At 42.6% G+C, this 144,179-nt stretch overlaps 2 protein-coding genes across 2 annotated transcripts; both read left to right on the top strand.

Annotated features, from left to right (window-relative positions):
- Positions 1–38,386: 38,386 nt before the first annotated feature.
- SALL4 (spalt like transcription factor 4) lies at positions 38,387–51,231 on the top strand (the record flags this gene model as incomplete). The annotated part of the gene is made up of 4 exons (XM_084296561.1): positions 38,387–38,456; positions 46,373–48,904; positions 49,532–49,839; positions 50,809–51,231. 4 exons carry the CDS (start codon positions 38,387–38,389, stop codon positions 51,229–51,231), a joined length of 3,333 nt encoding a protein of 1,110 aa, XP_084152687.1.
- Positions 51,232–64,442: 13,211 nt separating this feature from the next.
- ATP9A (ATPase phospholipid transporting 9A (putative)) lies at positions 64,443–125,708 on the top strand. The gene is made up of 28 exons (XM_084296667.1): positions 64,443–64,539; positions 73,312–73,456; positions 74,245–74,358; positions 77,755–77,863; positions 84,019–84,077; positions 84,935–84,986; positions 85,566–85,660; positions 86,934–87,014; positions 88,357–88,432; positions 91,403–91,479; positions 92,083–92,243; positions 92,995–93,137; positions 93,934–94,046; positions 96,962–97,174; positions 102,259–102,420; positions 107,528–107,620; positions 108,465–108,548; positions 109,401–109,571; positions 111,535–111,633; positions 111,891–111,980; positions 112,101–112,245; positions 113,072–113,136; positions 113,903–114,058; positions 115,415–115,479; positions 116,325–116,433; positions 117,714–117,771; positions 119,705–119,908; positions 121,049–125,708. The coding sequence occupies exons 1-28, from the start codon at positions 64,472–64,474 to the stop codon at positions 121,183–121,185; spliced, it is 3,144 nt and encodes a 1,047-aa protein (XP_084152793.1). The 5' UTR covers positions 64,443–64,471; the 3' UTR covers positions 121,186–125,708.
- Positions 125,709–144,179: the final 18,471 nt, after the last annotated feature.

Raw genomic sequence — 144,179 nt, 5'->3', positions numbered from 1 at the left:
ACATCACGTCCCTTTTACATCCATAGACCTTACAGAGATGAAAAACAGTTACTTACACTTTTCTTGATATTGTAAATTGCAACTAAAATCCCAGTTTAATTCCAGTGTTTATTCTATACTATAACAGCACACGGGCATTCTCATCACACATTTAAATTGTATTAGATGATGGAAATAATTATAGCAAAAAAGTGTTTCATTTTCCAATTAGTTGCAATCCTTGCATAGGATAACACAGTAGGACTAAAAACTGATGGATTGGGCTAATAGTTTGAACCTCTGGAAGCTTTAGCAATATGTATACACTTATTATTAGGTTTTAACTGGACATTTTATTGGTGATAAAGTATTTACATTCTGTACTAAAGTGTTTCCAGAACATATGAGTTGCTGCTAATTAATCTAGTTCTGATTATCTGAAGTGTTTTTACAGTAATGTAATTTTTACCAGTTTGCCACTGGTCTGTCAGGTATGGGCTCCTGCTTCTGGCTGAGAGCAACAGCTGAACTCTGGACAATAGTGAATATCTCCCAGGTAAATGTGTAATGTTGAATGTGGAACTGGGGAGTTGGCTTTAGTCCTCACCTGTGGCATAAGGATTACTGTGAGAGTAAGTAAACGATGGTCTCTTATTATTCTACTTTTTACATTCTATTTAAATTCAAATTGAATGTCCTTTATCCAAAAAAAAGAGAGGTATTTCCTACTCTGCACTCCCCATCCCCCTTACACAACCAAGGACATATTTAAAACTTAAGGGCAAATGTTCCATAAAACACTGCCCAACCCTTTGCAAATTCCCTGCATAACTCTCACATGCATCCTCTAACTTTAGTCCATCCCTACTCCAAAGTTGTAATTTGCCCTCCAGTCCTTTTCTCTCTCTCTCCCTCTCTCTTTTAAAACAATCTTTGAGATGACAATTAGCTTAAGAGAAGCACTTAGAGCTTTGCTTCAATTACAGATGCTTCCATCTCAAGTTATATGCTTGGCTGTTTTATGCTAATTTGAATGTCATTTTGCATGAAACACCAGTCTGAATTCTCTGATTGTTCCCTCCTTATCTGAGATTTGTCTCGTGCTTTCCACCCATGGGTGTGGTGATCTACATCCCCCATAGATGCAAAGGCTAACTCCTTCACCCAAAACTAGGTTTTGTTAAAGAAAATCCCTTTAGGCAGAACTGCTAAAGCTAAAAAAGAAATAGAAGTATTAGTGCTGACCATTAATACAGTCCTTTTCTCTCTATAGATCTCACAAAGCTTCACAAAGAGAAGAAGTAAACATTTCCATTTGCATTTTACAGGTACACAAAGAGGGGAAGAGTACATTTGGACCAAAACAAATCTGATACAGAGTCATAAAGGTTTGGGATATTCATTGGGTTTGAGGACACTTTAAATGATTATACTTATGATAAGAGTGATATAGCTGGGGAGAGCTACCATGGTTGTCATGATTTTCCTTTCTCCTGTATGCTCAACATTTTTTGTGATTTTTTTTTTTTTGGTCTTAAATACATGCATCTGATAACTTGAAGTAATTGTTATTCATAGTGTGAACCTCAAAATTTCTGTCCAGTTTAACTCCATCAGTGCTACCCATCCCACTCTCCAAAGATATCCAATATTTCTTTCCATGAGAACACCTTGGAGCAGAATAGATTTAAGTAGTGTGTTGGTGGAGAAAATTAGGTTGGGATACCTGGTATTGGGTTGCCAAATGCTGTGAATCACTAACTGGAAGAAGCAGTATGAGATGTCCTTGAGAACTTCAAGGAAGCAAAGACCACCTGTCTTCATGCCAATAATCCTGTCTGAGAAAAATGATGCTGGAGTTAAAATTGTACGTGACACTTTCATTCTTGGTCTTCCTCTTCACCCCTCAAATTTCTGCTGCTGTATATTAAGTATCCCCCTTGTGAAGTTAAAGTAGCTCATAAAAGTGTTAAGTAAAAAGTCAAAACTTACATGGGAACTGTTACATTTTCTCTGTGTGGCCATAATGAGGTTATTTATGGTACATGTAGGAAAGATTAAAGGTTTTCATAATAAAGGAAAGCAAGAGCTCAAGAATTGGGTGCCTCCTAACAGCACTAACTCTCAAGACAGGATAAATCACCCAAGCAACCATTAAAACTTCAAGAAGATTGCTTGTAAACCTCCAAGCAATGCCAATAAAGCATATTCCTTGCCATATAGCAGTCCATATGGTGGAGCTCAGCAGTTTTTCAAAACTAAGGGCTATTCAGAATTTAACCCTACTGTCTTTTTTCTTATAGGGCATAGTGCCAATGAACCACTATCAAATCAATGCGATCTTTAAATGTGGGAGGGCGGGGGACCTGGGGAGCAGACTGCAGTCTCAGGAAAAGTTAACTTATCGGGAAGCAGGCTTCCTGAGACCATGAAGATGTTTTTGATTCCTGTGTTTAGGAACTCAGCACCATTTTTCATTATGCTGCTTCTTGGGGGTCTCACATCATAACAAAATATTAGAGGCACATTTTTATGGGCTATCAGGAAGCTAGGAAAATAGTCCAAGGCCCCTCAAGGTTCTGGTTCATTTGCATTTTAAAAAAACTCAAGTCTGCCCGTTCCTTCTACTCTGAAAGGCCAAGGTAGTGAAAACTGCAATAAATCATAATGTAAGCTTGCGTGTGGCATAACATCAGCAACTGCATCAGAGCCAGAAATGACCCCTCTAGTTTTACAGCAGAGGAAAAAAGACCAAAGCCAATGATATTCTTTCTCTTTCTTATTCTTTTATTTTTTATTTTTTCCTCCCAGTACTTATCAGGAACCTCAGACCAGGAGATTTGATCCTACTAGCTCAGGCTGTATGAAGGTAAGCACTGAGGAAACTGATGTAGGAAATAATATGGGTCAGCACTGGCTGAAGTGATGCCCAGAGATGGATCACACAGCTTTGCAGACCCAGGGGATTTTATTTATTTTGTTTCTTGGATTTTATTTTATTTTTTTCCAATCCTTCCTCAAGGGAAGTTACTGAGTGTGATCTTCATGTTATTCATAACTTTGATTTAAGAGAGTACCACAAATTTATTAAGAGTCTTAATTCCGCAGACTTCAGGCTCCATATGGCAATCTCCAGTATGTTTCTGGGGGACTTCTCATAACAGACTTGTTTCCCACATGGACAGCTCGATTCTCACTGGAGGAATTTCTAGTGTTGTTACATAATAAATAACAATGATGATAATAAAATAAGGAATACCTAGTGGTATTCAAACAAAGCAGATTTAAGCAAATGCTCAGCTTATGAGAAACATTTTTTTCCAACCCACTTTATAAGAAAAATATTTTTGGAGGGAAAGGAGTAAACCCAAATCTTTTATGAATACATCAATATTGGACACTCATGTAAGTCAATTGGACTCAACATCAGCTGATATAAATTGTCATAATTCTGTTAGTTTTTCATTGAGTTATTCTAGAGCTGTGCTGGAGTAATTTTCTCAGTCAGTCGAAGTCAGTGGACATATTCAATCTGTGACTTTGGTGCCTATGTGGACTGGGATTTATCTATAAGAATCCCAAACTTCTGTCCATACAAACAAGACAGTAAAGCAGTCTCCAGTGCAATCTTCAGATATCATTGTGATTCCTACCATAGACTACCTGCAGATCTGACTTTAAAAATTAACGAGCTTTCAAGCCCCCCCAGACTCCCAGCAAAATTGAGGAATGCTTTAGGTGTTTAAAACCTGTGAAATTGGGTGCTATCATGATAGATTAATCAAGCCAGAATTCTGCTTCTGCCTGGGAAGGAAAAGGAAGAAACATCAGAGCTGAAATTGTCAGGTCTCAGCACATGTTTCTCTTTCCACTGCCAACTTGGGAATCAGTAAACCCCTGGGACAGGATTGTGGGGGTCATATCTGACGCAGTGATGCTGAAGGCTATGGGAGATACCTGAGAATGAGCCTCCCCAGCAATATCAATACAGCGGGGGCACTGAGGTGGTGTGACTGGAGGGGGCAATGGCCTTGACACTCCAGCAGTACTCTGAAGTTCTGCTCTCACCATTGCTTGCATTAATCTAGTCCAGCACTTATAAATGGGAAGAAAATTTCTTGTCTGAGAAAACCAAATTGCATTTCAGGTGTAGCCAAGAAAGATATGTTTCCTTTGTCTGTGGGAAGGTCAAAAGCACTCAAGAGTCAGACCTACAGTAAGACCAAAGTAGGGGAAGTGAATTGGGAACTAATATTAAAAAAAAAATAAATAAAAAAAATGTGGCAAATGTGGTGCAAGTCCACTAAATTCTCATTCCTGTTTAGTTCACTCTCCCTTACTCTTCAGAAACCCATGTGTTCCCAGCACAGTACCTTATTCTTTTTATTTTTATTTTTATTTTTATTTTTAAAGTGCCCTACTGAATTAACCATCTTATTCACATAGCAAAATCATTCAGCTATCCATCCAGAAATGCCCATGAGATTTGAAGTTAGCCTGGAAATCTTTCAAAGGACACCAAAGATAACTACACTGGGTCTTCTATTGCATTTCCATTTTATGGCATCTTTTTATATTCTGTAGTAGGCTTTTCTGAATAAAAATGAGACAGCCTCTTAAGAGGCCTTTTTATTATTTGCATTTGGCAAAAACAGCCTTAATGAGCTGTTAAGAGTCATTCCCCAGTCCTATTGTTGGCGATGCATGGGAGCCTGTAAAGTGTTGAAAAGCCAAAAGACAATTTATGATCCCTGATGCTATCCCTTCCTGAGACAATTCTTCAGAAAGGAAGATATCTGGGGAGTAGGAAGTCCCATTATTTAAATGCCTGAATAACTTTTACTGGAGTCATAACTGTGGAATTTGCTATTTTAATTTCAGACCTGTTTACACTCTGTGTTCCCTAAAAGCCGCAACGTCATGCGTGCACTGCATGGTCATTCAGATCTGCAGCACTGGAGATTAGGAAGATGACGCAAGTAAAATTCACCATTCATTCCCAGGACTGAATAAATAGCACAAAATTCCAAACAGGCACTAATCAACTTACAGAATTCTTAATATTATTTTTTTTCCAGACACTGTTCATGCTTAATATCTGGAGGCAGTGGTCCATTTGTCAGCGCTACTTGTATTAGCCTGGTCCACACAGATCTGGAAAGTGTAAAGGAACTAAAATTCACTGACATATGGGACAAGAGGGTTATTCAGCATAGTGGGAAAAAATGAAACAAAGAGTTTCACAAGTTTCTGCAGCAGATGGATGTGTGGTTGTTGGCATTGTTTTCTCTTTGAAAATGGACAGCAGCCAGTGAGTGTCAGAGGTGTTTGTTATTGACTGAGGGTGCTGAAAAGACAATCAAATATTTGTGACAAAGGCAAAGACCTTGGATGTTATCGTTGACACCCAGACATCTCAAGAAAAGAGCAAATATTGCATTCATTGTACTGTCTCTTCCTGTAAATGGCAAAATGACATCTTTTACCAGACTCATGTGTATTGATCTGCTTCAGCCCTTACTAACTTAAATACTGTAAATGGGTGAGGGGATAGGTTTGTCTGTTTGGCTTTAATTAAGTGATACTCTCACTGTCTGAACAAAGGGATGACCCAATGAGGCCTTAAGGTAGTGCAATTTTTCCTGTTTTGAAAGAGCAATAATCACTTTCCTTGCTAATAAAAACAAGGAAAGCATTAAACTAGTGCAAGATTAAAAACTGTCTTTAAGACAGCTTTTATTTGCAATATATTCTCTTTCAATACAATATTTAAAAAGAAAAAAATGAACAGTATCCTCCACTGTGATATTTCCATTGCATGCCTTACCATACGATCTCAGCACACCTCAGGTGTACAATGAACACAGAGTTTAAGCATGATATTTAAGGAGAGGGAAAAGTCATTTAGATGGTTAACTAAAGCACTCAGGTGAGCTTGATACAGTGACTGGCCAATAGGTGAATAAACAAATTACCAGGAAAGAAAGGAAAAAAGAGAAAAGGCTCCAAACACTGTTCTGCCTCTGACAAGAAATTCTCTACTCTAATCAGCCAGGTGAGGATATCTGCATGCCACCCCCAGATGCTGAGTTGGCAACAGTAAAAAAGAGAAAGAGAGAGCAGAATGAACCCAAAGCTGCTATAAAGGGGATTTGTAGCCAGCTCCAAGCCCCCCAGCCCAAAAGGAGGTGGCTCACGGCCTGATTTTAGCATGTGGCTCTGCACCCTCTGGGACACTTACAATGCAGCATGATAGGAAGAGCCCCAGGAAGCAGGAGCAATGTGAGATGGATCAGATCCATGCCTTCCCTCTACTCCTTCCAGGCAGTGCCATTTCCTCTCTGCAGACCATGGCTTTGGGTACCATCTGGGCAGGAATTAAGGCACAACGAGGGCCGGGCAATGAGATTTCAGGCCATTGTTACATTCAGCTTTTCATCTGGTTTCAAAGGGCATGCCACATGCTTGATTTGGATTTGGATGTATAATTTACAAGCTATTTTTGACTAAATAATCAAACGTGTGTAATTTGATTGCCTTCCTTTTATTGGTACACATAATAGTCACTTATGTTCTACTGTAAGAGAACAAAGTTTCCAAAAATAAAGTAACTTACTCTTACTAAAGGTGCCAGCATGGGTACTACTTTTTACTCCTGTCTGCTAGGGGGGCTGATAAAGTATGAGGTCCTGCAGTGACTCCAGATCAAATTTCAATTGATTCTTGCCTGTGCCCAATATCTATTTATTTTTTTTTTCAGACACAATCATATTTTTCTCTTTGATTTTTGAAATCCCCTGAAATGTCAAGGTCTGATTCTGGCCTCACGTCTTAAAATCAGTAGAGTGACTTTGACTCACTTCTTCCATTAATAGCGATATAACTGCAGTATAATTTTTCTTCCATCAGGGAAATATTGCCTTGCTGTTGTTAACGCTGGAGTCCTTTGTCTGAAATGTAATCATCAGCAATTACCCATGTGCAGAGCATTTTGTCACAGTTACTTACTGCTCACAAGCCAGCCGTACATAGTAAACAGTCAGACCCAGGGCCAGACTCTTGCTGGTGCAAGCGGCTGTAAGAAGTGTGACAATAAAGCTATGCAAATTTGCAACAGCTGGATTCTTGGCTCCTCACTTGGCTTCTGATTATTTAAAAATGTTCTTTCCTTCTGTAATTTTATTTGCATAAAAACACAACACAATAATTTGACGACTACTCACCCTCATGCTGTGCATAGAAGCAAAACAGCTTACGACTGAACCGAGCAATCAATTTTTATTTTTTTTCTGAATTCACACATCTTTCACTTTCTTTTCTATGCTGTGACTTACAAAAGTGACTTACAGTGCAGCTGGGTTATGTGGTAAAATGAGTAATTCGGAGTTGTTAAAAAGAGAAGGATTATTCTTCTGTTAGCTCGTGGAACAAAGCTTCCCAATAAATGTCGTATTCTGCTGTGCACTGAGTGCTTTTGTCCAGTTCATAGCACAAATCATACTGTTCCCGAGTGCTCATCCACAGCAGTATTCTTTAATGCTTAACTCAGTGACCTCACAAAAATAATTGGTGTGAAGCAAATTTACTTAGCCCTCTGCCTTTATTTGCAGACTGAATGGCTCAGAGAATTGTGCATATTGTTTATGGAAATGAAGAGGGAGAAAAGAAAACAGAACATTACTCTCCAGATAAAGATGGGCCCATGCACAGAAGGAACACAGGGGCTTAGCGTGATGTCCCTGCCTGTGTGAGAGACACCTAATGAAAGATGCTGATAGACTAATACAGCTGCAAATCAGTTCAGTGACTGTGAAAATCCAATCCAGCTGCTCTGAGTTAAAACAGTTAGCATTTCTGACATTATTCCTAAGTTAAAATTTCGGGTTTAACTGTGAGCTTTGACTAATAATTATCCCCCAGATGCAAACAGCAATAATTTATAAGCAGATTTCTGTTGCCTTGCAGGTGAAAGGACAGATTCTGTATAAATCTGAAAAATAAAATAAATAAATAAATAAATAAATCCCAGCATAGCCCTAAGTGAAATTTGGGGGATTTTCAGCAAAAAATATGTTCCGAACACAAGCCATTGTTTCAAACTATCTTTCCTCTGTGCTACGGCTGGTACCAGCGCATCTGGCAGCTCCTTGCATACTGAGCTCCTGCAGAGGAAGGCAGAGAAGGGGGTAGGAAGGGTGTTGTGGAGCAGGTCAGTACGCTGGCTATTTGTGTGCATCTATATTTATATGTATACAGATGTAAACCTTCCCTATGGAGGAAAAAAAAAAAAAAAAAAAAGAGAGAGAGAAAAAAAAAAAAAAACAATCACGCAGTTTAAAACAGGGTGATAGACATAACAGAATAGTTGTGCTTGATGTGCATGTGATATAACCATAGCACAAAAGAAGCTTACCAAACAGCTTGCAGAGATTAGCTAACAAGAACTAAGCTATTCTTTTCAGGAGGTGTTATTAGCATATTTTTCATCAATACTATACTTAACAGCTACTACATAGCAGGAAGTGGTATTTAACCTCTTGTTGCAATGTAACGAGATTACTTTGTATGGTTATGTTACATTCCATTCATAAAGGCCCTCCTGTGTCCAGTTAATTAGATTCACTGTTTGGCAGCATTAGCTTGAAGAAAATGTAACAAAACGTATTTGGAATATTCAAATTTTAAGCTTTTGTTTTGCCTTTCTTTCTCGAAGGCTATATTGAGAGCTATGTAAAACTTGATTTGGGGAGATTGGCATTCATTACAGCCTTCTGCCAGGGGCTGACCAACATGGACTTTTAACCACTTAAATCCCCAAAGTCTAAAGGAAAGCTAATCCTCAAAGTTATAGTTATCCAAAATAGATGATGATCACCTGATTTCACAATCAAAACCAGGTGAAACTATTTTTTTCCTTGATTTGCCTGCAAAAGTGTGAGCAATGCCATGAGTTAGAGGGGACTTTCTGGTCTCAAGTTTTGCTTTTCAGTGAGTTCAGGCTCACTTTGGAAAATAGTTGGAACATTTGGAAGAAATTGATCTGAATTCAGAGTCTGGAGTAAAACATTAAAGCAGGTGAGTCTTGTGGAATGTCATATTTCTGTTTTAAACAACTTCTGTGGTCCTGGTATTTTTTCCATGAAGAAATGACTGTGGAGTGCTTTTGTTTTTCATTATTTTTTTTGGTCATCTTTTTCCTATTTTCCTAAATATTTCCTGGGTTGCACAACTAGTGCCAGAAGTGCTATTTATTTCAAAGACCCAGTATTAGTTAACAATAAATAATTTAAAAGAGAAAAAAATAAACATGCAACAGCTGCATGTAGTTTGTCAAAGAGTTACAGCAAGCAAAGAGGAATCAGCATCTCCCTCTTGCAGAAGCTGTTCTGTGCTTCTACAAAACAAACAAAAAAAAATCTTGAAAAATAGTTAAACAAGGCTATTTTTTCATCTTCCTGTAAAAACATGATTTTACCACTGAGTAAAAAAAAAAGGGGGGGGGGGGGAGGGAAACACTAATGAAATTCAGCAATCCAGTTTAACAATGCCACTATTTTGCTGTTTGGCCATACAAAGCATGCCTGGCTGCAGTATTACAGGCAGCAGTTTCAGTGCTGTAGCACAAAAGACAAATCACTTTTTTTTTTTTTTTCTTCCCCTGCCTTTCGCCCACCTTCCTAAGACTCATCAGCACAGCCTTTACTCTCTGTACATTTTTTAAAGCCAAAGCAAAGTTTACAAGAGGACAGAGAAAATGTGTTTTCATGCCCAAGATCTAAAAAAAAAAAAGGGGGGGGGGGGGAATGTGTTGCTGAGATTTTTTTCTGAAAACCTGAAAATCAGATTTAAAATATTGATTTGTCTTTAAAAATATATTCTGAAAGTGTTAGCATATCCTCATGAATATTACGTAGTGCCTCGTTGGGTTGCACAGTTAGATGAGCTAACGTCCTGAAGCCTGACAGAGATTCACCTTTTAGGAGCACATTGGTGTGGATAGAATCCACGGGCAGATTCATGCCCTCAAGGAAGAGGATGAGTGGCCACCTGGCTGTGCCTCTGCAGCCTGCCCTTGCCTCTCTGTTGTCCATCTCCCCACTGAGAGCCCCTCTCAGGCAGCCCCCAACTGCAAATCACCACCCCAGAACTGAAGGGTCTTGAGTTTCTGATCCTTTCCAGTGCAAAGGCCGCTCAGCATGGCATCAGCATCAACTCTTGGGCTGTTGGATGGAGGCCAAGGGGCATCCTGTGAGAGGGGACTGGTGGCAGAGCCTCAGCACCCTCCCAGTCTGCCCTACTGGAGTGGACCCCACCAGCATGGTGAAATGAACCTCTTGTTTGTGTTTCATGTGCCACTGCTGCCAGCAAATGTCATAAAGCAAAGGAGTTTTCACCACCAGCCTCCCAGCCGCTCTGCTTTTGTCCTCCTTGCCCAGGCCGGGTGACATGGGCGGGTGGCAGAGGGCACAGTTGGCAGGCCCTGTACAGAGCCCTCAGGGACTTCCTTCCCTAGCACAACATGGGCCATGCAGGGCAGCAAACTCCAGCCTTGCCACTATTTCTTGTTCAGATAATAAATCTGTTAAAAGATCTTTTTTTTGTGTTTCCAGACTGCAAAATTAATTTAAAGGGACACTGCCAAGGTTAGCATCCTCAGAATTTGATTTGACCAACTGGGCATGTTTCCTAATAACTTTGAAAAGTCTGCACAGATCTTTATATGTGCCTTTTTTTTTTTCTTCCCTCTCAAGACAAAGATATTTCTCCAGGGAAAATATATCAAAGCTGCAGGTCTGTCTGTCTTCATGGGCAACCCTGGTAAATCTGCCCAGTGTTCATATATAATAGACAGAAACCAAATAAGAATGAAAGCAAGCTTCCTTTTCAAGCCTTCCAAAGGAGCGAGTTTATTTTCAAGAAAAAAAGGAGCTGAACCAAGAGTTGGATTTTATAAATGGTGTACAACTCTTTAAGCAAAACTCTTTGAAATTTAAAAGCCAAACAAACATAGCAAGTATTTGTCAGTGGATTATGGGGCATTTATTGACTCCTATAGCAGTTCCCACACTTCCCAGGGTCACACTCAGTCTCCCATCTGCTTCAGCCCTTCCAGATATAGCAGACAAATCCTGACATCCATATTTCTCCACTGCAACTGCTGCTTGCAGGACTTATCAATTATTCAATCAATAACTTGTAAGATGTGTGTCCTCCTATATGTAGTTGCAGAAACTTATTTTCCCCAGCTACTGTGACGTTGCTTGATGAAACAAGATGGTGAAGCTCTGGGGTTCCTTGTTGGCCTCACCCTCAGTGTGTACTCAAACTTCATTATGGGTCACTTTTAGCTTTTTTTTTTCCCTGGAAGAATACACCATCTAAATATTTTACTAGTGGCACAGTTGTGCCAGCCAATTGATTGCAGAAATGGCCTACTTGAAATGACAGGGCAAGCCATGGAAACTTCCTAAATGTAGGGTGATCTGCTCTTGAACTGTGATCTACCATAGAATCAGCTACAAATAACATCATCTCCAAGGTAAACACATCTATTCCTAGGGCATCATTTCAGAATGGAAAGTAACCAAATTACATCCATGGAGTTCAATTAAAGATGTAATCTTACGTCTGTGAGTTCTGATTTTTTCTAAAACCAGTAAAAGCCATTTTTCTATAACGCTTTCTCACAGCTTTTCCAGCCATTTCCAGTATCTAGTTTGTGGTGGTGCTGGTGGTATGTTTTGTTGTTGTTGTTTTGTTGAATAAAATAAGGGCCAACAACAGGTAGGTACATAACTGAGGCACCCGCTGAGGCATTTTGAGCCCTTAGCATCTGCACTAGAACTGTCTCCTTGTAATATGGATGACAGGTTTGTTACTCCTTTTTAAACTCTGCGGAGTATAGATATTATTAACAAATTCAATGCCTTGTAGTACTTCTTACAATGCTCTAAGAATTGTTTCCCAAGTTTCATCTCATTTCTCAGGTACACACCCTGTTTCTCTTAAAAAAAAAATACCACTCGCATTGCTCCCGCTTGTCAGCTCAGCAAGCATCTTTTATGCACTGTTTACCAGGAGCAGACCCGCAGTATTTTCTCTTACATGGAGATAAAATATTCTGCTTCTGCAGGTACAAAACAGTACTCCAGAAGTGTTAGAAACACTGCAAATGAAAACTGTGAACCTCTGTGAATTTCATTTAAAAGTTCCCTTTCAAGTGGAAATTCGTTATTTTTCCATGAAAAGGATGATCAAATTAGATCAGACTCTAGTTTTTCCTTTCTTCTCTTTCCTTTCTTTTCTTTTCTTTTTTTTTTTTTTTTTCTCATTTCCCCCTTCTGCAGTGAAGATAGGGAGTAAAAGAAAACACTTTTAAAAGACCTGCACTTTTTTCTTGAAAGAAGTACTACTATTCAAGTAACTTCTGAAAATAAGCTTCGAAGCAAATTTCTTCATTTTGCTTTTGAGACCTCACATTTATTCTTTGCGTTCCAAGTACTGCCAATCCTATGGAATTCTTTCAGTAAATTCACAGAAGCAGAGCACCCTTGCTACCTTTCCCTCTATCTGGATTCTCTTGCAGCTGCCAGTGGAACACGTGATGGGCTGGCACGGCACGGCACAGCCCAGCTTCCCGGGCGCCAGGCAGGAGCTGTCCAGCAAGGCCCGGGTGGCTGTCGAGCTTTCAGCTGCTCCTGGAAGCCACAGGCACACTGCTTGGCTGCTTTATACCAGGCAAACGTCAGGGACTGTCTCTGTTCATCTGCCTTAAATTTTATAGAGTTGCATCAGCTTTGCAAAGCGAGGGAGACGATGTGGGGTGTGAGCTGTCTCTGCGAGCACAAATGCACAGGCATTGCGTGTTTACAGTGTCGGTGTTTGTGCTGAACAAACGTCCTGCAGCCCCTGCTCATCCTCATTTAGCCTCTTCTCACACCCTAAATCATTCCTGAAAGGGAAACGTTCACCTGCATGGCCACTGTGGAAAATACAGTTCTGTTTCGCCTTCTGTAAAACCCTCTGTAATTTCATTATCATTTTTCAAAGGCTTCATTGTATCACGTATGTTAAAGGAATATCTGAAGGAGCTATCTTTAATCCTTTTCTGCAGGGTTTTCTTGAGTATCTTTTCTCCCAACTAGGTTTTAGGACCCTTCATATTTCACCTCCAACTGGTAAACCATTAAGCTGAAGACCAAAAAGCAATGTGACTGTTCCACTTGTCCTGTGAAAGATAAGGGGTAACTATATAGGTTGGATCAATTATTTGGCTGTAAGTTAGGAACATACTGTCACGCACCAAAATTTGAACACACATGTTTTGCTGGGATTACTCACATGCTTCAAGTTGGGCACATGAGTAAGTAGTTTGTTGAATCAGGACCTAAAATGGCATGCTATTTCTCAGTATAAATTATAGTTTAAAGCTCATTCTAGACCACCATGGCAAAATAAATCTTTATCTTAGCTACTTAGTACTAATGAAAAACAATATTATCGGTATTTTTCCTATAGCAATTCACTTAAAGAGAAATGTTGTACAATTACAGAGAATGGCTAACCGTGCTTCTTGATCAACCTGATAATTAATAGGAATAGAAGAAAAAGCCCTGTATTTCTGAGTGCCGATCAGGCTGCAAAGGCACTCCAAACATCTGAAGAAAAAACAGTTTGTTAATTGCTGTCTAGACAGTTTATTGCTGCAATAAGATCAAAACACAGAATACTGAGGTTTGTGGTATGAATCATGCAGACTAAACAATTGTTTTATTGCATTTACAGAGCACTTGATTTATAATGCAGTCAGTTTGGTAATAAAATTCCTCCATTGTATATCCTGAATAATTTCACCTCTTTTTGCATCTCTCTTTTAATTCTATATCAAGATGGTTTAAAAATGCCAGTATGGAGGGAGGATTACTGTCATGTATACAGGATATTACTTAGCATGGATCCCTGTTACATTGTCACTGAGCATACAACACTCAGCTGAGCCTTGATCAGCTGGTGGTATTATGGGCACACCAAAGAACAGATTTATTGGGCTGCAGTGAGCACACTAGAGGAAAAGTAAGGCTGTCCCATTGTAAGAGGTTTTGTTCCACTTGAACCAAAAGGGATCAATCAGGCAAGTGACTTTTTTTTCCCTTTTAAAAAAAAAAAAAAAAAACAACTTTATTACTCTGAAAAACTTTTTTCCTGAGAGGAGTGATTCATTGCTCCTCTTCTGTGGTTATCTCTGGAAGACTGAGGTTTAAGGGAATTCCTCTGGGAACCCAGAATCTTTTGGGATGAAGAAAGTTACTCTTGTCTTTACCGAGTGCCTGAGCTGGGATAGGGGAGTAATAGCATTAAACATTAAATTTTCCTGGGAACACAAAGTATTGTCTTTGTATAAGAGAAATATGTTTTGTTTTGTTTCATTTGCCAGTTTTGATCAGCTATAATCATCCTTGTATCTATGAAAAGAAAAATATTGGAACAGAATGTAGTTCTGGAGCAAAACCAAAACAGAGCCCTACAGCTTGATGTTCTTAATTTCATAAATTGCATACTGAAATCCTGGTCCCATCAAGTTTGGTGGAAATGTTGCCATTGATTCCATTGGGTACAGTTGGACATACAAATTTAGTGAACTACTTATTGATAAATCTGAGAGTGCTGGGGGAAGCACGATGATATTTGTCACTTTAAAAAGACCTGTTTACGTAAGATTTTGAACTGAAAGCTGTTTGGGTAAGTTTAGATAAGTATCTTTTGTACTTTGCCTTAATATTGGGGGGAGGGGGGATCCTTCTGTGCAGTAATCCCCTGATTAAGGAGATCTGTTCTCTCTCATTGTAATATCTTAACTTGAATACCCTCACTGTAGTTGTATTTGGAGTTAAGCTCTTTAAGAAGGCAGGGCAGCCAGGCTTGACTGGTACGATATGTCTGAAGTGGAGGTGTTTTTGCATATACTCATACTTGGCTTAATTCCCCCCAGTAAAAGTTGATGTTCCTGGTGGTCAAATGAAATTACTTCTGACGATCACACAAGGCCTGTACAAAGCCTGCTCCACCCACCAAGTGTACTGTACAGGCTCTTCATTATCTCCTAGTACAAGCTGCATTCCAGAGAAATGACAGAAAATGCTCTGGTATAAATTTTGACCCCAGCTGCCCATACTCACAATGAGTGGAGATCAGCCCTAGCTCTTTAAAACTTCCAAGCATTGCATTGCCTGTCTGCCTTGTAATTCCTCTCGCAGCCATGCAGGAAGACCACAGTGGCCCCAGTTCAAGCTGCATTTGGATCTCAATCTTCCACCTAGGGCAGAACAAACCTGCTGAACGTCCGAAGCATGCGAAGAGCCAAATTTACAGGGGACAGATGGAGAAGTGCACAGGCCAGAGTGCAGTGGACGAGCTGACCTGAGGAAAGGTAGGGCTCTGGGGACAACCCAGACAGCATGGGTCTTGTGGCTGATCCTACAAGCTTTGTGTGTCTGCAGGGCACGAGTCTCAGCAGCACACTCAGGTGAGGAGCCTGTAGAAGCTGGGGGCTCAATCAGTGCACTTCCAAGAGAAACCCAGAGCAACTCTGACACAGGGCTGGGTGAAGAAGGGGAAGATGTTCAGGCAGGTACCACGTTACACATTTCCCAAAATACCACTCCACAGCCCCCTTCCTTTCTTCTCTAAATGACAGAGGAACATACAAGCAGAGAAGAAGGTGCCTTTTTACGTAGCTGTTTTATTTAACAAATAGGTAGTGATAGTTGTAGACAAAAGCAAATACTAAAAGCCACCGTGACAGGGCAGGCCAAGCCCAGGGGGCTTCCAGCAGCATAAACCAATGCACTGTGAACAGAGAGAGGCTGAAAGAGTGCCTAAGATACAAACAGCATTCAGTAGTCTTGCAAGCAATCTGGTAAGTGATCATTTAGACTTGGAGGTTTTCGTGAATAAAATGGTAAAGTAAATCTACAGCACTGATGCCAATAATGCAGAACTACTGTTTTCCAGTTTGGAGAGTCCAGGTAAATTATTTGGTCACTTTCTGCAGAAAGAAGGAAGCTGTTGCTGTCTGAGAGGATTTGGCATAAATTACCTTGTGGGAATAGCAGAAGAAGCTCTTTTCAGAGTCTGACTTCCCTACTGATATTTTTTAAAGCAGAGCAAATACTTCTAAAAATGTGCCTTTCTTCTTTATGGTAGGACATTGGTCCACACCACACAAGTGAGGTAGCTGCCAGAGCGTGTTGATACCAATTCAGGCAGTTTTCTCCTCTGGTTCTCTAATGCTTCATGTGCAGCAACACGTCAGTCACCTGCACGTTAAGAAAAATTTGGGATGCCATTTCTATACATGTTGCCCAAGATGTTCCTGGGCCCATCCCTTAGTGCAGAGGACCCAGAAGATGGTTCTTACCCCCCTCTACTATGAATGGCCAAATACACTAACAAGCATAGAGGTACTTGTATGAAGAACTTTAAGATAAAAAGTTAGGAATTTTCCTCATTTTTTGGTCAAATGTCAGCTTACTGGCTTTGAGTGTGTTACTCTGGAGGATGCATTCTCCACATGCTCAGTGTGTATCCAGGCAGGACGGCAGCACAGTGGGCACAAAGTGTCCTTGTCCCCATACTTGGGACAAGGAGCAGGGGAATTTATTGTGGGGAAAGGCAAAGTGAGAGAAGGGTTATGTCTAGGGAAAGGTACCAAAATGTTGTAGGTGCTGCAAGCAACAAATGCAGAGGCTGAAAGGTGTTGGGGACCAAAGGCTCGGGAAGTTACAACACAGCAGCCAGTGTGCAATCCCCCCAGACAGGTCTGTGCCCCCCTCCTCCAGCAAAGCACCTTCTCTCTCATCAGTGCTATGTAAGCTGTTACAAGCATATGTACTCGAGGCAGTCAGCCCTTTGTGCTCTCTTTTACGTGGCTTTAAATGCTGCTAGAAGTATTTCTGTTGTTTATTGCTGCTCAATAAAGTTTTATCTTGTGAAAGTCATGATTTATTTACTCCATCTTGCAGAATAGACATGTGCGCTCTCCCACCTCAGCACCCCTTTACCAGATTCATAAAATGTGTTAACAATTCATTTAAAATTCATATACAAGCCAAGTACAGTTCCTTCACAAAGCTGCACCAAGTAATATAAAGCAGCACGCGCCCTGACATATGGCACACTGTCAACGTGTGCTCTTAAGGCCTCCCTCGGCTGTAAGTACTTCAGTGTGCTCTTGTAATTGCTCGTGTCCAGCCAGTCAAACAGCATCTTCCCATTTTCCAATTACTGTAGAGTTTTTGCTAATTTTCCCTCTCAGCTACCATGAAAACACAGGCTGTGAGGATAGGTGGTTTAGAGAGAGACTGGTCAAAGTTTATCTTCAGCTTTAAAGTTTATTGACTGCCTGTTTAACAGGGGGCTTTCACCTGCCCAGACAAGACATGTCTCCTTGCTGGTCTGTGTGTGAGTTATGCAAGGAAAAAGGTAAGGTGAGAATCAAAATAAGAATTTCTATCCAGTGTACCCTTCTGGGAAAATCATCTTACTGGTAGCTCTTGTGACAGTCCTCATTCTGAAAGGTGCAGTTGCCATGTGGCTTCAGTCACCTTTTACTAATAGCTGTGAAACATCTCTGGTTCTTCCCTTTCCCTGGTATATTCAGTTTTCTTGCAGCAGACTCACTCACATCACTGTTATTTTCATTTCCCAGCACTGAAGAGCTGTGGCTGTGAACCTGACCCAAGCACATCTCCCCTCCAGGCTCCTCGCAGCAAGAAGCCCTGCTCCAGTCTGCGCCAGGAAAAGACAGCTATGAGGATGTAACCTTAGGCTTCAACATCCTCTGGTACCTCACAATGTTTGTGTAATTCCCAACTGAATGAGACTTGAGGGATCTGTGATGTCTCTGCAGCATGCTTTTTTCTTTCTATTCCTATTTTAATAGGGCCATGCACAGGGAAAGGCATGTTGGGGATTCCAGGGAGAAATCTATTGGCAGTTCTGTGCTGGCCCAAATAGTAAAATAAAACGTTGGGGTGTGGACAGGTCCCAGGCATGTGCTTCAGGCCGTGGCTCTTCAAAAGAGCACCCAGCTGGGCGGCTCTGCTCTGTGTGAAGCTGGGCAGAGTCCTTGCTGCATTCCTCACAATGTTGCTACACACATTTGTGCAATATTTGGCTTATTTGTGCAACGTAATTAATGAAACATGTCTCATTGGCACCAACATCCCTAGGGACCTAAAGCAAATGGGAGGCTTTGAAGCCTTAAAGGATCTTAAAAGCAGAAAATATTTACCACAAGTTTATTAAATCAAGCTTTACTGGTAATAAATTAGCAGCCTGTAGACATGCCTTTTTCTTGAGGATCTGACATTAATCTTCTAGAAAAATACAGTAATGATTTACAATTTTCATAACACCTTTCTTTCTTTCAGTTTCCAGGCATTTTGCTTCCAGAACTCCTACATTTGTTCAGGTCTCCCTACGGTGAGTTTCCCGCAGAAAAGGGCAATGAGAGAGGGACCCTCATTCATGTGCCATTCTCAGGAAGTCCATGAGAGACATGAGCCTTACAGCATGCTTTATAGGTGCATGCGAGCAAAACCCCACACGTAATACTCATGTTATTCCTTTTCACGTAGCCACTGATCCATGACGCTGGAAGTATTTTAAAGACATTGACCCAGAGTCTCAGTAATGGAGCTGGGGGTGGCTGAAATGCCCATTCTGCTCCTACATCTGCAGTTTAGGTTATGTGATCTTACTGTGCTGTTTTAAAACCAGAAAACACTGGGGGGGTGTTTACAGATTTGCACATCTCTCACACTATGCCATTGTATGGTAAATTACATTGGAGCCTCTCCTGAGCTCATTAACAAAAGCCCATTGTGTGAGGGTGTTATATATACCGTGTGCTTAGCCTGGGACTTATACGTGTGTCATGAAAGTGTTGGTGAGCTCGCATGAGAACTGCTTTCTAGTATTTCTGTTTGGATTTTTAATGACATTTGTGCAGGTGCACAGCTTATAAAAGGAATCTTTTCTTAGTCCATGGAGTTGTTCCACAATTCAGCTGGAGCAACAGGCATTCTTAGCAAAGCTTGATTTTTAGTGGTGACCTCCAAAATTTTTGCTGCATCACTTAGAATTACTCATTTTTATTTATTAAGGGTGTGCTTGACTATCTTCCCATTAAATAGAGAATATTCTATATACAGCCAGGGGAGGGCTTGTCCAGTTCGACAAAAGCTAAATCAAGACCAGGCAACTGTACTCAAGGACACAAGCAGATGTGAATAAGCTTATCTTTTCAGTGTAATGCTGTTTTACAGTAATAGGTGATTAAGTTTTATTGCAAGATCAAACCTTCTGTGTTATGTAGTATATTCCTGGCTGTGTTTGACACAGCTTGATAACTGCTCAGAGGGATATCTGTGGCATCCGTGAGTGGGAGGTTAGGGGATGGTTGGCCTAGATGATCTTCGAGGTCTTTTACAACCTTAATGGTTCTATGATTCAAGCTTTCGTGACAGAAAGGGGTTGGTGACAGGACTGGCCTAAACTCTGCTTGCCCAGTTACACCTTCCCCAGTTTTCCCTTCCCAAGCTGGCTCTCCACCTTCTTTTTTTTTTTTTTTTTTTTTACTGTTTAAGTTGGATCACATCCCTGAACTGGATCACAGACTGGTCACCCAAGAAGATGGACCAACACAAAAAGGACTGTGGTACAGAGAAGAGAAGTTTAAAAAAAAAAAAAAAAAAAAAAAAGTCAGAGGGATTCCTGGATTATTGGAAACCACAACAGCCTCAAAAGTCTCTGTAACATGAAACTGCAGATAAGGTTGGTCGTAGCCCGTGACATGCAGCTGACGGCTGAGCCCATGGGAGAAGAGCCTCCCAGCAGCATTGTGCAAGGGGCTGATACCACGTCCTCCTAAATCTTGGAGGGCTGAAGCTTATTTGTACAACAAACAAGGCTTGACTGGAGTTTACCGTGCAGAATTGTGCCTCTGTAACACAGTTCAGCTGTGTGTATATTTCATAGCAAAGAAAATATAGTGATGACTTCCACTGGGTTTCTTCATCAGTGGCCATTGCATTAATACTAAATGTTTGTGTGACTTGTTTGGGTTAAAAGAAGTGCATTGGACAGGATTCTGAATAAATGTAAATTAGAAGTGACTCATTAAAATATTTGGAGTTACAGGCACAAACGGGATCAGAGTCAAGCCACTTGTCCTAGTTTCTGTCACACAAACACTAACCCTTTATAAATCATTAATTTCCAGACTGTTTATTATCCAGGGGAAGTAACAAAACAGTAGTATCACATAACACATCCTAAGAATGCCTTGTTCATTTTAAGAGCAAATAAAACTAAATAGCACCAAGTTGTTAGTGATTCAGCCTATGAGAACAAGCCGAAAGACAAAAAGGGGAGCTTAATGAGTCTGAGGCCACAAAATAAACAGGGGAACAGGTAAAAAAAAGAAAAAGAAAAATAGTACAAGAATGACTTCACATAGAGTATCTTCACATAGATATTATTTGTTTACTATCACATGGAAATTCCCTGCTCATTACATGGTGGTGCTTTCACTGGGGATGCCACAGCCATGCTATTGGAGTGTGAATGCTTTCCACAGCTGCTGTTACCCTTCATCAGCTTTCTCCACAGGCATAGAACAGAGTGGAGCCACCCTTTCAAAAAATAATAGTCGAAATTAATTACTCTGTCGAGAAAACAACCTTTGTGTTGTTTCATTTACTAGCCCCCTCTTCTAATGTGTTTGTCACATGTTGCCCAGAAGCTGCCCATGATGAGGAAATGACATTAGCGCACAGCTGAGGATGAGGCAGGGAAAGTGAGCACCGTGTCTGTCCTCGCTAGGACTGTGCTGAAGTTCACGACTTGCCTTTCTATGGGGCAAGGGGACCTGCCTTGGCTGCAGGAGCCCACCCTGCCACGGGAGCCCACCCTGTGAAGGGAGCCCATCTGCCTGCGCCAGGCAGGCTGCTGAGTTTCCCAGCCATGCAACCTGCTTGAAAGCACAGGGATGGAGGTGCAAGTACGAAAGTGGGAGTTAGATAAAACAAGTTTTTTTCTCACCTATTTTGTATCATTTCGATGGATAATGCTGACAGCTGAGGGTGCACAGCTATTTATTCCTTGCACTTTTGCTAATAGCAGCAACGCTAGACACCGTACTGCTTCAGTACCATCGAGCCTTGCTAGCACAGGATGTATTGGCTTGTTGTCAATTTAGCTTAAATCCGTTCCCAGTTTCACTAGTAAAAAGTCCTTTTCTAGCCAATATTACTGAGCTTATATTGAACTGGCTTTTTTGCTAGCCTTACTTGTCAGTAAAGTATCGTACTTCTAAAAGCGATGTTAGCAAAACCGTAATACAGGCCTCACAGATGATTTGGGTCCATATGTTATTTATTTTAATCTCTTAAGGTTCCAAAACACTATATATTTACAGTCACTCTTTAAAGTTATTGTTAGTTACAAAATATTAGAAACATAGTTTCATCTATAAAATGCGTGATTAATTTAATCTTTACCATACTATTTTGCATCATACAGGAAACATTTTAGCCTGATGAATACCATGGATGTATAATTAGTGCTTTATACAGTAAACTTGATTATAACTTACACTGTCCACCCTGGCTCCAAAAATCCTTGCAGATTTTAATTCAATTGCTGCACTTTATCTGGATGAAAGCATTTGAATTCAATTATTATTATTCTGCATGCATTTGTGCCTTTATATAGGTTAGATGTGGTAGTAGTTTTAAAACAAGTTTAGTGGAAGTCTCAAATTAGGCATTAGAGTCTATATTTAGGCATCTATCAGATTTTAAATGCTGACCATCTGATTTTCCTAGCTGAGGTTTGCCAAAGTCAGGGTTTAATGGGTATTGAGACTGGAAGATAAAATTAAAGGGAAACAAATTTTGAGGTGTTTCTGAATTTTGATGGGAATTAGGCACCTGCCCTGCCTGGACTATTGCGAATGCCACGTTACCTGCTTATCTGTACCTGCCAATGGTCAAATGCCTTTAAAATCTTGGCAGGATGCTTTGGATACCCACATAACAGTAAACCCATTAAAAATCTCCTTGCTCATTTGATTTCATCTTTACATGGCTGAGAAACTTTTAGACATTTTTGGCATCGAGACATCCCTTGAGGTAGCTCTGCCCTTTTTCATTTTAGCTGAAGAGAACTTCATGCTATAGCAAGTTTAAGACATTTTTAAAAATGGGACCCTCAAATTGGCCACGTACTCCTGTATTTAGGCATCTCCTGGGTTTAAACACTGGCCAAGGGGCCAGATCTGTGCAGGTTGGTGCCCTTGGCAAGGAGGAGGTGGAGGTGGTCGTGCAGCAGCCTGGGCGCTGGCTGCTGGAGGAAGCAGAGGCAGGCCATTCATTCTCCTATTACAGGCCATTCCTGTGTTTATACCATCTTGTTTAGCTTACTCCTAATGCACATCCTAAGACGTACCTCTAATACACATCCTAAGACATGTTTATGAAAATTCTTTATAAGCAAAATATTTTACTTCCATTGAGTAAGTTCAGATACAGAACAGCCTCAGCGCTGCGCCTGGTTCAACTGCACTCCTGCTCTCTCTCTCCCCGTGCATCTTTTCTTTGAAAATTCAGCCTTCAGCCCACCCACATTACCACAGCAAGACCCAATAATTGTAACATATGGATTCTCGGCCAATCTTGTTTTGTTCTCGCTAACATGTTTACAAGCAGTAATTATTCTTCAGAAGATTAAATACTGCTTAGGGCTGCAGAAGGTAAGTTGTTAGCTGGAGAACCAGCAACTAGATTTTGGATCCATTTTTGGTTTTAATTCTTTAAAGGCTTCTTCAGAGCAGACCCCATATCCTTTCGTGAAGCATGTATTCCCTAGGTGTGATCCTCAAATCAACAGCATCATTGAACTGGCTAAACATAAAGAATATGCCTTGGTCTGAAAAAGATTGTGAACGTTTACAAAACCGATTGACTCCATTTGTGGGTGCTCAGCACTTCTGAAAATCAGGCAAGAAGCTTTTAAAGATGAAACAATAGCCTGACTCCAGCAGGAAGGAAAATAATTTAAAATTTCAAGAGAGACACATAAAAAGGGGACATGACATTCAAGAGATATTTTATTATGTTAGACAGCAAATTCATAGGAAATGCTTTTTTCTGTGAAGTGATTTATAGTACTGTGGGACTCATGGCCACAGAGACAAGGATTTTAAAAGTTTCATGCGCAGACTGGATGACAGAACTATCTTTGTTTAACTGTAATTGCTAATAGCATTTCTGCAAGGGTTGTTTAACCTCAGGCTTCACAGCCTAATCTATACTCTGATTTTCAGGTCAAGATGAAACCTAATGTGGTGGCTGATTATCTTGCATCAACTTAATGCAAGGTCTTTTACACTGTCTGCTCTGAGCATCCACTGCTGTCCAGTATCAAGAGTGGTTATTTAACTAGATAGGGACCTCCCCCCTTTTAGTCCCACACAGCAATTTCTGCTGGTCTCAAATCAAGTGTTGGTGTTCGGACACAGCAGGGAAGGTACTGTGCAAATGCCCTGCAGAAGGATTCTGTCTGTAGGAGACGAGAGATGATGAGCACAGCAATATCGGGCTACTTAGATAAAAGTTTTCTGCCCTGCATGCTGTGATTTGTCCTTAAAGTCTCACTCCACACAGACCCGATGCCACATGCCCAAATCTCACATTCATCATCTCACGTTCAGGCGGCACGCTTCCCACACTGCTGAACTCAGCTTTTCCTGCATTATTTACGGTTATTCTGTTTGGGGGAAGAAGAAAAAAACAAACAAACAAACAAACAAACAAATATTTTACATCCTTTTTAAGCTCATAAATATTATAAATCAAAGGCAATTTGGCAAATCTGCTTTATAGCTAGGGACCTTGGATCTGCCCACTTAGTTAAACTCCGTCTTGCTGAGGCATCTTTCTATGTCCGACGAGTCTGTCACTTTGAGCCAATCGATCATGATGACGTGCTGTTCTTCCCCCGTGTCAGGGCACTTGTTTCTTTTTATTTACCCATTACTTCACTTCCTGCCATCTGGCTCCCCGGAGCTTTCTTTTCCTTATTTTTAATACCTGTTCCAAATTGTATTGCCACCATCTATTTGCCCGCTGTGATCATCAGACTAAAAGCAGAAAGAGGCTGAAGCTCCTATTGCCATCAGCCCGAAATCTGATTTCCTGTGCCTTTTTTATTCATATATCATTGATAGTATCTGGAAAACTGAATATGCACTGGATTTGAATGAATACATCTCACATAATGGTGAGATAAACATAGCATTCTGCTTCACAGGTATTTGAAGAAAAAAATGTGCAGGTATTAGCTTCAATTTCCCAAAAAAATCCACAATAAGCCCTCTGAGATTTATAAAAATATATGAAATGTTCTTTTTACTTTCTGGGGGTTGTGACCTTAGGGTGACCCCACAGAGACCCCACATTTTCAAGATTTTCTTTGTTATCATGTGTTTTAAGATTACTTTACAGATCCACAGAATAAAGGCTTCTCATACAACCATTTGTTTCTCTAGGAACTCCAGTTCTAAATGAAACATCAAATATCGTGGGAGTTAGTAACCTGAAACCGAACAGCTCCTATCAAGAAACTGCTTGATACAACATTGAGTGCTCTGAATAGCAGTCATTCATTTTCAGAAGTGCCATCAGCTGAAGTGCCATGTAAAAGTCAAGTCCCAAAATTACAGAAATGTTCAGAAATATACCCTCAAGTATATTCAAACTTTTTCCCTCTTTTCTTGTGAATGCATGGATGGAGTTTCCACAACATTTTATAGATAACATAGAATTCCACATAAGGCTTGATTTAATAAAATCAGTGTTCCTTGAATGAATGTTGAAAGTAAGGAGCAAGGTGAGAGAGCAGCTGATGTCTGTTGGTGCTGGGGCCAGAGCTCAGCTGTTATGCATCATGCCACTTATTTTGGAGCCCATTTATACCCACACTCAGGCCCTAGAGGGTTCCTTACTAGGGACTATGCTGAAGGGTGGGTGAAGGTGCTTTTCTGTTGCTGCAGATGTGTCCCAAAAGGTCTGGAGATCACCTTCCTTAGGGATTTGTGAAGACTACACAGGTGATTTTATGGGTGTTTTTTTTTGTTTTCCCCTCTTGTATTAGTAATGTGCTTTTGCTAGGTGAACTAGCAAGAAACAAAGTATGCTTCTGGTTTTCAGTGGTGCAAATTCAGCCCAGAGCTGTGCAGAGACTGGGGGGGGGCTATAACACCCCTGGGAAAAGCAAACCTGGGGGCTGCACTATGGCATGTATGTGGGCTTCAGATGCTGTCGATCCTTTCTTTGTTTCACTAATTTTCAAATTCCTTGTGAGTTTTTACATAACACCTTATTTTGATGTCACTGCAGATAAATCTCTGTAGATATCTAAATATTCAAAAAGCTGTTTAACCCCAGGAACACCCTCAGTACTTCACTGCGAAAAGATAGAGCAGGCTATTAAAAAAAAAATGTGGGGGGGGGAGGGGGTAGTGCCCATACTATACAATTCCATGACTTGAGGTAAATCCACCCTAGCCCAGGAAACTGTATCCTGGGTTACTCATTCAGAGTATTTCTTCCTGAGAGGCTGGTTGTTTGTGTATGGCTGCCCCAGGCTATTGCAGCAAAATTCCTTGTGCTGAAGCAACTCCATTCATACAGGCAGGGCCTGAAATAATGTGCACCAGGGCTAACACACAGCTGATCCTGCTCGGGGGAGCTGCAGATTTGCATCCCAACTGATCTGACTGCAGTCAGACACAGCCTTATCAATGGAATTGAAAATAGAGAGAAATTCTCAGCACTTATATACACCCTGGGCATCCAACAGACCTCTCTCCCTTCTCAGAGGGTTACAGAATGCATTAATTGAGCTTCAGAATGGCTTATAATTGCTGACTAATTTCCCTTTCCTAGAGGCGAAATTACATTAGTAGCAATAAAATAAAATCCTGCACGGCTTCCTCAGAAGTACTCCTGGATATGAGACCCAATCCTGTCCTGACTGCAGCCATGCTGGTGAGAACCTGCTAAAAGTGAGAGAATCTGATGGGAGTTTTTCTGGCTGGGTCCTTTCTGTGCTGGTTGATGCTTCCTGCCTTGCTACACCAGATCTGTCCCAGAGATGTGGCAGGATGCTGCAGCTCATACCTAGCCTACTCTAGCCCCACATGCTTCTCCTCCTCAGCTGCTGGACCCATGAGATTTTTTTTGTTTGTTTTGGTGGTTGTGGTCTGAGGAAATAATCCAGCTGAGTTATGAACTCCTTACTGGCTATTTTTCAGCCAATGCAGCATAAAAAGAACAAAAGAGGTGGGAGCACCTAGCTATGCTGCTATTTAGGGCTGATACTAAATGTTACCAAGCTAAACTGGGAGGTTTTGGCTCGGTGAACAAGAAAACCCATCTAAAATCTTGTTGCCACCCAAGGGAGAAGGCTTTAGTCTTCTCCCATCTTTACTCTGTAGCTTCACCCTGAGAGAAAACACCAGGTCTACTGACTGCATCTTTGTCCTCTTCTGTGTTTATACAGTCCTGAGCGTACTGACTGCACAACATAGCAGAGGAAATGCAGGTGATAGACTGCTCGCTACTTATTGTAGATAGCTGTGCCATTTCTGAGACCTGATGTGCCATGCCACATGCAGTTCCCTTCATTGCCTCATTTTGAGGGAAAGCCCTGCAAGTTGATGGTGCCTGATCAAGTCTTTCAACCCTTGGGCAGTTACAACTTTATACTTTCTTTGACAGCTGTAAGGATGATAAATATACATGCATTTCTTAAGATTATTTCAGGTCTCTGAAAGTCCAAGTTTTCTAATCTTTTGCTTTTCCCAAAATAATACTACATAAAGGATTATCTCCATCTTAAAACCTACCAGGAGGTCTATTGCTTCAGACTCAAAATTGCAACTTGAGAAGGACTGTAAGGAAACAAGTCTGCAAATGTATTTAGTATATGAAAAATGATTTTCTTAAAAACATACAAAATGTTCTTTCACCTAATTCTGTATTGATTCCTGTAGCATCATCTTTTTCTTTTTATTCTCTTAATGCATTTCTACTTCTCCCAAACGCAAAAAACTGTTTCCTTTACAAAACAGAACAAAGAAGTTTTCCTTCCCAATCAGTAATTTTGTTTTCTTTTGTAATTGTAAAAAGAAACTCCTGAAAAATCAATATATCGTTGCCAAGTCATACACAATCAGGAATGGAGCAAGCTTAGTAAATAAAGGAAATTGCAATTTTTTCCCTCTCTTTGGTCAGCCTTTAGTACATTCAAGGTGACTGTCAATCTCTTCTGTGTTTCGGGTTTGTTCCTCCCTGCAAATTTAAAAGTTAATCTTGGAGATGAAAAGAAAAGTTTGAAAAGAATTGTTCTTGGAGTCAAAATTCCTGATGTCCTAAATTACAGCAACCCCCACCCCGAAGTGATTGGCTCCTTGAAGTAATCTGACCTCTCTCAATTAACTAGCACAGAGATAAAGATTGTTCATGCTAAAGTTGTCACATAACACCAGGCTTAGAAATTGGAAAATCTTAAGTAAAAGAAAGATACCTTTTCAGCTGTATCTGTAGTTTCAGCATATATCAATATTTGGATTTGGTTTACTCTCTTGATGTGCAAAATTGAGGGAATTTATGTAGCGAAACCTAACAAAAAGGACTTTTCAGTGAAAAAACATATTAATTAAAATGTAGAAGGAAGCACTTACTAGCTGAACATTTGCAAGCTGAGGTCTATGTTGCTTTTTCTAGGCAAAACTGTCACCTGCAAAATATATGCAGAGTTTTGGAGCTCAGATGTGAACTGCTTACAAACCCAAGCGGGGGAGAAAAAGATGTTTTAATGAGTTGATTTGCACCTGCAATTAAACAGACACACAGGCTAGTCTAATTTACACTGAAACTTAATTGCAAGCATAAATCTTGTGTATACATGTGACATAAATAAAACCTCTCCTAGCTATTCATGATCTGTCACAAAAGAGCCAAGAGTGCCATAGCTCTTTTTTTCATGGTTATAGGTCTCATTTTTGGATATGGAATTGCTTTAATGCATTTGTCATCTTCCCTGAAAATACCTAATTGTGGAGTGTCAAAAAATAAGTAAATCAGCAACCAATTTGTCTTGGAGTACCTCTAAACACGGTTGCTGCTAACAGTTAATCAGCAAAAGTATGGGGAAATACAGGCATGTGTGCTATAATTTATTAAATGTAATTCCAGCTTCTTTGAGCATCCTGCAAAGGTGCTCTGCTGCTTTTGCATATTTGTGGAGGGAGCCAGGATTGAGTGTTACAGGGAATGGCTGAAGGGATTATAGATTTGCTGAGGCTACTTTTATCTTCTAAACAATATTTCATGTGTGGAAAGGCACTTTGAAACTCCTAGGGTGAGCAGCATATGACACTGGGTCAGCAGTCTTTACATGTGTGGCAACTTTTTGATGAAACCTAAAGGAGAAAGTATAAAAGGAAGCATCCAAAAACCAACAAGAAAGCAACCCAAGCTGGGTGTTTTCACCCAAGAATACCTCTTGCATAACAATTTATTTCTGTATAAGCTTGAATATTTCGAGGCTTTTGAGGAGCCTAGATAAGGAGATTGAGGCTAAGATGTAGAAGGCTCGAGAGACCTTAAGTCTGGACAACAATGGAGCACCATAGCCACCCTCTGAATAATGTTAATATCTTTATGGAGACTTGTATAGAAATAGGACTAGATACTTTGAGGGTCGAATTTTAATTTCAGTTTTGAGAAATGGCCAGTCAGTTAAGAGGCTGCAGATTTGTTTTGTTTCTCTTGCAAAATAAATTCTCTACGTTTTTCCTATTTGAATTGTGAGCCTGCTGTTATTCTGATAAGCCTGTTTATGGTGTGACCTACTTAACCAGAGCTCTGGTGGCTCAAGGCTCACAGTAGCGCAAAGACTAAAGGCCCCAAACAGGAAAAGATATCATATGAAAAAAAAAAAGTTTTCAAGCCTTTGTCCTTTACATGCTGCAAGGTGTCAAGCACTGAACCAGTGCAGAAACCATTGTTCAACCAACTGCTCTTTTCAAATGGAAATGTCTGCAAAAGCCATGTCAGCAAAAGGAATTCGTTGCTTAAACTGTGCCTCCTAGTTTATATCCTACAATAAAACCTGTGGCGTATTAGTCCATACTTAGAACTTGTTACTAGGTTTTAAAGCTCCTTTCAGGCACAGTTTTAGCCTAATCTGGCTGGATCACTAGCACGGGCAAGATTACGAAACTGCAAGGTTATGTTGCCTTTGACTTGCGAATGTATGTCAAAAGTCTGGTTTATAGTTTCCACCAACACAATTGTCTTTTAAATAATATCTTACTGCTGAAGGCTCTGCAATGGTACAGGACTAGCTACATCTACACAGGAAACAGGATCAAGGTTTTCCATAAGTCTGTTGATTTTTCAGCTTCCATGCTCTGAAGATATATTTCCTTTGAAGTGTCTCAAATAGGGTAGTATCCAATTATATTTGTAATCCCAATCTAATTCAATCAGAGACTCCAATTATAGCTGATCTGTCTTTTAATCTAGTTAAAGTCTGTAGAGTAGACTACACCTTAGCTAGCATAACAAAATTAAAATTCAAGCTGTTGAACACTTGTAATCAGGGATAACCAAGTTACAGCTGGAACTAGCTGAAAAGTGGGAGGCTTGCAAGGAAGAAGGGCTATTATAATTTAATGTCCAAACATTGCATCAATTTAACTTGAAGCTTGGCTGAGAGCTAGCTGCTAATTACGAAGGACTGTGAGAAGCACTTTTGGATGGAGACAGATACAACAAATATTTTAGCTTTGCCTAGTTTTCTTCCTCCACAAAGCTGCATCCTAGCTCCCCAATAGTGGGCCAAGGAGGTAATGCAGCACCACTTTCACAAGTGCATCACCTTGCAACTCTCTGGAGCAAGTGGCTTATCAGTTGCTTGGTATCTTACCTGCTTACTGTGAGGCCACAGCATGCCTGGAACAATTGGGCAGACACCCAGGTCTCAAATAAATCCACCCTCCTCTGCACACCTCCATTGAAAAGCCTGACCCGAAAATCCTCTGTGCAGTACAACCTGAGGGACAGCAGCTGACCTGACATATATGGACACACATGGTGATGGTGCAGCATTTACACTAGGAGAGGGAAAAGTCAGCACTAAGGGGCTTGTAGATACAGGAAGAGACACTGTACAAGAGCTGAAAGGGGAGCTTCACACAGGGACGTGGCTCTGCTGGCTGGTCCTGCTATATCGGTATAACTTCAGAAAATACATCCCTAGTTAATTAACCAGTGTTGAAAACAGCAGGTCCTAAACCAGTCTGATCAGCCAGTGTGAACGAGGTTACAATGAAACAACCGAGCTTCCTAGGCAGAAATATATTAGAGTTTGTTTATTTGTAATTTATACCAGAATTGGCTGGCTGAAGTGACCTTGGCCAGCAAAACAGCAAAGATATCCTATTGTGTTTAATCATACTTGGGGACAGCTATTAAACTTAATTAGTTCTGTCCCAAATCTCAGTTGCTCACTTTCAGTGTATTTATCTACCAATTCCAGTTCCCTTCTTTCATTTCTAAGGGTTGTACTTAAACTGCCTTGATGATGAATAAAGTCTGTTTCAGCCATTTTGGGAGATGATGCATGAACCATGTATGACCTAACACTAAAAAGTAATTTCCTTTGTTTGAAGAGAGAACTGAATAGCTATACTGGTGGTGGTGGTTGTTGTTGTTCTGTTTGCTTTTTTTTTTTTTCTTAAAGTAGTGTTTGACAGAAGAAATGCTTTGCAGAAAGTGGCAGTTTATAATACTTTGGCCTGAGTTTTCTGATCTGACTTAAGAAAATACATATGCTGTAATTCTAAAATACAGTAATGTAGACACATGGCTACACAGCATCTAAACGGAATATTCACTCTGGGCTTTAAATCCTGCTGATTTATTTCCTTGTGTAAGGAAATTCCAATGCAATTTTTATTTGTCCTATCTAAGCAGAGATACTGAATAATATCAAACGTTGAGTCTTATCTTCAGTGGGCTCATGGTTCACTGCTGTGCACTTCAACATCTGCATAATTGCCAGATCAAAACCAAAGAGTTGCTTGAAAGAGTGTTACTTGCAGCAGGCAGAACTCACTGCCATCTTCAAGACTTGCCCGAGAATCAATCTATAAGAAAGTTAGAATGAGGCAAAAGGGTGACATTCTTCCAAAGTTTACGCTCAGCACACAATCCATAAATTGTGAAAACAGTAAATTATTCAGATGTTCAAGAGTGATCACACTGTTATATCCCCTCCATTTTCCACCTTATATTCATAGTGTAAGAAGTAGAGTACTAAGCCTAATTGTGTTAGATATTTAATTCATCATTCTACATATAAGCTAACACTTCACAAGAGGTGCAATTCATAGATTTCTGTCCCATTTTCTTTTAGGCTGTCATTCAGATAGCTTGGTGTTGACTTCATTCTATTCATTGTTTTAAGTGTTAATGTTTAGCTGTTGTTTTTTTTTTTTTCTTCACCTTGTCTTCCAACCATAACAACCAAAACCAGGGTGCTTGTTTTTTGTCACTTTTTTTTTGTTTAATAAAAGCTGAGTTATCAAAGACCAGATAGCACCTTCCGAACCTGCTAATGCTCTGAATCTCCACTAACAATTGGTTGTCAGCCCTTCATTAGGAATGGCATGAACCAAAGTCACCCACATGGAAACCAGCCAAATTTAGGACTAGGATATAACTGATGAAAGTAATGGAAAAAAACCTGCTGTAGCAAAAGAAATGGAAATAGGTCTACAACATCAAATATATACATTACTAATCATAGTCATAAAAGCAGAAAGTGAGAGGTAATTTTACTAAGTAGAAGATGTAGAAGATCCCTGCTAAGTGGTATTTTGACATCTGAAAATAATTCAATTTCGATCTTGGTGCTTCACTGACACGAACAGGAAATGCATAATTCTCTGAGCTGTTGTTTCAACCCTACCCTGCATAAACTCTCAGATGCCCAGCAGACTTTCTTGGCAACCCGCTAAGGGATCTCTTGAAACAAGGTCAACCCTTTGCCAAGACAGACAATGTGTTTCATGAGCCTTTCATAGAGTGCAGGGAGCTACTTTTTGGGAATCATAGAATCATTTAGGTTGGAAAAGACCTTTAAGATCAAGTCCAACCATTAACATAATGGCACGGCACAATGTATTGACAAATTATGAAGCGATACCACATGCAAATCTCTCACAGTTATTCAAGATGGTACATGTAAGTGTACAGGGGAAGTCATCCTTATTAGTTACTTACTGAATAGTATTTAGCATTGCTGACAGATTAAATATTTTACAATCACATTTGGACATGGTTTGCTGTTCATTCAAAAAAATATACCTCATGATCAAACCCTATGGGGCTCAATTTGTAATTCTGAAGGAGACTTACCACTAAAAAATGTCAGCCCTGAGGCAGCTGTGATGGCCTGGACACGCGGTTAATCTGGGGCCCCCTTACAGTGCTGCCTGCATTCTCGCCTGTAAAAGGGACAATAATTAGACATTTCTGATGGCTCCATTACAGCTTAGTGTTAAAAAAAAAAAAAAAAAAAAGTTTGTGTACCTTGTCTGGAAGGAAATGATCTCACAGGATTCCTGTTACTATCTGGGATGTATCATTGGGTCATGAAATTCAATGAAGGCAGCACCACAATGACAAGTTACGCTTACCTCTGATCTTAGTGTTTATTCAGAAGCAACTAGGTGTTTGCAAATTAATAAATATTGCAGAGTGGGGGACTGCTATTCACTTAACACACAGCTAATCCATTCCTTAAAATATTTGGTTTGTATTCTTGGGCAGAGGTGTATCCCTCACTCTCCAGATTGCATCTGCCATCTAATACAAGATATTACACTAGGATGCTTCTCATGCTGTGAGAAATAGAGCTGATAGTGTTTACTCTTGCCTAGATGAAACGCTTGGGCATTTTAACAAACATCCACAGATTTGTTTGTTTACCTGCCTATCCCACATGCCTCTCATTCCTCCAGGCTGGGGAGCCAGTTGGTGACTCTTTCAAAGTTACAATTCCTACGTCATTCCTCAGCTTACTTGGGACACATAACTTCCAATCAAGCTGCTTCCTGCATCTTCAGTGAGACACATCTTTCATAAAACTCGTTTTAGATGTAACAGCACAGAACCCATAGGAATCAGCAGTCCATTAGCTGCATTAGGAGGACTATTATGAAGGTGGTACTTCTGTTGTGTTTATAAAATGTTTTAGAATTGTCAGCATGGTAAGCCTGAGTAGGAGAAACTGTTTACAAGTAAGGAGGGAGGGTAACTATGAATACATCTTACACACACACCATTGTGCTTCTTTCTCCTTTACCTTCCCACGCTCTAATGGAGGTGTGAAGATTTCACCACCTCCAAACTCCTCATCCCCTCTTCAGCCCCATCATCCGTGTCTAAATATTGTTCCTAAAACATCATGCAAAATAATGTAATATCTTCAGGGAAATCCCAGCTAATGGAGCTGGAGTAGACACTGGGAATGGGGGCAATCAGATGGTTACGCAGAATCACAACAACTAAAACAACAGGGTTTGTTCCCATCTTTAACATGAGCATTAAAATAGTGTGAACATTGGCTCACACTTAACAACTTGTTATTAGTGAATAAGTGTTCTCTGATGCTGTTACCTGGAGGCTACATTTAGTGTACAGAAAATATGAATCTCTCTTAATACCCTGGTAGCAGCTTTCATGACTTTTACTTAGTGTTTTAGCTCTTAAATGTCAGTAACGTCAGTGCCTGGATCCTTTTAGGATATTCAAAAGATTTGGCCTCACAGATTTTAGCCCTGTGCTTGAGAAACTGGAAGCAAATTCAGGAGTTCCTAAATTTAGCTTAAAGTTTCTTCATTAACAGGTGTACCCTTTAATTATTCTGCCCTGCAAATACATATAAGGTATTGCTCTAGTGAGGGTAGTTATATTAATTCCTGTGCAGAAAGTACTTAAGCTGTGTACAGTGCCTGTATTAATAGGAGCCATGCTAATTGGCCTGATAGGTCAATACGTAAGCTGTCCCTGTGCAGCAGGCTAAGGAAGCCTCTTTATAAAGCTTTCTCCTCCATCATTCTCCTGTTCCTTGGTGTTTTACCTGCTCAGTCCGTGATGTGTTTGGGTGGCTGATGCCAGCACATGTGTGCAGACCTGGAGCTACAAACTGGGTGGTGGGTCAGCAGTGCTAACATGCTGCCTCGTTGCTGGCTGCCATGCAGGTAAGGGTTGAACCACAGCCCTCTCTTTCAGTGAAGACATAATGTGCATCTTTCCTCCCTGTTTAGATGCTGATCGTCACATGGTTTCCAAGAACTCGTGTTTTTTGAAACTGCTATCCTGCTGTCAGGTTGGACAGAAACAGGCAGCAGGCTCAAGACTCATTTGAAAGATGGATGGATAGACTGACTGTGGAAAGACTTAATGCTTATTTTGTTATAAAGCAGGAGAAGAAAAAAAAAAAAGTCCTTTAATTATCAGAGTTATTGCGGTATAAAAACTGTCTCAGGAGTGTGTCTCCTGACTTTGGATTCAAGTAAAGTCTAGTTTGGGAGTCAAAAATAGTTACCAACATGGAATTTAACATACTTATTAACCAGTTCTGAATTCGAATGCCTGGGACTCAACATTCAATCCTGATTAACTGGCACAACAATGAACATTAATTACGCTGATCTACATTAGTTACAGAGCTATGGTCAACTTCATATCAGCAAACTTGAGGCTTCCTAAACATGTCTAACAGGTAACATTCAACTCACCTTCCATGTAGTAGAGATAAGCCCTGAAAGCCTGCAGTAAGGTGTGGTGGGAAGAATACAGGAGGAAAGTGAACTGGTGTGCCTCAGAGTATGTCAAGGCTTGTTTTCCCTACCTCTCAAAGCTATTAAAAAAAAAAAAAAAGAAAAAAAAAAAAGTAAGTAACCTGTAGCAGCACAGCTTTTTAGAAAAGGACATATTTGTATTTAAATTCTAAATTTAGAAAGAAAGATTACATTGTAAATGTGTACATCCTTCCCAGAAATAAATTGAACTGATCAGAATAGGATCAGCACAGGATTTAAGAAAATACTTTTTACCTTGGTGGGAGTTAGTGTGTGTGTATGGAGATATATACACACGTATATATGCCAACATGTATACATAAATGTATGTATCACCACAAACATACTTGTCAGATCTGCCACAGTCCTAATCATTTGGCAGTGACATTCCTGAAGAGAGGAATTTCCAGGGCTGGGCAGAGCCGTGGTTGCTGCCGCTGGAAGCAGTTTCTTGTGGCAATGAATTCCACGTGCTCATAATGCACAGCATTAAAAAAGCTTCCTTTTATCAGCCTCGAGGGTGGGGCTGGGCTGCTGTTGGAAGTATGCCTATCACAGATGATGCCTCAGCTCTGTTGGTGGTAGAAGATTGTTCCTCTGGACTTTTCTTAAAAAAATAAATAAATGTCAAGCCAGAAAAGGAAGCCTGCTATTTTTCAAATCCAGAAGCTGTAATCATGCTAATCCATATGATCGTACTAAAGCCAAGTTACATGCCTTTTGCATATGATGTAATCATGCAGAACAGCCTATTTATAATCACTGCTAGCTGGAGGTACCTTCTGAGAAAAGTTTTTTGGTCACATTTCCCCTCTTCCTATATTTTCCAGTCAGTTATGCTTTCTCCTACTTAAATACAGCAATGTGCATTGCTTCTTTATTTTTCATGTTAATGCTTTCCAACACGCCTTCTGCTCTCAGTGTGATAGAGCCATACCAACTGAAATCCCAGTACTCTGAAATCAATACCAAAACTTCCATTGATTTCATATAATATATTCTTTTAAATTCAGTACAAATTCTCCACATGAGATGCTTATTTTAAATATGGATCTACTGTACAGGGCTGTCTGTCTCAGCTTGATACATAAAACAGCATGTTTAATAAATTCGCTGGTGTGGGCTGGCAGCATTATGTGTAATAAATGAAAATCTGTTGGTTATACTGAGCATATCAAGTGTAAAAGGAGAAAATTCATCAATGTAAATACCTATCTGTGGATCAATTGCTATCAATCTTGTTTAACAGTCTATTTCCTCAGGACACACTTTGGAAACAAAGAGCATTTCAAACTGCTGGTTAAACAAACAAATATATAGAAGCTCTTTGGGAAACATGAGGGTGGAGTAATCATCAGATAAAAATGGTCGGAGTAATTTTAAATACCTGTTAATCTCTTCTATTTTATATTAGTAAACACAAAGTTTCTGATGGAACATGTCCATTCAGAGTACCCCATCAAGAGTAGGGGTTTCTGAGACAATGATCTGCTTGCAGAGGAAACGGCAAGAAAAGCAGCCTAAAAACCAAAATTTGTTCCCTGACCTCCATGTTCAGTAATTGTCCAAGGAGGAGGGCAATACCTTCTGCTCTGCAAGAATTTTTCTAAGATTTGTATTATCCTTGGCTAAATAGAACCCCTTAAGACACACTATAAAAACAAAACAAAACCCCAAGAGGATATATAACTAATGAGATCATGATGCACTGTTTACCTTGCTCTACAACGCTAAGATCTTTTCATGGCTGTCATGTACAAACTACAGCTCCCCCCTCCTGAAGCATCACCAAAAAAAGTCAAACCTGAACTATACCACAGGCACTTGGCATGACTGCGTTCACAGGCACAAACTTTATGATATAATAAATGTACAAAATGCAGGTTTTTTAAAGTTACAAATGCTGATGAATTAACCAGTAAAATGAGACTGTAGTATTGTGCAATCGTGTCTGTGGCAACTGCATGGCCTTGTTATGTACTATTGTTTCCTCCCAACCTTTGTGCTGTCTACCCAGATTCAGGTTTTCCACCCTAAATCACCCTCCTGACACACACACAAAATAATCTATAGATCCATGCGTGGATGTTTGCCCTCATAACAGCTCTACAGCTGCAGAAATGCCATCCTCATTTTACAAGAGGGAAACTGAGGCACAGACCCTAGCAAAATGTGAGCACACCAGCAAGTGCAGGTCGAGTCTGACTTTGAACCTAAATCTGAATTCACCACAAAATCACCTCTCACTCAGCCAAACCAATCTCACCAAAAAATCCCTGTAGAGGATTCAATAGGAAAACAAAAGAAATCAAGTCTCCCCCCCTCCCGGTTTTGCAATCCCCATCTCCAAATGCTTAAGGAGCCTCACACTTTTGCTTGTGCAATGTCCAGCTGGCTTCAGTGGGAATCGGAGGGGTGGAGGTGACTGCTCTGTAACTCTCTGGGGCTTTGCAGCAAAGTAAATCTGAGGCTCAGCAAAGCGGGGTGCAGCAAGCCGAGGGAACCACAGGGACTGTGCCCCCAGCGTGCCACCAAATGCCAGGGGCCACCCAGATGGCTCTCGCGGGGAGCATTTAATCGGGCATTTTTACGTGGAATCAGACAAGTTGGAAATGACCCACCATGTGCTGACCCAACCAATTTGGCTCCCGTCGTCAAAGCACAATTTTTTCACTTGCATCAATTTTTTTTCGCGTGAATCTTTTCCATGACTAACGTTTTTTATTTGCTTTTCAAAATACTATCGGCTCACTTTTGTCGGCTTCCCAGAAAGTGAGACTTAAGAGCAGGTTTTGCACAAACGCCGGCTGCAGCCGCCTGTAAAGCCCCTAACTTGCCACGTCGGGAGCCCGGCTTCGCCCCCCCCCGGGACAATCGGGGCTCTTTCCTTTCCCACCTTATCTCCCGCTTTGGGATTAGCATTGTCCCGGGTTTCTGCTCGCTTTAGGGAGAAACCCCAAATCTCCCAAAGCACACTATAAAAAGTGCAGGTGAGATAACAAAGGTATTGTCCCTCGGCAGCCCGCCGGCTCGCTTGTTTACTCGGGGGGCCGGATCCTGCCCCTTCCCCGCAACTCGGGGGGGGCTGCCCCGGCCCCCGGCAGGGCGCACGCCTTTGTCAGCCGGGCCGGGCCGAGCCGAGCCGAGCCGTGCCGGGACTACATCGCCCAGCGTGCCCCGCTGCGCCCTGATCAATGGACCTTATTTGAATAATCTGTGAGCCCTTGGACTCAGGCCAATCAGCTGTCAGGGACCCATGATAAATCGCAATGCATTATTGATAATCATAATTACTCTGACATGCGCATTCCGCCCAATGGGGGTAATTTCCCAACTCTAGGAATTTGTTGTGAAGAGGAAAAATAATTGCTACTATTTTGCTCCCGATGCTGGTGCACCATGTCGCGACGGAAGCAGGCGAAGCCCCAGCACATCAACTCCGAGGAGCAGCCCCCAGATGCTGCAAGTGGTAAGGCGCGCAGCCCCGGCGCCCCCCAGCCCTGCTGATGCGCGGAGGAGGCAGAGGGGCTCTTGCTGGGGGGGGGGGAATTTTTCAACCCTCGTGTTTCACCCCCACCCTGGGTCCCACAGGCTCCTCGCTGGCTTTTTGGGGCGCTTACATCTCTGTGGAGTTGTTCCGCGGGGCTGGGGGGGCTCGGTGTTTCCCTGGGGGGGGGGTCAGCTTGGGACTGCCCTGCAGCGCTGCCCGAGGGGGTCCCCCAATGTCCCCCCCCTCCCCAACCCCCCTCACGGGGGCACCCTGGTCCCGCGGAACTAGCGCGGGTCCCCGCGTGGGGTGCGCGCTCGGGGCGCAGCCCCACGGGAGGCGAACCCCAAATTGCCTGGGGCGGAAAGGATTTTTTTTTTTTTTTGGGGGGGGAGAATAAGGGGGGGAAGAGGAAGGAATTGCGAACCGTCTTCTCAGGGGTAGGAAATGACTCGAGGTAGGTTTCCCCGATTTCTCTATTTAAGACTTTCTCGGTAGTTCTATGAAGATTTTTTTTGTGGGGTTTTTCGAGAAAAAAAAAAAAGCGTTCGGACTATTTTTGTTGGAGATCACAATCGCCCTGGACCTTTTGTAGCTTGACCTCCAGCCATCTTTGATTTCCGACTTCCTAAAATAACTCCGGTGAGCTAATGTGGGGTGTGCGTGAGCGCTTTGTATTTGGGTGGCGGGGGGGGATTTGTGCTCCCGCAAATCACGGTGCCTCCTTTTCGGGGAGCTCTCAGCACTCTCTTGCGAAGGGAAGAGGAAAAGTCTCGATTTGAACTCAAAATTATCCCGGAGCGCTGGGTGGGCGTGCAGGGGAAGGGGTGGAGGGGGAGCAGTTGTTTGCCCCTGTTCCCCATGGGAGCGGGGAAGGGTCGGAGCGGTCGTGCCCCGCAGCATCGTCCCGGCACCCTGGGCTCGGGCAGGGGCTCTCACCCTTCTGTTAACACCCTTGTGGCCGGGGGTGGGGGGCAAGTTTCAGGGGCACTTCCCCGCGGGGGGAGGTTGCTCGGCCCCCGCAGGCGCTGCGACCCCCGGGGGGCGCGTGGGGGCGCGTCGCGGGTGGGGAAGGGGAGGCTGAGGCTGGGTCTTAGCAGCCCGAGTACTTCTGTAGGTGCCCCCCCCGAACTTTTGGGGGGTTTCTGCCTTTTTAAAGGGCTGGTTTCGTGTGGGGTTTTTCCGTGCCTGGAGTTGATCGATACCAGCGCACGTTACAGGAGCTGCTGATTCCCAAACCGCAGGAGGTTCGGGCTCTTAATTTTTTTTTTTTTTTTCCTCCTCCCCCCTCTCTTCTTTGATTCGAAATGTGCGATTGTTGGGTCCGGTTAATGGTGACTTAAGAATCGGCAAGCTGGCCAGAAGGCAATAAATCCCATGTTTAATGCATGACTGTTTTCCTTTGTGCATATGGTTAGGTTGGGGGATGGAGGTGATGTTTCCACATGTAAATCTCTGCCCACTGCTGGAAAGGCACCTCCGGGGCTGCGCTGAAACAAAAGGGTTAATAACTCCTGATGCGGCCCGCTTGGGGCGGGGGGGCGTGCGGGGAGGGGAGGGAGGGTCGCTCCGCACCGCTCCTCTGGGCAGCGGGCAGCTGCTGTGCTCTTGGTGGGGGGGCTTTTTTATTTATTTTTTCTCTTTTTAACGACAAAACTCTAGATGAAAACTACCCCCCCGTTCTCCAGGAGCCGGAGCGGCGATTGCATGGGCCGGGGGGTGGAGGTAGGGGCTCCTTTTTGGGGTCGCGGCGCTCGTCGCAAGGGGAGCGGCGCTACCGGGGGCCCCCCGGTGCCACCCCCGGTGTCGGTGGCCGCTCTCGGAGAGCCACCTCGCGGCTGCGGCACCCGCGGCTCTTATCGCCCGCAAATCTCCCTGCCCGGCCCCGTCCTCCCCGCTCCAGGTGTGTCCGTAAATACCAAGTGATGAAGCTGCATAACAAAGTCGAAATAGCCCAGGGATTTGTCTGGGACATTATCGGGTATATACACAATCGTAATAATAAAATCAAGCCCTTATCTCCTTCGCAAGTGCTCCTTTTTTTTGTGCAAAGCGATTTGGGACCCACCTCTGCGAACAATGCGGCACGTTGAGAAACGGTTCTGCTAACCTGAGGATCAATTAACAGGTCAAAAAAATCAGCAGGTGGTCACCGGAGAATAATACTACACAGCGAAAATTAGCATTTTCACAAAGGGCTTGAAAATGCCCATTGTGTTGGATTGCTCCCATTAAAAAAAAAAATAATCGGGTTCGTTCTTAAAAATACAGTATGAACCGGCAACTTTTTTTCCGGACAAAAAAAATTGGAGATTCTCACTTAATTCCAATCTCAGGTCGAGCCGTGTTGATGCCGCGAGGGAGGTGTTGAGCGAGGAGGAGAGCGAAGTTGCTCGGTAGTGCTGCTCTGATTTTTATTAATTATTATTATTATTATTATTATTATTTCTCGGAACTCGCCCGTTGGCCGGGGTTGGAGCGGGATAAGGTTGAGTCGGGCCGGGACAGGGGGGACGCGGGAGCGGTGTGAAGGGTGAGGGTGCCCGGGGGTGGGCGATGCCCGCTTGTTTTTCCTTTTACGTAAGTGAAACATTAGAGTGGTTGTAGTGCCGGAGCCCGGCTGGGCTCGGCGGCATGTGACGTTTTGACAGAGCTGCTGCTCTAACCTTTGCCTCCTCCCGCTTGCCGTGGGTGGTAAGTTGATGTCAGGCTCACAATTAGGACTCTCATGCAATTGACCTTGGCAGCGGGGTTTGCGCCGTTTAGCCGGGTCTTAAACACTGTACTAGTGTTAAGTGTGCTCCGGGGCCGCCCTGCTTCCAGCTGCGGCCGCGCCGCTGGGAGGACCGAGAGCCGCGGAGGCTCCGCCGCCGAGCAGGTAGGGCCGAGGGCGGCCTCTACCGCTGCCTCCGGGGGGGAGGCTGCTGGGCTGCCCGCAGCCTCTGGAGGAGCCCCCCCACCTTTTCCTTAAAAGCCCCAAGAAGGGGGGTGATGCTCGGGGATGCGGAGCGCAGGTGGGTGCGCGGCGGCGGAGGCTGAGCCCCGGGGAGGCTGCGGCGGGGGTCCCGGGGGGAGGCTGCGGGACGGGACGGGACGGGAGTGCCCCCCGCCGGCCGGCCCCGCCGCTGGGGCCGCGGTTGTGCCCCGGCAGGTAACCCGTGGACGTTTTCCAAGGGGTTTGTCCAGGAATTTGGGGGGTTAAAGCTTTTAAAAGCGGCCTTGGAAGGTGGAGCGGGGCTGGCGGCTTGCACTGGAGGCTGTGCCCGGGGCTGGGGGCAGTGCTGCTCGCCTGGAGCTTTCCTCGGGGTTTTAGGGCCGCTCGCTCACATGGGGCTGTGCACCATTATTCTGTCCTCTGCCGGGTGTTCCTCTTGGGTAGGTGGGTGAGCAGAGCTCAGATTGGTGACTCGGGAGGTAGGTAATGAAATGCCTGGCCAAAACCTGAAAACACGGGAAGCCGTAATGGTTAGGGGCAGCACTGCTTGTTCTTGGGTGCAAAAGTGCTGCTGATAAATTCAGGATAGAAAACATCGAGGCCTTTGAAATAATTCTGTAAGTCATCAGCCACGTATTTGCTAACTCAAACAAGCGTTTATTGGTTAAAACTTGAAGTGGAGTAGGGGAAGAAAGGAAATTTGGGACAGTTTAATGTTCTTGAAATGCCCCAGCTTTTCAGCTGGGAACAGGGCAGGGGGGAAGTACGGGAAGCACCATGCCTGAGGGGAGCTGATGGCAGAGCTGGGGCTGCAGTGGATGCTTACTGATCCTTCGCGAAATAATACTGACGTGGAAGTACGTGGTTACTGTAATGCATTAGAAATTGATCCCCCCTAGCCTGTAGGGGGGAAAAAGTAAACTCACCAGAGGTATTAAACTTTAAAAAAAGGGGGAAAAGAAAGGGGGGGAAAAAAACAACGGGTTTTCCACCTCATTCAGGTGAAATAATCTTCTCACAGTAGAAAAAAATTAGGTCACTAATTGCTCAGATGAGTGGTAGACCAGCAGCACCCTTTTGAAATCAAATCAAACCAGATAAGGCTTACTTCACTCTTTTACTCATTCCCTCAAAAAAAAATAAATTAATTTGAGCTGTGTGGATTTTATCAGCCCTCCTTGTCGATGACCGCCTTGTCCTACACAATAGTGGATTTTTTCCATCCATTTGCCAGTGATTCAATCTAACCCCCCTGCTGGGTTTACTGCATTCTTCTAACTTATTGGATAACTAGATGCTGAGAGATAACATTCCTGAAATTCGGGGGTGGGGAGATAAAAAAAAAAAAAAAAAAAAATAGAAGTCCTATCCCTGGGAAGCCTTTGGAGAGGGTTAACTTGAGTGCACGAGCAATTGTTCTGGCAGGGCTCTTGCTCCTCCACCGGTGCTCTTACAGTATTTGGGCTGAGCTGGCAGCAGATGCACAGGGAGGCTTCTGGGCAGGGAGGGAGCCTGGGATTAAGCCCACTACACCCGTGTGTGATAGCTGGGGTGAGTGGGGTGCACTGCTGGCTGCCTAGCACTCCTGCAGGGCTGGGTGGACTGGAACAGGCTCCCCAGAGCAGTGGTCACAGCACCGAGCCTGCTGGAGTTCAGGAAGCATTGGGACAACGCTCTCAGACACATAACCTAATTTTTTTTTGTTTGGGGGGAAAGTGGTCCCCAAAGGACTTGATGATCCTTGTGGGTCCCTTCCAACTTGGATATTCTATGATAAATTGAGATGAAGAGTTTATAGAGATAGGTTTTGTTTCTTTAAACAGTTGATTGCTGCTTTGTTATTACAGCTACGGCACAATAAGCAAGCACCTTGTTTCTACTACGTCTTTTAAAAACAAAATGTTTAAGGTAGGGGAAGCATTATGCTCAATTTTGCTGAGGTGGAAGGGAAAATAAGGCATAATGCTTCCCTGCTTGTCATGCAGCAAGTCACTACAAGCTGGGAATTGAATTTGTTTGGAGTCCTCCCTTAGTGCCTCACTGTCAAACAGGGGAACTGGAAACTAAAATGTGGCAGTGACAGCGCTGGTGGCTGCAGGCAGGCTGCTTTCCCAACATGCGTACCTGCAGCTTACTGCAGATGCCCTCTGAGGTGGCAGCTTGCTTATAAAACCAAAAAAGTCACTTTTGGAGCTCCTCAGTGTAAGAAAAATGGGGAAGGTGGACTGTTGTGTGGAGAGGGAGGAAAGGGCTTTGAATTTAGTATGGTCTTATCAGTGGAAAAATAAGGTACTCCCAATGGAAGGGGATAAATAACGATCATGTGTTTTGAAGCAGTTAAAGTTTGAGGACTTGTCTAGACATAGTTATCCTGGAATATCCTTGGGGTGGGCTACAGTCTTTCATGCAGCCGTTTCTGTTCCACTTGAAGCGTTTTGCATTGCTACCACGGAGGTGCTAACTGCAGTGTGAAATGCGTGTGTTTACAGATGAGAGAGACTGGAAGAAAGCTTTGTGTTTTCTAAAGTAAAACCTAACGTTACTGTGCAACACAGAGAAAGTTAAAACCTTAAATGATAAAGGATTTGGAAAAGATGTTTTGGTGTTTTAGGCTGTGGTCTGTAAAGTACCTATTGTATGGGAATAGTTATGAAAATAGTCAAGTGAAGACCTGGAGTCGGTGTGCAGCATACTTATGAAAACTTACTGTCTTTTTTTTCACTGTTTAGTACTTTCCCATTTTATCTGCTCACACTTTTGCGAAGATGGGAATTTAAACACATTCAGTCTTGACCTCAGTCGACCCTATTTATTGACTAAGTTCTGCATCATGTACTTCTTGTACTTAAATAGCAGAGTAGATTTTGTCCATAGTTAAATTAACTTCAGAGGCATCAATTTAATATTTGGAGTGGGAAATGTATGCAAAAAACACGCTTTTCTTCTCATTACCTTCATTTATGAGGGTTGTTTGGGCTGAAGGAGGGAGGGGAAAAAAGTGTTTCAGTCTCCCTGTAGGACTGTTTGGATATGAGTGATCCGAATGGTTATGATCATGGACGTACCAAGAACATTTCTTCTCCTCACTCGAAGGCAGTTTTGACTTGTAACTCTGTTAACCACAAATTTCAAGGTTACATACGTACAGATTTGGATGTATTGCTCTGCAGACTGTAGCATAAGGGGGCCTCTATTTGTGTTTTGTAGTTGATCTATTTTTTAAAAGAAAACTAACACGTACTTTCCACCAGTCAACACATCAAGCAGTTGAAGTTTTGATTAGTTGGCTATATCTATCCATCTTTATAAAATATGTAATATTCTCGTTACCCTTACAAATGTCAAAGTTTACAATATCCTCCCCCACAGAGCTTTTACACTTCCCTGAAACAGTAAGTGAATGTGCTCAGGTTGTTGCTTGGACATGCTCGTCCTCCACCCTGCCATGTACAGGATATACACATGTATCAGATATGCGGTTCAGTTACACCTTTAAAATGAAAGCCGCAAATAGCTCCTCTGCTTGCAGAGTCTTTGGTTCCATTTTTGAGACAGTGTGGGCTAGCAGCGTGGAATCAGAGCTAAGCCCTGGGGTGAACTACTGGAGGTGCAGGCCCCAAATGCGAGGCCCTGTAGTACGAATTTTCTGTTGACTGAGGCCTGCAGAGTGCTCCTGACTGTGTGTGCGTGTGGGAGGCGAGCAGGGGCAGTGAGGCACTTGGTTACTACACCCTTGACACCCATTAAAATGGGACCAATTACTGTGAGTTACAGGACGTTTCACCTGGTGTGGGCTGTGAATTATCTGAGGTCTTCCGTGCTCCCCCCTCAGCTCTACAAGCCTCAGGCTTTACCTCCTGCATGCTCCCAAACACCCACCCGCCTCGAGCTCCGTGTGTTTGTTTGAAAGATGGCTAGATTGAGCAAAAACATCCTGTTTTGGTTTAGAATTTCTCTTAACCTTTCTTCCCATTCTTATATTTCCCTGAATCATGTTTTCTGCATGTCCGCGTGCAAGTTGTGCTCAGTCGGTGGGGCACTGGCGGAGGGAGGGCAGGAGTGGACTTGCAGGCTGGCTTTGCTCTCCTTCCCCGTCCCTAAAAGGGGGGGGGGGGGGGGGGGTGCAAGTTAAAAACACAACTAAATCCAGCATCCTTACCGTGTCTGGAACTGCTTCGTGAGTGTTGCAAGCAGGCCTACTAGTTTGCTTGCTAGTAATTGTCAGTATCAACATAAGCTTATTCTTGCATGTGGGGTTCTTGTAAGTTAATCATCTTTTCTTTACTTCTGTGACTTCATAGAGGATTTTTTTTCCACGTGAGTTGGCTTTTGAAGTGTTTAAAAGCTAATATTGGGCTCAAATTTTGTTTCTGTCAGCCCTCTTTGGTAGCAATTACCTCCGTAACGGAGGAGTGAATGTCATTCAATGTATCAGTGTATCATTAAGAACTGCTCTGAAGTTCTTTTTTTTTAACAACCATATGAGCTTCTGAGACCGTTAACTATGAATTCTGAGGTGATGTTCAAAAAAAAAAAAAAAAAAGAAAACCAAACACATGAACTAAGCTTATGAGAATCAGTTTTTTCCTGTGTAATGATGCCTTCTGTCTTGATTAGGTCATATTCCATTTAGCTGTATTGTAGGGACTAGCTGACTTGTTCCACTGTTCCATTTCTACCTGTAAAGGTAGAAAATGGACATTAAAGGACATAAAAAGGATTTTCAACAAACTTATTTCCCTCAAGCCTTGAGACTTTTTTATTGTTTTTATGGGAAACAGAACTGCGGTGTAGATTTCCTTGGGGGTTGCCAATGAAATAGTAGCAAAACAGCATAGGACTTCTGGTCAATCTGCAAACTTGATTTTTGACACTTGAAAAGTGTCGTGTATCTTAACTTGAAATTCTGATAAAGTCAGTCTAAACTGAGCTATTAACGATGTGACTTTCTTTTTATTTTAAGGGAGTCCACAAGACGTCCCAGGTGACGGAGATGGTGAAATGAGTTCCAAAAGGTGCCGAACAGAGGAAACTAAAATCTGTGAGAAATGCTGTGCAGAATTCTTTGATCTCTCTGAATTCCTTGAGCATAAGAAAAATTGCACTAAAAATCCACCTGTCCTAATCATGAATGACAGTGAGGGAGCAGTACCTCCTGAAAGCTTCTCTGAAGCTTCTGTAGGGAGCTTCCCAAGTGACCGAATGGATAGCAGGACACGCAAAGACACTCAGGCAAAGGGCTGCACTGGCTCTACGGAAAAGAGAGAAGGAAAAATGGATGCTGAATCGGTAGGAGGAATGTACCTTAAAATAGAACCCCCTGCTGCGCCTGCGACTCCTGGGCTAAGCTATCTACCAAAATCCAAAGTACCAAACACTAATGTGACTTTGCAGACGATACGTGGCACTAAAGTGGCTGTGAACCAGCGTACCTCCGATGCCATCTCTTCTTCAGCAGCCAGTTTTAATGCTATTCCGATGATCCTGGAGCAGCTTGTGTGTTTGCAGCAGCAGCAGCTCCAGCAAATCCAGCTGACGGAGCAAATTCGCATTCAGATTGCCATGATGGCTCCCCATGCCCTGCATCCTTCTATAGCCGCTGCTGCTGATCCACTGAAAGCTCTGGGTGCTCACATGTCTCAGCAGCTGTCGGCTGCTGTTGCTTTAATTGGACAAAAAGCTGGAAGCCAGAGCCTATCACTGGAATCCTTGAAGCAAGGAAAACTACCTCATTCTAACACTGGCATTGCGGCTGCTGGTTCGCTAGCTGCCGGGCTTTCCTCCTCCTTCCCCTTGAAGCCGGAGGCAAGCAGAAGCTTCCCTGGCTCTATTTCTCGGTTCCCGAATCCTTTGCTACCTCAGTCCTCCCACTCCGTCATCTTCCAAAATCCACTTTCGGCTGTTTCTTCTGTAATAGATTCCTCAAAGAGGGTGAAGGGGAAACCTCCCAATATTTGCGTTTCCGAAAGCAAATCGAATGCAGAAGAGCCGTTCTTCAAACACAAGTGTAAATTCTGCGGCAAGGTCTTTGGCAATGACAGTGCCCTGCAGATTCACCTCCGTTCCCACACCGGTGAGAGACCCTACAAGTGTAACATTTGTGGCAACCGCTTTACAACCAAAGGAAACCTTAAAGTGCATTTTCAGCGTCACAAAGACAAATATCCCCATATAAAGATGAATCCGTACCCGGTTCCTGAGCACCTGGACAATGTTCCCACTAGCAGCGGAATCCCTTATGGGATGTCTGTGCCACTGGATGAGTCCAACCTAATCGTGGATAGCAAACCTCTCCTAACAACCCTGCCTACCTCTGCGGCCACCAGCACACCTCAGAATGTGTCCAACCTAGCAGGCATCAAGGAGTCCCTGCCCAGTACATTCTCCGGTGACCTGCAGTCAAGGCCTTCTCCAGAAAGTGAAGGTGGCTCTTCCTCATCAGGGGCAGTCAGTCATGAATCAGGAACAGAGCAGAGCTTGAGTTCACCACAAGCTGCCTGCAGCGCGAGCATCTTCAACGCTGGTGGGTCCAACGAGCAAGGCTCTGAAACGTCAAAGCTTCAGCAGCTGGTTGAAAACATCGACAAATCCACTGCTGACCCCAATGAGTGTCTGATCTGTCACAGAGTGCTGAGCTGTCAGAGTTCCCTCAAAATGCATTATCGTACTCACACTGGAGAGAGGCCGTTCAAGTGTAAGATCTGTGGTCGTGCCTTCTCCACTAAAGGGAACCTTAAAACTCACTATGGTGTCCACCGAGCCAATACTCCTCTGAAGATGCAGCATTCGTGTCCTATTTGCCAGAAGAAGTTTACAAACGCAGTTGTGCTGCAGCAGCACATCCGTATGCATATGGGGGGACAGATACCTAATACACCCATACCCGAAAACACCTCTGACAACACTGATGTGGATCCTGCTGCAGCTGAGAAGAACGGAGACATCAGCCGCCCAGATGAGAACGTGGAGAACATAGAGATGGAAGAAGACCTGGAGTCTCAGGATGGCCCTAGGAGTTCCTCAAAACCTCCTACTCCATATGATGCACAATCAGAATCTCCAGCCACGGCATCTGGCTTCTCTGGTATTGCAGCACTGGAGAATCAAATGAAGATTGTCAGCTCTGCTTTGAACTTGCAACGGCAAAGCAGTGTGAAGTCCAGCGACAATGGTTCTGCAGAAAGTGATGGCATGACAAATGATTCATCTTCTGTGGCAGGAGATCCAGATTACCAGAATGGCAGGAGTCCTGCTGCCTCTGAGTCTGCATCCATCCAGGCTTTGTCCCCAGCCAACAGCCAAGCTGAGAGTGTGAGGTCGAAGTCACCTAGTTTCAACAGTCAGGAAGACGCAGGCACAGGAAATAAATCAGAGGGTCATGAGAATGCTTCGGGAGAAATGGAAGGAGTTGTTGCTTTGGATTTAACTTACGGCAATATTGGTCGGAAGGTCATTAAAGAAGAACCTGGCTTACACTTTGCAAATGGAGAATATGGTGAGTAATTCGAGATGCTGGCAATAACTTGGGGTGGGGGAATAGTACTGGAGGAAGTCCTTCTCTAAAAGGATCAACAGGAGTCAAAACCACCTTGGTTTTCCTCTTCCTTCTCTTGTTAGCAAAGGAGTGCATGCCCTGGGGAATTTTTGTGACTCAGACTCAAAATTAAAAGACTTAAGTGCTGTCCTCTCCTGCAAGGGGAAGTGCAGAGGTCCTAAAAGTAGACAGGCTATGCGCTTACTGCCTTTCATGGACTTGCCTGATAGCTCCCTGTAGCTCTCTAAAGATACATGTTGGTGTTTCTTGAAAAGCATTTAACAAAAAAGTGGCATGTTGCTGGAATATTTTGAGGGGGTTTTGAGCTCTTTAGCATTGAAGCTGATGTTGACCTAAATTTGATCAGAAAGTGAGGCTTCCGAACTCTTAAGCTCACTAACAAAACCAGGGATAAGTCAGCTTCTTCCTGAGCCTAGTAGCAGCCCTACTGCATCGCTTTACAGGGCTCAGCAAGTGTGCTTCTCGGGTATGTGCAGCTCCAAAGGCAAGGACTTCGTTATCTCAGCCAGATTTAAGCTTGGCCACAGGAGATGGGATAAGTGTTATCTATCTGTTCTTTCTCTCCAGGCCGAACTAGTATTCCAGCTGCTTTTGTTAGGGCCCCACCAGCCCTCATAAAAATGGAAATGCCGAGCGAGCGTCCCATTAGCACTAGCCATTTCATTGGCCCACCAGCTCTCTCCCCTGGTGTTGCCCCTCTCCTCGTGCCACGACCAAAATTCTGCCGTCCAGCCAAACAGCACATCTGCACTACGTGTGGGAAGAACTTCTCCTCTGCAAGTGCCCTGCAGATTCACGAACGGACCCATACCGGTGAGAAGCCATTTGCCTGCACCATCTGTGGGAGAGCCTTCACAACGAAAGGAAACCTGAAAGTAAGCCATCTCCTGGGTTGGGATTCCCTTTTGTTGGGGAAGGTCTTACAGGAGTGGAAAAGACTGTTGATAACATTTGTCCTGCCTTTGGGGACATCTTAGATTTTTTCTTGTAGTTCTTCAAATGGTCATCTTTAACTTCTGCTCCCTTCCTGAGTTTGTTCACACAGCTGGCTTGCTAAACTGTCCATAAGTCTGCTGCAGCCTTTGATTTCTTCTTATGATGGAAGGAGAGGTTTAGCCTTTACTAAGCCAGTAACTTGATTTCTGTTTGGATTTGGAGTTGTCAAGACAGTCTTTTTGTAGTTTAAATGATACAAAATGATGTTTACAGAATACATGTGTTTCACTGCATGGTTTGGAACATCATGCAGGACAAGTTAGAGAAGTACTGCAAGTCTATTTACTCCAAGTTGCAACTCCCTGTCATACAGTGGCTTTTCTGTTCCTGTGAGAAACCTTTTAAAGCTCTTCGGTTTTCTTGCATAAAAGCTGATGGGGACGGAGGACATCCAGCTTTACAGTTTGCGAGCAATTGCTTGCAGGAAGCAGTAGCGGTTTGTGTTGTGGCACCGAAGCTTTTAGTCTAGGTGTAATGCTTCTTCCATATTCCTTGGTGTTTTTTTCATCAACTAGTATTTTTTCAGTGCAGTCTGTTCACAGCAAGTGTGGCTCTTCTTGGGTGGCTAGAATGCCAATGTCATTTAAAGTAAGCGTAAGAAACCAGTCCTCCAAATATTTCAGTAGCAAACTCTAAAGAGCCATGGTGATATAAGGCTGATGAGGCTCTCTTACACATGGAAGGCTGAGGACGAATACAAGAACTAACCAGCCTAAATACTTACCTTTGTGCACACTGAGTATACGTATCTTCTGAGCAGCTTAGCTGCAAGCAAAGTAGAACTCGGGTTTTTCATAAAAGAACTGCTATGTTAATGATTCTCTTTACTTATTTCCTCCCTCTGAAAGGTCCATGTAGGAACTCACATGTGGAATAACTCTGCCAGGCGGGGAAGAAGGCTTTCAATTGATAACCCCATGGCTCTGCTGGGGAATGATCCCAAGAAGGTATCTGAAATGTTTCCAAAGGATATAATGCCTCCTTCAGTGAGCATTGACCCCACAGTATGGAATCAGTATGCAGCGGTACTCAGCAATGGCATAGCAATGAAGACTAACGAGATCTCGGTGATCCAGAGCGGTGGCTTACCTACCCTTCCAGTCACCATTGGGGGTGGTTCGGCAATAAATACTGCTACGGTTTCCAAAATAGATGGGACCCAGTCTGGGACTGGTTCTGATACGGAGAAGGCCAGTGGTGCTGCTGCAGACAACGTGCCAAAACATCAGTTCCCTCATTTCATGGAGGAGAACAAAATTGCTGTTAGCTAGAAACTCTAGTGAAGTTGACGTACAGAAAGAACAAAGATATATATACACAAACATATATTTTTAAGAGATTCCACTTCAGCCTCCTATTTTCCTATTGATGTGCAAATGATTTTATGGTTGTCTTTGTAAGAGTTGCCCAGAGTACAATCATGATATTGCTTTGCAAATAGTAAATAATAAAGAATAGGATTTCCTTCTATTTGGAAAGATGCGGGTCTTGCAAAGTAGTTCTTATGTGTGACTTTAATGTGTACAGCCTTACAGAAGTTTCTACAACTTGAAATTCCAAAGGTTAGAATATTTACCTCTTTGTTCAGAGTGGAATACTTGGGGGTTTTGAATAGAGTGGAAACAACCTACTGTTGATGGAAAAGCTTATATTTACTGATGAGAAATGAAAACTATTAATGCGGGTAAATATCCTAGAATGTCTGCCACCCTCTTAGAAGTAGTTTTTCTGTTTGGATTTTTGGCTCTGTGTGGTTTCTGAATGTACTTTTTACTATAATGGCTATAAGAACTACAAAGTCTTTTTTTAATTCCTTTTTTTGCCTCAGAAGTTCTATGAAAGGAAGTTGCTGTTTTTCTTTAATCACTGCTTCTAAGGAATTGATTCTCTGTATTGTTGACTGCTGCTTATTTAATACTACTACTAGGACAGTTCTCCAAGTGTAGTGCCAAAACTCCTACTTCCAAAGATGTGCAGTTTTTCCTAGATGTTTTATTTCAATACCAAGAGCCCCAAACAAACATGGGTGGGTATGTATATACTTTTTTTTTTTTTTCCTCTCTTGAAAGGGAAGACTTGCCTTGGGAAGTCAGGTCTAAAAGCTCTGCAAGGAATCTCAGGTGACTGTTGCAATTAGGCATGGGAACTGGTTTCCTTAGCAAGAGATTTTTTTTTTTTTAATTTTTTTTTTAATTTGGGTAATTTAGAAGATCAGTCTGTGTAAACCTGTATTTAAATATGAAGTATTCATGCTTAGGTTAAATGTTTTGTGGGTTTTTTGGATGGCATTCCTACTCTGGTCATTAAGTTTCTTGGTGGTCTGTGAACTTGCATTCTGCCAAAATGGTAATTAATGATCCATGTGTATTGTATGAAGGTTGCTGGGATGGTCATCTGGATTCTAAGTTATCTACCTCATTTTTTTCCTTTTGTAGATGTAGTGTCTATTTTTCTATTAATGACCACTGTAATGAACTGAGATTCAAACAGATGCTTCCATGCACTATCTGAAACCAAAACCTGATGTATTAGTGGAAGCACCTGAAGACTTTACTGGACTGACCTTTCACTATTCCTCTAACGTCTGCTGGAACTATGTGTAATGGGATCTAAACCAGACTGGAAACTGAGCATTTGGTATGGAAGGACTGAACAATGGAAAGAAGTCTTTTGACTGCAGGAAATCAAGTCCAGTCTCTGTTGTGGAAGGCCCCAAAAATGCAGATTACCAAAAGTTTGTGTAATGTTGTTGCACCTGATTCTTGCTTATGATCTCTGTATGCCGAGTTGTGCCTTTCCTGCTGGACTTGTAAGTAAGAACATACCAGTACCTGTTTACACTGTAATATGGATATTGTTACATAGAACATGCAAAAGGCATCCCAATTGTCAAGTTTTCTGCATTGTGAATGTATGACTTTTAAGAACTCTGTAGTTTTTGAGTATCTACTGATGCGTTTCTGTTGACATTTTGAGAATAAATTTTGGGATGGCTTTTTCACACTCCTTCTGGTAATGCATTTGTCTCCTGAAGAGCAACGTTAGTATGCAGTACCCTGTTGCAGTCCTGGGTTGTGATTTTTTTGTTGTTGTTGTTCTGTTACCTAAAGCCCTAGATCAATTATTTGGGAATACTGGGGTTCAATTTAAAGGTGATAATAAAGGGTAGGTGTGCTGGAAGGTAGAAAACATAAAACATACAAATGATCTACAGCTCCAGAAGACAAAATAGGTGGGGGCAAGAGAAGACAATCTTTCTGCTCAAGGGAAACTAGGTGATTACAGCCTGAACCACTGCTGTTGAGGAGTATAGCAAGAGATCTTTAAACGGTGATAAGTAAAACCAAACTGTAGTCCGCATGCATTCATACTAGCATGGGTACTGTTGCCAAGCACAGAGCAGTGGTGCTCAGGCTCCCTTTATGTGCTTGTGGCCAGAGCTGATGTTCCAGTTGTGCCTGATTCCTCAAGCACCTTGGGCTGGGCACCACATTTGGGGCTGATTTCAGCCACACAGGGAACAATGTGGTGTGAAAGAGGAGGCAGTGGGTTTTGGGGACTGGTAGGGCAGGTCTCTGACTGTAACCTAACCAGGAAATCTGATTGCTAGCAGGGGCCAACCAGGGGTAGGGTGAAGAGGGGGCCTCATTTCAGGACAGGCTGTACTAACAAGGCTGGCCTCTAATAAAGACTTAATACTAAATGGCGTCATGATGTAATGGAAATGTGACAGTAGCAGGAGAAAACAAACAGTTGTGCTAGCAGGAAGACCTGCCATCTGGGGGTTTGCACTGTTAGTAGCTTCTGCTCTCCTCGTTCTTGCAGATCCTGAGGTGTGGGGTTTCTTCAATGTAGATTCTGAGCACATCCCATGCCAGCAAGCTGTCATTGCAGTTTAACCTCAAGGCGGGCTCTGACTGCCTTTTTGTTACCCTCTATAAGTGTGTATTTGGGTGTGTGCTGTTGACAATTATGTTGGTGAACAGGTGGGAAGTGGAGGTGAGAAGTGAATAAAGTAGGAGTTAAAGTATAAGCTCTGCTCTAGATGAACTAACAGGGTACTTTGAGAAACCAAGGTGAGATTTTTGTCAAATAGTTCTTCCTAGCCTGTGGTTGCTCAGGGTTTAGGGTGGATGTGACTGGGACCTGCTGCAACCAGGCGGATGGCTGTGAGAATGAACAAGGAGGCCTGGCAAGTGCTGCTGTGGGGGCTTACCCTCCAGGCCATGGTGTCGAGCTCTTGCTGTGCCTGCGGCTGGATCTCACAGCTGGGTGACGAAGGTGCTTGGGGCTGGAGCACTTGCACTGGCTCTTAGCACAGGACCTGAAGAAAGGCTGGGACCCATCCAATGACTGTCACCATGAAGAAAGCAGTTCATGCCACAGGGTACTTGGGGTATTTCTGCTGCATGTAGTGGCACCAGAGGCTGTGTTTCTGGAGCACACAGGGCTGGGAGTTAACTGCTGTCCTGCCCACAAGAGCTGAACCAACGCTAACCACTCAGCATGCTGGAGCTCACCCACTGGCCAGTGGGCATGCTTTACAGCAACACTTCATCTTCACAATTAAAATAGACAGCTGATTCTTTTCTTCACTATGTTGTTGTAAATGAGGGACAAGTTTACTGAAGCTAATAAAGCCGCACTGGTGTGAGAGCAGACCAAGCATGGTATGTGTGCTGTCTCTGCTAATCAGCCTCTCTTCTTGCCTGAAGGATTCTCCTGTTCTTATTTGTTAGTGCTTACTTAGCTCATTGCATAGAAGATTTGGCAGAGCTGTTGAAAGCAGCATACTTATTCATTTGAGATAAGGTAAAATTGGCTTATTTAAAAGGTTAAATTTGAACTTGCAGGTTGCATAGATTTAAAAGAAGTAGAGTGCGCTAGGCTTGTAATATATGGACTCTGTTCCTCAAGAGGAATGTTTCCCTTGACCTATCCCTTTTGTCCAAAAGTTTCCAAAAAGTCAGTGTATGCTTCAAGGTGCAAGACTGTCTTAAAACCACGTAAATAAGTGTCTCTTCAGGCTGAACTCAGCAACAGCTGATCCAACAGCTGGCAGTGGGGAGGCGGGAGCCTCCTCAGGGCTGATAAGTACAACCTGGAGCAAGGCACAAATGGCCAAGGAGCTTTGATCCATCCACAGAGGGAGAGGACCTGGCTGAGGTGTTTGAGCCACTGGGAGGGCAGAGAAGCTGAAATGAAGGAAAGGGGACGAGTATTGCATTCATTTGTAATGTTTTCCTGTTGAAAGCTGTTGTGCTTATTGCAGAGTTGGTAGTACATTTGGAGTTAGGAAAAACAATGTCCTGTGTTAGCAAAATAACAATTTAGGTAGGAGGCTTTATTACCGTTTGTGATCCAATTCCTGCTCTAGTGCTGAGGCTTTCTTAGTCTCTTGTGTTGGGCTCCGAGGGCTCCTGTGCATGCTGCCTGCAGCCTCGCCGCGAGTGCTCTGCTTTGGCACTGCGTGGGCGAGCGCTGGACACGCGTTTGGCTCCATCTCACATTCATCACTGACCTAGAAAAGTGTCTCTCACTGCACACCCAGCAGGACAGGAAACATAACTCAGAAGCAGAAAATGGAACTGTCAATTCCACACTCCTGTGTGTTATAATATAATCCATTTTGTTATCGTGTTTTTTATTTTATGAACTTTTAGTTAATTACTATCAAGGGTAGTATTTTTTGGTAGCATTCTGACTTTGTTAATGCCACTGCTACTTGAGAAGGTGTCTGACAGATGCTGCTCTATTGGCAACCATACTTTTTGAAGCCTATTGTAACTGGACTATGTGCTGGCTATCGCAGCCAATCCAATGCAGCATCCCTCTGCTTTCACAGTTCTTTATTAGCCTGTCTGTCTGTCACATCTTGCAGCCCAAAGCTTAACTTCTTTGATTAAATTACTTTGTACAGAAAATGTCTCAATTCAGGACGAGAACAGGTGGATTTCACTGTGTGCCTTATTTTCCAATACTTTGTTGAGGCAAAATCCAGACATTATTAAAAGCTTGTATAAAAGTGTCTCTTTAAAGAAAACTGAAAAACAAACCAAGTAAAACTCAGAGCACCTAGCAGTAGTTTATATAATTAAAAGTACCCATTTGAAACCACTGTGTGAGGAGCACTACCATGAGTGTTACATATATTGCCTATTACATATATTGAGCTATTTGTGTTAAGCAAGGATCCTTATATGTAATGAAAATTCCTGCCACCTCATGCATTTTTTTGTCTTTAAGGGGTTGTTGCAGTCCATCCTCATTCAAATAGCCAGAGGAACTTGAAAAGTACCTCTGCTTAGAAAACACCTTTTTTTTTTTTTTCTTCCCCTAATGTAGAATATAAACTTGTGAGGGAAAATCAGGGGTACTGTCTGTGATGTCAATGCAATACCTAGAGCTACAAAAGCAAAAGGGACAAATGGGGTGAAATCTGAAGACCACAGCCTCAAGCAGGGCGAGGAATACAAATGCACCCTGGCAGTGTTTGTGTCTCTGAGCAGGGAGCACAGTCGCTGCTTCTGTGCACTTGGAAGCGTGAAAACCATCTTAGCTGAAAGTTTGCTGTCAAACTGATGCTTGCTCAGGGACTGCTGGAGGAGGGAAAGTGAGCAAGCTGAAGCCTGCCTGCCTGCCTGCCTTCAGGGAGATGTTCCTCGGCTGCTCACAGATGCCAGGGGCTGGCTTCAGTAGGTAGATACCACAGGGAGCACTGGCGGTGGGTGGGGATGCTTCTGTATTCCCTCCCAGTCTGGCTCAGCTAGACACACTGAACAGCTCAAAAAAAGCCTTTTTGGAAAACTGGTAACTGTTATGTAAAGGCGATTCTATGCTTTTGCTTAGATAGATTTAAGGGCAAATATTATGCAGAGCATAAATAAGATACTGTTTTTATTACAACTGGTCTCAGACATTTGTCTGTACCTCAGTAAGCTCATTTGAGCTTTCAAAATGAAATTAATGCTGTGAGCTGACCAAAAGTCAAAGCACCTGGTTTATGAAACTATGGGAAGCTGAGGGCCAGCTGCACAAAACGTGGTGCGTGCTGAACAGAAAGGAGGTGCAGGAGGAATGCATGGGGCTGATAACTGCCTGATAAATAACTCGCATTCTTAGTGCAGTAAGGCAGAATCTATCTATCTGGAATTCTTTCATGGATATTATCTTCCCAGATCTTCAATGGCTTTGCAATTCCATGGACGTGATGACAGAGGATGCTTTTTAATCAAGTTAACTGAATTGGGTTAACAGTCTCTTACACTCCTGGAGATCCATTTTGCAAATTTGTTTCAGAAAAAAATGTCCCTACATGGTCTGTATGTTCAGAATACCAAATGCATATTTTTTTTTTGGCCACACTAGTTGTTTCAGGGAAGCCAGTTTGATTTCTTAGGTTCTTAAAGTTAAGCAGACATTCAAATAATTTGCAGGGTTGGGGCACCTAAATCTTGGTACATATTCTGAGCTCACAATGTCCAGATTTGGAAAAAAATCCGATTTCCTCATGACCAATTCTTCTGTTCCTCCTATCAGTTCTTTCAAACTGTCATAATAACCACTTTTGGTAGATATTTTTGTAAAATTTCCAAACATAAAATGTAAAACAAATACTGAGTTATTCTCAGTTTAAAGCTTTACTTTTTTTTTTTTTTTTTTTTTTAATCACACCCACAGGATGTGTAACAAATAAAAATCAGTGTGATGACAGCTTATACGACAGATTAAGTTAATACTAAGATCTTTTCAAGAGCTAACAAAATGAAATGTGTGTTTATTTTTCTAAAAATCAGCACCTTTTTCTCTCTTTGTTTCTTATATTCAGCAGCCATCCTGTGTGAATGGCAGTTTGACAATATTCTCGTTTTGAAAATTAGGTACTGAGGGGTTTTCCTCTTGATCTGCAACATATAATTGTGCAGGGAAGAAAAAGATCCTATACAAATACTGCACTTCCTCAGCTCAACATGAAAAGTATCTGCTCTGCAGCTTCATTATGAGAATGCCAAATGTTCCCTCGATAACAGAGCCTATGGCAGTATGAGCTTTATTGTAGTTTCCCTTAGCAAGTGTTGATGGATTTATGGAGGCCTTCATTAAATATAGGCTTAAAGGATATCCGCTATCGCCCACTTGTCAAAAGAAAAAATAATATCAAAGCCATCCGTGCAGATCAGAGATGCAGGTGTTAACAGTGCATTATAATCTGGTAGTGTTTAACTTGCCAATTAATTGCAGTAGTCTTGTCTGAGTTCAGACGCTTGACAGATAAATTTAAAAGATGAATGCATCTCATGTAGGCTTAGGGCACATGTACACGCATACCATATTGCTAATGATTCCTGCTTTGGCATCCCTGTTCATGTTTGCATTTCTCTTACAGAAACGCTCCTTCCTGGCAATGACGGTGTGCGTGTGCAGCCGGTGCCCCCCAGGAGCAGGCAGTTTCTGCACGTTTGCTCTTATTTTGAGTGAAGGCAATAGCCCGTGTCTGTCCCAGTGCTGCCTCGCAAGGGTGACGTTTCACCTCACCAGAGCTGCCTGTTTCCTTCTCATCTATGAGTCAGTAGCATGGGGAAAGCACGCAGCGTCTGCCTGCCTGCTGCACAGCTTCTGCACTCCGGCGAGTTTGCAAGTCCCTGGCAACCCAGTCCCTGCTCCTGCACACCTGCCTGCCTTGCATATGCTGCCACTGCATGCACAGCTCCGTAATGAAGCTGAAAATACCATCTGCACTCGGTTATGTTTTCAGACTCGGAAGGTGCATCCTGGTATTTGTAAAACACGCAGTTGTGAAATCAGGTAATAATAGGTACAAAGCTTAGTGTCACAATTTGAGTTGCATGTGGAATCATTGGCATTTTGTGCAACCAGTTACATGTGAGCCGTCTCTTTAGATGTCAGAATTACCTTTAATTGGATAGTTGGGTGGGGGTGTGGGCAGGGAAGCAATAAACAAAACAAGCAAAAGCTAATGTAGTCCCAAATCTCTAACGCTCTTCCAGCGTATAAAAGGTCAAGTAGAATATTACTATCGTGACCTTCTACAGGGTTCATCAGGTGAAAACACAGGAGTCCTATACATAAAAGACTCCATCATTTATTTAGTAATGCAACCAAAATTGAATAAATCTATGGTATCACAGCATCTAAATAGGTAGTGAGTACAATTTGCAAACGTACCGTCAAAGCTAACATCCACAGTTTGAGTGGGGAACTGGCACTAGGGCTTGCTCTTTGGAGGAATTTAGGCACCGCCCTGTAATAGCTTATTATTCACATGTTCTTTAGTTGGTGGAGGGTAGAGACCTGGTTCTATATGAGGACTGATGAAACACTCAGGGAAGGTATCACTTGCAGGTGAGCAGCTGGATGCAGAGCTGCGAGGAAGAGGAGGTGGCAGTGCTGCATAATGGGGTGGGGGAGAAGGGCAAAGGGATGGGGTGTGAAGGCTCTCTTCCAAGAACGGAGAACCACTATAGTAAGTATGGTTCTTGATTTTTTCTTGATGTACAGGTGATTCAAAGCATTTGGCATCTAAGTTATTTGTATAAAATAATTTTTAATACAAATTATGTTGATTTTTCAGTGCTGGTTTGCATTTGTGGTTAGGAAAGGGGACTGAAATTATCAGATTATTTTAACTTTATTCCTTTTATGGTCCAGGCATCCCTGGGCAGTCAGTCACGTACGCAGGCTGTTCTTTGCAAGACTGAACTTTCACTTGTCTTCACAAACTTGAATGGCAGACCACAAGAGACTCATGACTATTCAGGGCATAAAATATAATCCCACTTGCAAAACAAGTGTGCTTGCACTGCCTGCTCTGGGAAAAGATGCTAAATCATTCTAATCAACCACCTGGCAGATCTGTACAGCCCTTTGCATTACAAATGGGGGCTCAACCTTGGACTTTCCGATTTCTGATTTTGAAACAGGGTATGTAATGTGCAGTGACAAAAACGCTGGCACCATTAGATAAATTCTGCCTACAGGACAGACCCAGAGGAGATCAAGTGCTCCAGATTTTCTCTATGAAAAGAATGCAGGGGAAAAAAAAAAACAAACAAACAAACAAAAAAAAAAAAAAAACAAAAAAACAGTTTGCTATGGTCTTCATTTAATTATCTGGGTAAAAAGGAAAATAAATAATAATGATTTAAAATATGAAAAACAAATTAGCTTATTTTAGTTAGCAGTTGTCAAATTCTCTGCTTGCAAAAATAGAGCATCAACAGAACAAGCCAGTGGCGTCAGAGAAACCAAAACAGGCTTTATTTCACTTGATTTAACAAGCCTTGAGAAGTTAGACTGGAGGCTTTCCTTTGGGCATTCCTTCTCAACAGGCAAATGAAAGGTTTGGGAATCAGGGGAGCACGTACCTGCCATGAATGGTGAGATCTGATGCAAAAGCTTTACAGCAAGGCTAATGCTACAGAAGAAATATATCAAGAAGTGGGTTTAGTCTGCTGTGCTACAGGCTAGTCTAGATTGTTCACTGTGATTTTCTAGCTAAAATCAAACACATTACAACACAGGGCAGAAAATGAGAGTCCCCTCAAGGAAGGCTCTGAAAGCTTGTTTGAATCCTGAGATGCTGTGGGAGCAAGTCTGTAGACTGCACAATCACAATTGCTTGATTTCTGGCACTGTTTGCCACATTCATACTAGCTGATTATGCAGGTATACGTAAACCTGGCTATGCATCCCTTTATCTACTCCATGTAAAGGAGTGATGGCATTCATTTCTGTCCTGAATCACACAGACGTCAAGGGCCAAAATGTGGTGCTAAAAAGAATGCTGGCAACGTTAAAATTCAGTGCCACTTTCACCTCAAAAGAAGTAACACTGATATTTGAGAAGTTCTATTTATTATACAGACTGAGACTAAAGGCCTTGAGGCTATGGTTATAATTTCAGCCAGTCACAGCATAGGGCCAGTGGTTTTGTGGCAATGGTGATAACACTCGTGACAGTTTTGGTTACATAAAACATCCTGTTTAGGTGCTGCTGTTGCTCCTTTTATTACATTATCATTTGAAGTGAATTCTATTATTGTATATTTTCTCTCATTAAATATATATAATGTATATTGTTTTTGCTTTTTATTCCTGAAGTTGAATATGAGAAAAATGGAATAAATGGGTTTTATGAGCTGAAATGTTTGTAGGAGGAGAAGGGATTTCTACTTCTATTTCTATTGCCCCCATGAGTGGATAGAAATGATAGATCGAGAAGAAATTAAAACATGATATTACTATATTGAAATACAGTATAGTCTTCTTGGCATAAGACTGCACTAGCTCAAATAGCACTGAAAATATCTACCTAAACAGTCTCAGTGGTGGTGCCTGAAACTGGTGTAACTATTAATTATGTTGCTGAAATGTCCTCATTACAAAATGTCCGGATGACTGCTGCAACTGTACAGAAAAAAAATTAAATGACAACTGCAGTTTTTGTGCTGTTGTAATCCGTAGTATGACCTGAGCTAGAGCTCAGCAAGGACAGGAAATCAAACAGAGCTACCCAGAAACGCTGATGGGGTTCACTATTCTTTGTTCTTCTTTTCCTTTTTTTTTTTTTAAAAAAAAACATTTTTTTCTTTTTCTTCTCTTTTTATTTTCCTTTTTCTTTTTCTCTTGCATGAGAACTTCTCATTGTAAAAATAAAATAAAATAAAATAAATCCATCTATTTGGCTATGCTAACGAATTTTTTTTGGTAGATGAAATTACACCATTAGTGAGATGCTAATCAGAGTTTTCATTTAAGTGTTATTAGTCTACATCATTCTGATGTTAGGCACTTTCCACCAAAAAAAAAAAAAAAGCACAAGATCTAAGAGTTAGCACTTGTGATACCACTACGCATGTCTTCTACTCATGTTTTTCCTCTGCGTTCTTGCAAAGCAATTCTGTTCCTTCTATAGGAGAAGAATCGCTCATATTTTTTTCAAATAAGTATTCATTAAAGACTAGTAAATTATTAAAAAAAAATAAATATTAGTATTATAAAGAAGTCATTAAATATTTTTGAACAACAAAACTGGCAGATCACATGATTTTCTCAAATATTTCACATTGAAAAGAGGACTTACCACACTGTAGGAAGTGAACATGGCACTGAAGGATTAGGATGCATGTTGTTAGCTTTGGGGACAGGCGCTGCATCCTTCAGAATACATACATTTTGTCTCTAACAGGTATTTTAAAGACTGTCATTTAAATGCCATAATTTTTATATTACTGTACACAACACGCTTGCGTAGTGCTGCTTAATTATGAGACTCATCATTTTTTATCATGTACATGTATTTTTCTCGCCCAGGATCTCGAGATGAAACATGGTAGCAAAGTACACTCTGTAACTAACGTACACTTTGAACTGACATGTGGGTTACTCACACTCTGCTCTTGGTCACTGTCCTTGTGGCATTTTAGCTGGGCAGCACAGTGAGCAGCTTGGAGTGGCCGTGCAGGCAGATGCGTGCCGGCAGCCTGGGCAGCAGAGTGGCACCACATGCGTTCATGGCACAGCTGCATGCGTAGGCACTGAGTTTTTGCCCTGTGAGCATTTCCAGGAAGGTTACTCGTTAAGGGAAAGATTTTGCCACCAGCCTGCCAATGGAAGAGGAAAAGCTGCCCTTGCTCTAGAAAGAGGTTCACATTTTGTGGTGACCAGGACTGCAGTGTGAGAGGCTGTGATGGATACGTAGCTCTGTTTTATACGATCCTTATCTGCGCTGGGCATTTCCTCCATCTGTAGAGGTGCACCGGTGTAAATCTTTGTGGTTTCAAACAGGAAGGAGCTACACTGACACAAACAACAGCCTCCAGCACATTTGCTGCGCAGGCGGCAGGAGCAAACTTCGGGCAATGGCCAGGGCAGCTGGAGCGCTATTACCCGGCAATAACCTTGTCGTCAGCTGCCTGCAGTCAGCACCTAGGGCACAACCAGTGCTCAGTGCAGGCAAGGTTTTGGTTACAGCCAGCATTCAACACCCAGGCTGTGATTCCCCGGGAGGTGAGGTCCTGGTGCAGCGGCATGCTCCCTGAGCTGCCCGGCTGCCCACAGGCTGTGCTCTCATCCAACTTCCCATGGGATGTGAAATAAAGACATAACGGCACTCTCCCAGACAGATGTTTTTTGTAAAAGCAGTCACTTTGCCAAGCTGATTTAGAGTGCAGCCACACAGCGAGGTACGTGGTGCAGGGGCACAACGAAGCAGGAGGAAGTCATGTGTAAGGGCTACAGGCTGGATCCGCACCAACCAGATGTCACACTGGGACACAGAGCCATTGCCTCGCTGGTTACAGAATTTGGAGTTTTTTTTTTTCCCTTTGTTTTGATTACTGAGATTTTTCTCAATCACTTGTTGGTTTTCTCCGCTGACTTTCACCAAGCTTCCACCAGGCTATCACGGCTATTTCTGGTGGCTGACCAGATACCATTAGCCCTGTTAGACTTCCCTATTTGCGGCTTTCTAGATATTTTTAACATTTAAAAAGGATGTTGTATAGGAGCATTTGTCTTGCCCATTTTTTTTTGCAACAACATCACTAGCAATGCATACATCATTTAACTGGGACCACGACAGTACCACTTCACAGTCTTCGTTATGAAGTACATCTTTGCCACTGGGAATTTTGTTTTTCACGTTTGAATGAAGAACAAGGTCAGCAGCAAGAAAGGTGTGTGGGTCTTGAAGGGTTCCTTTGCTTCCTTGTTTATGGCAAAGAAGAAGGTGAAGATATGGAGACGGCAGGCAGAAAATGCAGTGGAAATGGGAGAGGTGGAGTGAAGTGAGATAGATGGAGAGGACGGAGCAGCTGGCAGATGACCCATTGGGCTGGGGCAGGGACACGAAGCAGCTGTGGGAAGGCCTGTGGCTGTGTCCCCGTCTGACAAAACCCACACAGGCCAAGCAGACACAAATCTCTTCAGTCTCAGCTGCTGCTGTCCAGCGCTTTATTGGAATCTGGTTTGTACACCCAGTTATGACGGAGAGTTTATTTAGGTGATTTTACAGAAAAAAAATATGTCACAAACAGCGCGGACACGTTGGAACAATTTCTGCCTGGATTTGCAGAGGAAATCCGTGTCAGGACCCAGAAGCGAGCGCTGCTACGCGTGGGTGACAGTCCCCGGGCCCTGCACGAGTGGGGTGCGAGGTGGGCGCAGGCTCGGGGCGCCCCCACACCCCTGCCTGCTGGGGGGGCTTCGGCCGCGGGCACGGCGGTGCCGGGGGTCGGTACCCCGAGGGGGCGAGGCGGGGGGCGGCGTAAAGCAGCGGGCATAGGCCGGGCCCGGAGCGGGCCGAACCGGGCCTGGGGGACGCCGGGGGCGAGGCGGGGCGAACCGGGGCGGGCGGAGCGGGCGCGGCACCTGCGTGCTGCGAGCCCGGCCCCTCGGCGAGCCGAGCCGAGCCCGGCCGAGCCGTGCCGAGCCGAGCGAGGCGCTGCTGGGAAGCGCATCCCGCCCCGCTCCGCCCCGCCGGCCGCGGCCATGACCGACAACATCCCGCTGCAGCCCGTCCGGCAGAAGAAGCGGATGGACAGCAAGCACCGCGGCGGGTGAGCGAACCCCGGGGGCGGCTGCTGGGCTGCCTTCATCCCCCCCCCCCCCCGCCTTCATCCCTCCCTGCCCGCTGCCTTCATCCTCCCCGCCCTCATCCTCCTCCTGCCCGCTGCCTTCATCCTACCCCCCCTCTGCCCGCAGCCTGTGCTCGGGGTGTGGGTTGGGGGGCGCCGCGCCCCGGTCCGAGCCCGGAGGAGGAGGTGAGGATGAGGAAGATGAGGAGGATGAGGAGGAGGCGCTAACAGGTTGCTCCTGACGCCATTGCCGCGGCACGCCCGGCGGAGGGAAGGCTCCTGCTGGGGCCGGGGGAGCGCGGCCGGTCCCTGGGTGGGGAGGCAGCAGCCCGGCCTGCCCCCAGCCCCATCCCATCCCCATCCCTATCCCCATCCCCATCCCCGAGCTGCTGCAGCAACCAGAGCCCGGACACAAAGCGGTGCTGGGCGGCAGCGAGAGCCCCCGGGGGTCCCCGTGTCCCCCCGCTGCATCCCCGCCGGGTGGGGAATTGAGGCTGGGGAGGGAATGGTGCTGCTGCCCCAGCCCGCGGCCTCTGCCTGGGGATAATGTTGGCCCAGCAACAGTGTTTGCGGATCTGTGACAAAGGTCTGGGGCTAAACGGGCTTTAACTGTATCCGTGACAGCAATACAATGTGCCTGCTCGGCGGTGTTGCAGCGTTCCGCATGTGGGATGTGTTCCTGGAGATGCCTCTGGGTGTTGGTACTGATATTTCCTTCCCAGCACCTTCCTAGGGTGTTGGTACTGATATTTCCAGCCAGGAAGCTAAATAGGAGGAATGAGCCTCGAACACTGTTTGCATAGGAAATGGCCCCTCTGCGAGACAGGTTGGTTTGTACGCAGCAGGGCGTGTGGGGTGCCGAGTTACCTGGCTGTCAGGAATTGCTGTGCAGGCCTCGGACTTGTGTGCTTCTAAATGTGAGTGATGGGAAAATAAAGCAAAATCTCCAGGGAAATCACGCCTGTCAGAACAAGAGGAAATTGTTACTTTTTCCGTTGTTTATTTTTTGTTGGTTGGTGGTTTTTATTGGGGTTCCTTTAATTGAAGTTGTTCTCTGTAGTTTATTTGAATTATTTGAATTATTCCTTGTTATCAACGTTGTTTCTATTAGCTGGCACGGATGTTGCCACATCAGCCTAGGCTGAGCTGGGAGGTATGTGTGATGCAGCAAATAATTCCCCAGCTGCTGTGTAGCATGCACAGCTGGACAGGTTCCACAAGGTGCAGCCACCGTGGCATTCAATTTGGCGATGTGATTGAAAGGGATCAGCGAGAGGAGGCAGCCGCCGGAGAAATTTCTCAAAGGTTCTTGAATCATTGGTTTCAGAAAGTGCTCCAAGCTCCAGCAAGCCCCTGTTAGCAGTGTCTGACCGAAATAACCCTCATCTGATCTAAGCTGCAGTTCACTGGTTATGGACCTTACCTGGTGAGCAGTCACAGAGGTGATGCTTCCTGTGCTAGTGAGAAATCTGGGCAGCATGAAGTTGTGAAGGAAGATGAACGTGGGATTTTTCTTACTAGCAGTCTGAGTAACTGGGATTTGGTTTTCTATTTGGTGCTGTAACTGTTTGGGGATGTGATTGCATCCTGAGAACTGCTGTCTTGTTTTACTGATCAGTAGGCTGTGATAGGTCCGTAATTCCACTGGATGATAGAGTGGATTGCATTGAGGTGAGGCAAGTCCAAAATACTGTTAGCAACTGAAGGAGGAATCAGCCAGCAAGCTGGAAAAGGTCCTGGGGTCAGATCCAGGATGGAGTTCTGGGAGCCGTAAGCCATAATCAAGACCTTCTTACTTCCGTTTCCTCTGAGGAAAACACAAAGACACTGGAAAGTCACCTTCGTTTATACGTATGAAAACCCAGTGGTAACCAAGCCTAGAAAGGCTTCACCTTTACATAGCCCCAACTGCAGTTTGTAGAGTGTCTATTTTTCCCCCAATGGGGACAAGTTCTTGGGCAGATTTTGTCAGCTTGGTCTTCTGGAGTGGGAAACAGATTTCTCTTCCTGTACTGAATGGCTTCATAGAAATCCTTGTGTATGTTAGCAAAACAGAAATAAATGCCTAATTCTCCCATAGGCAGCCAGGGGCAGGTGTCATCCAAGCACAGCTTTGATTACAGCCTCAGTCTCTAGCGTACTTTGAAGAGAAGCCAGAGAGGAACTCCCACAGTAGCCTTGCAGAGATGAATAATGGTCCAGACAGCTGAGATCTGTGTCAAAGAGAGAAAGCATGTGCTTTATAAACCAGTGGGAGTAGTGGTTATCTGTTCCTGAGCATAACTTTAATGTGGGTCTTCCTGGCCGCAATCAAAGCCTGTGTGCTCTGTGTTCTCCTTGAATTCAGCTGTATTCATCCAAATGCTTTGCAGCACTCTGAAAACCACTCTGAAGTGTGTGCCAATTAGGAAGGAAGGATAGCATTAACTAATGGGACTGCTGGTGCTGTGGCATGGGAGCCCGAGCTTCTCAGGGGCTGCACTCTGATGGGAAGTGAGCTGCAAGTTCCTGAAGCACCCCAGATGCTCCGTTCAGTGCATGACACAAGTTTTTCCCTAAATAGCTTATGGTCTCAGTCCACAATCCTGCGAGGCTTTTTTTTGAAACCAGCAAACTGCTGTGCTCACGCTGCCTCTGCAATGGAAAAAGGCCTCGATCCAGAAACACGGGGGGAAGGACGGGGAAGGAGGAGCTTTCCAGTACGTGCCTGTGGGCTCTCCTGGTCTGTTTAAAATGGCAAATTCCATTTCAAAGTCAACAGAGAGAGACGGGAGCTCCTGGCAGCCACCTGCCTGCGTGTGGGTGTGCCAGGGCAGGGCCAGGCTGGCTGCCTGCAGTCGGGGGGAGCTGCAGAGATGTCCCGAGACAGGGCACCCACCCCTTGGGTAACGTGGAGGTGTGTAAAGAGCCAAGGTGGTCATGCACTGCTCTGATTTTTTTTGTCTTTTAAATTAATGGATAATTCTTCATATGCTTTTACAATAATGAAATGTAGGAGATGGGTTTGTGGATTAAAGGTGCCAGGGGATTAACAGCACTGCCTGTGGGAAACGTAGAAGCATCATCTGAGAAATGTGAATGTTGTTGTAGGAATGACTGAATGCATGGAGGAACTTCAGCAGTAATTTGACCAAAACCATCACTGTATTAAGAAAATGTGGCACTTTTTTCATTATTTTTTTCTTTCATAAGCATTTTTCATGTTTTCCCTAATATATTTCTTTATCAGACGTGCTACATTTATAAATACAAACTGCCTCTTGGTAGTTGCTTTTAGTCGGGCAGCTGACAGTCAATCTGTCATATTACTGTTTCTTACATCATTGCTAAGAATACATTCTTGTAACCAAATATACTGCCATGTAAAACACACAGTAAACCTTTCTGATCTTTACCAGCTCACGTTCATTCAGATCCCTGTGCAGATTAAAAGCCGTATCACCTATAGGACTCAAAGTTCAGGATGCAGCTCACATCAAAAAATAGATGCTTTTGAATGATTTTGGTGACTTTAGAGTGTTTTGCTGTTTCTCAATTGTGATTTAGAATGTGAATGGCACGATGCTGTATAAACTTCCCCGTATAAGCTGCCTTCATACACTTTTTCATGTTATTTCTGTAAGATACCCATTTATAAAGTTCATGGTATGCAGTGGTTCGTTAATTTGCCACGCTTCGGGAGCTCTTACAATACTGTTCTCCCATACCTCAGTTGCAAACCAGAGTAGGAGAAATGTTTAGAAAGGCGTATTCCTAAACTTTTATAGGAAATTGCTCACATTTCTGTAACTTTGTGATTCCTATTCCTGGAAAGTGCATGCTAATTTTATCAGCATCTCTGAGCAGCAGTGAGGGAATGATGTAAGCAGTTCTTTAATAAAATCTTTCTCTCTTTTCAAGGATATAGTCCCTTGACTTCCTGCTGGAAAAATATTTTATTATTCCTAATAATGCAGATAATTGTCTCCTACAAGAAACAGCCAGCTTCCTGCGGTGACACTGATGTTGCCCTGAACACAAACTGGGGAGTAACGTGATGGCCTGAGCAGCCCCTTCCCTCATAGGATAGGGCCTTAAGCTTGATACCCCAAAATAGGGGTGGTGTCCAGAGAAATGGCAGATCACAGAGCTATGCATGGACAATAAAATTATTAAAAGGAAGAACACGTAAGCCAGGTAGAAAAGCTGACAGCCCCAATTTAAAGGGGTACCAAGATAATCTGAAAGTACCTTTGTGTATTTGTTTGTGTGTGCCCAGAGTACTTGATTAACAAATCCATTCAGTTGGACACCAGAAACAATGTGTTCTTTTTTTTTGTTTGTTTGTTTTTTGAGGTTAAGTTTACTCTTCCCCTTCTTCTCCTTAGGGGTATGAGTAGACTGCCTGAAATGTTTGTTAGGAAGTTCACCATCAGTCTTCTGCTTCTTTTTTCCATTTTTCACTTGGTATGAGTTGTTTCATGGATAGGAACCCTGTTCTGTCATCCAAGCACGTGGGTATCCCAAGTTTCATATTGAGGACTGTGCACCCGTAGCATGGCCATCTTTTCCCTGGTACAAGCCCTCAGCAGCTTTGGGGTTTTTGCTTGGGTGGCTGTGCACGCGCAGCAGCGGTGCAGCAGGGGTGAGCACTATGCTGTCACCCCACGTGCTCTGCCAACACAGCCCAGTGCAGTAATAAAAGTGCCCATGAAAACTGGTGTTTATTCACTTTGTCTTACACGTGCTGATGTTACAAAAAGGGTTTGGGGGTTGAAATTGTCCTGCCTGCATGTGACATTAGGTGCGTTGATGAAACCTGCCATTAGTCTGTTAAAACACAAACTGCCAGTGCAGCCACTCCTGTTTGCATAATGCAGTTTGTAAGGAACACAGATGGTGTATGGAGGGTTTTCAGTCAGAACTAATGAGCTTAAATATGTATTCTTCGTTAATGAAGTTTAAGACATCATCGAAGAGTTAAAAATAAGTAAAATGATGACCCTTGAATATCTTTTAGGCTGGGGAGATAAGCATCGGTCTGTAAGAATGAGCACCTTGTTCTGTTCTTGAGACATCTGTATCCTCGCCAAGAGCTCCATTTCTAACATTGCAACAGGCTGTGGGCTGGCACTTGCACAATTAGTGTGCAGATAGCTGGCACCACCAGCGGTCCTGCCAGCCCCAGCTTCGGGCTGTGGCTTTCTGCTCTGCCCGCTCAGCAAAACACGGGCAGAATGCAGGCGGTTGGTGGGACAAAAGGGGAAAACAAGGTCAGGGAATAGGCAAAAGTTAAATGCCAGCACTGGGGTTGACAACATGCTTTCATTTTAAAAAAATGAAAACATATTTATCTTTGGGGATCTTCTTTAATATATGAGATAAAGATCAGCATTTGTACTGCCAGGGTTTTCAGCTGCGGGTGCGCGAGTTCCCAGCTCAGCACTGCGTGCCCTGGAAGAGGCTGCGAGGCAGTGACGTAGCGGGATTCCTGGGCTTGCTGATAAACCTCCCTGCAGTTGTTGCAACATGCGACTTTGTTATTGCTGGTTGTAGTATTGTGTTCCATTGGCTGGATTTTTTTTTTTTTTTGACAAATTACTTTATGTTGCAAAGAAACCATGTGTTAAAAGGCTACAAAGAAGATTTTGTGGTAGAAATGCTGGATATTCTTTGCTGGAGCATTGATACTACTGATAATCGCCTTCAGAAACTTGTTAGGCAGGAAGTTTTTCATTTGTTTGTCTAATTATGTTTTCGGTTTGCTTTCCCTGTAATTCAGGAGGTTGTGAAAACTGTGACTCTAGCCAGGGAGTAATTTCACAAAACTGTTACTTTACACAGCAGATTCTCCCATGCCCTTTCTTGTTTACACTTAGAACTGCGTTATTTTTAGACTGATTCTCAAACCTTATAGTAACACATCATTTGGAAATTAAAATTCCTCCAGCAACAGGTTTTTCTGTGGTGGGAATGCTGTGAGAGGTCATGGCTTTGATTGCAGAACATGTGCTAAATTTTGGGTTATTTCACTTCTGTGAAATTGCTTTGTACTTCCATACCTTCACAGGTGCTGTCAGTCTTGGCTGCCATCTCATTTGGGAAAGCACAATTGTAAGCAGTTTTGCAGTGCTAGGTGTTAGTTTTCAAAGTATTGAATCCATAGTTATTTGGAAAAGATTAGGAGCATTGGAATTGTATGTAAACAGCTGTGTGGAGCACATTCTTTTAAAGGTAAAACGTTCTGTTTAGTTTGTGGGTTCATTTGTCGTTTTATTTTACATTCATGATGAAATAGGCTGATAAGTCATAGAACTTTTTAAAATGTCTGGAAGTCTGCTTTGGAGTCTTAGATATTGGCTTGAAAATCTGCCCTAATATTTAGATTTTTTTTTTTTTTGAGTTTACAGATGAATGTTACATTGTAGAAATTAACAGCACAAGTAAATTATCTGTTAAACTATAGAAGTACCCTGCCAAAGCCTTATCCTATAGTGAATATTACAATATAGGTACCTAGCTCTTTCTGCTGTTCAGTAGGATCCTGACAAGAGGCCCAACCTAAAAAATAAACAAAGGTAACTGGTTTCAGATGTCTGACTGGAAGGGCTGAGCAACTCCCTCTGTAGCTGGGAAGCACGTCTGATGAAACCGGGTGTGTGAACACCAGGTTTGCTCCCTTGGGCAAAGCCCCTTGTTTGGAGCTTTATCATAGGGGTCATTCTAAATTCACAGTAGTTAAAACATGAAATCAAGGCTAATCTTCTGTGGTTTTCTCCATCATGAAAAAAGGCAAAATACGTTTTTTCTATAGAGCATATCAATTTTCTATTGCAATCCAAACACAACCATTTTCACTATTTTCATTTAAAATTGGAATACAAGTTACTCTTAAAGCGACTGTTTGTTTTAGCTCTTTATTTGCAAACACAAAAGGGAACTGCAATTAAAAGTTACCAAGCTACTAAAATATATTGCTGGCGTAGAGTTTGTGAATTGGAGTGTTTAACATCAGCTTTACTGTTTGTCCTGTGTTGGTGACAGCTTTTCTGGTGTGGGTATTATACACAGTCATGTGGGGAAGAAGGATTTTCTCTTTAGTTTTCTTAACAAGAAAAAAGTTTGTGGATTTGACAAAAATCAATAGCTTCAGGAGCAAGTGTAACTTTCAGAAGTGGGCTATATTTGGGCTACTGGTGTTTCTTACTTTTTTATGGTACTACCTGTTATGGTACTACAGATTGTCAGGGGTGGAAGTCCACAGAGAAATATTACAAATTCTAGGCAATGTCCCTGCTAAAGGTAAGCAGAGATGGCAGCAATGGTGCTGCAAGTCCATAGGAAGTCAGATGCCTCTTCTAGATACTCAAACATCAAAGCATCTCCAATTATTTTATTCCAGTAATTTGATCTAGGTGATTGTTACTATTAGTTTTTTGAGCTGTTTGCATTACCCACTGTGTTTATTTTTGTCAGATTTTCCTGCATTTTCTCTTCAGCAAATGAACAGTTAGTGAAGTCCTCAGGTATAGAGGGTTTCGCTTACCTGGAGCTGGTAAGCAACTATTCAGCACCATCCAAAATTTGTGATTTCCCAGCACCAGTATGCATGCTATGTAGTGCTCTGCAGTCCTATCTGCATGTGTCTGAGAGCTGCTTGAGTGAGAAAAGTGTCCTTCCTATGTCTGCTGGCAGCTCTATGCACATGGCCTAGGTTGGCCAGGCTAGAGAGCCCACCTCTTCAGGGCTCATCTGCTACTCTTCCTGAAACGGTAAAATGTTAATGGACTTTGATTATGGAAAAAAATACATCTTTTGTATGGTTTTAAAAGCTTGCGAGGAAATTCTCCTGCAAGTCAGCCTTGTGAGGTTAATACCCGTGTATGAAACACATGAGGGAACCTGTTCTTTACATCTGGAAGCAAAGTTGACTTTTATTACCCTATAGACTGAAGGAAATTATTTAACTGATAACATTTCTTTCTCTATTTGTATCCAGCAGTTATGGACAAACAAACAAAAAGCTATTCTCATAGAAAACCACATTCTGTGTGGTAAATTGTAAACTGTTCCTCATGCTGCGTGCATCTATCTGGCAAGACAATAACTTCAAGAGCTGAATACTTTGTGTTCTTGCTTAAATAGTTCTTTACTTTTTCATTTAGTTAGGTGTGTATTTAGCTAAAATTGTGTATTAGAGTGCCGTGAACCAAGACAGATCTTAGCAGTGTTTTCTGGAAAGACTTTTTGCAAGAGCTCTGAAGCAATTAGTTCACAGTTTGGCTGGTAGTAGCCTTTCCAAATGTCTATGAAATCCAACAGGACTACTTTTAAATAGAGGGGAAAAAAAAACAAGAGGGATCAGGAAGAGATTGGCTTTCAGTGTGAAACAGTGACAACAGAACAATGACTCTTTCCGGGTTTGGGAGGTTGTAGTGCTGCCATTTTGAACAGTGAGCATGGCGCTGGGACCTGCGTGGCTCTGTGGCCGTGTTTTGTTTCAGTACCAGCACCAGCCCTGCCTGAGGTGTTGGCTCGTGGCCCAGTGAGCTGTGAGGCAGGTCTGCAAGGCCTCCGGCTGGCAAGGAGTCAAGCTCTTGGTTTGAAGATGCTCGTAACATGGTGGATACCTGGCAGATGAGAGGTGGCTGGTGGTGGATCAAGGAGCAATCCTCAGATGTTCTTCCCAGCTGGTGGAGGGGGTCTGGGGTGTGTGTGTGCAAGTCAGGATTAAAGATTTACTTCTTGATTTAAAGTTAGATGTTCCTCCCATAGGTGTTGCGAATGCCTAAGATGCTGTGGGAGAAGAGACCCAAGGCCTCGTACGGTTTGGCTTGGCCATCCAGAGAAGAGAGACCAGCGATACCCTCGCAATGTTATCAACAATCAGAAATACAACTTTTTTACGTTTCTCCCTGGGGTAAGTGTGAAGAAAGTTGCTTCTCATCCCACCCCAATGCAGTGCCCGATTTCAGCGCTTCTGCAGAAGGGAAGTGCAGAACCTGGAGCTGGAGGAAATGAACAATGTTCACGTTGCATTTGGTGGGCCTCCTGCAAAGGCTGCAGGCAGCTGCAGCAGGACAGACCCACGCCTGGTGGGATGAAGTGGTGAGGAGGACTTCACTTCTCTCCCTGCAACAAGGCTGTGCTGCTGCTGAAAGAGGGGCCTGGGTTCATGGGATGGGCAGCAGCTCCTTGGTGTCCACTCTTCCTGGGAGGAGCGGCTCAATTATCCATCCTATGCATTCTTCTGGGGGCAGCAGGAGAAACAAGTCAGGTGCCCTCTGATTTTATAATCAGAAGTCAGTCACTGACTGGTTGGGTAAGAAAATGAACCACTGTCAAGTTTTCTGAGTTATCTGAGTTCCTCTAATGTCTACAGCGTGATTTTGCAAACAAAATCCTGTAGCTGGTTATGTTCCTGTTTATTGTGAGCATCCCTTTGCAGAGTGGGGATTGTTAAAAGTTTAAATTCAAAGCAAAATGATTTATTTGTGTTAAAGGTTTAGGCCCAGCTACGTGGAAGTGTTATCCAACAGGCAGAGTAAGTTGACCTTTAGCAATGAATTTTTAGACTACTGTAAGTGAGCATTTAGACACCAGAGGAGCAAGCAAAAATGTTTCAGATTGTTGGTTCAATTTGGGTAACTTCTGAACTCCATTAATGTCTTATATCCTCCTTTCTTTTTTTTTTTTTTTTTTTTTAAGGTGTTATTTAACCAGTTCAAATACTTCTTCAACCTTTACTTCTTGCTGTTGGCCTGCTCTCAATTTGTCGTTGAAATGAGGCTTGGTGCGCTTTACACATACTGGGTTCCTCTGGTAGGTAATTTAAGGTTTATTTATTCCAGAAAGTTTCAGTCTTTGACTCAATTTCTTTTGCTGCATTTTTTCTAGGGTGTAAGTCTACACTTCAAATCATGTTGTGAGCTTACTCTTCCAGGATTTTCTTGTACATATTGTAGGATAGATGCCTGTTTTGGCTTTAAACTTCATTTTGTAAAGGTAGGACCAGGATGAGAGGACTATGCCTTCACCTTGTTTGTTGTCTCTTTCATATAAAAGCCATATAAAAATATATATATAAACATACTTGTACAGCCTTATACTTCCTCAAGGTGCAGATACTCTTTCCTTCCTGCAACCATTTACCCTCTTCTTTTGATAGCTATATGTTTCACTTGCGTTCAGAGGAAATCAGTAATAATCAGCTTTGAAGCACAAACTCCAGTGCTGTCAAAGGATGTAATGAGGAATAGTTCTGTGGGCTTGTTAGATTTCTAAAATGTACTGTATGAGCCAATGAAAACTGTGTAAATGCTTAAGTATAGGTAGCTGTATTTTTTTTTCTTCAGCTTTTATCCTAGTTAAACTACTATTTAATTCTTTATGTAAATATCTTTTTGCTGCACTTCAGCCTTATAGTGTTATAGTACAATTTTGATTCAGAGACGTCTAGTCCAACTGCCTGCTCAAAGCAGGGCTATCTTTAAACTTAAGTTGGCTTAACTCATCTAGCTGAGTTTTGAAAACCTCCAAGGATAGGCATCTTTTTTACTTTAAAGAAATGATATAAAATCAACTGGAAGTTGATTATAAAAGCAGAGTGTTTTAAGGCACTACTTGTTTGCTCTTTTGTGAAATGGTGGTGGTAAAAATCCATGGCTCAACTGAGTCAGGGTGAGGAGGGGCAAAGAAAAATTTTCTTGCCTTTCAGACTTCCAATAGATTGAAATCCCTGGCACAAGTCAGAAAGAAGTAAAAGGGCAACTTCAGGACATTGCTTCTAGAACTGTTTGTATCAAGGCCTGGAGCTCACTGAATTCTCTCTCAAGCATGTGCTTAGAATTTTATTTGCAGTATGAATTCAACACGACTTTCCCAAGATCCTGTCCTATAAATAAAGTACACAGGAGCTCCCTTTCTGGGTTTTGTATAGGCAGCTGCAAATTGTCTGTGCCAGGTGAGCAATTAGGGTTTGGCATATGAGTTGCCAGAAAGCAGCATAAGAAAGGTCTTTGTTCATTACTGGCTGCTAGTATGAGTTCTGGGGATAGGATGACATATATGATGGCATAGTGAGACTGAACATGTGGGAATATTTTGAGGTTATTATTCGAAGACTCTTTAAGTAGCTAAAACATAAGCTGAAAATAGCCAATGCTTTTTTTTTTTTTTTAATAAAAAAATAATTAAAAAAATAGGAATTTCTAGGTAAGCACACAAATGCAGTTTACACGTGGAAGAGAAATGCTCATTTTCTCAATTTGTTGCTTACCATAATGAGAGAACTACTATGGTGGTGCAACTAACATGCTGGTGCTACTGAACTGTAGGGTGAAATGCTTCTTTGAAAAGACTGAATTCTTGGCTTCTGAGTTTCAGTGTTTGTGAAAGCAGCACTGAATACCTGCATTAAAAAAAAATAATTAAATGCCTTCCTTGTGACTCTCCACATGCAGTTCTTGTTAAGGAAACCAGGCAGGTTTGCAGAAAAATCTGACTTATTACACATGTGATCCTTATTGTTCTTTGTATGGCAGAAATGTTGTCTTATATTTGTTGTAGGAACTTTCCCTCCCAGTTGATAAATATTGTCTGTTCCCAAACGCATACATGCTCTTCAAAGGCTATGGATGAAGCTGAAAGGCTAGGGGAATAATATTTAAATTTCATTTTAAGACCATAAGGGAAAGAGATATAGTTAAGACAAATATAAAGCCTTTTTGAAGGGTCATTTGCATGCTTAGATCTTCTTTATTTGTTTCTGCATTTTTAAAAAGTGCCAAAAAATACAGCATCACGTTTCACAATTAACTGTATTTTTCTCTGATCTTGGTCAGAAGAAAAAAAAAAAGGATTTTGACACTATGAATATACTAAAACTAATGAAGTTTAGTTTTATTATAGGACTGTACGAGCAGGTGAAGTGTATCTCAGCCCCTTTATTAATTACAGAAACTGCTCTCTTGAACTCTCAGTAGCTTTCAGGTCATTCTTCATTGTTCTCTTTTATTTAAAAATAAAAAAAAGTGAGAATTTGAATTCTTACTGTTTTGGGTAGTGTTGTTAGCAACGATATGCAGCGAGGCTTTCCTGAAATGGTTGTGGTGTTCAGGGTCACAAGTTCTTTGTGCCTGACTTAAAAACCTGTACACAACTTTTTTTGGAGGTGTGTGCACAGCTGTTCTTTCTAAAAATGAAGTTAAAGTTGGAAATTCCAACCCATTAGCCAAATCTTCTGTTTGCATAGTTTGATGTTTACAAACATTTTCTCAAATATTATTAAAAGAGCAACACACATGCTATTGACAGATAATGAGTTCATGGTTGCAATTTTGTATAATACAGGCTGTAAAAAGTTTATATTTCTTCTGTACAGATGTGTTTTCACTTTTTAGTGAGTCCAAGCTGAACAGTATCTAATAAAAATAACTTAATGCTACCAGTATCATAAAGAATTATTTTGCATTAAGTTGATTTTTTTTTATAGTGAAGGGAGTGATGTGTGCATTTTTCTTGTGACATGAGGAAATGACTTCCACAGAAGTCATCCACAGAAAACTAGGACTAAATCCCTAATCAGCTAAATAGGTAATTATACAATGAGTGTTTCATCTCGGTGTGTTTAAGGTGCTTATACATGCACGCAGTTTACCAGTATGAATACATACACAGGAATGTACAGACACATTATATATGTGCATGTGTGTATATATGTTTATATATATGTAAAAATCTGGGATATGTTAAATATTTATGTAGATTATATAAGCATATGAAAAACTTGCCAAATTAGGTAAATTAACTGTAATTGTTCTATTTTGGAAAGAGAACTGAGTTTTGAGGGATTCAGTCTTATACTGGACTTGTGTAACCTCCTTCAGTTGTGGTTACTGACCTGTGAAGTGAAATGAAATATTTTCACGCTTAAAAAGAAGCACAAAGATTGGCTTGGGAAATGCTGGCAGGTCATCACGGTAAAGGTGAAAAGCACAGCTGCGTTTTTCTTAAGTGGCAGGTCTAGCGTGCATTTGCTGTTAGGAGTCCTGGACAGCACCACCTATCACTGTAATGATTTAGCAAGAGAAAATAGGATAAGGAAATGCAGATTGTTGACATTGGTGCTGATAAATATCATGCGTTGCTCTTATTAGAGGCAGATGTGTTTTTTCCTGGCCTTTTCATCCATTCTCTTCCCCCCCGTGCTCTTTTCAGGGATTTGTGCTTGCTGTTACCGTCATCCGAGAGGCCGCAGAGGAGATCAGATGTTACATGCGCGACAAGGAAGTGAACTCGCAGATCTACAGCAAGCTCACAGCGAGAGGTCGGCTCTGTGGCTCCAGCACGGCCGGGGCTTGCTGCTTGGTCGCATGCTGCTGGGGCTGGCCGGGGCTGGGTGGCAGCGGGCGCTGGGCTTTGGGGGCTTTCCTGGGGAGGCACAGGGCTGCTGCACTGCTTACTTGTTTCAGATAACTGCCCAGCATCATCTTGCAGTGTGGGGGGCTCACCGCAGCCAGCCCTGGGCAGGGAGGATTGCCAAGCAGCTGATGTTTTCCCTTCTGTAGAGCTGTGACATGAGGGAAGCACTCCATAAGTGTGCAGGGGTGAAGGCAGGAGAGGCAAACAGCACAGTAGGAAGAAAACGAGTGGGGCTATAATAGATATGTTGTTTGGACTTTTTTTTTTTTTTTCCTGTTTTCCTTTCCATTTTGGTATCAATGTCTTTCCTCTCGTGTTTTTGCTTGGTCACCATGTGGGGAAGAGAAACAGATATACAGAGGATTCCTATAAAGTAGCACTTCATATTCCTTAATGGAAACAACAAATTTATGCTTAAAAATGAGAGAAGGATCTACATCGTCAGATTACTTGCAAAAGTACTTTACTAAAAAATTGAACTGTGAAATTGTCAGAAGATGCTTATGCAAAAGAAGATTCAGCTAATGAGGGGTGAAAGAGAGCTGTGTCCCAGTGTCTTATGTGGGAAGCCCTTTCAGCACAGGTACTGCAAACCATAGTTAAGTACAAGTACTTCATACTGATGGAGCTTGTAAGTGCATGTGTTATATTTAGGGCGACTTACTTGACATGCTGACACATTCTGTCCCTTACTGAACATGCAATACCAGTTGAGTTTCATAGTTCTTTCTGGGCTGTACCTGAAGAGGGACTTGCATAATGCTAAAAGAGTTTGTGCATGTGTACTGTTACTACATCTTCTGTGTGTTTCTGTTAGCAGCAACTGAGGTAGCTCCTTAGTATTGGTAATATCTTCTCATGTATTTTTGTATGCATCTTCTTTAGCCACTTCCTCCAGCAGTGAGGAGTTCAGAGTCCCCAGACTGCAGATCAGCTGTATCTGCTCACTGGCTCTGGCCATTGTTTACAACTTGGTAGCACCTAACAAAGACATTTAAATTCTCATTTGAAAAATTGAATGCTGCCTCACTATGGAGTTGCTGCTAATACCATGACAATGTCAGTGAGGCCAGGGTTTTGTTTTTAAAAAGGGAATGAACTGAATTTAAGCAACTTTTTTTTTTTTTTTTTTTTTCATTTCTGGTTTCTTTGTTATAGAAGTTTATAACCCTGAATTAAGATGCAGTGAACTAGGTGTATTAAAACTACGCTGCTTTCAACACTTGCGTGTTTAAGAATAAGCCTGCTTTTTAAGCATAATTGCTTAAGGCTGTATATATTTCACATGCCAGGAATTATGAGACAACTCCAAACTAGGGAATTTGAGTTTCTGAATATTAAATCCCCCTTTAATAACATGTTCTTACTACAACACTTAAAATGCTTGGCAACCAACAAAAGCCCCATCCAAGAGGGGTGTACTATGTCTATTTAAAAATATAAAAGAGTTGCCTTCTGGATTCTATTCAGTGATCTATAAGGGGCCTGACCTCTCCTTTAGTTCTTTTCATATTGCTATTACGTTTCCCATGAATGATTTCCCTCCCCCCAGTCCTTTAGCTTCTCTAATTTTGTGAAAGAAACCAAGGAGGATTGGCAGCTGGGCACTGGCTGAAAATCTTAAGCCACTTTGTTTTTAACACACATTCGGTGTAGAAACAGTAATGAGACGCTAGCAGTAGAGCCTAGAGTAGGAAAAATACATCAAATTATTTCTGATTGCTTAGTGGCTTGGGGAGCAAAGCCACTTTCTGTCTCTCACGGAATCCAGTGTCTGCCAGTAGTCAAGCTTTTCAGATCTGAGCCTCCACTTTTTCACTGATTAAAACCTTAGCACCTCTGAGAATCATCTATGAACAAGGGAGTAGCATGGTTGAGCGGTGGATAGGTGGTTAATTTTTGTGTGCTTGTGCCTATTAGAACAGACGAAAACATAGGCAAGCTTTGGAGCAAGAGCTTCATTGGGTCAGAAGTAAAAGCAGTTAGTACCAAAGTTACTAAGGGTAAGTTGAGAGCAGCTGAACGTAACCATTAATTTTCAGTGCAGCTGACAAAACTCCAGGTAGGACTCAGTCCCCTTTTTTTTTTGCATGGCACAGTTCATGCTTCAGGAGGTTGGCACAGCCCTGTACTGAAAAGGGGCAGTGCAGAAGGGTGCACAAAAGCTCTCTGAAATGTTGCTGGCTGGACTAAGCCTCACAATAGTTTCACCTCTGAAGCCAGTGCTTAGGAGGGGAGAGATTAGGTGAGGCTTGATGCTGAGCACTGCTGTTCTTGGAGATTGGCTATAATGGATCTAATGGATCGCTGTAGCTTTCTCCAAGCTATTTTTATTTCCCCTGAGTAATTGCACTAAGCTGCCATTAAGGTGACTGGAGAATAGTTTTCCAGTCCTCAACCTCAGCCTCCCACCGCAACCTCAGGGCTGTAAATACATTCTCTGCTCTAAATGAAGGCAGGGGGACTTAAGCACAAGCTTATAGGCTGTTTTGAATAAGGCCGGAGGTAAACACAGATATGAGTGCCTTCCTGGATCGGGATCCTCAGTTTCCCCTGGGTGTGCTTGCCCATGCCGAGCCCTGGGGCAGGGCCCTCCAGCCCTGCTGCCAGCCTGCACCCCACTGCTTGGAGCTGCCTCTGGTGCACAGCATCGCTCCTGTGCATGGGGCTTTGTGATGCACAATTCCTGCTCAGCTTTGTAAGCTTCACTCAGTTGCTTTCTTTGTAGAGAAGGAAGAATCCTCTTTGGATAACATTTTATTTTGAATATAGTTGTGAAATTCCAGTGACTCTAGTGTTTTTGGAGTCCAGTGTGATGTAGAGCCAGCAGGTATTTTCTGTGTTCATTTATTTTACATAACATCATAAGGAGAAAAAAAAAAAAAGCACCCTGAACCTTTCTTCTCTTTCTACCATTATGATCCATTTATGTTCCAAAATGTTGAAACCAGAAGTTTTTTTTAATAGAAAGCTCTTTATTTAAAAGACAGCTGTTTGGATTGTAATAAAAAATAATCAAATTTCAATCCCCTATTCATAAACCTACAAGCCTCCTTGTGTTCAAAAGTCTGTGTGCTGACTTTCTGCTTGATAGAAAGCTAGAACTGTGCTTGCAAATTCTTGGTTTGTTTTTCTTCTCTCTCACTCCCCCTCCCCGGGTAACACTGCATAATAGAGAGAAACTCTACAGAAAGCAATGGGAAGAGACCTCCTACTGAGGGGTGCTACTTAAGATACAGATCATTGGCATTTACCAGCCATATAAAAACAATATTTTCCCAAACCCTCTGAGTCCTGCTCCACAGTTTATACAGCATAAAGCTGCAAAAGCCAAAAGTTTGTTGCAGCACATCCAGAACACCCTTTTGTTTTTTCATATGTATTTGACTTGTTTTAATAAGCCGGTGGCTTAATCTTTAATTCCAAATGAAGTATTTTGAACCATGCCTTAGAAGCTGCGCATATTTATTGTGAGAGCTTGACTTTAGTACTCACACGGTAGAAGAAGGTTTCTCTCCTGGCTAATACATTTAATACTTTAAATAATCTGCTTTATTATATCCCTCACACTGCAAATTTTGTGGTAATTCCAAAGGCCATAGATGAAGTTGGAACAAAGTACTTGCACTATATTGTCTCCCTTTCTGTCCATTACCCAAATAAAACAAAATAAATCTTCAGAACATAGCAAAGAATGAAACAAGTGCCAAGCAAATTTTACGAACTGATTTTATTTAACATAAGAGATAAAAACTTTTATTTAAAAAAAAAAATAAAATTGTTAACCACTGACTTTATTCTGATTAGCTTCTGAAAATACAAACTGGAAACAATGTAAATGCTAAATACACCTAGGTGTGTGTGGAAGAAAGCACTTCTAGATGCATTTATAAAAGCAGTAATTTATTATTACAAAAATATTTTAATAGTAGAGCAATATTGGGAAATGAAGCAGTTGTGTTATTAGCTAGTTTCTTAAACATGTGTGAGAAAACATCTAATGTTTAGGAGCTAGTTTCCCCACAGAAAGAAAAAGGAATTACAGAATTCCCAAGATCAAAATAAAACTAATTCAAGTACGTTGCTTTATGGGAGTCCTGAGTCAAAGGAAACATCTGGTCCTGAGCCTTCTTAGTGGGACATATGGTACATGCTGCAGAGATGTCATCCACGAGAGTCCAGGAGTAGGGCTGGAAAAGTAGAACTAGATTTGCTGCCTGAAAAGGGCATCTCGTGTGTACAAGAGTTATAAAAATGCATATTGGTTCAAATGGTCCTCTCTTTCCTCTACCTAAAACTAGCTGAGGTTGGGAGGATAATTGAGGGTTATCGATACAAGGCAGATCTCCTCCGGTTGCTTTTTTTTTTTTTTTTTTTTTTTTTTAATGGAAAAAAGTTTGGAGCAGCTAACATTGTTTTCAGAATAGTGATTCACAAAGCCCTTTACGTGCATAACAATAGGAAATAATGGCATTGTAACTTTGCCCAATTTTATTTTCTGGCATGAATTTATTTCATTAAGTGACACAAAATTTTCCATTCCTGAGCTCTGCAGGTAGTGCTGACTATACTGGCAGTCACCAGCTCAATCCTTGTGATTTTTAAGAGAAATACATAAAATATGGCTGAACAAGTCCACCTGTACTGCCAAGAACTTTTTTTAGCGCAGTGGCGCAGGAGTTGCTGTGCCTGTGTGCAGAGGGCTCGGTTCGTGCCCTCCTTTGCCCAGAAGAATATTCAAAAGCACTTTTTGTTGTTTCATGAATAACCGTATTAAAAGGGGAGGAAGAGATGTTATCTGTCAGACCCTTTTAGTGTCAGAGTACCTAACTTTGTATAGCCCATACAGAGGACTGCCAGGGATGCTTTTTGGGATCCTCTCGGAGTGCGGCTTTTCTTTTCAAGCCCCTGCGTAATGGACTCTTAATCCCCCGTATGCTTCCTGCCCTAGCAGAGATGTCTTTAGCCCGGCATTCGTTTTGTTTACTTTTTTTCAGCTAAAACTCTCAGAAGGCAAAACCCAGAATCTGCAAAAGACCTATGAGATATTTGTGAAATGGGCCATGACTGCTTATAATTTGTAGGAATAATTACAGCATGTAAGGAAGTCTGCATTTATTAGCAGCAGTGATGAAGCATGTTGTTAAGCCCGCAGTGTGTCACCAAAGCAGCAGGCTGCCGGGAGCCCAGAAAGGCTTTCATTGTTAATTTGGAGCAGAAACACTGAAGCATATCCTGAGAAGGATGCTAATGAAGGGACTGCCAGTAGTAAAATCCTAGTGACCTTTGTGCTTTGTGCTAATTTCTGCTCCCCTCCCTTCCCCCTTCTCCTTTCCCCCTGAGCTGCTATCTGGCCAGTTAGCCCCTGAATTTGGAGGTACAGTAGGAGTGTTGTCCGTGCTGGGGTGAGCTCCCACGTGCCTCCCCCACTTCCACTCAAATCACAGCAGATTAAAGAGGCTTTTGTTGAAATATAACAGACAGACACTTAGAGGCAGGGTTCAAATTAACTGATTATAAATCACTAGTTAGTCTGAGAAGTCAAATCTAGAGCTGGCTAATGATTTGAAATTACTAGCCAATTGTGAAATTAATCCCCTGTTTTAAAGCAACTGGGAAATGCTTGAGAGCTGCAAGGAAATAAATACGTAGGTGTTTTCTGGGGGACTCGTGCTCTGCGGGTTTGTTCAGGCTGTGTCTGCACAGAGGCCAAGGAGAGGAGGTCGAGCTGAGCCAGACACGAGAGCAGTGGCTCAGGAGGAAATGAGCCTGGTTTTTAAGATGTGCCCCTTTTAATTGTGGCTTCCAGGTCTTGCTTCAGAGAGTTAAGCTTTAAATTTTCATCCACTTGGGGAAGAGAGGTCATGAGCTCATGGTTCCCTATTGTAGCTTTCCTGGGTTTGCACTATTGTCTGCCTGGCGCATGCTGGAAGTGTTTTCAAATTCCTGGGTTTGATGGCTTGTGTCAGAGTTGTCACTAGAAGGTGACAGGCAGCACCCCGAGTCCTGTCCTGCTGCTGCGAGGCGTGGCTGTGATGTACTGGTGTCTTTCCTCTGCAGGGACTGTGAAGGTGAAGAGCTCTAATATACAAGTAGGCGACCTCATCATTGTTGAAAAGGTTAGCCTCTACGTGTCTATCTTTTTTGTAAAGTATGTTTCTTGCAAGACCTTTGAAAATGAGATATTTTGAAGTCATATTTGTTTTATGGTAGGCTCAGAATATTGAGTGTTGAACGTTCGTTATGATATTTAATCACTTTTCAAGGTCTCTCCCTTTTTCCCCCTGGCCCTGGAAACAGCATCGTTGTCCTTAAAAATGAGAGCAAATCTGTGCATAAGCTGTGTTTTCCAATTGCACTATAGCAAGATAAAGACTCTCTGTCCCTTACCTTTGACTGTTGGACAGGGGTTAAATGCCTGATACAAATGCAACATCAAGATGTTGTTTGGTGTAACCAACACAAGTATGGGGAGAGGGATCCATTTGCAGGCACTGGAGTGTACAAGTATATTCTCCCTTTTGTACAAGTTTGTGTTTTTTTCCTCAATTTATTTTCTTCACACGCACGCTCCGTGCAAATATCCGTGTTCTCTAAAACTGATGAAGGATGAACATATTCAGTCCAAAAAAAAAAAAAAAGAGCTGGTACCTGTAGATTTCAGATACTTGCTTTCTTCTAGCATAGGGCTTCTCGGAAGGAAGCCGGCATTAGTTTAAAATTTCTTCTTCTAGAATTACTCACTAGCTCTTTTGTAAACCTAGACATTGGCCAGTCTGGTCAGTGGGAGCTGGCACCAGTTATTATTCTGCAGGGAAGCAAATTTAGGATTCAAAGCAAAATGAATACCAACCTTCAGTCTGACAAAGAAATACTTTCTCCTCCGTAGCCCCTTTGCTTGTCACTGGGGCTGTGGAAGAAGGCTGCACACGCGTGCAGGGTCTATGCACAATAATGGCCTTTCTTCTTGTAACAGAACCAGCGGGTCCCTGCTGACATGATCTTCCTGAGGACGTCAGAGAAGAATGGTAAACATCTGGAACCAATTGTCAAAATAGCCATTAACCTTTCACTGGTTGTTTAGAGAAAATTATCTTTTGGAAATGTGAAAGAAATAGATAATAGTAAAATTTTGGAGCGACCGGGAATTCAAAGGCTTTGATGGACCGCCAGTTTTCAGGGTGTTACACTCTGGTCTTGTTTGCTAATCCAAGAATGTAGTTATTTGAACCCAGAGTAAATGAATGGGTTTGCAAAATGCTGTGCATTATAGATGTAAATCATTTTACTTGCTGTTCAGGTTTGTTTTGTCAAGTGTGGGATAGGGAAATGCTTGATTGGAAGGTTTACAAAACATAATGACTAATAAGAATATTTAAAATGTCTTAAAGATACAGTGCAGAATCTCACTGCATTTTGGACTAGTGGAAGGAAACGGATGTGAGATGCAAGAATATAATTCCTTGATTCTTACCTTATTAATAAGTACTACTTTAAATCGGATACCAAAGAAATAAAAGTGTGCTAGAAACAAAACCATTTCTTGAGCTATAGGTGTACATAAGAAAGCTCTAGAAAGAGCACCAACTGTTGTTGAAATTCCCCAGGGTCTTGCTTCCTCCGCACTGACCAACTGGATGGTGAGACAGACTGGAAACTGCGGCTGCCAGTTACCTGTACTCAGAGATTGCCAACTGCTTCTGTAAGCTGCTTTATTAAAAATACTCTAGTTGTTAAATATGCATGTCTGATTTTCCTGAAAAGTGTTCAGGTGCTTCAGTTAATGGGCTGCTTCGAGAAGCGGGTTAATTTAGCATTGCTTTGCACAGGGCTCAGTGCATGTTCCAGGTTAGCTCTGGCAGTAAAGTGTCTCGTACTGAAACTAAGGGTAAACCAGCTCTTCCTGAGCTGCAGGCAAGATGTCAGGTAAAGTGAAGCAGGGTGTCTGGGTGCCACGCAGCTGTCACTGCAAAGCTGCATGGACAGAAGGGCGCTGGGGCTGGCAGCTAGGGAGTGGCTTTGCAGCAGCAGGTGACTCATGGCAGGGTGCTCCTGTTTTCTTTTTCCTTTCCAGACACCATTGCAGTAACTTACTACAGGGTAGGTCTTACTGCGGCATACGTATCCTTGTTCTTCTTAAAGTCCCCCTTTCATTCACTGGAGTGCAGTATACTGAGACACAAGTCATCCGATTTAATGAAATGGATTCAGAAATAAAGCTTTCATTACTCTCCATCAAAAAAGGCGGAATTGTCACTATGGATGCTCCACTACATGATTTGAAATGAGTGTACAACCTCCATTAAACATTCTGTTCCCTAACTAAACTACTCTCTAGCTAAAGTGGTTTACTCTGACTACTCTGTAGTTAAAGAAGTTTGTGTCGAAAAAAAAAAAAGGGGGGGGGAATCTGTGTACCTGTTTTATTGATGTTCTGTCTGTAAAAAGTACAAGAAGTTTATTTTATACTAAGGCTTTGAAGAGAAACATTCTCTCCATGGAGTGAATAGTTCATGAGTGTAGGAGTCAGCAGTGAATGTTCTTTTCAGAACTGGCATATCTCCTTGTCACCATAGAACTGTTCCCAGTGACACTAGCATCTCAAACTAAATACCTAGTGGTAGGATGTTCCTTGGTTGCCTTGGAAAAGTAATCCAAATCTTTTTTTGATAAATAGTGGTAAGTGTTTTAGGCTAGCTTCATTATTCAGGCTGAAATTGCTTGTATGGGGCACCAACAACTAAGTAGTTCCCAGGAGCCTTTGTTATCATTGCAATAAATACTCTCGGATAAGTACTTTTCAGTAAAGCTGGTATAACAGTTGTATTTTCTCTCAGTTGAACTCAAGTAAGGAGTATAATTTAATTATTATCTTAACTTGATTAAGTAACTCTTGCTCAAAGTATTTTGTTAGAAACATTGGTACATTATTAAAATGTGGTTATCTAACTGCCTGCTAAAACGTCTGTTTTTAGGACCTACTGCAAATCCGATCCTATGTATATGCAGAAGAGCCCAATATTGATATACATAATTTTGTGGGGACCTTCACAAGGGTAAGTCCTACTTAGATATGCTTGAAATAATGTATGTAGTGTTTTCTGTGCAAACCTGCTGAATCACAGGATGCCAGACTTTTTTAGGAGAAGTGGTGAAGTCTTGTCATTCCTTGTACCCTTTCTGTGTTTTTGTTTTTGCACCCTCCATAAAATACATGTAATAAATCTGACATAAAAATATGCTTATTGAAGCTTTGACTTGGAAACAACATAATAGACTGTTTAAGATTAGGGTTCTTACTCTTAAAATATTAGGTCTGAACATTTGGACTAAGATTGGTAGTTACACATGCGTGGTGTTCAGAATGAAATCTGGACCACCACAATCACTACAGGGTTAAAATTGTTTACTGGTGAAAAAGCAGAGGTTCTTAGATAGATCAGTCTTAATTGTGAGTCAATTGTTTTTTTCTTTTGCCTTCAGTTGTTGCATGCAACCTGTGTGAACTTAGTTATATCTGCCCTCAGAGGGCAGTGGCTCAAACTCTCTGTGAAATATCACAGAATATCTATCTTTTGACTTGAAGATGTGGTGCCTATTTGAGGCAAAAGGTTGTGGTGTTTTTGTTTTTTTCCCTCTCTCCTCCCCTCCCCTCTCACTGGGATTATGAAAACATTAAGAAATACATCTAGTACCCTTGGGGAATTTTCAGAGGACAAATGTTTTTGTAACAAATGGGAGACAGTTACAGCTTTTAGAAGTTGTTTGCTAGTATTTCAGTTCCGAATTGTAAGTTTTTTAACTTTGAGGCATGGTTTAATCTGATTAATGGCGGTAGTATGGATTAGAAGTTTGAGTGGCTTAGTGAGGTTGTATATATGTTGTATAAACCCTGGGCATATATTAATTTACTTTCTTATGCAAAAGTACAGTCCCGTAGAATTAGTCTTTTGGTGCCTAAGAGGAATCAGATTTTCTTGAAACTGTTCTCTGGCATGCATCAGACAAGTTTCCAGGCATCACTGAGCAGTCCAAATTGGATCTCAGTGAGATCTCACAGCAGAAGGCAAAATGCTATTAATCTGCATGGACCAAGTGAGGAATACATTTCCCTGTAGTCCCTGGTGAGCTCCTGACAAATCCCTTTCTCATTTCTGATTCCCAGGGTCCTTCAGCAGGAACATGTTTCTTAATAGATTTTTTTTTCCACCCCTTCCTTTCTCCACTAAAATCAAGTTGGTTTTTAACCTAGACATAGGTTTAACTGTTTTTGAAAATCCTCCATCTTATCTAGGAGCTCTCTATCAATTCCCCCAGCATCCCTCTCCAAACACCCCTGTGTAACTCTGTCATCCAATAGTCTTTTCAATTACTGACATTTTTTTATTTTTGTTGTAGGAGGACAGTGACCCTTCCGTGAATGAAAGTTTAAGCATAGAAAACACTCTATGGGCCAGCACAGTGATTGCATCAGGTAAGATGGAGGCATGTGTCTTTTTTTTTTTTTTTTTTTTTAAGGGAATATGTTAACAATTTTTAAAGGTCTTTTTGTAATGGAATAATCTCTGTCAGTTGGAGAAATTAGCAGTCAGAGTGAGGTTTCCCACTTGTCCTAACACCTCTGGGGAGCAAGACTGACGTCTAATTGCCTCTTGGACATTCCTAGATGAGAAAGAATTGGAGTGGCCTTTGGGCACTTCTTTAGCATCTAGGACCAGAATAGCACTTAATTGCTCTCTGCATTGACATCCTAATCTGTAACAGAAATGGTGTCAAATAGATTCTGGTAACAGAAGCTAAGATGAAAGATTTCCAGGTAACTGCTTCCATTGAGTTTGTCTTACGTATTTTTAAAAAGAAAAAAATAAAATCTTTGACACATTTTGGTATATGTATACAATACGCTCGCAAGGCCTGAGATTAATCAATGCTCTCTTGCAGAGGCCTGTCAAAGTAAAAGCCTTGCTCTTCTCCTGCCTAGCATGCCTGCAAGATTTACAGGACAGTAGCTGGAGAAGAGTGAAATTCTGTAATGCAGTGCTGGATTTGAAGCTGTTGAATGGAGGGACTTAAGAGTGCTGTACCAAGGTGTATATGGAATTAATAACAATGAGAAGGAACTTCAAAAGGCTTCATGAAGCATCGAAAAGATTTTGATTTGCTCTTTTTTAAAACCAGAATATAATAAATAGATTTTATACCTGTATGTTTCTATCTACCCCTACCCAGACTCCTAGTTGAAACACATCTCAGTATTGTCACAGGATGTGACCAAAGGGTCATAAAAATCTAGTTGGCCAAGTGTTATTTAGTCAAGTAAATTATATTTAGGGATGAGTAATTGTTATGCAGTAGGTAACCTGCCTTCCTCCCTTCTGAGTGTAAAACCACTCAGATGCATTGGGACTGGAAGTTTCACATACCGAACAGGCTGCTTAACTCATGAGCCTCAGTCCATCCTGCTTTGGAACAAATACATTTGAAAGGAAAGCCACTTTCCTTGTGATTCTGACTTGAATGGCAATTTTTCCTGCAGCCCCCTTTCCCACATGGACTTTCTTACCTCTTCCTTGGAAGCTTTTGTGCTGATGCCACAGCTGAGCATAGTGCATGTGTGTGCTGCCACGAGCAGTGCGGCTGATGGGAGAGAGATGCTGTCCTGCCCTGAGCCAAGCTCCCAGCCAGCCTGCTGAGGGTGAAATCTAACCCTCCTGTCTGAGTATGAACAAAGTTATTTGTAGATAGATATCTTCTGGAGTTCAGCTAGTAAGAATAATGTTTGCAGATGTTCTTGTAATTTCAGCTGGTTTGTACAATGAAGTCTGTTTTGGATAGCCATAAAATGATTAGAAACACTATTTATACACATACCAGCATGTCTTCAAGCTGTTTTCTAGCCCTGGTAGGTTTCTCCCCTTATTTCAGCTGACTTGATCAATTTAAATTCAGTTGTGTTTTTCCTGTGGCAATAATAAATAGCGTGGTGGAGGTCATTTCTGTAAGGAAAACCTATTGGTTTGGAGAAAGTGTGGATATCATTTTTCTTCTTCTGTAAGCAAAAGCTGTCAAGTCATAGTGATGCCATCTCACTGGGGCAGCCTTTGCTTGTAAGATAAAGCAGAGCTATGTGACTTTCTCCATCTGCTGCTTTAGTAGGAGCGGGTCTGACTCTGACTGTTTGCAGTTGATTTGGAGTAGCTGTGCCATCTGCTGATTTGAATTGTGATGATCTTACCACCTCCTGCCATCTGGTTCCAGTGACTTCGTGTTGTGCTGTTTGTTGTTGTTGTTGTTGTTGTTGTTGTTGTTGTTGTTTTTCAAAGGAATGTTTCCCAGCATTTTTAGAAACCACCTCTTTTGAATTATTCTTATTTGATAATAATTCACTTGCAGCTTGCTAAAACTTCTGTTGCTAATGGGAGCAGGGGAATAGTGGAGTATAAAATGGCAATGTATTAACAACAGAACAACAGTGCTTCTTTTTTTTGTTTCCCCACTGTTGTTTTTATCCATTTTTATAGACTCCTAAAATTTTCTGCTAGAAACTTTGACTTTGGCAATAGCACAATAGCAGCTTTTAAACTCTTGACTGTAGCTAGCTTTTTCTCGATGGCTTTTTGCAAAGGCTTTAAGAGAAACCTGTAGAAAAACAGTGGTTTATGGTACTAAACTGTATTGTATTTCTGCAGGAAGAAAAGAGAGCTCTTTAGAAACTGTGGGACATAGCATTAAAATACATAGATGGGCTCCCAGCAGCTCCATCTGTTGCAGTAAGGTGGGAGTTGGTATGATTTGCCTTTCTGCTATTAAACAAATACTTAATTTAAACTAAAACATAGATTTTTAAAAGCTTTTACAGATAGTAAAATTTTTGGTAATTTTATCTTTACCTTAAAGATAAAATTACCAAAAGATTGTGGAAGACTGCACCAATAAAGAACAAGTACAGTCCAGAGCACTAATTTAGATGCGCTTACAATGGAGGACCACTATCTGAAGTAAGGCAAACTTAGCACACCTGAGTGAGGTTCAAAATAGTGGGAGAAAACACAAGAAATCCTCCTTCCTCAGCAGCTTTTATTGATATTGAGGAACAACAGCTTACATCAGAAGGGGTTACTGAGGAGCCAAGAGAGCAAAACTCTTGATTTCTCTTTCCATGCTCTTTAGTTGCTGCAGTCTGTCCAACCCAGCTGGAACAAGCCCAACCATAAGGGCAGTGTGGTTGAAGACTTGCTGACTTCTAGTAGGATGTCTTCAGTTCAGCATCTGTTTTCATGGATTTTATATTTCAAGTACTGGCCTTTCTAGTCTGATTGTTATTGCGTTAGAAATTAACCTGCTAAAAGTCCATTTCAACTGCCAAGCCTCTGTATTTAACAAGCATTTTGCAGATAAAACAAGTGGAGATTGTTTTTCTTAGGCTAATGCATGTTTTTTTCAGGTACTGTTGTGGGAGTTGTCCTCTACACTGGAAGGGAATTGCGAAGTGTGATGAATACTTCAAACCCAAGAAGTAAGGTAGGGTAAGGATAATAACTAATTATTATCTTACAATAAAAGGGGGCAGAAATTTATAATTAAAAAATATATATATATAAATCCAAAGGCTATGTGTACAGACTGTAGGAACAACATCCTACAAATGATTTATATCTTCCAACCTATGATTTAGATAGTTACCATTATCAGAGACATATTTTATTTTTTTGATCCTAACTACAAGTATCTGCTCACTTTTTGACAATGGTAACACTTCTATTTTCTATGGTTATAATAAAATAGACCCAGACAGAATGGGAAGGCTGATTTTGCTGCATTTTTTACATTATAGCAAAGTTAAGACAAGGTGTGGGGATATTTATATAGTCTGCAGCTTTTGACAGCATGAGTCTTTCACACCTCTTCATGCACTCCTCAGCTTCCAAAGGATGGAGCTCTTATTTAGTAAGCTGGAACAGTATCGTTTATAAATTTAAATATGTTTGTAGTGTTTTATGTGAAAAAAGTTAATGACTGTTGAGAGACAGCTCGTTGGATATAGCAGCTCATTCTCTTTGTGAATACTAAATTGAACTAACACCTTCGCTAGTGTGATTGAAATGTCTCAATTTCATTCTTTAGATCGGTCTCTTTGATTTGGAAGTGAACTGTCTTACGAAGATCCTGTTTGGGGCTCTTGTCGTGGTCTCGCTTGTCATGGTGGCCCTTCAGCATTTTGCTGGCCGTTGGTATCTTCAGATCATAAGATTTCTCCTCCTGTTCTCAAACATTATTCCTATTAGGTGAGTCAATTGTTAGTTCTTCCAGCAAGATACTGCTTCCTCTGCATCCTCCTCCACACTTCTGATGTGAACAGTCATGTAAAGTCATGTGTGTTCCTCATTTGACAACTAAATAAATTTAGAAATAGAAATAGAATTACTGTTAAAAGTTGTTTTGTTGTTTCTGCTGAATTTGTTTAGTGTTTTAGCCTGTTTGCTGTCTGTGCTCTCTAATTTAGGCTGCAGATTAGTCATTTAAGGCCCCTGTTTCTGTGTTCAGGCTGCCTGGTTACTCTGATAAGAGCAAAAATAGAGGAGAGAGATTTATATAGCATGTAGCATAATAGGATCCAACTGCCTTTAAAAAGGGGCTGAAATTTTAATATTTAATTGTGCTATATTAATAAGCAGATTGTTATTTCCAGTGTAGGTCAGGGATTTGTTTCAGTTCCATTTTTAACCTGCTGTCTGCTTATCAATCACACTGTCCTTATGCGTCTGAGTCCATCATCCTCTCAAATTATCTGTCCTCAATGTAATTTTGTCATATATCCTTTTGAATCACAGTACCACTGCAGCAGTGCGCAGTTCTCCCCATCTGCCACCCAACCACTCATTTTGAATATACTTCTCCCTGAATTCCCTCTTCGGCTGCTCAAGCTCAGTATGGAAGGCCTGGCCTTCTATTGCATTGTCACAATTCACAGTGATTTTTTCCAAAGTTTTAATGCAGATACACTTCCTTTTTCTTTTTCACATTCCTCCTGCATAGTTTGCGTGTGAATCTGGACATGGGGAAAATTGTCTATAGCTGGGTGATCCGCAGAGATTCCAAAATCCCTGGGACTGTGGTTCGATCCAGCACTATACCTGAGCAGCTGGGGAGGATATCCTATTTGCTCACAGACAAAACAGGTATCTATGTAGAAAATACAGTTTTGAGTTGTGGTTGAGTTGTTCTTTTTTGTTATGTTTTTGACTAGCCACCGATCATAATGTAGGATTTCTTTGGGTTGGGAGAAATACGCACTTTCTGCCACTTTGACAATATGATTTCATCAGTTTAAAATATTTTTTGAATTTTTGTTGTTGTTCTGAACATGTCATAAATAAGAGAGGACACGAGTACTATGCTACTTGAAAAAATGGTTCAAGTGTGATATTAAACCAAAAGTAGAGGTTAGACTTAAAATCAAAATCAACTTTTAGAGTTAATTTTTAAAGCTGGATGAAGATAAGTTACACATTTGGGCAGAAACATATGATCAGTCTGCCTGCTGCTATCCTCACTTTTTACAGTTAAGTTGATTACAAAGGACTAATCTGTAAAAAAAAAAAAAAAAAAAAAAAAAAAAAAAAAGCTTTGTCTGACATAAACTCCTGGTTCTGTTGAAGGTGTTCCCAGAAATTTTCTTTGGTTCCAGCAGGACCAGAGCTACAGCTGCCACTCTTTCTGGCATCACGTTTTGGGTGAATGATCTCATTATTTCTTACTGGGACAGTGATGTGCACCACAACTTCCCAGGAGATTGTGCCCTGAGATTTTTAATACCATCACCTTTGGTCTCAGTCTGTGCTGAGAGCCTTGTGCAGTGACTGACTCAGCTTCTGGACCATTTCCTCTTGGAGTTGGGATACAGCAAGGACAAGAACGTGCCCTGGGGATAGACACATTGGTTCATGTTCCATGTTGGTGCTGCTTCTGTTACAGGAACGCTTACACAGAATGAGATGGTCTTCAAGAGACTTCATCTGGGCACGGTGGCTTATGGCCTGGACTCCATGGATGAAGTGCAGAGCCACATATTCAGTATATACACCCAGGTAAAATTAAATTGGATTTTTTAACTCTTTGTTAAAGTTTTCCAGATTGCTGGGCTAACGGTGAATTAACATGTCAGGGACCTGCCTATTAAATGTTATTTTTTTGGAGAAGTCTGAAGACCATTGGGTGCTTAATCCAAACATATTAGCCTGATTGCATGCTACATTTTTTGGTTATTTCACATCCACCAGTTTTCTAAGTCCAATTGCCACAGCACTTGCATGGGCCTGTAAGTGTAAGCACACATAGGTGCCTGTGTCTTGTTACTGAGGTCTGATCATAAGATAGCATACTTTTATTTAGACATTTACCACTTACAGCAGCCACACCATTTGCTTCACGGGAAAATTGATAGGGTGATGGATAGTGGATTAAGTTGCTGTTTGAAAGGCTGTGTAAAGGAAGAGGAGCCATCAGTATTCAATAAGCAGTAACAGAGAACAGTGGGCCATTGCTGCTGCTCTAGGCCAGGTGGTTAAAAAAGAAAATGGTGAAAGTGGGATTCTTTCTACAGTGCACCAGTGGCTTCTGGAAGTCTCATATGGGACATAACTGATGTGTGCTTTGAGAAATAGCTATAGCTAAAGAAGACAGGAAAGTCAAGATATAAAGCATAGAACAGGAAAGTCCTGGTTTGGAAATCTTTCCCGTGCATTCCTCTTTCAGTGTAATTGGATGAGTGAGCATCCAAGAAGTCTTCATCTTTGGATGAAATTCTAAGAATAAATTCTTAGAATTCATTTCAGAATAAAGAATTTATTCTGAAATAATTAAATTTATTCTTAGAATTTATTTCAGAATTATTTTAAGAATAACTTATTAGAATTTATTTCAGTTTTACCTGATAACCAGATAGTGCCATGAGATCTGTCTGGATCAGCAAGCTGTATTTCCTTAGCATGTTACAGTGGACACTTATCAGCTGAAATTTCGTATAGATGCATGCTGTTCTTTCTTATAGATGAACTTTTACTTAAAAAGATTGTAATACCGTTGGCTGGGGAGGGATCAGCTGTCAACAGCTGGTGTTCCAGCCACCCCTCTGAGCAGTACTTATTTAAGATTTAAGAATTGTCGCTAATAATGTAATCATGGAAGCATTATTTTTCATTTTCTGCTAATAGCTGGTTTTGCAACTGCATTTATTTCTAACTTTTTTGTGACTTAATGGCAATTGAATTTTCTTTTGTAAAATGTGATTCAACAGATGCAATCTGTGGAGGTTAGTGATGGGTTGCTAGTCCTGCATTGTGTCTCAAGCATTTTCATTTCTCAATAGTTGTGGTATTGCTTCATTCCTACAGAAACCACAGAAGTGGTTTTCAAGGTACCCGTGCTTTTCATTGAGCATGAACACCCCATGTAGTGAACTGGATTTTTCATGTCACATTGTTCTTGTTTCATTCTAGAGATTTTAGACTCAAGTGCATTTTCTGTAACCCAACAAACTGAAACATGAAGCCAACATTCTTGCCTGGAAAAGGGCACTACCATAAATAGGATTTTTATTTTTTGATTTTGTTCAAGGTGGTAAAGACATACAGCATTTTTCCTTGACCTCAGTAATCTGTCTGGTGGCCTAACTTTTTTTCTGGGCAGACTGTCAGGCTACTGTATCCTTTTAACCATGCATATTATGATTGCTAAATACTTGGTATTTTGAGCAATTATCTTTTTCACTGACATGTGTCTCAGGTAGCTTTTAACTCCTGTAGCCATCTCTCTATTTCCCTCCTCTGCTTTCACAGCCCTTAATAGCATCTGCTTCTTCTCTTGCTGTTGAGACCCTTAAATGACTGAACTGTACATTTTTTGCTAAATACAAAACAAACAACAACAACAAAAACGTAATAAAAAAACAAAAACAGACTTCAGATTTATTTGCCATCATTTTGTATTCAATCTCCAGAGAAAACTTGGCTACTGGTTAATTATTTGCCAAACTATTCAATATTTGTTAAGAATGTTGTGATGACTGTGAGTAGTCCAGTATGTGAATAGTTGTACATCAATCTAAATGTACTTGAGCTGAGGGTTTGCTATTGTTTGGTTTGTTTAAAGCCTGTTGCAACAGTGCTGATGAGCTGCAACAGTAAATTTGAAAATCTTGTGTGTCCTAATCACTAGAATGTGGAAAGTAGCATGTGGAATTACACTGGTAAAGGACGTGTCTCATAAAATGTTTATCATTACAAAGTCAGATTTCTTATAATGAGAAGCATTTGCAGGCAATGATTCATTTTGAACTGTAGTTCTTATTCTGTGCTCTTATTTTTACCACGTTGTGCCCTTTGACCTGGAAGCGAAACTTTTGTCCTCTTGACACTAAAGGTTAACAGACCAGGAAACTAGATCACTGTGTGTCCCCTCTTCAACCAGGATAATTTAGTAATTGTGCAATTATCTGAAGAGTCCCATTCTGATACTAAAAATAGTATTAAAAATTAAATGAATGTAATTAAGATTTTCTAGGTCCATACAAGTCATCTGTTTTCTGTTTTCAGCAATTATATGCTCTCGCGCATGAAACTTAGCTGAGGCGAAACTTTCAGAGCCATTGGTCTTTTGTGAAGCAAAGAGTGGTTTCATCAAGTCTTCTGACTTTGATCTTGCATCCATTGGTGTTTGGTACATCTGCAACTACGGCCCATTTACTCCATGTACCATTCTAAAAATTTAGGTGAATTTTTTGTGGGCACCTTCCTCCACCACTAATTGTGATACATAAATTGAATTAGTGTATTCCTGGTCAGAGTTAGAGTACAGTGAGCACATCTCATTCCAAGGGACAGAAGAGTCTGCAAAACTACTATAGTACATATATACTCTTCACTGAAGTAAAGTTTCAGTTTGAATCTTTTTCTCTCCAATAAGACTTTATTCTTTTTTTTTTTTTTTTTTTTTTTTTTAAAAGCAATCTCAGGACCCACCTGCTGTGAAAGGCCTTACCTTAGCCACCAAGGTGCGTAAAACCATGAGCAGCCGAGTGCACGAGGCCGTGAAGGCAATTGCGCTGTGCCACAACGTGACGCCGGTGTATGAGTCCAACGGGGTGACAGACCAGGCTGAAGCCGAAAGACACTACGAGGACTCCTGCAGGGTGTACCAGGCCTCTAGTCCTGATGAGGTCAGTTTGCGGAGTTTGGTTCATGTTTCTGCATTCATGATTTGTCCAGGATGTATTTTGTAGGTCAGTATTTTAAGTTCCTCTGACAACGCTTAGCAAATTATAGGCAATGGTGTCTTGGGAACCTGTGGAAGGTGGTTGGACCACTCTCATCAGCCAACTTGTCCCTCATTGGCAGTGTGTTCAAACTTCCAGACAGAGTTCAAAGTTGGAAGTCTTGCTGGGTCTCATGTCTTACCCGGGAGGCATCCCTTGCCGTGCAGATGGGACAGACCTGGAGCCTGAGTTAGCTCTGCAGGATAACCAAAGTGAAGCAGAGTTGGTCTTGGAGCAAAGCTGTGCTGTACCATTTCTCCATCAGCACCTAGTCCAGCCTGGGCTATGTGTAGCGGTACAGCAGAGGGGAAATTTGCAGAGGATTGATGGAGACTCTTACTGGGCACTCTACAGAGCAGACTGAGTACATAATGGATGATACAGTGCTCTCTGCCATACTCTGCAATATTTGAAAAAATAGTGCTAGTGTATGCTTATTGTGATGCATCTTCTTGAGTGCAACTATGCTAAAACAATTTATCTATTAACTTGTACATTTGGTTTATGCCATTGAAAGACAGAAGTTTTAAACTTTTCATAATATCCTACTGAGGTCCTATTGGCCATTGGACTACATTTGGAGGATTCTTCCATGTATTGCCTCAAATAAAACAAAATTCCCTCTGGAAATAAACTTCTCACCCTTGACATCAGAAGAGAAAGTAGCTTTCCTTATAGTTAAAGATGAGAAATTGTTTGCATAAAAATCAATGTATAGGTAAAAATCTTCAAATGGACAGGTTTCTGAGATTGTAGTGCATGTATTACTGAAAGACTGGCATACAGAGTTAGGCTCCACATTTTGTGCCATTCAGAATATTCTTTGTGGTGTTCTTCTACCCAAGCATGCAATTCATTAATTTCATATAATGTGGTCTTCTCTGTATTACGCAAAACCACTATCTTTGCTTTTTTTTCCCCCCACTCCATTGGTATGCCTACAGTGACAACAAATGCTTACCCCTCCCTGCTTTGAGCTGGTGAGCAGATCCCACACCATGACCCAAGTCTTGTGTTTTGCTTACTTGCTTTTCTCCTCTAATGTGTTGCTTTCCCCCATGAAGGCAGCTTTACAGAAAGCAACTGCCTTTGGATTGAAATGAGATCTGAATGATTTCCAGATGGTAATTTTTGTGATCTGTATTTAAGTTTTTTCTTTCCTTTTTTCCCCTAAAGCATTTACTGGCTATTTTTGTGCAATCCTCTGTTTATTTACATGTGTGCTGTGGTATATAGTGAAGTCAGTGATTTTTCTTTTCCTTTTTTTACTTTATATTATTCTGTCTTTAAAATATTTATGGAGCAATTTGTCTCAAATACCTAAGGGATTATTGTTTGTTTGTTTATTTTACTGTAGCATGATAACTAATCCTACCAACATTATTGTTTAAGTTCTTTTTTCTTTCTTGTGGTGTTTTAAGTAGAGAATTACAGTGGGTTCAGAAATCAGATATGCTTTGCTGCATTGAGGAAATCTCGTCTGTAGGTCTTAAATATACAAATATTGTTTAGACGTGCTCTGTGTATGTCATACTAGATGCTACAATATGCAGGATCAGCACAAGTCAAGTCCTTGAGAAGAGAGTGATGCTGTTAAATAACATTCCCTGTAGGGGAATGGCTTTGGACTCCTGTTAAAGCCAGCCTTTGAAATTCTATATCAATAAAATATTACCATGGCAGGGAAGGTCAGTTTATGAAATGAGTACAAAAACTTGTATTCTCTTTACTTTAACAGCAAGGGTAATTTCTACCAGTTGGCATAGGATTCATTTCCTGTAACAGAAAGCAGGATTTCCTAAATTTGTTTCCTGTGCACACTGCTATTTAGAAGACTTGAAGTATCTTTATTCAGGTATCAGTTACAGCCTTGGGGCTCTGCAAGCGTGTCAGTTGTAGCCATACAGTAACTAACAGGGGAAATGAAATAGATATAATCTGATCAGAGATAAGAGTGCCTGGGATTCCTGGGCAAACAGTCTTTAACCCTGACAGCCCACCACAGCTGCCAGGACATGAAAGGGTGCTCCGATCAATGGGTTTCTGCGTGTTGTCTGTGTGCCTAGGCAACCCTAAATGGGACGTTTGTAGAGCAACTCATAGCACAGAAGGATCAATTTGTCCCTTTGGAATGAAATTTATTAGTCGATATCCACTTCGGTGGTGGCTTGGGTAATTTAATTGTCAGAAAGAGCAAAGTTGAGGGGATGGTACGGCGGGCTCCCGTAGCTGCTCTACTCTGTAATGCATGGATCTTTGTCTGACTTGGCCAGGACAGAGCTACGAACTCCTGGAGAGCTCTCAGGAACCTTGCTGATTTCTCCTCATCAGTCAGCATGGGCTCATGAAAAGGTGTATGAGTGGTTTCCATGCTGGTTAAAGCTGTCAACGTATCTTTGCATCTTCCATGTTTCGCATCTTTTTGCTGTGACCAGGAGCCTTCCAGTTAGCGATTTATGGGGTGCAGAGTAAAGTTTTTCTGGCCCATGCCACTCTGGAAGCACGTTGCCTGGCCAGATGCCCTGGCCCTGCAGGAGAACTGGTGGCCTGTTGTCCTTGGTGTCATCCTGCAGTGTTCAGGGCTGAGCACATTGTGCTTTGTGGTGAATGGGGACGGTAATTTCAGTGCTTGCAGTGGCTCTGATGGGAACACTTCAAAATGATATCACTTTTCCTCTCTGGTAATTCGCGAAGCACTGCAGAGGCTGGGAGGTGGCAAGTTAAAAGGGGTCAGCCCCACTTCCCCGTGCTGAATGGGCTTCACCTGGAGGGCCATTGAGGGCTGAAAGAAGTAGTGCTCCTGGGCCCAGCAGCAAGGGAGGGGGGGGATTTCCTTCATTACTCTTCCCCTTCTGCCGACATGCCTTTTTGTGGTCTCAGGGCCATCCGAAATGAGTGGTGGCACACAATGAAATGCAGTTAGTTTGCAGTATGATGTGTGCAGCATAGCAGGTATCCTCTGCTGCTCTTCAGTTGCTACTGTGCGCTGGGCTTTTCTTCCAGGAGGTTTGAATGCTTCCTGACATAGAATTGAAGTGAGATGCTGGCAGGGAAGGAGGAATCTGTGGAAGAAAGTAGCAATGGAGATGCTTTAACAGCCTGAGGTGGGAGCAGAGCTTTATGTCTTCAGACATTTGCAGCTCACCAACACGGGCAGATGAGCATCTAGTGCTATGTACACCAAGCAGGTCCTTGTGTTAACATCACACTGTGAAAAATTCTCAATCATTATTAACCAGAGTATTAGAAACCTGAGCTCAATCTCTGCTCTGGGAGGTAGTTAGGAGTATTATCCAACTGCATCCTTTAATGCACTAAGGATGTCTTGAAGAAACTTTTGAAAAAGAATCTTGAAAGGTCCTTTGATTTGTTGTAACCTTTGTGAATAAGCCTGCAAAAACTTGCTAGTATTAAAACAAATATTGATTTAAAGGCCTTTAAAGACAAAGCCAACTCAGCTAATTTTTTTTTTTCATCTGATGATTTAAGACTACCTTAAGAAAGAAAAGGATTTATTTTAGGTTGTTTTTTAAACCTAATTGTGGATGAAAGGGAGCCGAGATATAAAAGATTGTCTGATTAGACCAATTGTATCAACTTTCCTAGTAAAACCGTGAGTCGATGCAAGTATTTATAGATTTCATTTCTATCTGTATTCTAGTGTATGTGATTTCCCAAAATAAATCTCACTTTTATGTAAGGTATTTGTGGGAATAGGCAGTAAAAGCAGAACCTGAAATGCCCAAGGAGTAATTAACCTTCAAGTCAGCAGCAACCATGTGCCCCACATTCTCACATTCTTGAGAACGTCACTGTAAAATACTTCTAGTATTTTGTATTTGTTTGGGGAAAGTATCCCTTGATCCTTCCTGGAGGCACGTGATATATGGGCTTATGTCAGCTGCTGCTCCCATCCGTTACTGCCAGGACAGCTTCTAGAGCGAAACGCCTGTATCTCAGCAGGATCATTCCTAGGTGGCTATGTCAGCTGAGGTGGGGAGACGGGGGCAGCGCTGGGGGAGCAAAATGAAGTCTTTGGTCTTCTGTTGTGACTTGGTTGTAATTTAGTGAATGCTTATAAGGAAAGCAATGTTGCAGGTCCTCAAATACGGAAAGCGGCAGTCAAAATGATAGTTGTATAAGCTCAACTGAGTACTTCTGTGTGTTGAAAAATCAGTTTTTTTTTTTAATTATTATTATTAATTTGTTTGTTTTAATGTGTGGGGCAGAGGAGCTCTGTTAAAAAGTGCCTGCGAGCCAGCCTTCAGCTGTTTTGCTGCTCAGTACAGAGATTGCAAATTGCTGATGAACTGTAACTACCAAACCGAGTACAACAGGGAGCTTGTTTTCCTTTGTTTTTCCATGTGAATTTTTAATGATCTCTGCGTTAGCATTTCAGGCTTTGATACTGTAAATCCAGGGTGAAAGCATCACTTTGAATTCTTGATTTCATAAACAGCAAGTTTTGAAACAGCACATTCAACAAGTTAGGTGTTTGTAAATAGATTTTACTAATGGGCCCCTACAGAGGTTTGGGCGCCCTGGAGCTGGGCAGAGGGTACCGGTGCCTCCATTTGCTGTATGTTTTCCTTCTGGACACTGCAGCCAGAGGCAGGGAGCCAGCGGCCACCTCCTGCTAAGGGCCTAGGAAAGCTTTGCAGCTGATTCAGGAGCTGGCCTGTCCAAACCACAGAATTACTCTTAGTGAATGCTCAGTGTCAGGAAAAGCCCGTTATATCCAGCTGTACCAGAGCACCTGTGTAAAAAATGTATCATTAACATTAGGTGGAGATTTCAGCAGCCTGATGATCCACAGCCCACCAGTTTTTCTGGAAAGCTTGGGCTCCACTTAAATGCCAGACCCACAACCATGGTTAGGGTGCTAGGCCTGGGCTGGCATTTCCCTTTCTGCCTCCGTGAACAGTTTTAATTCATGATACAGCATAAGTTTCAGAGCAGATTACAACCTGCTGTGCCTTTCCTCTCAGGTGGCCCTGGTGCAGTGGACCGAGAGCGTGGGCTTAACGCTGGTGGGCAGAGACCAGTCCTCCATGCAGCTGAGGACACCAGGCGGCCACATCCTGAACTTCACCATCCTCCAGATCTTCCCCTTCACTTATGAGAGCAAGCGCATGGGGATAATCGTCCGGGTGAGTGGCTTCAGTTACACGCTTCTGTCTGTGATTCTCCTGCGAATATAATGTGGAAGGTACAAAACATTTGCTCTCAGGAGTGGTGTGCTTCCTCAGGCTATAAACTGGTTCTGTGTTTTGAGCTAATAGCATCTCGCTGCTGGGTTAGTTTGGTGATGTATCCTTTCCTTCATCTTCAATTTTTGAACTTTAGTCCCTCATTCAAACTGACAGGAAAAGGGAGGAGTGAGCTGAAGCTTCAGGCACTGTGTGCGTGTGTCCTCCACGGCTCTGTCTGCCTCTGGCTTCTCCTTCCTGCTCATGTTTTTAATTTCTGTCCTGGATTTCAGCCGTGGGTCCAGCTTGTGCTCGGTCTCCACAGCAGTTGTGGTGGTACAACAGGGGGAGATAGAGACAGCAACAACTGGGAAGGAGTGAGGGGATTGTGGACTGATGCCACAGCAAACAACTTCAGCAGATTGGTAATGGTAGTGTGGTGCTGCCCTGATCTCTGCCAGGTGCTGAAACTCTGTCAGACATTGTGGAAGTACAAGACTGCTGGAGAGGGCACTTGCTGTAGCTGCAGAGAATGGTGGAGGTCTTTCTGAGCTGTTTAACATCTCAAAGCCGTGCTGAGAGTGTTGTATCATGAGCAGAGTTCAAAAATAGCTGAGTTAAGGTAAAAGGGTACATCTGTACATGCAGATAATTTTATCAGCAGGGGCAGGCACTGCACAGGCTAAATATGTGCCCAGCTGAAATTGTGCATGTACCTTTGTGATTCTGTCTGCAAATGCAATAGAAGATCACACTTCCAGAAGTTAATTACCTTGAAAAAGAAAGAATAAGAAAGCATGGATGTTTTAAAAACAGTAGAAACGAGTTATCACCATTATCATCATTAGTTTTCCAGATACTGCTAGGAAATCAATGTTAGAAAAATAAATCAATCCAGCTGAAGCAAGGCACTTCCATTTTCCTGCAAAGCAAACAAGGTGAAGCAGTTTGAATATTTCTTTTGGAGATAATTAAAACATTGCTGTTATTTTTTTTACTGAAAGTACAGACATATAATTGGTGCCAGGAATTTAAAACACGAATAGGAAACCTATAATCCAGGGCAAGATATGATTTGCTGTATCATTGCATAGGATCTGCAGCCTTGTTATTTAGGGTGGGGAGAATGGGTAAGGTTGATCCTTGCCTCCTTTTGCTTTGTGCTAAAACTAGATTGCTGCATAGTTATTTGGGGGTATCTGGAAAGAGAGTGTAAGATTATCTTCTGCCTCATATTTTAAGTTATAAAACAGTGGGTGGAATAGTCCTTGTTGTCATTAGAAGCAGCTGGGACCAGGGTAGTGTATGTGAGCCTCTTCCATAGCAGATTTATTTGGTCTGCTTCATTGGCTAATGTTTGGAGGCTTCACAAATATGAACTTCTCTGGCTGTCTGGCGGAACACAGCCTCTGTCAGAAACAACATCATGGAGGAATAATGTCACGGAGAACCTGAAATCTCTCAGTAACAGCAATATTGGTTATAAAGATAGAACTGTAACGTGCACACAATAGCTTTTGCAAACCCATGCATGACAATCTGTGTTTCATACAGATTGAAATTCATTAAAGCTCACGCAAATGGCTGTATTTGCATTATTCCACCTGAGTATTTTGGACCTGGGTCTCCCGTTACTCAAGGAACTGCTTTTAAGTGCTGGATTGCAGGCCTCAGTACAGCGGCACAAATATGTATTTCAAGTTGTTCCAGGCTTTGGAATATTAAAACATGCCTGAGGGCAGGAATGCTGGTTGAAATGGGCTGATAGGCTGAGCTTGTACAAAGTAATCAGTGTGTTAAATCTGTGAGTCTAGAGACCTGACTGAATGTGTTTGAACACAGAGTCCCACAAATGTGTCCTGCTGCATGGGATGATAGCTGCAGCAAGGATAGCATATGTACCTCTAAATACAGCAAGCATAATTTCTTCAGCTGGACTATTTTTTTTAATGGTAAAAGTGATGTGGTGCCTTCAGACAACCTTTTTGAGTCCTAAAAGAAAAAGATGAGCAATAAAAGATGGAGGAATAAAAAACCTTTCCCTACCATTACTTATGATAAAACAGTTCCTCAAAAAAAAAAAAAAAAAGTACTTATCAAAAGTTTAAGAAGTGGGCTAACCATCAGAACAAGAAAACACTTCTTTTAAATTGTGATTGCGTGCTCAGCAGAGAAACGGATGCTCTGAAATGCTTTCTCATCTAACAAAAAGTAGAAAAGTATCTAAGTAGAAAGGAGATCTTTTTTCCCCCCTTTATGTATGATAAAATGACAAGATGCAAGTCAGTGATCTGAAGCTTGTGCCTTTTAAAACAACCATGAGATACATTCCTCCCATTTAGGAAGAAAAAGTTTCCTATTGTGCATTTCTGTATTTAATGTAGTACTGCTGAAGAAAATGGCAAAACTCCCACTTGTGGTCAGTGGGAGCAATATCAGGCCCAGATCCCAAGCCTGTAAGACAGGTTGGTATTGCTAATAGAAGTACGCACTGCCTCCTCCATCATGCTTGGTAGCGAAGTGTCTTCATTTTGCAGCTGTGAGCTGCTGCTAAGTCACTGTACAGCCTCCTATGCACCCTGTGTGGAGCCAGGTTTGGAGTAGCAGCTGCTGGCTGCTTGAGTGTTACCTTAGCATGTTCCTGTATACTCCAAAATACTATCAGGGTTTACATTTGCGTTAAAAACAGTTTAAAAATCACTAACTGTCAAATAAAATGTTTTTATTGAATGTGCATGTATGCAGGTATAGGCAGTCATGTTGGTTTTGATACACAACTTGCAAAGGTGGTTAGTTACCTCTTCAGCAGATCTTCTAAATCTGTGCTACTTGTCTAAGGATCAGAAGAAAGTAGCATAAAGAGTCCAGAAGACACCAGAAGCATTGTGCAGGAGGGGAGAAGAGAGCAGCTGTAGAATGAAACCACACTCAGGAATGCAGCGAGTAGAATTAAGATGGTAATATTTTCTGCTAAGCCATACAGATATTGCCCATTCTTAGAAAATGCCATTTTTCCAGCTAGCAGGAGCCACTGCGATTGTCTTGCCAGCATAATCTGGGTATAGAATTTCAGCAAGTGATTCATGCATCAAGCTCAGCAATGCCGTTACCAAACTCTTTGGCAGGGACGCCCGTCTCCCCTGCTGGTCCAGTCCTCTCTGGCTCTCATAAAAAGATCTCCTTCAACACACAACATTTAGTAAATAAAATAGTAGTTAATATTGAAAACAAGTAGCAGATGTGCCTCATTTGGGATATTTTTGCAGTATCTTCTATATGTGATCAAACTGTCATCTCTGTAGCTGATTATTTCAGTTCTAAGAAGTCCCGTTTTAACAAAGCAGCCACTCTTTACAGTACTGTTTACTTACTTATCTTCTTGAAAAGAGGCCTGTTTGTTTGACCACAACATTTTCCATTCTTCTTTCTCTCTGCTTTTTTCCCCTTACCCATGTGGAATGGTCTTTGTTGCGAAGCGAAGATAGTGCTATTGTCATATCTGGAATTGAAAGAAGCCTTTGAACTGTGGCCAGAATCAGACCACGGTGGAAAAAGATGCTTCTCCAAAACAATATAACTGGCAAATCTTTGTGTAGATTTATAGTGTGATCTTACCATAATATGAGAACGCACTAACCTCCTACTGAACTCGGTGAGAGGAAATGACTAATGCAAGGAGATAGCTGATACAGTATTTATATTGGACAAAAACTCTAAACTATCTTAAGCCAGTTCTGCAGCACGGGAAGTAGAGTCCTCATGCAGTTTCCTACAGAGATGTTGTTAGACACTTTTTAATCAAATAATTTAATAGATAAACCCTTACCTTTTGCCAGTGCCAAAAGTTTTATTTAAGCAGATTTTGTTTGTTTTGGTAGTTGCACGTATTCTGCTTTGGGGGAGGTGGGATGTATGGGTATCGGTATGTGAAGGCTAAACCTTTCAGGGCTTTGAAAAACATTCTTAGGCTTAATCATAAGAATCTTACCTGCAAAGCTCTTTGAGCTTGGCAGAAGTCTTTGGTAGAGTATCTTAATTATCCTTGGCCACTTCTTAATTGCCCTAGCCAAGTCACTTATTTCTCTTCCTTGGGTTTTTAGTATCTGCATCAGGTGCTGCTTTGCCTTGCTGTGCAAGTGAACTGTTTTGCCACAAGACGTCAGGCTTTTAATCTATCGACTTGTACTCCTCGTGTGTGAGAGCCATCACCACGAGTTTCTGTAATGGCAGAACGGATTGACGCCTATATTAAACAGTGTAAAAACAAAGCAGTGTTCATTGTGCTTTTCTTTAATTTCTCATTTTACCTAAAGTATTTCTTCCCCTTTGTTCATGGCTGTCTATCTCCAGACCTTTCTAGACTTTCTGCTCTTGCGTGTTAAGTTTATTTTCTTCCTATCCCTGGTGGCTATCTTCGTTTACAGAGCAGTTTGTTCCTTACTCATTGTTTTGTCTCCTTTGAGGAAATTGCCAGGGTTTCCATTAGCTTGTAATACTAATAGCTGTGACCTCCTTAGGTATCTGCCTGGTTAGAAGGGATTTTTTAATTTGTGGTAATGTAAATATGCTTTGCTTGCAGCCTACAAATTACTTCTATCAGATAAGGCAAGCAGCAATCTAACCTTTCCACGGCAAGCATAAACTTTAATTATGCTTATGTTGTATAATGTAACGGGGTAAATTGAAGTGACTTTTACTCTGTTAATTTTTGTGCATCTGTTTTATTGTTCCTGGTAAGTATGAAGCAGGTTTTCAGGGTGAGGGCTAGAGGTTACTCCAAAGGCACACGCTGTTGGGATTGAGAGGTGGCTGCACGGGGATCACATGTTGATGATTAAGAAGCTGATCATACTTGTCTAAATTCCTGCTGCAAGTAACTGAACTGTAATTGAATAAGCATCTCGTTCTGGCCCTGAGACAAGATGCTGGGCCAGATGGACCTTCAGCCTGACCCTGCACAGACATTTTTGTGACTGTTGTGTAAAAAACCTCATCACTTAGCTTGCTGAGACCACTCCAAATGTGCTAATAATGGCCCAACTTTGACTCTTCTGCTTCTCAACTTCAGGATGAATCAACAGGAGAGATCACCTTCTATATGAAGGGCGCTGATGTGGTGATGGCTGGCATTGTGCAGTACAACGACTGGCTGGAAGAAGAGGTATGGGGAGGTCTCTCTTGGTCCTGAGGGTTCCTCCCGAGAGTGCTTTTCCCCTTCCAGGGCAACACCTGACAAAGCTTCTGCTGTCAGTGTGCCAAAATGGGCACAAGTGCTAAAACACCTGCAGGCCAAAAGATCATGCATTATGGCAATCCACTGTTAATCTTCAGCCTTGTTACTTCTTCAGCAGTAACAAGGAAGTCAGGTGGCAAGTTCAGCATATTTAGTGCAGAATAATTTCTAAAAATAAAATGGATTTTGCTCCAGACGGGTTGCTATTCAAGATCACCTAATTTGTCATGGGCTTGATCCTGTGTCTGGATTTATTTTAGACTGAAAGGTCTGATTTCAAAACTCCATTTGGCAGATTTGTACTTGGATGTGTTTGTCAGGTTAGCAGTAATGTTGACACAGAGTTCATAGCAGTAGCATCATTTACTGGTATTCCTCAGCCCCACACCCCAGAGTTCATAGAAATAATGGATTGGTCTTATTTTAAAGAGTTTGTGGCCAAAGATTCCAAGTCTTTAAATCAAAGGTTTGTGTCCTTTTACTTAGAAATGGAGAAAATGAAATCAATGGGGCTGTTTTTGCCATGTTGATATGGCAGAGGGGACAGTTTTGTTTCTGATCACTGGGATAGATTACAAACCATTGCAGATCTCCTTTTTTCCTCTCGAGTTTATCATGCACTTTATCAGATGTTATAGACCTGCTGGGGTTGCTCAAATGGGACGGTTATTTTCTTAACCTGCTATCTTGCATTGCAATCTCTGAAATGCTGTGCATAAATCATCTTACTTGAGATGCAGTTTATGGTTTACAATGTGATACTTCTTTCCAGTGTGGTAACATGGCTAGGGAAGGCCTGAGGGTTCTCGTTGTAGCCAAGAAGTCTCTGACAGAAGAGCAATATCAAGACTTTGAAGTAAGTTCTTTGTTTGTTTTTTTTTCTCTTTGTTTTTAAACAAATAATCACTGAAGTGATTCTCACAGACCTCTAATGATAATGCCGCCTCTCATCTCCGTACTCCTTCTGTTAGAATTGCCATTTTTCAGTGTCTTGCTGTTCTTTTAATCAAAGTGCCTTTTAAAGTGATATGTAGGAAACTGGATCCTGTCCAGGACTCTCCAAAACAGTTCCTGAATCCTGCCTTCTAATCTTCTGCGGTTATAAATTCTGCAAATATCCATCATTCATTAGACAAGTTGTGTTTGTTTGAGGCAATGTGTTGGCTTTTAATTTTCATTGTTGCATTCTGGCATCCAGGGAAACTACAAACATCCCACATATAACACAGCCATGCTTCATGGAAACACAAGCTTCATGCGTGGGGTATGTTAGATGGGTCTCTGCACACGGTGCTAACTTCTGTACCCCAAGCAGGCAAAATGTGAAGTAAAACTGGTTAAATGCAGAAGTGAGATGGTGGGAAGCTTCAGGATTCTCTGTTGTCCTCGTTTGGAGAAGTGTTAGTCAGAAAAGCAGTGGTTGGACCTGTGGTGTGATGGCATCGTTCCCAGGTTTGTGTGTGTGTGTGCCACGCTGTGTGCCGTGACGCTTGGCTGGCATGGGATAGGGGCAGAATGAGAAAAACTACCTGAAACATTTTCTGGCCCATTCTGTAACAGCACCTTGTGCTCATGGGCCATTACAGGTGACACCTCTGAATGACAGTCAGCAGATAGTTTTGGGGCTTCATGCTGGCTAACCCCTGTGTTGCACAAAAACGCAAGCTGACCGTTCATGTGGCTGTGGCTACCTCTGCTCTGTCCTCAGGCACGCTACGTGCAGGCGAAGCTGAGTGTGCATGACCGCTCCCTGAAGGTGGCCACGGTCATCGAGAGCCTGGAGATGGAGATGGAGCTGCTGTGTCTCACCGGCGTGGAGGATCAGCTGCAGGCGGATGTCAGGCCCACTCTGGAGACCCTGAGAAATGCTGGCATTAAGGTTTGCCTAATTTAATATTACCCCGGCAGAAATACCTAGGCTCTCAGGAGTTTACTGTCCTGCAGACAGAAGCTGACAGTTTGGGGCCCTGTTGATGAAATGTTCTAGCAAGTGCCCTTTGGGAGCAGGAACAGTGAGGCTGGCTGATGCATTTGAGCACGACTTTGGGTACAGAACATGTGGGAAATGTTAAAAGTTGACACGTGAGAGTGCGTCATCTTCTGTGCTTTTCTTCCCTCGGCCTGTTCTGGCTCCTTCCGCTGAGAAACCAGGTGCATGTGCAGGAGGGGAGCTGCAGGAAACTTTGGGGTTACATGAAACAACAGGGCTGTTGTGGGGTTTAGTGGGTGACATTGGTAGTAGGGTGATGGTTGGACCAGATGATCTTGAAGGTCTTTTCCAACCTTTATGATTCAATGACTCTGGCACACGGTGGAGCTGGGGTGAAGCGCTCGGCTGTGGAGGTCAATGCTTTGCAGCAGCCACTAGAGGGTGCCTGAGCCAAGAGAATGAGAGGCTGGAAACCCATTTTTTTGGGCTCCTGCATCTGAGACGCAGGCACTTATGGCCCCAGCTGTGCTTGGCAGAGAAGGATTCTTGCTCAGTTTTCCTCTCTGAGAACTTGTCATTCAGATTCTGGTTTTGAAAAAGGGAAAAAATAAAAGACTAAACATTCAGATTCAGGCAGTAAAAGTAGATAAAATGTTCTGCTTGTGGCTTTTCTGCTTGAAATATAAAAGCGAGCAAAATATTGAGCTGTGCTGTAAATACAAAAGCAGGGAGGGCTGTGTGTTGGAATTTAGATAGGAATTGGAATTCCAGGCTTAAGACAGTCTTCCAGAAGTGTTTTCTGTTTGGAGCAATCCCTTTAAGCAACATGATCTCGAGCTACAAAGTGAGATGAGCAGGATAAAACAGTTACTCAGCAGTGCTGTGGCTTTATCTGATATAGATCTGGCCAGTAACTCTGGAGCAGTTTAATATTGTTTTCTCACCTTGGCTGCAGTGGGCGTTGTGGTGCAGCGTGGGTTGTGCGGGGCTGTGCTTGTTATGGTGGTATGTTGATTAGGGTATAGCATGCAAAAAGCAAATCAGAACTGAAGGCAGTCTTGTAATTCATTACAGGGACCATCTTGTTAAGATCAAATCATTTTCCAACCTCAGATTATTAAATAAATGAGTCCCTGTGCATTTTTAAAAAAGTTTAGTTGAATAGTTGAATATTCTTGGGCGTTGTCTTGAAAGAATAAAAACACTGAAAAACCGGGGGGGGGGGGAGGGGGGGGAAATAGAGAAAAAAAAAAAAAAAAAAGAAAAGAATAGAAAACATATATTTACAGTATTGAGGGAATTCCCTGCCAGATTATAATATATTATTGCTGCTGAATATTGCGGCTGACATTGCTTTCAAATGCCCCCCACCAGCAGAAAATAAAAAGAGCAGTGTGTGTGTATATATATTTAAAAAAAAAAAAAAAAAAGACTAACACAAAACCAACTCAGTCTGTTCCAGACGCACACATCAGCAGTGAGCTAACCCCAGTTGCATCATCCACATTTGAGGCAGGGCCATGAGGGATATTTCTGCAGCAAGGCCTGCTTATTTCAGCGTACAAGAAATAGCTGGGGTGGGACACATTAACACACGCATACACATTCTTTAGCTTGCATTTAGTGGGTTTTATCAGCAGAATCTTGAAATATTGCAGGTGGAAAAATGCTATTCAGCTTGTAACCTCTTTTGCAATTCAGCCTCTTTAAAAGCTTTGCTTTTTTTTTTTTTTTTTTTCATCCATGAGAATTTTCTGTACATATTAAAATAGGGCTTTTTTAGAGAAATAATTTGTATGTATATTTCCTAGTAGTTCTCTTCCATGCCTGAACTGGTAGGTAGTAATTTTAGATGTCTTGCAGACGTGGCTGTTAAGTTTTGTGTTTAATATATTAAATACTTGGATTTTAGGTGTGGATGCTGACCGGGGATAAGCTAGAGACAGCCACGTGTACAGCGAAGAACGCTCATTTGGTGACAAGGACACAGGACATCCATATATTCAGACTAGTGAGTAATACCCGTGTACTGCTCTCAAGACCTGTTCAGGTCACCAAATGCCAGGACAGGAGGGGTGCTGAGATCAGAGCTCTGTTCCAGCAGCAGACCCAGACTATTTATGTTTTTTTGACCCAGCTTTTTATCCCCTTGAGGTTTTATTTATCAGTGTGCTGCCTGTCCATATTGCTTTTGCTCTCCTTGAGACTTGTTTGCTTTGTTGGGGTGAAAACAAACAAACTCTTCCTCCCTGCCATGTTTTTCTCCAGGTGACTAACCGTGGAGAAGCCCATCTCGAGCTGAATGCCTTCCGCCGGAAACATGACTGCGCACTTGTTATTTCTGGCGACTCGCTGGAGGTAGGCTGAGAGCTCCCCAGACTGTTCAGGAGCAGCCCCAACACCCTGTCGCTGATTTCTGATTTGTAAAGAAACATAGCACAAACGTAGTGATTGATGCTTGTGATCTCTGTAAATTAGGTGTGTCTGAAATACTACGAGTATGAGTTCATGGAGCTGGCGTGCCAGTGCCCTGCCGTTGTCTGCTGTAGATGTGCTCCAACACAGAAAGCCCAGATCGTGCGTTTGCTGCAGGAAAGGACTGGCAAGCTCACCTGTGCCGTAGGTAATGGACTTGAGAGAAACTTGAAAAACAGTTTTGCCTCCTTTTTAGTCTGCTCAACCTCTTGTTCCTACATTAGGCAGAGTCTAAGATTTTAGACTCTGTGGGGACATCTGTGGCTGGTATGAAAAGACTGAAAAGTGTTTTAAGCATGTGAACTGTTGTTTTTCTTTAAAAGCCTGACTTATGTCAGCTTCAGGCTGCAAGCAGCCAGAGGTTGAAGTCAGAAAAGCGTGTTTTGGCTATGCAGCTGTGCAATAAGAAATCTGTTATAAGTGTTTCAGAAACAGCACTGCTCTAGTTAGAGTTGAGTGGCCGTGTAGGATGGAGTCTTTTTATTTTTATTTTTTAATGTGAACAGTCCCGTGTCATCCCATAACACCTGGAAATGCTGAGCTAAGGAACAGGTTCTTTGTTTTTTTCTGGGGGAAGGATGATTGGTAAAATCAAGTTTTGCATATGGAAACTCATAAATATTTGGGGTGATACCTTTGCAGAACAGAGTTTGAACTTTGTCAGATACAGTGTTATTGTTAACAGGAGCTTTATTTCATCATTGTATGTAAAATAGTACACCTACTAGTCAGTTTAACTGATCAGTGGCCTTGAATTCATACAGGTCTATTAAAAACAAAACAAAAACACACAAAAAAATCAAACCACTTCTTTAAGAATTCAAATTCTCAAGTTCTGTTTAAATTCCTGCTTTTGTTAATAAGGTTCAGTGTTTCTTCTAATGTTACAGCCTGGCCCAGATGCCTTTGGTTAGGTTGCAAGTTGGATCTGTTGCTTAACTACCAATGTCATTCATCTGTGCTGTGACCTGCAGGTGATGGAGGGAATGATGTTAGCATGATTCAAGAGGCTGACTGTGGTGTTGGAGTTGAAGGAAAGGTGAGATTCTCATGCTTAATAAGACTTCTAATGGCAATTCAGAAACTAGTTAGCAAGTATCTCTTAAGTAAATCCTCAGAAATTTGTGCAGGAAAGTGAGAAGCTTCCACAAGAATAATCATCCAACCAAAAATGAAGTGACAAATAGTTTTAGTAGAGTTGAAGTTTCTAATTTGATTCTTGGGAGATTCCTTGAACTTGAACCACCATGGTTAATTTGGGGTTTTTAATCGTGTGTTGGTGCTCCAAATGCTGGGGTTATGATTGCTCTTAGAATTAAAAATGGGTTATATTTTATCTGTAGAGTGTGTATTATTTTAGAAAGCAAACTCTAGGGTAGAGTTCTAGTTCATGCATGTGGAGTTGTTTTGAGCAAAAGGACTGAATTTAATGGGGGTGAAAGACTCTGCTTGCAGTATGCCAAAACATTAAAATTGAGTGAACTGTTGAGACTGAAAATTTGTGTTCAAAACTGACCTGGTATAAAATGAGTGTCATGTTAACATCCATGTTGTGAATCATAGTCCAGAGGGTTGATTAGAATCAGAGGCCAGGGTTCAAATGGGAATTCTTTTCATATTTTTGCTCTTTAAGTAAAGGCTGTGGTGGAAGGCAGAAATGCTGAGGTAATACTCTCCTCCACCTAATGAATTGCAATTTTTCCTGGAAATTCTGTTGTGATGACTAGCAAATAATATATATATATATATAGTTTTCCCCAATAATAAAATGATTTCCCTATAATTTTGCTTGCTATTGTACACAGGAAGGCAAACAAGCATCACTTGCAGCAGATTTCTCTATCACTCAGTTTAAACATCTGGGTCGTTTGCTGATGGTGCATGGACGGAACAGCTACAAGCGGTCAGCAGCTCTCAGTCAGTTTGTAATCCACAGGAGCTTGTGCATCAGTACAATGCAGGTCAGTGGGCTGTCGTGTGGGCTTTTCCATTGAAGAGGTAGAAAAAAAAGCAAAAAGCAAAGGTTCTGCTTTTCAGTTTGCATGCAGTTATTTTTTCTTCTGAAAATTTTCTTGGGTTGGGAACTTCAGACTGTTACTTTGTTATGAAAACACACAAGCTCCTGGTATTGGATGAAGATCAGCAAGTTCTCCAAAACTGGACAAACAATATTCTGCCCTAGGAAACATTGCTGTGATACAGTATGGCATTGCTGATTTTAGTAATGCCAAAAAGTACTGAAAATCTGAAGGAGAACAATATTCTGCTAAGTGCACTTAATTTCAGGTGTGTTTTAGGTAAGGACTTCAAATAGTGGGACTGTAGTTAAGCATCTGGCTGAGGACCTGGCTCAGAACCTGATGAGGTTCCCGAAAGCTTGGTCTGATGTGGTGCAGAGTGTTCCCAGGAGGCTGTTGAAGCACATTTTAACCTCCCCAAGTGCTCAGCAGCTTGCTAACAGCAATGTGGAGGCAGTCTGTTCCTCTTCGTTCCAAAGAGAACCTTAGAAACAGATTTAGTAGTCTTGAAATTTATGTTGCTCGTGTGTGCAGAGCCCCAGTATAACAAAAATGCAATTGCCAGTTGACAGGGAGAGCTGAAAGAGATTTTAAGAGTTTGTAATCCATATTCTGTTCTTAGCTGTGGTGACTGGAGTGAAAGTTGCTGTTAAGGATGAAGGTTGCTCTTTGGGACTTTTATTTCCACACTGTAGAGTATAATTGCATGCATAAAAAATACTAAAGCTTTTTAGTAAAGCACTTGATATTTTTCAGAAGGCTCATTCTTCCTTTCTACCTTTTTAGAATAAATGTGTTAAAGAGGGATAACTAGAGACAAAAGGCTCAAACTCGAGAGGATGATCTAGCTTCCCCTTCAGCAGAGGCAACCTAAGAGACATCCCAAGCTAAAAACAAGATCAGAAAACAAACCCATGATTTCTGTAACTGACAAAAATTATTTTTACATAGTGCAGGCATAATCTAGGGAATGAGACATAAATAAGTATGCACCTGTCCTTCACAACATTTGGATGGCTTTGATCAAAAGAATGGGCTTCGAAGGAAACTCTTTATGCTCTTTTCTGTGGAATTATATTACAAAAAATTTTCCAAGTCCAGTTCTTCAGTGTTTGCCCTTAAACATAGTTTTCATCCAAGGTTTGCGTAGGAATAAAAGGGTTGATATTACATTCTTCTTAGTTTCGGGAATTTGGAGAACCCACTGAAAGTACTTTCCAGCTTGAACAGGCCATATTTTTAAGCTGTTACATTAACTGCATTATTTAATGCCTGAAAAGTTTCTATTTTCTTTTCTAGGCTGTTTTCTCATCCGTATTTTACTTTGCTTCAGTTCCCCTCTACCAAGGCTTTCTCATCATTGGGTAAGAGCTCACTTTTTTATTAATAGTGTGGAAAACATATGTGTAATGATAGATTTGGGCTAATTAACATGCAAGGCATGCACATCTCTGCTCTGCATATTTCACAGCACTGCTTCAGAAGGCAGGTGTGATCTGTGTCCCTCTGTGTTGAACAAAGCCACCAAGGCAGTGCAGTCACGTCTAGAATCCTTTCCAGAAGGAGAATGTCTCAAATTCAGAATATTGGAAGGTTACAGCAGTGCATCTTCCAGAAAGAGCTCCTTCAATCCTGGCAAAAGTAGAAAGACAGTCCTGGTGCTCTGGTGGCTGTGCAGCAATGGGAGCCAGTGCCCAGCTCCTGACAGTGTCATTTTAAGGGGACAACACAAAATCTTCAATGGGAGGAATCAGCTGATACAGTAAACTGAGAGATAGCAGTAAAATATACTGGTATTGCACTTGCAATCCCATTACTCTATAAGCTATCCATTATGTGATTAAAAAACAAACGGCAAATTCATCCCCACTCCCTTCTGGTGCGAACAGGACTCAGCCCAAACTGTGGAGTGGAATTTAGGGTGGGGACAGGTCTGTCCTTGGCTCCATTAATAAACCTATAACACCAGTTGCAGTACTTGAAACAGTCATGTAGCTGTGAATGTTTCTAATCAAAAGCTATTCAGAAAGCAAATCCTGCAGGTTTTTCCTACATGCAAAACTCTAGTGTGTTCCCTTTGGAAGTTTTTATAATACGGACGTTATTTAGTACTTTGAGTTTACTGTACTGTATTTTCTTTCTGAAGATTAGCGTTTTTGTTTGCTCATCTAGATCTTAGCTAATTTTTGGTCTTTAACCTTCTTCGCAGGTACTCCACAATTTACACAATGTTTCCAGTGTTTTCCCTAGTCCTGGACAAGGATGTTAAATCTGAAGTTGCAATGTTGTACCCAGAACTCTACAAAGATCTTCTTAAGGTGTGGGAGACTCTCGTATGTTTTGGTTTCAGGCAAAATACTTGTTTTGATTAGAAACTCTCTAAATGTTTTAAATCAAATGTATTTTCAGTAGATACAGAACTCATTGTTGGCCATATCATATATTTTCAAGCAAAATTATTTTAAAGGCAAATTTGAATTAACGGATATAACCAGATTTTAGTGCAGTTTGCTATTGAATGCTGCATAAAATACAACTTATTAAAAATGGCTGAGAAATAATAGTTGTATTCTGCAGGAAATTCAAAGTATTTAATATTACTGATTTGTTCCAAAATAAAGGGAGAAGAGAAATTGTCAGGGAATTTGCACTCTCCTGAAGCCAGAAAAGGGGGGTGGGGGTCATAGGGGTAAGGGATCTATTAATTTCATGAGGGAAGGAGGTTATCACATAATTTCTTGAATGGAAATTTGCCTTAAGGATCATCTAAGGGGATCGTCTAAAAGCTTGGTTGCTGTGCCTTTTGTTGTTGCCTAAGCATGAAAGACAGAGTTCCTTCTCCTTAGACAAAGGAAACTTTATTTGATACTTACCATAGAAATATCGGGAAGGTAAATCTTGTCTTTGGTTCTCTTTTTTTCTTTTCTGGAAAATTTTTTGAATAACTGGGTATGTGGACTGGGAACATCTTTCTTAATTGAAGGAAAGGATGGACTGAGTCTTCAACAGATCCTTTCCCTCAAGGATTTCTGTTAAACAGATACTCTCAGAAGCAAAGCCTGTTTTTCCAACAGTCTGAATAAGTCTCCATCTGGTTTCACTTGTATGTTGTCTCTGATGTCATAAACCACTAATTCTCCAACCATCCTTAGGCCTGGTCTAAACATAGGTTTTTTTGTACTGGTATAGCTGTGTTGGCTGAAGAAGCTTTTTTTTAAAACCTATCTGCCTTCAATATGATGTGATTTGTGTGTGTATAGAAATATAATATTAATATATACATATATTTGTGTATACACACATCTTATATTTCACAGTACAGTGACTAAACTCATGAGACATCGTTGCATTGAATTAATTGTGTGTGCAGTAAGGAAGAGGTACTGTGCAAGCAGTGAGCTTCCACAGTCCCAGGCGTCCTCTGCACATCATGAAAAATGAGAATAAAGAGACAGTACTTCAGGGTTGGTTGGTTTGGTTTGGTTTCTTTCCAAATCACCTTCAAATTCCCTTTTATTAATTGGTGGGTTGACCTGTAAGTGAATGTTCATAAAAGAAAACCCTAACAGAGCTGGTTTTTTTTTATTCCCTCTTTTAGGGACGACCATTGTCATACAAAACATTTTTGATATGGGTCTTAATAAGCATCTATCAAGGTAAGAAATCAGCTTCTGCTTATGCCTTTATATGTTTTGATGAGTACAGAATATCTATTTATACTGTGAGAAGCTAAGGAAGTGAATTTAGCAATGGATCCTTAGGTTATTGAATCAATATTTTTTTTTTTTGTTTGTTTTTTGTCTCAGAAAATTTTGGTAGCATTCCCAAAGCAAGAAACAGTTTAAAGCTAAATATTGGCAGCAACTGGTCAACAGTGTCACAGTGGTGTGATGTCGAAGTTCAAAACATTTTGCCTTTTTCCATCGGGACAACTCTGTGATTTTGTGCAAGTTCCTTTTGGTGCTGTAATTGTTCCATCTGTATAGTAGAGCTGGAGACTCTTCCTTTGTTTTGAAAAAGGTTTCCAAATGTATGGGTTATGCTGGTTAGTCAGTATGCAAAACAGAATCTGTGGATTAGTGTATTTTATCTAAACCCTGTTTATTAGCAGTGGCAATAGCTCTGGTTACTTCATAGCCATTTGTAATTAAGGATTAGAGTAGAGCTCAAGGTCTTGATCATATCACATATACATGTACTCTACATAGCCTGCTAGGAGAGTTGAGCAAATACCTTAATTACAATGCATCCATTTTACAAAAGTGGATGTGGGGATAGGGATATATGACTCTACAAAGTCTTTTTATTTCATTTTGTCTTTTTTTTTTTTTTTTTTTAAATTAAGTAACCTCAAACTCTAATACTTTAACGGTTAATCAGGGTATCATGGAAAAAGTATACATAACGCTGAGCTATAAAGCTAAAAATGGTAACATGATCCTGTGACAAAATTTCTTGTTTTCCAAAACTCCTTTATCAACAACAGTCAACATAAATGTGCCAAAATAAGCAGCTAGTTCTTACTGATTTAAATGATGTTACCATCCTCCGTAGGGAGTGAAGCCAAGAATACAAAAGCTCTCTTAGCATTATCTTCTGAAATCTAATACAGTAGAACCCTTTGACAGGGCTAACGGTCTTCTGTTGCTGTATAAATATGATGGCAAAGCCAAGGCATTTATAGAAAACTCACAAGTGGTGGAAAGCTACAGCCAGAGGGTGATGCATTGAGGGAAAGATTTATCCTTGAGCTGAGACCACTATCTCGTTACAATATTTGGTTAAAGTGACTTCACTTCTGATGTGCTAAATAACTAAAAAACATCAGGCCAAACAATTGGACTAGTTGCTAGCAGAGATGAGCCTAACCAAAAACTTGAGCAGCCCTAAATTTTGGAAAGTTCACAGCTGGATTTGAACTCTGTGGCTCGAGCTCTAGTCACTTGCAGGTTTTCCCTTCCGAAACTAGCCTAGTGTGATGGATGTTGGTGCAGATTACTCATGCTGCTAACATGAGTTATTTATGCAGGTGGCTGTGCAGGGTGTTTTGAGCATTCCCTGGCTTATAGCTAGAATAGAAGCACACAACAATACATCATTAATGGTGTGCTTTAGTGTGCCCTTCTTTTAGGGGAAAGTGTCAAGGGGAGAGAACTTGGCCAAAGTAGTACAAAAAAGAAACTAACTTGTATCAACTGAGCTTCATAACACCTTACTTCTATCTGGGCACTGAGGCAGTGCAGTGGGATTTAGAAGTATTTGATATCTTTAAGCTTCTGAGTAGTGACCAGCTGCTTTTCTGGAAGGATAGAGTTTCATGATGCTAGAAGTCACCAGCTGCCAAAATAGTGTGTGTTAATTTCCTATTTCCATGTGTCTATTAATATGATAGATTATCATAAAAGTCTGGGTACCTCTGCAGTAACTTTTCCTTGTCTTATCAGTTGTCTCCTAAATAGTAACTAGGTCATTGTCATTACATTTAACAGGTTTCATGACTATGTTTCAGCCTTTCCAAGACTTAGCAGTGGGTTTTAGAGCTTCAGCTGTTTTTTAAAAAAATATCCAAATTGGTCTACTCTTTTGCAGGTAGCATCATTATGTATGGAGCACTCCTCCTCTTTGAATCTGAATTTGTCCACATTGTCGCCATTTCCTTCACATCTTTGATTCTCACCGAGTTGCTGATGGTAGCATTGACAATCCAGACATGGCACTGGCTCATGATAGTGGCTGAGCTGCTTAGTCTCTCCTGCTACATAGCTTCCCTGGTCTTCTTACATGAGTTTATCGGTAAGGTTAAATGCCTTTTTTCACCAACCAGTTGCTTCATGACCTGGACTGTAAGGACATGAACTCAAAGGCTGTTGAGGAAGTTAACATGATTATAATGACAGTGGTTCTGACCAGAGCAAACTCTTTAATTCTGAAGGATATTTTATGGTTCCTTCTCGTAGCAAACACTAGAGGAGATAAAGGTAAGGTAGTCAGTAAGCTTTGTGCTGATCAGTGAATCTCATCCTTGCTTTCAGAGCTCCACTGCATATCACCTGTCGTGTGGAATAGTGGTCTTTTATTTCCATGTGGGAACTGAACTTGAAACTAAAAATGTTATCCTCTGTTGTTGATTTGAAAGATGCCATCTTCTAACTGGATGAAGTAAAGTTACCCAATTCTATCTGCTTCAGTGGGGACTCTTCTCTTGTGTTTTTTGTTGTTGTTTTGTTCATTTGCTTTTTTTTTTTTTTAATTTACCTGGAAGACAGCTAATCATTTTAGTTTCCCTGGCTAAAGGGAAAAAGGTGAGGAATTCTAAATTTCCAGATTTACTCTGGTAGTTGTCTGTTTGCAAGTATCAGGTCCATACGGTTTGATCCAGGGTTTGTTCAGGAAGCCACAAGATGTCACTACTTCTTCCATAAACTCTTTGTATCCTCTGAAGACAATGAAGATAACTTCCCAGTGGGCTAGATCTCACGAATACGGGTATACCAGCCCTATTTTGAACAATACTTCAGCTATTTTTGTAACACTTCTGAGATACCATGACTGAGTTAAGAGATGTATTTGCTGGACTACCAGCCACGTAGCAGAGGACAAGTCCCAGAGTACAAGTAGTCCATTTAAAGGAAGCTCAGTATTGCCAGCAGATGGATATCCCAGTTTCAGATGAGGAATATCTGTGTGCTTGTCTGTGATGGGTTATGTGCCCTGCTGGAATCCTACAGGGAATGAGTTATGCAGAAAGCTGAATCTTCTGTGAAAGAGAAAGGCAGAAAAGTGAGGAACCAGGGACTGCATGAGCTTTGAAATTCTGTGTGTGTGGAGAAGGTGAGGCTGTTTAAGCTGCATTGTTAGATTGTATGGCTTTTCTGTACCTCTTCCCAGAATGTGCTTCCCTTCTTTCTTGACTCTGCTCTTCTCTTTTTACAGATGTTTACTTCATTGCAACTTTGTCATTCTTGTGGAAAGTCACCGTCATCACTCTGGTGAGCTGCCTTCCCCTCTACGTCCTGAAGTACCTGAGGCGAAGGTTTTCTCCCCCAAGCTATTCAAAGCTCACATCTTAGGGCTGCTTTTCTTGCACACCAGAGATGAATATTGCACATGGCTGAGAGACAAAAATCATGTAGTTGTTACTATAATGAATACGTCTGATATTTGCATAAGGATCATGTAGTAATCTCTATTACATGCTGCTTTATTGAAAAAGACTTCACAACTACTACAAACGGAAACCTAACGATACAAGGGAAGGATTTTTTGAGGGTGGAGGCACTTGTTAGTTCATCCACTTTTTGTCACTTTTGTTCAACTTAACTGGGGTCAAATGCATGCAACTGCAATGATGATTGATTCCTCATGCGTGGTTAAAAGTACCAAAAGCTGCTAACTGACCTTGGAGTATATGTTCGACAATTTTTAAGTTACATTTTAAAAGTATCTGTGGTGTTCCTTGCATTGTGTAACGTAGTTTTATTATTTATTTTTTTTGATTCAAGTAGGTACATTCTTTTTACATCTTGGAAATCCCTTAACGTAGGTGATGCACTATACTGTTGACAGCTGATTCCTGATTTATGGCATGCTGTTCCCATAATGGGGCTCCAGCACGTCGAATCTACACACACTGGAGAATCTGAGCATGTCTGAGATTTTCCTTCAGTTGAAATGTGGTCACCCTGGTGATTTTGGTGGTATCCAGCCATCGATAAATACAGAGAAATGTAATCTAAAATGAAGAAATTCAGTTTTGTTTAGTTCTTGTGCTGCCTGTTAAAAGGAGCTGGTGACATAATAACTTTACTCTGTATTTATTTGTATAGGACAAAATTATCTAAACTAAAGCAAATCCTCTTTGGAAAAGAAATTTGCACTTGATCAGACTTGAAATGTGTTGACAACGTGAGAAGAGACTTGTAGTGTTCCACAGACAATGTGGCAGACATGTCTTGAATCCTCGGAGACTGAAAGGAAAGGTCACAGAGCTGCTACTCCTCACAACTACACAAAATCTGTTTCCTGTTAGGGTGAAACAGTGAAGATGAGCTGCAAATAAGCTGAGGCACTCCTAGGTGGATGTCATTCTTGACGCCCTCCCTGCAAAGGGAGTTTTTGAGAACCTTGCGCTTGTGTTGGTCTAAAACCAAAACTTGAATGGGAGGCAGGAGCAGGGTCTGTACAAAGGTATTAGGCTCATGTGCAGAGCAGTATACTTGTTTTTAATTTTCAAAAACTCAATTAGTTTTGTTTTCATAATAAGCATTGTTCCCCTTATAACACAGTGAGGAGGGCAACACGTGCACAGGCTGTTCAGGAGAGTGACAGGGTTGCAGGAACCATTCACCATTGGATCTGTGCATCAAGCATGGCTGAGCTTTTATAGTGGCAGCCATCCTCATCTAATGGCTGTTTAGTCTGTGATAAATTAGTTGCTTGCTGTCTTGTTCCCACATCACAAAAACCACTGTCGTGGCGGGCACAGCCTGGCGCCGTCGCTGATCAGCTGCACGGAGGGACAGGGAACGGCAGAGCCCAGAGCCTGAACTCCCGCTTGTCTCTTGAGGCAGCCCCTCCAGGTCCAGGCAACAGCACTGGTGTGAGGAGCAGAAGCTCCCTGGTTGCCTCTGTGCCATGCTGAACCCCTTTAATGGACTGCCAACTTCTGTTGCCATTGCTACAGACGCTGTCGCAAGCAGCACAGTGCTGCATGAAAAGCTCTGGTGTGAAAATCAGTGGAAAATCCGAGTGTTGTTTTAAAGGGAGAGCATTGATCTGCGTTGATCTATAGCAGCACGTCTTGAATTTTTAGATCTAAGATTGCCATGACTTACGTGGTTGATTTTTGGTAATTTCTCTGAGGAATGCTTTGGACAACCTGACCTGCCTTCCTTGTTCGCAGTTACTGAGAGGAAATATGAAAGAGAGGAAGCAAGTTCCAAAAGCTATATAGAGAAATTCATAATGCGTGTAGCTTGGGGTGAGAGGAAGGTGCAAGTCCATATGGCCTTGTCATTAGTTCATGTGGGGGAAACCCTTGTAATTTAGGAAGTTATGTTTCAAAATCCTTCAGGAATAAGAACAGCCAACACCCTTTAATCTAAGACAAGGTTTTTTCTTTTGTGCCAGTCTTCTGATTAGGCACTTGTCTGAAATCCTAATACATGGCAACCACCTTTAGAAACAACCTGCTGACCAAGGAAATGTAGCTAATTCTTAGCAGTCACCTTTTAATAATTTGTAAATTTGCCTTTCATTCTCTTCTAATTTTTTTCCTAAAAAGAATAATAATATATATTCCTACTATTTTGACATGCATTGGGTAGGGGCTTCAAAGTCCTATACTTCTCATTGATTTGTCTCAAAGAAGAAAAGCAGTGCCCGAACAGCTCTATATCGGAACAATTGGGCTAGCAGCTGTCTGTGAATTATTGCCAAAAGGTACCTCATGTTGTCTTTATTGTGACTTGCTACAGTTCCTGGATACTGTCAGACATGCAGCTGTTCTGGAGTCCCCAGTCAGCATTTGATTTAAATAGATTTAAAGACAAGAATCATTTTTTTTTTTTTTGTCAGCTTCTTGTGACTGAGAAGTCAAGTACCTCTTGTTCTTTGGAAAATACATCATGATACACATCTTTGTAAAATCCCTGTCCCTATCTAGCGTGTATTAGTAGTTCAATGTCCTGCAAAAATAACAGTGCCATGCTACTGTATGTAAATATTTGAGACGTATGTATGGTAGAATTCACTGTTTCCTGAAGTCAATACAGTTTACACTGAGTGGACCATATTTGCAAAATATTAGCCTACACCAAGAAAGGGAGTGAATTGTGATTTCAGTAATATTTATTGAATCATAACTTTAATAATGAATGCATATTTAGTGGCATTGAGACTAATCTGTAGCTGTGTCCTGGGGTGGGGATTATGTTCCTTTACAGCTAGTTTTTTTGCACAAGGTTGTAAATCCAGGAAGTAATTTCTCTCTGCATTTTTTAAATCAATCAGAAAATTAAAACTGCCAACTAACAAACAGCCGGAGAGAGGAATGATTGTTGTATTTTTCAAGTTTAGCACTTTGTCTGAAATATATTTCTCTTAAGTTATTTAAAAATGTTTTTAAAAGCAAAGTTTAATACATACGTTCATACTTACTGTACATCTGAATAAATGTATTCTCTGCTGGAAATTTAAATTAATCTTTTTCATCTAGTATGCTCATCATTTGTGCTTATTGAGAGTGAAAGCATTGTTTTCTTGTATGTAGTATCTTGTTTGTAGATTTAGTGTTCTTTTTGTTCCTTTTTTTTTTTGTTGTTGTTCTGGTTTACGTACTGCAGCAGTTCGTATAACTTGTGAGCTTTGGGACTGCGCTACAAGTGATGCTGTAGGATAGCAGTGTGTGTCTTGGTGTGTTCTTGTTTCTTCTGGCTGCTGTAGGGAAGCCTGTGCTCTGTGATGTGCTGCTTTGGTGGTTAGTTACGTGCAGATTTTGTGATATGCACTGTTCTCTTCTTGCATCACTGCAGTAATTCCAGGTGCTTAACAACCTCTTTTTTTTTTTTTCTTTTCTTTAACTCTTGGGTATGTTTCCTCTGTAGGGTTTGCCCCATTTCTCTTTGCAAACACTTGTTCAGCTCATACTGCAATTGAAATGCAACATCCTGTGTTCAGCAGCTCAAATCTGGGCAGGGTCTTATCAGAACTGGGCTGGGGAGTGATGAGTGACATCCCTGGTGTCCCCTCAGAGTTGAGAGCTACATGCTGAGGGCTACAGCTGTGGTCGGACCAAACTGAGCAGTATCAGAGGCATTTTTCTGCAGTCTGCTGAACTATCACAATTAAATACTGTGACAAACTATCTTGCTCACTGCAACTCTTGATGGAAATTTTGCTGTAGATGGGCTGTTTGTCAGGGAGCCCTGGTGAATTAGATGTGTGAATCCCTAAAGCTTGTGTTCTGGCTTTATCTTTTAAAGAGAGCTGCTGCATCTTCAGATAATAAATCCTTAGTTTGCACAAGCAGTGCTCTGAACCAGGTATGTGATCTATATTGCATGCAGCTCACCGTCACACATCCTTTGTGCACAGCTGTTCAGATGGGGATTGACTTGTCTCCACAGCTGCATAGCTAGGGCCAGCTGAGTGCCCTCTAGAATCGTCAGTGTGAGCTGGATGGGCTCTTTTCATTTTTATTTATTATTAGTTATTTCAAAGTTAATAAACTCTGATTTGCACGAAATCCTGGGTTCTACAGCTTTGCCAATATGGTCCATTACTACTGCCTACTACAACTTGTGTACTTATATGCCTTTGAGAACATTTTTAATTGTTAAAATTTGTTAAAAATTAATGTTAATTTAATTTAATTTTTAATTGGGGAAATGGATTCTGTTGTCAAAAGGATATTTACTGTGATGCTGATGTTTTGTACTTGTCATCTACTTAAACAACATGTAAATACTCTTGATTCAAGAGAAATATGAATGCCAATTATTTATTGTTCTGTGGAGTTATATGTTGCAGATGTGTAAGAACTTAAAAGGGAATGTTGTAAAACAAGGTGGAAAAATAAATTTTATGCAACTTCTCTATTTCATCCATATATGCCAGGTGTGATGCACCTGAGTTAGTCCTGCCTTGATCAGTCCAAGATGTGTTCTGACAGAATTAAGTGTAGAGGTCAAGCTGCATTGTGGCCCTTTAATGTGGCTAAATGGGAAATGCACGTGTGAGAAATGATCAGTGCTCCCTGCTGATCAGTGTGGACCTGCTTCGTTAGACTTTGCTATAAGCAGTTTGCTAGCTGTCTTCGCGGGAAGCTTAAACTGTATAGGAGATGGCAACTTCTGCCGTCCTTCGCTTTATTGGTGGCTTCTTGCAAGACTGCAGCTTCATGCAGGATTGCGTTCTCCAAGCCATCTGAGCTTTGTATCGTAATATAAAGGTATTCATCAGCCCTGGGGAGCAGCATAGGAGCAGCTGCAGGTGGCATCTGTGTTGCCACAAGGTGGAGATTCAGGTGCCACCACGCTCCCGGCTGGCCCAGGTGCCTGCCTGTTTGAAAAGCCAGTTTCAGGAGACCCAGCTCGTTCAGGAAGATTCTGGTTGAGTTAGCCTTGGGGTATTTTTAAGCCGGTGTAACCCCAGTGAGGGAGAAGATGGTTGGTACTGGTGATTCCCACTGGTGTGAATTAGGAGGCACAGGCCTTTCATTCGAAACATGGATGTGCTGCTCTTGGAAAAGCAGTGACGCAACAGCAGTAGGAGCAGCTATTTTTGGCATGTTCTCATCACTCGAACGTTTGATTAAGAACTCGCTCTGCACACAGCAGTCACACAGATAGAGCTGGCTGCCGTGTTTGTGTCAGAAATGGAGGGAGAGGAAGGAATTTAATGCCGAATATTCTCTGCAGAGGAAACTGCAGTAACTTTAAGGACACAATGCTGTGTTTTTCTACTAAAATGTAATAGAGCTATAAACACCCTCAAATAAAAAGAAAGAAAAATAGAATTAGATAAAGTAAATCCATAACTTGGGAGATTATTTAACTCAAGCAGTCATTAAAAACTATTCCCTCAGACTCCTAAATATATATTAAAAAGCTTTTCTTTTAGGTTCTATAGGAGACAGATGCCAGCATATTAACCTCTCTCATGATCAACATTCTTTTGTGTAAAATAGTTAATGCAAATGTTAAATACGCATTTTTTTTGTGATGTTTGCACACATCAAATGAACGCTGTGGACTCCAGAAATTACAGTAACAGACTTCACTCCCAAGTGTTACCAATTTCCCACTCTAAATGGGTTACATAAGCCCTAGTTAGTGGTTCTTTTAATTTATGGACGGTTTCTTTTTAATGGTGAAATGTGTAATTAAAAAAAGCTAGAAATAGTTTTTCTAAACTCACTCTGGAAAGGGAAGGAGAATTTCTGCAATTTTTTTTTTTCACCCAAACATTGCATAATAGTAGAAATGTCAAAGATTTCCATGGGTTTAATTTCATTCTTCATGTGGCTGTGGTCATACAAGAAGTTTGAACACTGCAGGGGTTGGCAGATTTTTGGAAGATCACGCATCCTGGGATAAGTTTTCAGCTTAAGCTTTACCAAAGAATGCCAGTGGCCTTATTTTTCAAATTGTGGTTGTATTATATACTAGTGTCTTTTTTCTTTAAAGGGAGGGGAGGAGGGGAAAAAAAAAGGTGCTGGCTGGTAATTGGGTTTCATACTATGGCCCTGAGCCTTACATGTGGCATGAAGACATACAGAACCTCACCTTAAGCCATTCATAAAGAAGAAAACCCTGTTGATGTGCCCTCTGTCTTTTCCTTCCAATGGCTCCAGTTAATGACAGCTGTACTTCTGTATTCTGCTGCTTCTCCGTTGCATTAGCATGGCGTTAAATATCATTGTCATAATTGTTTACTAGAGGAAGGTAGCTGCTGCTGTTCCTGTTTCACACATAGGAAATGGGGACAGAGAACCTGGGGTCTCTGGTCTGAACCCCAAACCCACGGCAAAGCGTGGTGTACAAAATTATTTTCCTGTTTGATTATTGGACTTTCTCCCCACCTTAGAGTCAATCATATAGGAAGGATACTTGCTCCGTGGTGTATCCAAATGTTTGTTTTTAAATTAGGAATGTGATTGGAAGCTTAAAAAAAAAAAAAGGGCACACACAAAACTACTGCTATTATTTGGAGTTTTGATGAACCTCAATTTAACAATTTTGCTGGCTTGCCCTGTCTTGAAATTGGGACTGCGGATCAGGGCTAGTGTTGTGCAACTCCATGGTAAAGTGGTGAGTTTGAGAATGCGAGCAGCAGTTGATCACAGAAATGGCTTTGCTGTAACTGCAAAAAGGTAGTGCAAGGAAGAAGTTTGCTGCACGTGGCAGCAGCGATTAGCAGCACTAAGTCCTGGTCCAGTATTTACGTAAATTCGATAACAAAACTACCATCAGCCTAATGCCTGCTTGGCTGCTGTGGCTTCCTGGGGCCACAAGCGAGCATCTCCTTGCCCTAAAACTCTGGGTAGTATAGGGCTCTCTAGGTTATGCAGTAAATCTCTTGAGTTTCTGCTTCATGTAATTAAAGTTATAGATGATCAGCAACTTGCAGGATTTGGCCTTCAGTAGAATGTCCTTCCCTCTTCTGCTTTTTCTCCCTTTGTGGCCTAGGACCTAACTGTTATTGACTGAGCGGGTTACAAAAAAAGGCTTTAAAATCATAGCATTCCCACTTTAAAGTCTCCTTTTCTTGGCTTGCTGTAATTGTGCACGTAAGGAGGAATATTGTGTGCTGTTCAGATTCTCTCACAGAAAGAAGTAGTAACAAGAACAATCTGTGCGAAAGAATTTAGCGCATTAAAGATGGGGGTAATAGTCATTCTCATTTGTCCTTTTATGTGAAACAGATTTTATTTTAAATGTACACTCTGAGTAGTTTAACCATGTCCAGAGACTTGTTTACCAGGGTAAAAGTAGAATTACCCACAATATAAATTAAGAGTATTGAATAGAGGTGGATTGATGGTGCTGCGTGATTCTGCTTAGTCAGCTCAGAAGCACTCCTGGGGCACGCACCTTGGTGGGCACGTGGGACGGGGGCATCTCCCGTGCTCGTGATTTCATCAGACAGTATATTTAGTCATGTGTTGCGCATCTGCTCCAAAAAAGTTGTGTTGCAGCTCTGCTGTAGGCATTGTATTTCTCTGCCTTTAGACATGGATCTGTCTTGTGCCGGCTCTTACACTTTTAAGACATGTCACTTCTGATTTATTTTGCACAGTGGCAGACTTCACCATTGTGTCACTTGTCAAAAAGTGATACAAATCGCTATTGATCAGATTTCCTATTTAAAATGAGACTTGGTGTGACTATTACATGAAATGCCACAGAATGGTCTCAATGGAGCATGTTAACCCGTTCCAACGGCCATGAGAAGAAACGCCATCTGGTGCTGAGCCTATCGAAAAGACCACGCTGTCTGCAGAGGTGGAATTCCTCTGTACCATTTCTAAGTTCAATATGACTAAAGGCACTTTTATATGGATCAGCATTGACTCTGTCAGACGGCATCTCTCTCCTCACACGGCAGTACCCAGCGCCTCACCACACCCTGCAGCCGCTGCTGCACCTGAGGCGAGCGCCACAGAGCCTGTCACACAGCGAGCTCCGCGTCTCAGTCTGCTCCCCTGGGCACCTCAGGGTGCTGATTTGCATCTGGGAGCTCGAGTGGGTTGCTCTGACTGTGTTTTATTCCCTTCGGTCTCGTTCCAAGAGTTGACAAGATCGGACCCTTGAGGAGAGGCCTGGGCTGCGGCGGGCAGTGAGGCAGCTCGTCGTTGTTCACCGAGGGCCGGCAGTGCTGCCAGCAGGCCTCCAGGCCCTTAGGAGGTAGGATCTTTCTTCGCCCTGGAGATGTTGCTGGAAATGTTTATTGCTCTCTCCAGCTGCACCTCTATTAGGCTCCATCCTGTTCTCCTTATGTTTGACAACCAGCACACCCTGAGCTGTAAAGTTTCGGAGGCCTAGTGAAGAGCAGCCAGTGTTTTAACCACTCTCTTGCCAAGGCTTCCTTGGCATGAGCCTGCAACATGAGCGAGGAGAGTGCGTGCTGCTGGAGCTGCTCTTGTGGTTAGCAAGCCCCAGGAAACACCAGCACCCACCCTGCCCAGCCAGGGCTCAGCTCCACGGCTGCCCTGGGCTGTGGTGTGGGCATCAGTGCTCACAGGGCTCCTGCCTGGGCACCGAGACATATTTACAAGTCACTCGGTCTGCACTCGGGATCCTTAATTTAATTTTTGAGAGTAACTGGAGCAGTCGCATCCTGTTGTTTATTAATGTAGCTTTAAATATTTAATAGGCCATCTTGGCTTCTTTCTAGCATGCAGCAATTACTTCGAGCCCAATGACAAACAGAAGAGTGATTTCAATGTTTGAAGGTGAATAAAATAAAACAAGGGCAAGCAATCTTTCCGCCTGAAGTGTGAGCTGGAAACTAATAACCAATTCTTCCTTCATCTCTATTTGTCCGTGTCCAAGGTAAGTAAAATCCCTGGAGAAGGAGAAAGAGAAGACAAGTTTTAAATAGGTTCCATGCCATTATTTTCTGCTGAGAGCTACTCCAAAGAAGCATTTATCAGTGACGCACAGAGTGGCATAGAAACTTGGGCCTTCTCCACCCTGATGGCTGGGCTGTAAAATGAAGTTTCTAAAAGACAAAGTTTAGATGTTCTCAACCCTCATATATTTTTCTTTCCCCAGATACACCCCTTTCCAGTCTTTAGCATCCTCCTTTTTGTTTATCTGAACGTATCACTGCCTTTTAGCTGGATCCAGATAAATTAACCCTAGTGACAGTTTACATTTTAGGTTGAAACCAGTGCCAGAATTTCTCAGGCAAATGTCTATGGGCTAAAGTTTGATTCAAAGCTTCCCAGTTTTGCTTCTAGGCAGCCTGAGGCTCTTGCTGATCACATTTTTGACATCTGATCTTTCCTATATACAAGGAGAAATGATCCAGAAAACAAATTTGCAAAGTAAAATTGCTGTTTGCAACACTAGTCCCTTAGGGAGAAAATCCTTCCAAAATCAGATGCATCAACAGATGCATCGTTGGTATTTTGGTGGAAGATTCGTGGCTGGTGTGCACTGAGGGGGTTGCGCTCCTTGGCACCTCCAGGGAATCTGGCTGGTTTTGTTTAAGTTTAATTCTTTTGAGTCCTTGTTACTGAAGTGTGGAACTAATTTTTACAGGTGCAGCGCTCACCATAAATAGTCTTCAACAGAAAGAAACATCTTGTATTTCACATCTGAGTGACAGCTATTTCCTTCAGCAGCCCTCGTGTCTTTTGTGATCTTTCACCATAAGGATGCATACGGGGCAGTGATTTATGAATGTTCCTGCTCTTCTTTCTTTCAGCTCCTGTTGCCATTCTGGCTTCGAAGAACATAATGCGACAAAGCCTTCAGTAAAACCAGAGCCTGAAGGAAATATCAGGTGTTAACATCCAATAAAAAGCTAACACGCTTGAATGAACTAGGATTGCAAGGCTTGTATGGCTCAAGTAAGAACTGACCAAATGCAGCATTTTTATGATGGTGGCAGGTAAGCACTAATTATAGACCCTGGACTCCATCATGAGCTGACTTGTCAAGTTAACTTACTGTCCAAAGCACCTACAATTGTATTGTGAAGGCTCTCTACTTCTTTCTATAACTGAATGCAGTTGCTCCCGAAGAAACATAGGGAGTAAATCTGAGGTGCTGAAAGAAATACTGCACTAGAAATTACTCTGTAGGGAACATTTTATATGCTTTGGGGTAAATTAATGACTGGGTTTGGATTTTTTTAGGAAAAAAAAAACTTTGTGCACAAATACATACTTTAAAATATATTTTCTTTCAAACACCAACCATTTTAACAACAGTGTAAATCAGATTTTACAGACCACATATTTCAAGTATGAAGTTCATTAAATGTGTGAAATTCTAGATTAGCTGCCGGGTGTGGCCAGAGCCCCAGTAATGAATCGTAAATTGTGTTTAGGATGTAATATCAGATTCCCTTGCCCTGGCGGCAATATTAAAGGCATAGAACCACCTTTTCAAAAACAGTCATAACCTTTCTTTATTATCATAATTTAGTTTAGCCATCATATGATATAGTAGCTGATTGCATCAGTGTTTCCATCCTAAACTTACTGTGCAGGTGTCTAATTGGATTAGTTCATTGTTGTTGTTATTAATAAGCCAACTTCAGACTTAATGTAACTAAAACTAATGCCATCTATTCATACCTGTATTTTTGCCGGTGCCCTGATAGCAAGAGGTAGTTTGTATTTAGATACAAGAATATCACTTTAATCTACAGTTCACTCTTACCTTGCATGAAAGAATCACTCTCTGTAGTGAGACAGCAGCATGACGTTGGTTTGAGTTATCCACCAGCACAGCTGTATGCTGTGGCTGAGAGGTGCAGGTGTTGGAGCCCAGGGATTCTGTGAGCATGGTGGGTTTTGTTGTCTAGGTTTGCTGAGTGGAGTCCTTCCTGGGCTAGCTTTAAGCCGTGAATGCTTTCCTTTTCTGAAAGCTCTGCAGGCCCTCATGCCAGCCCTATAGGAGAGCTGCTGCTGCTGCAGCGTGGCTCTTGCAGGCAGGTCCTTGCAGGATCTTGGCCACACAGCAGGCAGGGGAGGGTGCCCAGGATCTACCAGCCCCTCTGCTCTCAGCCCCAGGTGTGCATAGGGCGGTGGTGCAGAGGGTGTGTCCTCTGCTGTGCAGAGGGCAGGAGGTTTATGAGGCAGTTCTAATCCTGATATGATCAATAATGGGAGTTTCCCAGGTAGCAACTTGATGGGGCTAAAAATCCAACATTACAGAGTTCAAAAACAGGCATTCACCTGTGTGGCTGTTTGCTGGAGAGCTTAAAATGGCCTGATGACTGCTGTGACAGGGGCTCTGGCTCTAAAAGAAAGAGGTAAATGGTTACATGCTGTTTACTTGCCATCCCTGCACAGAGAAGCACCTCTCCAACTCCCAAACATGACTAATGTTCTTCCTAATTATTGCAGTGAGTAATTGCTCCTTTCAGCCCTCTCTTTCTTCTGAACCTCAGCTTCAAACCTTGGAAAACAAAAACAAAGAACGCCCTATGGTTTTCTTTTCTTAAAGAGAAAATACCTTTGGCAAGAAACCAATATCTTGATGGTGTTGTCTAGGGTTCTTATTTGCTTAACTAAAAAAAAAAAAGTTATAGTTCAATTTTATCCTACCTGCTTGTTTGCAAAGAGCCTCAGAGCTGCTAACCTCATCATTGATAGTGGTTTGTAAGGCAGTGCCAATCTGGAAGGCTTAAGTGTTCCCTGCAAACAATGTTTGGTGTTTGGATAAAAGCATAAATCATGGCGCATAAACATCCGTCTCTGCACGAGTTTGCTAAATCAGGGCGCCAGGAGAATTTCAGCTTTGGAGAAGACCTAGTGCCACTTACAAGGCAGTAAATCTATCTGTTGCTTTTATTTCCAAGCTGTTGTGTTTGGGTGCTGCATGCAAAGTTCACGATCCACCTGTACCTTCCCTGTTCCTTGCTCTTCCTGGCTGACAAGCCGCAAGCTAAATCTTCCCTACATGGAAAACCCTTGTAAACCTGCAGGTTTTTGGCTGCATGATCGGGTTTGCCCCTGCCCTGGCATGTGCAGGGGGTGGTGGGGGCAGGCTTGGCGCCCCCAGCCCCGGCTGTTTCAGTGCTTGGTGCAGAGCTGCAAACTCCTCGAGGTCAAAAAGAGCCTCCTGGGGAAAAAATTGTTCCCTTCTGGCCTACCTAGGGTCACTCCACCTTGTATCCACTCTCATGCAAATGAATTTCCCTGCCTTTAAAATTCCCTGTTTGAGATTCAGCACAAGCTCTCTGCATATTGAAAGGGACAGGATCTGAGCACTGATTTTGGTAAGAGTTGGGCTGTGATACTGGGTTGGGGTGGGCATGTTTTGGGGTGCCAGTGGGGCCTGAGGCCAGCCTGTGGGGGACAAGTCCCGGCCAGCTGCACCGGGAGCACCTGTGCTGCCGCTGGGCTGTGTGGTTTGGCTTTTACCTGGGGGGGGAGAATGGCAAGATTGTTTTTTTCGGAGGCTGAAGCTCAGAGCAGGTTTTCCTGCAGGTGCAGGTCCGTTACTCCTTTCACAAGCAGCCTGACGTGAGGGTGTTAGACATTTCCATAATAACCACCATAAGTGGTTCTGAAGTCGTGCGACTGCTTTGCAAATGCGCTTTGCTGTCTGTCTGGAATCCTAAATACTTCTAGGAGGCAGACAGGGTAATAGGTAAAGCGGAACACTGAAGCCTGGGATGGAATTGTATCGGGCCAGCTGAAATAATTACATCCTCCTGGTCCCATAAGAGGACACTAATTCAAGAGCTGCCTGACTAAAGACAGTGAGAGTGGGGCCCTATTGTTCTGCGAGTGAGTCGAAAGACATTTATTTTTTCCTTTACAGGAAACTTTTGAGGGGAGGGGGAAGAGAAAGAATGCTCTCTACACTTTCTTCAATATCATTTTTATTTGTGGTTTTGTTTTCTGAAACTGCCTTTGTTGAGGGGGAAAAAATAAAAATCATTCTTCACTTATAAAAATTATTTTTAATTTTCACAAACAGAATCCTTTCACTAAAAGCCAGTTCTTAGGAAAAAAACCTAACACACTATAACTCAAAAAATAGCCTTTCGGTTTATTGAGTTTTATAGAAAAAACAACACAAAATTTTGACCAATTTTCATTTTAGATGAAAAGCTATTTTTCATTTGGAAAAAATGTTCTGATGGGAAAAATTCGAGCAGCTCTAGTTCCAATCTCTCGGAGCTGTATGTGGGTGGATTCCCCGGGCCACGTGGAGCTCGTTACAAGATCAGACACTCCGTTTGTAACTTAATCAAGTGAGTGAATATGTTATTCAGACAAGTGCATTGTCAGAAGTAAGCTGGTACCATGCTTTCTGTAGTCACGATGCTCTAGGACTGTTATGAATACGGAGGGAGATGCCAGTTAGCACTGCTTTAGCAGGCTGAGCTGCAGCTGGGGAATTGTTGGGTCCCTGTTGGGCTTGGTTTGGGAGCCCGGGCTAGGTGTAGTGACGACACCCAGATGCCTAAATCTGGTGTTCGGGCACCGCTCTGCCTATGGCCTGCAACACATCGAGCTTGGTGTGCATTGTGTGTCGTGGCAGATTTGGGGAGAGCTGTATTTACTTTGGAAGGGTGATCAGCTTTTGTCAAAAATACTTATTGTTGCTGTGAGCCTGAAATACCTTTGCAAGTAGAAAACAGAGATGTCTCCATGAAGTCTATTATGATAAACTCTCCGGGCAGCTGCCCCAATGGCCTGAGAGCACATCCTCAGGAAGCCTTGATGTCTTATCTCCTGGAGAGCATGAGAATTTGTGTTATTTTTTAAAGCTATTTCATTTTTATTGCCGATCAACAGCGCAGAGCCGGCAGGGCAGCAGCATTCCCTGGCAGGAGGTGCAGCGGGGACCCCCAGGACCCAGCTCCCCGCTCCTTGGGCCAGCTCCTGGCTCCCCCCAGCCACCTGCAGCTCTCCTCTCGCGGGCAGGGAGCTCCTTGCTCAGCCTCCTCGGCTGGGCGCCCGGCGCTGAGGCTGGGTTGCTCCCGGGGACAGCAGCGGCTTCCAAACCTGCCTGCAGGCCAGGGCTGGGAGATGTGCTCCCTCCCCTCTGCTCCGACCCCCAAAGCTGGGCATCCTCTTGGTAAATCCTGGGGGCTGCCATGCACAAGGTGGGGAGGTGGGTCTGTTGTTGGGGGGTAGGGATGCGGTCCAAAATATGCCCCTGAAAGGAAGAGGAAGTATTCTCCTAAAGAGGGAATAAATAGTTATAAATATTAGCTATTAATAGCTCCCTACCTCCAAAAATAAAATCCCTTAGTGATACCAAAATAAGAAAGCAAAGGAAAGTCGGAGGTATTTGGCCTTCCTTTGAAAAGGAAGCTAAAAATAACTATATATATATAAAAATCTCTCGTTTCTAGGGAAAGTCTCTGCCCCCGCATCCAGCCTGCACAGTTATATAAGACTTGAACTATATCCCCCTTCTCCTCCGCGGCCGCTCACAACGCGCTGCGAGCCCGAGCCAGATGGAGAAAGGTTCCGTCAGGAAAGTTTAACTCAGCGGGGAAGCTGCAGCCAGTGGAGGACACGATTCTCTCGCTGAACTCTCCAAAAGCCTTGGAAATCTTACAGTTGTGTCATATGCTGGTTTGGGGAATGCTAGCAGTCCGGAGGCAGCCGCCAGCCCTCTTTCACTTCTTTCTTTATTTATTTTTTTTTTCGCCTTGCACTGAGTTTAATTTGGGTAGCAGGATTCAGCATTTTTAAGTTGGAAAAAACTTGGTGGAAGAAGATATTTTAGGAAAACCCTGTCATGTGAACTAGCGGGAGCCGATCAAACTGAGCTATTAAAAGAAAGACATTGTATTTTTAAACGGTCCAGACTAGGGAAGCCAACCTGTGTGCCATAACCACTGAGCCGTGACTGCTCCCCCGATTATAGCTCAGCGTGGGATGAGGCGAAGCTTTCCATTGGGGTCGCCCATTCTCCGCTCGCTCTGGGATACCCTTGGCAGGGCCTGGTGCCCTTGGCCCCCCCAGGCTGTCCCCCCCCCCATCCTGTACCTGGCTGCTCCCTCTGCTCGCCCCGGCCGTGGTCCTGTACCCCAGCCCTGCTGCAGTGCTCCCCCTCACCTGAAGCCCCCTCCCCAGTCCCTCTCTGCATTTCCCAGTGCAAGCATAGTGGTCGGTGCTGGGGGCAGCAGGTAGTGCTGTGGTAAGGAGTTTGGGGGCGTGGGGGTGCAAGTTGTGCAAAAACAGTGATCCTGCACTTCTCTCCAGGCAAGGCAGTAATCTCTTCATCCCCTTACTGTTTGGAAATAGAAACCACGTGGCTCTGACTTTGCTTCAAGTGATGCAAATGGTGGATCTGGGCTTGAACTGGCTCGGAGCATGTGCCAAACTGGCTATAGGCGTGAAACCTCCGCTCTCTGAAAAGGAGCAGAGCTGCTGGGTGCAGGAGCACCAGCCGCATCCTGCAGGGGATCTGGGGATCTGGGGGTGCACGCACCCACCTCTTGGGGCCAGTGCAGGGGGGTTGCAGGATCTTGCTCCTAAACATCAGAGCTGTGCTGCAGCCCCTGGGGAGGGCTGGTAAAGGACAAATCCTCCAGGGTGAGGCTAGGTGTGAGGCACAGCTTTTTGGTGCTTCCCTGCGTGCTGCTCCATCCCCCAGCACCGCGTTCCATGCCCGGGGCTCTGCGGTGGCATCGCTGTGCGGGTGCAATGTGAAGGAAAACCTCTGCTAGACAGCAGCCAAAAAGTGAGGTCTGCAACCAGCTTTGCTGCTCAGAGAGCAGTGGGGTCATGGGGCTTGGTCTCTGCAGGAGGAGGAGGAAAGGTTTCCCTAAAAGCCCTCTGCAGCAGGTGGGTGTGTGAGAGGGATGCTCCCTGCCCGGGGGGGCTGGTGCTCGCTGCGAGCCCCGCTCAGCCCCACGGGGGGATGGTGCCGTGCCACGGGAGGGGGCTCCCCGGCACCTTCAGGGTTCAGTGGAAGCACATTGCATTAACAGGGCGAGGAGCTGGGGAAGGTATTTCCGCCTCTGCACGTCCAAAAATGACAAAGGCTAGGAAAGTGAGGTGCGCTGAGTTTCCCTGGCCGGCCTGCAGTTGCTAGCCTGCAAGACAACAAACTAGAGAAGCAGAAAGTTTGATTGTGATACCTCCTTCGAGTCGATTTTGGGACTCAGAGAGTGAAAAATGGAAACGCCGTGCGGGTGCCAGCCAGCCCTCCGTGCAGCGCCGGGCCAAGTCCCTGTGCAGTGACTCACTCCCCGCTGCTGCCCAGGGCTCCAGCTGACCCCGGCAGCCACCCCGGCTCGCAGGGTATGTCGCAGCGTTTGGTGGGGTTAGACACAAATGCCGGGGAGCTGCAGAGCTCTCCCGCTCCCTGAGGCAGCAGTTTACATATGTGAGCTCGTGATCGCTTCTGGAAAAAAATATATGCGAGTCCAGTTGCATGCAGGCACTGAACCCGTACAGAATCAAGAGGCAGATGCTTGTTAACACGCCAGTGAAAACTATACGTTGGGAGACAGCACACGCTTCACATCTCTGACTTTATTTTCCTGTTTTCTTTTGCTTTATTTTCCTGTTTATACATAGTATGTGTAAACACACACGGGTTGTCTTGGTTTCAGAGGCTTCCTTGGCTATTTCATTCTTGCTAAGCTCCACGTGTATCAATGGAAATCCATGGGGTTGCTCCTCTCTCTTCTAAATGGATCTAAAAATAGAAACAGAGAGAGGTCTGTGAAATGCCACTAAACAAATTAACTGATTTTTTTTTTTCTTTTCATCTTCTCCATGAAGAATCAAACTAGCGGTAATTAGAAGCCAAAGCCTGTGCCAGTAACAAGATGGGTATTAATAGGGTGCTGGCAAATTTAAAAGACATAAATATAAGCTTGGGACCTGAGTTTTCTGAATGATTTATTCAAAGGTAAAAGCAGCAGCAGCCCGAGCTTGTCTCTGCTGGGAAGAAGGAAAACTTCTGCACAGAAGCCCCGTTGCTTTGAAAGGCTTTGCAGTGCCTGCAAGTTTTGTTTAAAAAGCACACACTGGGATTTTTAACATCATCCATATTTCTTTCTTTCTCGCTCTCTAACTTTCTGCTCAACAATTAAGTGCTTGTGCTGCAGACTGAGAAAGCCGCAGAGCTGCCTTGGCCCGGAGCTGGAGACGTCATGGATTCCTGAGTGTGAAGCTTGCAGGAAAGCCCTCAGTTTGGGAGATGGCGGCCATCCAGGAGTTTCCATGGCACTGGGATAAACAGGAGGAAACAGTGAGGGAATCCCGTTATTTTACAGCATTCAAAGACTATAAACACTCGGAGCAGGGAAGGAAGTGGCCTTTCCCTCTCTAGTAACCCTCATCTCAGAGCAGAGAACTGACTTCACTTCAGGAACAAGCTCAGCCCAGTTCGGATCCCTCTTTGCACCTCCAAACACTTACGGAGGAGGCGAGCAAGAGGGGTTCCCTCTGTCTGGGCGGCATTGGTTGAACATGGTTTAAAGAAGACTTTTTTTTTCTTTTTTCTTTTTTCTTTTTTTTCCCCTGCTATTGATTTTTTATCTTTTTTTTTTTAATTTTTATTTTTAAATTCCTGATGCAGAGAGAAACTGCCTGCAGGCTGGTACATTACCACCACATCATGAGGTCTATGGATCAAGGTAGGGTCTTACTCGGGTGCTGCGTGTCTGTGTGCTGTGTGCGTGCCCTCCCGTGCCTTTCCCTTTCCCAGGGCCGTGTGGGGGTCTCCCCGTGGACCAGGTGCCTCCTGCGGGCTTTCGGCTCGCTCGGCCGGGTGGGCAGGAGGGCTCTTGGGGCGACAAGGTCCCTCGGGGCAGGGACGGGACTGGGTTTGGGTTTGGGTTTGGGTTTGGGTTTGGGTTTGATTCGAAGCGTGCTCCGTGAAGGCGCTGCAAAGCTGCCTGGAGAACCCTCCTTTAAACCTCAGCCAGAGGGACTCCTCTTGCGAGCCAGCACCCGAGGAGCTCGCTGACACCCCCCCAGGCCGCTTAACCCTTCTGCCCCTGCCCCCGGCCGCAGCTCCGGGCACCGCCGGCGGCTTCCCCGGCACCGCCGGGCTCGGGCCGGGGCTTGCGCGGGGCTTGCGCGGGGGGTGCCCGCGGCTGCCCCCGGCCTCGGAGCCCCCCAGGGGGGAAGCAGCGGGGCCGGGGGGTGGGGGTCTCGGTGCCCCCGCTCCTCCCGGCCCCCCTGCGGGTGGCGGTGCCGGTGGATGCAGGAGTTAAGCGCGGCGAGAGGCGGAGCCGCCCCCGCCGCCAGCGCTCGGTGCGCGCCCCCTGCGCGGGGCGCAACTTTGCGCTGCGCCCCGGGGCCCAGCCGGCAGCCCGCGGAGGTGGCCCCTGGCCGCTGTCCCTCGTCCCCTGCCCCTTTCCTAGAGCCTGGCGCCGCCTAGGAGGGGCTGCGGCATCCTCCGCGGGGTCCCCCCCATCCCATTCCCGCGGTTGGGGCAGGGCGCGGCCCCGCGGAAGGGTGCAAGGGGTAATGGGGTTATGGGGTATGGGGTTATGGGGTAATGGGACAGGGCTGCGGGGAGGGGGGGCTCTCGGGGAGCGGCTCCAAGCGGAGGATGCTCCGCGCTGGGAAAGCCCTCCCCGGGGGAAAGCACCGCTGGGGAGGCCGGGGGGTGGGGGGATGAAGATTGGGGGGGCCCCACGCTGCTCCCCCCGCTCCCGCAGCCACCGAGCCGCAGGGGGGGGCAGCGCAGGTGAGTGGCGATTTTCAAACAGCGGCGGGCTGCCGGCCCGCGGAGCTGTGCCGAGAGAGAGGGGGGCGGGAGGTGTGTGTGTGTGGGGGGACGGGGCCGTTTTTCCACGGCCTCGCTCCATTTTAGGTCCCTCCCGGCCCGCTCCCGCCCCTGGCCGCCAGCGCTGGCCCTGCCGCCGGCCGCTGAGTCAGAGCCGCAGGCTCGGGCGCTGCCGGGGCCGGCGGAGGGGATGCTCGGGCTACCGGGTAGGAGGCGTTTGAAGGGCTCTTAGCAGCGGCTGGTTTATTTTCTCCTGCCTTAGCGAGCTTCCCCAGGCACCTGCCAAAACACACTCGTTAACGCGTACGCCCAAAAGGGCTCATCCGAGCACTCGCTAGCGCCAATGGAAAGACTCCGACCGGCTTTGCACCGCCTTAGGATCAGGCCATCGCCTTGCCTCCTGCTCCTCGGCTTCCTCCAGCCACAACTCCCTCTCTCCTGAGCACCTCAGCTGCTCTTAGTCACTCTCACAACACCACAGAGAAGTTATTTTGCTGCAGAGAAAGCAGGAAGGGGGAAGACGGGAGACTTCTTGCTCTTCTGAGTGTTGTCAAGGTCACACTCTCACCTCCTGTAGGGTGGTGGTGTACCAAAGCACAGGGCAGCGCTCTGATGGCACCTACCAGGATTTCTTCCGTTATTATGCATCCCCGCTTTCCCCAGGCGCGGATGTTCCCCAGAGCCCTGCAGTCACTGACCAAAAAGAAAAGCACTGATTTTTTTTCCAGATCAAATATTTGAGACCACAGTAGCCAGACAAGCAGTGCAGTCAGCTACACAACACAGCCTGGAGACGCTCCAGAAAGAATATGCTCCTGGGCCCAGGCATGTGTTTTTCCCTTAGGCAAAATGCTTGCTTCTGTCCGTGGCACAGCAGTGATGGGAATGCAGTCTGACAGCGACTCGCCTTCATGTCCTGCTCCCAGTCTGTCCGCAGAGAAATAGCTGCATGAAACTGCTAGGAGTGAATAGCACGTGGTGCTATCAGGCTCTGTGTTTGGGAGGATTTCTGCACCCACAGCACAGTGCAGGAGTCTCATTAATGTAGGGTGTGTAAAATATAGGTTAATAATTGCAGGCTCTAGCCCTGTTTCATGATTAGAGCAGGTTCGGAATGGGGGATGAAGACTTTGCACAGCCTAACGCTGTTAGCAAAAGGATGCTTCAGCAGCTTTGCTCCCCTGTGCTGTGCTTCTGCAACTGTCAGCAGGAAGACACAGCAGAGATTTTCATCAGGCAACCAAGTCCCTGTGTCATCCTGTCTTTCCACATTGCTCACTGCTCTGTCGCTCCAGGTAGCCCCTTTCTGTGGGTAAGCATGCACAGCGAGACAGTTACACCAGCTAGCAGTCAGTGAATCATTTCAGAGTCTCTCTTACAGGGCAGAAATCACATTCACAGATGGGACACTGACATAATTGGAGCACTCTTTTATGACACTCCAATAGATATTCTAACTGAAATGTTTCATCATTCATTTTTTGGAAATAGCCAAGGATAATAATATCCTAGAGCTTCTTTTCCACTACTGGCTTAATCTATTTTTTTAAACTATGATATGTGCATTCCTTTGGTTTGCACAGCAGACTTCAGAACTTAATGGGAACACCGAGATATGAGCAAATTTTCCATTGTCCTTTCTTGCCAAACCACTTTAAGCCTAAAATTGGGGGGTAATATCTCTGACTCAACCTGACCCCAAAATTGAATAGTAGCGTGTGCATGTGTGTCTTTTAAAGGAAGTACCAGAATATTTCTCCCTGCTCTCTCTCTTTTTTTTTTTTTGCTCTAATAGCCCTCCCCACACTCCAGACTGAGCAACCAGTCACTCAGAGTCTGAGCTCATTTTAAAGACCTTGGATTAAGTCCATCTACAAGTTTTAGCTGCCTGTTAAATTTCTATTGCTTGCCACATACACCAGTAGAACTCTCAGATTTTTTAAAACAATATTGACTTGTATTTTCTCTGGGTTTTAGCTGCTAAATAGCGGTGCAGCATTTTTAATACACTTCTCTCAACTTCTTTTTCTTTTAAAATCTTTAATACGAGGCTTTAAAATACAGTTTTACAGATCCAGTTACATTTCATGTGGTCCACATAATAATTAGCAGAGTCACCATATTTCTGAGAAGATTGTCTAAAGCTTCCTTCAGCTTGGAACATCATCCACTCGCTTACATAAGTGAAGTTATTGGTGTAGGAAACACAATGGAACAGTATAAGTAGAAACTGAAAATTGGAAATGATAAATTAGATCTGCAGTGAATTTAAACACTGAGAAATACGTGAAGCACTTTTTAAATCATAGTTTGTATTACACTAGAAAATACTCTCTTAGCTTTGTTTTTGGACTTCTCGTCCCCAAGTATCTAGGTAGTCCAGTATTCACATACTTTTAAAGTTTATTAAAGCAAAGCCCTGCCAAGGGCAAGCACCGATCCAACTATGTGGAAAAGGACTCCTTCCATTCTCCAGTTCCCTGAAATGGCAGCACAATGTATTTCCAGTTCTGCTCTGTGTAGAGGCTGCTGCAAGTATACGTGGCTGCAATTTTTGTTAATGCTGCCAAGGACAGATTTTGCTTAACTTCTTGAAACACCTTTCTGGCTGATGAAAACGGCTTTGCAGAAAGATAGGAGATGCTGAGTCTCAGAGCCCTCATGTGGGTGCTACGGGCCCAAGCGGAGCTGTGAGCGAGGCTGGAGACTTGCGGCTGTGTTGCCTTCTGAGCAGTGAAAGGAGAAAACATGGAGCAGCCTTGCAGAAAGGAAGTGTTCCTGATATGGAAAAGACTGAGAATTAGGGAAAGCAGCTAGTATTTCCGGTCCTTGGACGCTGTATTCTAGCCTTTCTCTCCAGCCTTAATGGAAAACAAGCATTAGGAAGTGTTTGTCACATTGTTTGGGTTTTTCCTTTGATTTGGAGTGGCTGGGTGCCTTTTCTGAGTGCATGTATTGAGCAGAAGAGTCCATGCACTACTTAAGCCTAGTAGTTTTCCTGTCTTTTCTCCATTGCTAATTATTAATGACAGACTGAGGGCAGTATTTGTAAGTTATGTAGCTATAACAGCTACAACTTAAACAATTTATAATGTTCTATTCTCATTGTTGGCTCAAGAGCATGTTTTGAGTCTCAGCAAAACTTTGCTCAGTCCTTGGAGGTCTCCAAGAACTACAGCTGTCACTTGATCTGAATTCTGCAGCTGCTTGCACCTAGTAATGGTTTTCATGCATTTCTATGTAGGCCAGGTCTTTATTTTGTGGATTTAGACCACTTCTGTTCAAAATAACACATTGGTATGTTCCAAGGCAGCCCACAGGGTATAACATTATAACTCACACCTCTGCGTACTCAAAGTCTGTGGAAACTGCAATTCCTGTATGATACAGCTCAGTGGGCATATGGGACCAATGTCCTCATGTGCCCCATGAGCTGCAGAAGGAAGCAGAGGAACGCAGTCAGTTGTGTGCCTGGTGGCTATTGCTCCTTGACATCTGTCAGGTTGTCTGCTGGGAGAAAAAAAAGAAAAAAGTTGAATCCTACAAGCTGAGCTAATTCCTACGTTTCTCTAACACTTCTCTCATTGCTGTCTTGTCACCCTAATTCCTCGCCAGTGTCAGAATTTATGATTCGATGAATTAGCAGTGAAGCTATTTCGAATGACATGGTCCTCTTGGAAAGCAGAAGGTACATTTTCCATTTGTGGAATATTACTAATTCTAGGAGTAGCTAAGGATAACTTTAAAACTTGACATTCTTAACGGATTGCAGGCAAGCTAGGAAATATAGGATGAAGGATCGGATAAAGATTTAGCAGAAGTTGGGGTCATTTCCCCATGCTCTCCTGCCAATCACCCATATCTTATTTAAAAAGGCCAATATTATCATTTACATATTTTCTTTTTGTGGCTAATATAAATGATGCTATCCAATCGTGCTCCATGTGTTGTTAGCTGGAAGGATGACAGCTCTCTTTAGTGCTAAGCCAAGATCAGCAAGTATATTTAGTTTTTCTAATGAATTTTAAATAGAAGGGCTAATGATAAAAGGCTAGTGCTCCAGCAAATGGTAAGCATCATTTTAGAACAGATATATAAATACACCAATTCAATATATTCTTTTCTTCAAATTTAAACAGTTCAGAAGGAATCAAGCCATC

The sequence above is a fragment of the Netta rufina genome (genome assembly GCF_964035555.1).
Source record: "Netta rufina genome assembly, chromosome: 16".
NCBI lineage: Eukaryota > Metazoa > Chordata > Aves > Anseriformes > Anatidae > Netta > Netta rufina.
Note: the sequence above shows the minus strand (reverse complement) of the source record. Positions and strands in the feature narration are given on the sequence as shown.

Bases quoted from the DNA above. Each gene is read 5' to 3' on its own strand.
- ATP9A (XM_084296667.1), top strand. From the start codon at position 64,472: ATGACCGACAACATCCCGCTGCAGCCCGTCCGGCAGAAGAAGCGGATG. The intron at 64,540-73,311 runs GTGAGCGAACCC...TTCCTCCCATAG, and splicing joins GACAGCAAGCACCGCGGCGG to GTGTTGCGAATGCCTAAGAT. The intron at 88,433-91,402 runs GTAAGATGGAGG...TGTTTTTTTCAG, and splicing joins CAGCACAGTGATTGCATCAG to GTACTGTTGTGGGAGTTGTC.